The following is a 126,081-nucleotide window of genomic DNA, read 5'->3' as shown; positions in this document are numbered from 1 at the left end:
CCTATAGCAACACCCCCGCCCCCTTCCTCCCACTGCGCAGAGTAGAGTACTGCCCACAATGATCTACCATACACGTTGAATTAGCAATGAGATATCTAACTAAACTCATCCATTCTAACTACGCCCTCCACTCGCAGCAATTCATTTGCCTATCTAAGAGCCTCTTTAACACCTCTTTTGATCTTGACCATAAGACATAGGAGCAGAATTAGGCCATTCGGCCCAGTGAGTCTGCTCCCCTATTTCATCATGGCTGGTTAGATTAGTATATGAGGACATTCAGTCCTTTTTTATTGTTATTTAGTAATACATGCATTAAGAAATGATACAATGTTCCTCCAGAACGGTATCGCAGAAACACAAGGCAGACCAAGACTAAACAAAACTGACAAAAAGCACATAATTATAACATATAGTTACAACAGTACAAAGCAATACCGGAATTTGATAAGAACAGACCATGGGCATAGTAAAAAAAGAGTATCAAAGTCTCTCGAAGTCCCATCATCTCATGCAGACGGTAGAAGGAAAAGAAATTCTCCCTGCCATGAGCTTCCAGCGCCGCAAACTTGCCGATGCAGCACCCTGGAAGCACCTGACCACAGCCGACTCTTGAGTCTGTCCGAAAACTTTGAGCCTCCAACCAGCCCTCCGACACCGAGCACCGAGCACCATCTCTGCCGAGCGCTTTGACCCCGGCCCCGGTAACAGGCAATAGGCAAAGCCGAGGATTTGGGGCCTTCCCCTCCGGAGATTCTCGATCATACAGTAGCAGCGGCAGCAAAGCAGGCATTTCAGAAGTTTCTCCAGATATTCCTCTGTGCTTCTCACGTCTGTCTCCATCAAATCAGGGTTGTGCACGGCATCCTACTTACAAATACTATATCATTTCAGACCAGTCACGTGCGCTGTATTCACGCCGCCATCTTCTCCTCCCTCCCTCCCTCCCTCCCTCCCTCATGGCTGATTTATTTCCCTCTTAGCCCCTTTCTCCTGCCTTTGATGCGCTTATGGATCACAAATCTATCAAATACACCCAATGACACAGCCGTCTGCGGCAATGAATTCCACAGATTCATCACCCTCTGGCTGAAGAAATCCCTCCTCTTCTCTGGGACGTCCTAGCACATCTTTGCTTAGATAATGTGCCAAAAACTCCACTACCACCCATGGCAGTGTATTCCTGACACCTACTGGGTAATTAAAACTTGCCCCATAACTTCTCCTTTAAACTTACCCCCTCTCACCTTAAGTGCATGCTCTCTAATATTAGACATTGTTGTTGAGGTCTCTGTTTGTTATGTCCTAGCTGTCTAGATATGTAAGCCATGATATGGAATGCGAGCTGCTGCCCACGTAGCAAGCTCCCCCTCTCCAAGCAGCTGATGAACAACAGGGACCCATGCAGATTGGCACCAGAAGGCATTGAACTGCCATAAGGACTCCAAGCTCCAGATTTTTCCCTCGGAGTTTACTCCCAAAGCCTTCTCCATGGGTGAGTATCTCTGCAAAGCAGCAGAGCTTCAAAATCAGAGTTTTCCTTCTCCTAGATGAGCTGCCAACCACGGCAGACAACCCCATCTGCCTGAAGCGACTGGTTTTAAGGTGCCAGTAACCCACTTTTGCCCCTTCTCCTGTCAGTAGAAACAGTTCTGCTGAGCTTCTTAGCTAGGCCGCACATGAACACCACGTGTGGACTTGGTTGTCAGAAGCTATTTGAGACCCAAGTCATTGGGAGCATTTAATAGGCAGTGGAAGCTTGTCGCCATTACTGCCCTGGCTGTACAAGGAATCAATATTAGACATTACAAACCTAGGAAAAAGATACCAGCCCTCCACTCTATCGATACCTCTCATATTCTTGTGAACTTCTACCAGATCTACCCTTGGCCTCTGGAGAACGTATTTATTATGTAACCAACAGAGGGGACATTCTTGACAAACAATCCTTGTCCAAGACATCTGCATCTGTCTCCCTCTCTCCCTCCTGCTTGATGAACTGGCTCTTTTTCACGTACGCGGCTTGGAAAAGAACAAGGACGTTGTGTATTGATTGCCACTGTACCATGGGACCTGGTCTGCTTTACAGAATGTGACAGTTCAGTGGTGTGTAAGGCTATATGACTAAACTGTTTACCAAGTTCAGGGGCATGTTGCTCACAGATTTTCATGGATAAATTGCAAGTAAAAATTTAACTTGAATGTTTTCAATATTTTTTTCTGTCAGGTTGAATCCAGGATCAGGTTTAGTATCACTGGCATATGTTGTGAAATATGTTGTTTTGTGGCAGCAGTACAGTGCAATATAAAATAAAAATTATAAATAATGATAAGATATACACACACACACACACAGTATTTATAAATTAAATTGAACAAGTAGTGCAAAGGGTAAAAATCAAGAAAGGAATATTGAGGTACTATGAGTTCATGGTCCATTTAGAAATCTGATGATGGAAGGGAAGAATTTGTTCCTGGGACATTGACTGTGTGTCTTCAGGCTCCTGTACCACCTCCTTTATATTAGCGATGAGAAGAGGACATGTCTTGGGTGCTGGGGGTCCTTAATGATTGGTATGTTTTGTAACTTCAGAACATTAAACTAAGTCATAGGAAGAGACAGATGTGGGTCTAACTTTACCTCTACTTAGGCGAGGCATGCATGTATCATGTGGTAGTGCAATGACGTATGAAATTCACGCATTTTTGTACATAAACCGTATTGAATTATTTAAAGGAATAAGAATGGTTAATCAAGCAATGTATATAAACAAGATTACTCAAATATTATTGAATTATTAAATACACAGCAATGATGGACACTGACTTTTTGAGTCATTGCCTTTTGAAATGGTCTCAATGCTGATGGAGCTGACTGAGTTTACAACTTTTTGCAGCTTTTTCTGATCCTGTGCAGTGTTTTTCATCGAGTGCTGCGTCATTTAATGTCGGTGATCATGGTCTTTCCATGACTGTGATTGCTCTTGGCAAATTTTTCTACAGAAGTGTTTGCCATTGCCTTCTCCAGGGCAGTGTCTTTACAAGATGGCTGACCTCAGCCAATATCAACACTCTTCAGAGATTGTCTGCCTGGCAACAGTGGGAGCATAACCAGGACTTGTGCTATGCACCAGCTGCTTGTTTGACCATCGAGCACCTGCTCCCACAGCTTCATGTGACCCTGACCAGTGGGGGCGGGGGTGCTACACCTTGTCCAAGGGTGGCCCACAGGCTAGTGGAGGGAAGGAGTGCCTTACACCTCCTTTGGTAGAGACGTACCTCCACCCGAATGCTGCAGTTCTTCTACTGAATATGCTTCACAGTGCTGTCCGGAGGGAGCTCCAGGACTTTGAGCCAGCAACAGTGATGGAATGATTAAACATTTCCAAATCAGTGAGGAGAACCAGCACAGTCACAGCAAAATAATTTTATTATCAGAAAATCAGACTCAGATTTAATCATCCGCATATATCATGAAACGTGTTATCTTTGTGGCAGCAGTACAATGCAATACATAATAATAGGGAAAAAAAACGTGAATGATGGTAAGTATATATATAAAAAATAGTTCAATTAAATGAGCAAAATATAGAAATAAACAAGTAGTGAGGTAGTGTTCATGGGTTCAATGTCCATTTGGAAATTGGATGGCAGAGGGGAAGAAGTTGATCCTGCACAGCTTATACAGTATATGTATATGGTATCATATACAATCTTGAGATTAATTTTCTTTCAGGTATTTACAGGGAAATATAATAGAAACGAGAAAATCTGCAGATGCTGGAAATCCAAGCAAGACACAAGCAGGCCAGGCAGCACCTACGGAAAAGAGCAAGGTCGACGTTTCAGGTTGAAACCCTTTGGCAGAAATACAATATAATTTATGAAATAGTACACTTAATAATAGTACACATAATGATTGACAAACAATTAATGTCCAAAACAGGTCAGGTTGTGAAAATATAAATAAATAATACCGAGAACACGAGTTGTAGAGTCCTTGGCAGTGAGTCCACAGGGTGTGGAATCAGTTCAGAGTTGGAGTGAGCGAAGTTACCCACACTGATGGTTGTAGGGTGATAACTGTTCCTGAACCTGGTGGTGTGGGATCCAAGGTTCCTGTATCTCCTTCCCAATGGCAGCATTAGGATTGGTGGGGTACAATCTGGATAGTGGGGGTTCTTAATGATGGCTTCTGCTTTCTTATGGTGGCACTCCTAAATGTGTTCAGTGGTGGGGCGGTCTTTGCCTACAACCATCAGGCTCCTGAACTAGCGTGGATAACTTCACTCACCTAATCAACGGGCTGACTCCACAAGTTATAGACCAGGGGCTTCTCCCCGGGGTCCGTGGCATAACAAAAAGGCTGGGAACCCCTGGTGAGTGAAGTTATCCACACTGGTTCAGGAGCCTGTTGGTTGTAGGCAAAGCCCTCTTCAACCCTCTTCACTACTCTCCACCAAAGAAATAAATAATTTCTTTATTTTCTTGTGAATGTCTGCAAGAAAATAAAACTCAAGGTAGTATATGGTGACATATATGCATTTTGAACTTTGATAATGATTCACTTGGTGATGGATTGGAACAGATCCACCATTTTCTGTGGTGATGGTGTTCCCCTACACCCCTTGTCCTTGGCAGTGGGTTAGGGAGGAGATGGCAGAGGAACTGTGGGGCATTTTGTAGATGGTACACACCGCAATCAGTGCATGCTGGTGGTGAAAGGATGTTCAGCGTGGTACATGGATGTCCCCATTGAGAATTACTAACACCTGCAAGTCTGCAGATGCTGGAAATCCAAAGCAACACACACAAAATATTAGAGGAACTCAGAAGGTTAGGCATAATCTGTGGAAAAGAGTAAACAATCAACCTTTTGGGCCAAGACCCTTCATCAGAACTCATGAAGGGTCTCGGCCCAAAACGTTGACTGTTTACTCTTTTCTATAAATGCTGCCTGGCCTGCTGAGTTCCTCCAGCATTGTCCATTAAGTAAGCTGGTTTTCTTGGAGGGCATCCACCTTCATTAGAGCTGTTGCCATTGTGGTTTTCCAGACAACTGGAGAGTGCCCCGTTCACACTCTTGACCTGTACTACGTGGGTTTGGGGGATGGGGGAGAGGTCAGGGGCTGAGTCAGTCTCTACAGGAACCCCCAGCTTCTGACCAGGGTTCAATTCCTGCCACTGTCTGTAAGGAGTTTGTACATTCTCCCCGTGACTGTGGGGATTTCCTTGCCCAGCTGATTCAATTACTTGTTGAGTCAGTGAGGCGCACTCTTCCCACGCCTGCTCGCTTCCCCGTCACTGTTCACTTCCTCCTTGCCCACAGTTCAGGAAACGTCAGTTCTCAGGCACGGACCTGTTGTAACCTGGGGACTTCCTCAACATCACTGCCTCGCACTTCAGTGTGGGTGGGTGGGGGGGAAGAGCTCCTCTCCCCTGGGTGGGGACAGGTGTGGGGTGCAGGAGGGCACAGGGCGGGGGAGTGGGAGTGGGGGCTGAGGGAAGGAAGGGAGGGGATGCTGGAGGGAGGTAGTGCAAGAGAAGAGATTGGGGGAGAAACATAGAAAATAGGTGCAGGAGTAGGCCATTCAGCCCTTCGAGCCTGCACTGCCATTAGGTATGATCATGGTTGATCATCCAACTCAGAACTCTGTACCTGCCTTCCCTCCATACCCCCTGATCCCTTTAGCCACAAGGGCCATATCTAACTCCCTCTTAAATATAGTCAATGAACTGGCCTCAACTGTTTCCTGTGGCAGAGAATGCCACAGATTCACCACTCTCTGTGTGAAGAAGTTTTTCCTAATCTCGGTCCTAAAAGGCTTCCCCTTTATCCTCAAACTGTGACCCCTCGTTCTGGACTGCCCCAACATCGGGAACAATCTTCCTGCATCTAGCCTGTCCAATCCCTTTAGGATTTTATACATTTCAATCAGATCCCCCCTCAATCTTCTAAATTCCAACGAGTATAAGCCTAGTTCATCCAGTCTTTCATCATATGAAAGTCCTGCCATCCCAGGAATCAATCTGGTGAACCTTCTTTGTACTCCCTCTATGGCAAGGATGTCTTTCCTCAGATTAGGGGACCAAAACTGCACACAATACTCCAGGTGTGGTCTCACCAAGGCCTTGTACAACTGCAGTAATACCTCCCTGTTCCTGTACTCGAATCCTCTTGCTACGAATGCCAGCATATCATTCGTCTTTTTCACCGCCTGCTGTACCTGCATGCCCACTTTCAATGACTGGTGTACAATGACACTCAGGCCTTGTTGCACCTCCCCTTTTCCTAATCGGCCACCATTCAGATAATAATCTGTTTTCCTGTTTTTGCCACCAAAGTGGATAACCTCACATTTATCCACATTAAATTGCATCTGCCATGAATTTGCCCACTCACCCAAACTGTCCAAGTAACCCTGCATCCTCTTAGCATCCTCCTCACAGCAAACACTGCCGTCCAGCTTAGTGTGAGGTACAGTGAGTGGGGGGGGGGGAAGAGGTGGGGAGTGAGGGAACAGGAGTGGGAGGGGGAGAGCAGAGACAGGGAGTGGGGAAAGTGGAGGGAGAGGAGAGAGAGAGAACGGAGTGGAGGAGTGGTGGGGGAGGGAGTGGGAGCTGGAGAAGTAGTGGGAGGGGGAGAGCAGGGACGGGGTGGCGGGGGAGCGGAAGGGAGTTGGTGGAAGGGGAGTGGGAGGAGAGCTGGGACAGGGCATGGGGAGGTGGAGTGGGAGGAGAGAGAGTGAGAACAGGGAGTGGGGAAGAGTTGGGGGAGGGAAGAGCAGGGATGGGGTAGGGGATAGTGTAGGGGAGAGAGGCAGGGAAGTGGGGAGTAGAGGAGGAGGGTGAGGATGAATGGGGGAATGGGGAGGGGAAGGGTGAGTGGAGGAAGGAATGGGAATTGGTTGAGAGTGAATGAGGGGAGTGGAGGAGTTTGGGAGGGGGAGGGAAGGGGAGCTGTAGTGGGGAAGGAGAGTGGTGGAGAGTAAGTGAGGGAGGATGGGAGGTGGACTTTGAGGGAGAGAGAGTTGGAGGGAGTGAGGAGGGTGAGGGAAGGAGGATGGATGGTGGACCTTGAGGGAGAAGTTGGTGGCGGGAGTGGGGAGGGGGAGAGCGGAATGGGAGTGGGGAGGGTGAGGGAAGGAGGGTGGGAGGTGGATTTGAGGGAGAAGCAGGTGGCGGGAGTGGGGAGGGGGAGAGGGGAATGGGAGCAGAGGAGGGAGGATGGGGGGTGGATTTGAGGGAGAGAGAGTTGAAGGGAGTGGGGTGAAGGAAGGAGGATGGATGGTGGACCTTGATGGAGAAGGAGGTGGCTGGAGTGGGGAGGGGAATGGAAGTGGTGGAGGGTGAGGGAAGGAGGGTGGGAGGTGGACCTTGAGGGAGAGGGAGTTGGCAGGAGGGGGAGAGGGGAGGGTGAAGGAGGGAGGATGGGAGGTGGATTTGAGGGAGAAGGAGGTGGCAGGAGTGGGGAGAGGGAGGGAGGATGGGAGGAGGACTTGAGGGAGTGGGGAAGGTGAGGGAGGGAGAATGGGAGATGGATTTGAGGGAGTGGGGTGAGGGAAAGAGGGTGGGAGGTGGACCTTGAGGGGGTGGGGAGGGAGGGAGGATGAGAGGTGGACCTTGAGGGAGAGAGTTGGAGGGAGTGGGGAGGGGGAGGGAGGGGGGATGGGAGGTGGACTTGAGGGAGTGGGGAAGGTGAGGAGGGAGGATGGGAGATGGATTTGAGGGAGTGGGGAGGGTGAGGGAAGGAGGGTGGGAGGTGGACCTTGAGGGAGAGGAAGTTGGCGGGAGGGAGAGAGGGGAGGGTGAGGGCATGAGGGTGGGAGGTGGACCTTGAGGGAGAGGAAGAGGGTAGGGTGAGGAAAGGAGGGTAGGAGATGGACTTGAGGGAGTGGGGGAGAGTGAGGACACACGGGGAGAGAGGGATTGACCCCCTCCTCACTGGGACTGAGCCCGGGGGTGGGGGTGGGGGAGGAGCTGCGGGATCGAGACAGCGTGCACGTGCAAGGCGCGGGCATTGCGTCAGCTTGGGCGTTCCCGCCGCGCGCTCGCGGACCCTGCTGCCCGGTATAAAAGCAGCGATGCCGGGCCGGGAAGGACCAGCGGCTTCGGAGCCACTGGTGTGCGGAACGTTACCGGCTCGCAGACGCACCGCACTCGTCCGAGGCATCGAGCAGGTGAGCCCGCGCTCCATCCACACAGGAGGCACAGCAAGATCCCAGCGTTGGGGTGAGGGTTCCGGGGACCGACCTACTTTCTCCCCGAGATGGTGAACCTATGGGTTGAGGGGCTGAAGGGCCGCCCTCGCTTTGCAGTGGGTGGTGCTGAGCCCCGTGTTCGGTCCTCATCCCTGGCGCTGTCGGGGTGGAGTCTGTGGGCTCCCCCTGTGACTACGGGGGTCCCCCACCTCCCGGAGTGAGGGGAGAGACGGGAGAGAGAGACAGTGAGTTGGGAGAATAAATGAGATTGCTGGTGTAGATGGACAGCTGATAGTATGAACGGTGAACTGAATGGCATGTACCTTGCAGACTGCCATCACAAGGCTCCAGCCCACTCCAGAGGGTCAGTTACTCAGACGTGGGCAGTGGAAATTTCACCTCACTGTGCACACCCTTTGTTTGGTGGCCCCTTGGTGTGGGTGCAGTGAAGCTGACCCGCTCTTGGTCTGGTTCCGAGGTATCTGGTGAGGGAAGAGTGGATACCACAGGAGATAGACAGACATACTTTATTGATCCCGAGGGGAATTGGGTTTTGTTACAGTTGCACCAACCAAGTGAGGTGGTTCTTTCTGCCCCCTCACCCTGTACCTCTGTGTTCCTGGTCCATGAACCTGAGTCTGGCAGTACCTTTATCTCTGTCCTCCACTGTTCTACTGCAGTGCAGTGTGAAACGTGAAAATAACTAAGATACAAAAGACTTTTTATATATAAAAAAAATGAGATGATGTTCATGGGTGCACATTGTTTGGAAATCAGATGGCAGAGGGGAAGATGTTCCTGAATCACTGAATTGGGGGGTCTTCAGACTCTTATATCCCCTCTGGTAGTAGTAATGAGAAGAGGGCATGTCCTAGGAGATGAGGGTCCTTAATGATGGATGTTACACACCTTGAAGATTTTCTCAATGGTGGGGAGGCTAGTGCCTGTGATGGAATGTACAGAGTTTTAGGACAGTTACAAGGACTAGGTTTTTAATTTTGTGATGTTTGAGGATTATCAATGTCCTTGAATTTTATTCCAGAATCCTGATGGAGACGATGAATGAGTTGATCCCTTTTGCCCAGGAGATGCTGGGCCAACGGCCCAACAGGAAGATGCTGAAGATCTATGCGATTGGCACGGTGCTGGCGTTCTTCGGGGTGGTGGTGGGGCTGGTGGAGACGGTGTGCTCCCCGTTCGCATCTGGCGAGGCAGAGGAGCGGACGCAGGAAGCCCGATTGCCCCAAGCCCAGCGCAAGGATCTGCAGAAACTGAACAACAAGGAGAAACTGAGCCCAAAGCGATATCGCAAGCCTGCGTTATGACCCTCCTGGTGAGGCAGGAGAGAGCTGGGCTGCAGAGCAGCCTCCATAGACTTGGATAATGATCTGCCAGCTACTCCTTGTAGGAGCTATGGTTGGTCTTCAGTTTGCTACTGTGCAGCAGAGTTGTATCATTGTACTGTTCTGCTACCCTGTAAACAATTTTTTATACTGTGCATTTTGCATTCAATAAACTGGCATTTTTAATGGGATATAAATATGTGAACCTGTAATTTATTTGATCTTGTTTTATTTTAGTTAGAGGTAGAGCTCAGTAACTGGCCCTTCTGCACAGCAAGCCATACCATCCCTTGCACCCATGTGACCAGTTAACCTACTGTCCTGAACCACAGGAGATTCTGCAGATGCTGGCGCACACAAAATGCTGGAGGAACTCAGCAGGCCAGGCAGCATCTATGAAATGAATAAACAGTTGATGTTTTGGGCTGAGGCCCTTCTTCAGGACTGGAAAGGAAGGGGTAAGGAGGAGGGAGGGGAGAACAAGCTGAGTTAGCAGACCCTACTAACCAGTACTGCTTTGGAATGTGGGAGGAAACTGGAGTACCTGGTATTATTTAAAATTTTGCAGCCAGTCACAGTGACCCCCTTTTCTCCCCCCCCCCCCCCCCAGTACTGAGTGGGGTTCTTTATGGTGCGGGCAGTGCAGGGGCATAGCAGTGACTGTAATGTAGTGCCAGCAGTCACAGATCGGCGTCAAATTTCCACCTCTGTAAAGAGTTTGTGTTCTCCCTGTGGGCTTCCTCTGGTGCCTGCCGTTTCCTCTCATGTGACCAATGTGTACAGGTTAGGGTTAGTAAGCTGTGGGCTGCCCCCAGCTTGTCATCAGACTGTGTTAGTCTTTGACGGAAATGATGCCTCTCACTGTTTCGATATACATGAGAAATCTTTTGATTAACTACAGTGAGACTTGGGGCAACGGTCACTGGCTGGGTAAAAGTAGCTTAAGCTCAAAGGAAGTGAGGGGCGAGTTTTGTAACAGCGGTGGGTGGCGGTGAAGGCAAGTACAGGAGTAGCATTTGAGAGACTCTCAGGCATGTGGAAGTACAGAGAATTGTGAGGTTTCGACATTGTGTAGGCAGAAGGAGTTGGCTTAATCAGACATTTAATTACTAATTGAATTAGATCAGCATAACATTGTTTGGCTGTTGTTTGTTCTTACATATTGCTTTGAGTGTTTCAGGAAGCAAGTGGGATGTCTGTAGAAGATGCACTGAGTACCCTACCCCTGGCCAGATAACCTGCTCCTAACTGTTGAGAGATTAACATTGATCAGGGAACAAGTTCGATGGTCAACTTGAACTTGCACATTAACCAGTCCCAGTGCAGCCAGAGTCTTTGTTAAATGTCTGTTGACATGGAACAGTACAACCCAGGGGCAGATTCTTCAGCCCATCGTGTCTGCAGTGACAAGGACGCTGATCTAAGCTAATTCCATCTGCCTGCTCGTTGTCAGCATACTCCAGTTCCCTGCCTTTTCATGTGTCTATATGTCGCTGTCACACCTGCTTCCACAGGCTCCCCTGGTGACATGTTCCAGTCAGTCACCATTCTGTGTCGAAGCTGTATTGGAATTCGTGTTCCAGTCAGTCACCACTCTGTAGAAACTATTGAAATTCATTTATCATTTGCATCGACCTAGGTACAGTGAAAAGCTTGTTTCTAACACATCAATTCATTAAACAGAGCAAGGGGAGAACAATAACAATGAAAACTGGAGTGTAAAAGCAACAGAAGGTGCAGTGCAGGTAAACAATGAAGTGCAAGATCGTAACAAGGTAGATTGAGGCCAAGAATCCATTTTGTCTAAGAGATCGCTTCAAGAGTCTGCTAGTAGCAGAAGAAAAGCTGTCCTCGAGCCTTGTGCCTGCTTTCAGGTTCTTGTATCTTCTGACCGATGGGAGAAGGGAGACTACACGGAGTTGGAGGAGGGGGTCTTTGATTATGTTGGTTGCTTTACCAAGGCAGTGCATAGTGCCGACAGAGTGCGCAGTGGCAAGGCTGGATTCTGTGATGTATCTACAGCACTCCAGCGTTTCCTGAGGATGAGGACGGAGTAGTCACCATACCAAGCCTGCAGTAAAGTTGGATTTACAGTTGTATGTATATCCAAGCTAAAATTAGCAAGGTATAAACGACTTACGATTTCTGCAGGATCACTGTTCTGTGGGTTTACCTTGCCCACTACACTGTGCTAACTAATGAAATATAATCACTCCCTTGTGTTTCTTCCTCCCCTCCATCTTCTAACTATGGCACCTCATCTTTTTTTCCTCTCCTGTCCTGCTGAAGGGTCTCGGCCCGAAACATCGACTGTACCCTTTTCCATCGATGCTACCTGGCCTGCTGGGTTCCTCCAGCTCTTTGTGTGTGTGTGTGTGTGTGTGTGTGTATAGCTTGGATTTCCGGCATCTGCAGATTTTCTCTTGTTTGGAAATATAATTGCTCTCCAACTTCCTCCTCTCTCCCCCCCCCCCCCCCATCTGTCCTGGTCTTAGACAATGAAGATATTTCCTTCTGTCTGACCCATCTCCACCACTGGGTGGAGGGCTGGAGCTAAGTATCTACTGAAGGAGGTGTAAGGCGCTCCTTCCCTCCACTAGGACAAGGTGTAGCACCTGCTTAGCCACCCACTCCACCCCCCATGGGAACAGGGGGTGGATGGTTGTACGAACAGCTGGTGCATATTACAAGTCTTGGTTATGGCAGGCAGACAATCTCTGGCTGGAGTCACCTGTGTTGTAAAGACACTGGCCAGGAAAAGGCAATGGCAAACCACTTCTGTAGAAGGATTGCCAAGAACAATCATGGTCATGAGATCATGACTGCCTAAGTTGTATGACACAGTACATAGTGATGATTCAAAGAACATTCATTATCAAAGCATGTATGCAGTGTACAACCCCGAAATTCATCATCCCACAGACAGCCACAAAACAAAGAAAACTATGGAACCCATTCAAAGAAAAACATCAAACCCCCCCTGAGGAGGGGGGGGGAACAAATTGTGCAAATGTCAAAAAAGAGTGAAAAAACACAGGACATAAAACATTAAATGAGTCAGTTATCAAAACAGTCCAGGAATGTTCAGTTTCAGCTCAGTTCAGTTCAATCTAGCGGATCGGGTCTAGAATATTCTGAAGGGGGAGGGTGAGCAGCCAGTTGTCTTGGTACATGTTGGTACCAATGACATAGATAGGACAAAGGAGGAGGTCCTGAAGAGAGATTTCTGGGAGTTAGGAAGGAAGCTGAGAAGCAGGACCTCCAGGGTAGTAATCTCGGGATTGCTACCTGTACCACGTGCTAGCAAGGGCAAGAATAGTCGGATCAGGCAGATGAATGCGTGGCTGAGAGACTGGTGCAGGGGGCAGGGCTTCAGATTCTTGGATCATTGGGATCTCTTCTGGGGGAAGTATGACCTGTTCAAAAAGGATACATTACACCTGAACCCGAAGGGGACCAATATCCTGGCGGGAAAGTTTAATAGAGCTGTTAGGGAGGGTTTAAGCTAATTTGGCAGGGGATTGGGAATCGGAATGATAGAGCGGAGGAAGGGGAAAACAGAAATAAATCTAAGATAGTGAGCAGTAAAGATGTCAGGAAAGACAGGCAGGTGATGGGGCACATTTGGAGCCATTGGGATGAGTTGCAGTGCAATAAAGTTGCAGTGAAATCAAAGCAAAAAGTACTAAATACTGGTCTTAAGGTGTTATACTTAAATGCACGCAGCATAAGGAATAAGGTGGATGATCTTGTCGTACAGCTGCAGATTGGCAGGTATGATATTGTGGCCATCACTGAGACATGGCTAAAAGATGCATGTCTCAGGAAGCTGAATAGTCTAAAGGTGGATAAATCTCTCGGACCAGATGAATGCACCCTCGTGTTCTGAAGGAAGTAGCTGTGGAGATTGCGGAGGCATTAGCAATGATCTTTCAAAAGTCGATAGATTCTGGCATGGTTCCAGAGGACTGGAAGATTGCAAATGTCACTCTGCTATTTAAGAAGGGAGCAAGGAAGCAAAAAGGAAATTATAGACCTGTTAGCTTGACATTGGTGGTTGGGAAGTTGTTGGAGTCAATTGTCAAGGATGAGGTTACGGAGTACCTGGAGGCATATGACAAGATAGGCAGAGCTCAGCATGGATTCCTTAAAGGAAAATTCTGCCTGACAAACCTATTACAACTTTTTGAGGAAACTACAAGTAGGCTAGACAAGGGAGAAGCAGTGGATGTTGTATATTTGGATTTTCAGAAGGCCTTTGACAAGGTGCCACACATGAGGCTACTTAACAAGATAACAGCCCATGGAATTACGGGAAAGTTACATACATGGATAGAGCGTTGGCTGATTGGCAGGAAACAGAGAGCGGGAATAAAGGGATCCTATTCTGGTTGACTGCTGGTTACCAGTGGTGTTCCACAGAGGTCCGTGTTGGGGCTGCTTCTTTTTACATTGTACATCAACGATTTGGATTATGGAATAGATGGCTTTGTGGCTAAGTTTGCTGATGATACGAAGATAGGTGGAGGGGCAGGTAGTGCTGACGAAACGGAGAGTCTGCAGAGAGACTTGGATAGATTGGAAGAATGGGCAAAGAGTGGCAAATGAAATACAATGTTGGAAAGTGTATGGTTATGCACTTTGGCAGAAGAAATAAACGGGCAGACTATTATTTAAATGGGGAGAGAATTCAAAGTTCTGAGATGCAACTGGACTTGGGAGTCCTTGTACAGGATACCCTTAAAGTTAACCTCCAGGTTGAGTCAGTAGTGAAGAAGGCGAATGCAATGTTGGCATTCATTTCTAGAGGAATAGAGTATAGGAGCAGGGATGTGATGTTGAGGCTCTATAAGGCGCTGGTGAGACCTCACTTGGGGTACTATGGGCAGTTTTGATCTCCTTATTTAAGAAAGGATGTGCTGACGCTGGAGAGGGTACAGAGAAGATTCACTAGAATGATTCTGGGAATGAGAGGGTTAACATATGAGGAATGTTTGTCCGCTCTTGGACTGTATTCCTTGGAGTTTAGAAGAATGAGGGGAGACCTCATAGAAACATTTCGAATGTTGAAAGGCATGGACAGAGTGGATATGGTCAAAGTTGTTTCCCATGATGGGGGAGTCTAGTACGTGAGGGCATGACTTAAGGATTGAAGGGCGCCCATTCAGAACAGAAATGCGAAGAAATTTTTTTAGTCAGAGGGTGGTGAATCTATGGAATTTGTTGCCACGGGCAGCAGTGGAGGCCAAGTCATTGGGTGTATTTAAGGCAGAGATTGATAGGTATCTGAGTAGCCAGGGCATCAAAGGTTATGGTGAGAAGGCAGGGGAGTGAGACTAAATGGGAGAATGGATCAGCTCATGATAAAATGGCGGAGCAGACTCGATGGGCCGAATGGCCGACTTCTGCTCCTTTGTCTTATGGTGTTGTTCATTGACTGCAGGCTGCAGAGCCAGACCACCCCGATCAAAATCACCCTAAATAGCAACAAAAAAGGAGCAACCAGAAACCAGAAACACATTCTAACATGAACTACAGAGTCCAGTCCACAAACCGCATTGATTAAACCTTGCCCAAAACCCAGGACTCCAGCAGCGTCCTCCAGCGGCAAGGAGGGAGAGAGAGTCTGATCTCCACCACGTTCACTGCAATTTGAAACCACTCTTTATCTCTCCATTTACACTTTCTTTACTTCCACAGATACCGCCTGACCTGCTGTACATATCCAGCATTCTTTAATTTAATTTCAAACTTCCAGTGTCTGCATTTTAGAAAAAAAAAATTTCATTGCTGTGTTTCTTCCGTATGACAGTACAGGGGGCGGGTGGTCAAACGAACAAAATACAAATTAATAAGGGATGTAAACTATAATAAATGTCTAAATGAATGGTGGAAGAAACACATTTGTCTAATAATTGCAAGGGATTGATTATCGACAAGAGCTTCGAGTCAGTTTGGCTTAACTTCTAACATTAGAATGTGCCAAATTTAGAGCACTCTTCTGATTCAGATACAGAGTTCTCACCACCCACTTAAACAAACAACATTTGCTGCGCTCTGCACTTTACGGAGTTCTTTCCACATCTTTCTGCAGTTGGCAGAGAGAGTGAACAATAATGAGATGCCTGATTGCGAAGTTTAAATGTCAGAGGAAGGCAGGAGACATTGCACCAACTTCTATACCACCTAGAGTGCGAGGGAGTCTCGCACACAAGCGGGCAATCAGTTTGGGTTCCCATTGGAAAATGGTGCAGAAATTGATTTTTAAAATGGCAAAAGTAATTTTTTATAAACACAAACATACAATGGAAAATAAGCAACACACACAAAATGCTGGAGGAACTCAGCAGGTCAGGCAGCATCTATGGAAATAAATAAACAGTCGACATTTGGCCTGAGACCCTTCTTTAGGACACTTACTATTTGACGGACAGAAATTTGACAATTTGGGTAATGTTTGCTTATATCAGCTGAGAATACCATTTGAGGGTGCAGAGCCTTCAGTGTGGATTCCTCCTTCTACCCTTTACCTTTTCCACCTATCCCATCCCAGCTTCTCACTTCACCTGGTCTCACCTACTACCCCCAACCCCATCTTAATCTGGCTTCTTATCCCTTCCATCGACCACGTGCTTACCTGCTCTTCCCCATCCTCCCTCCACCCTACCAGAGATAGGGTTCCTCTTGTCCTCACCTACCAGCCCACCAGCCTCATTAGATGCTGCCTGGCCTGCTGAGTTCCTCCAGCACTTTGTGTGTGCTGCTTTGGATTTCTAGCACCTGCACAATCTCCATTGTTTGTGCCTTATCCCTTCCTTTCCAGCACTGATGAATGCTACTAGTACTACTACGTCGACTCAGGCCTAGGGGGCCGGCGTCGGGCACGATGATGGACTCTCCAGTTCTCCCTCTCCCTCATCAAGGTGTTCAGTTCATCTACATTAGCCGCGCCGCTGTCTTCTAGGAGCGTGTTGACCATAGTCTTGGGAGGGCGCCCAGGGTTCATCCTCCTGTGCTTGGGCTCCCGTAAGATGACTAGGCTGGCAGGTAGCTCGGGGTGGCGTAGACAGTGCCCCGCTAGTTGCAGTTTTCTCGCCTTGGTTTTAGTGGAGAGCATCGGTAGGTTGTTATAGAGCTCAACGTTCGTCATTGATGAATGGGCGACTGTTTATTCTCCTCCATAGACACTGCCTGACCAGCTGAGTTCCTCTAGCATTCTGTGGGTGATGCTCTGAGTTTGTACGCTTGAAGGTGATCAAAGGGTTTCAGGTTGTGACTAAATTAAACCGCAGCGGCTAAAAAATATGCTGCCTATGCGGAGTGTGCAGGAAGTTCTCAGCTGTCTTGTAACCCACTTCCCAGTTCCAAAATATTAAACTTAATGGAGCTTTCTTCAGGAACGAGCTACAAGGTGGAGTCCCAGTGAAGTTCAGGCAGTGGAACGAGGATAATACTCTTCCCCCCCCCATGAGGTAAAAAGAGGTTGATCCTCCTCCAGCCGCATTCACCCCTCTCCTCCTGGATGAAGAGCCAGCTGTGAACCATCCTCCCCCTCCACCCCCAGTGAGGAAAACTGATGACCATCATTTCCCCAAAGCCCCACCACAATGAGGGAAAATGAGGACTATCTTTCCCCAAAACCCCTTCTCCAATGAGGAAATTCGAGGACCATCCTTCCCCCAACCCCCACCCCAATGAGAAACGTGGACCATTCTTCCACAAAATCCCCACCCCAATCAGGAAAAATGAGGACCATCCTTCCCCCAAACCCCACCCCGATGAGAAACGAGGACCATCCTTCCCCCAAAACCCCCACCCTGATGAGAAACTTCGAGGATCATCCTCAGCCCCGCTGATAGGGAAAAGTCAGAGTTTTCTGAGCCAGCTGGCTGCAGGAAAGCAAACTGACCACCGAGACTGTGTTGACTTTTTGCTCAGCACCATGTTCGTGGGTCGCAGTTCAGACAGACGGCCTCAGGTTTATGTCTCATCCAGTTCTTATCAGAGCACCGCCACATGCAGCTCTTGGCATTTACTCTTGGATCCGCAAACCTCTCCTTGAAACTTTGGTGTGCTCTTGCATCAGCTCAGATGGAGAATGCTCCAGCAAAATGTAAAGGGACGCAATGCAGAGCGGAACATCAGAAACGGAATGATTAGGCCGCTCAGTCCCTCGTGATTGGACATATCTCAGTGCCACTTACCTCTCCCCTGACCTTAACGGCCCCACCCACACCAGACAGTCACAGAACTGCACCCCCCCACTCCATCCTCCGTTCAGCAGAAAATACAAAAACCGGAAAGCACAGGTTCAGAATTATTTATTACATGCTCACAACTTCCTGCAGCTGCCTGTAAGGAGTTTGTACATTCTCCCCGTGACCATGTGGGTTTCCTTCAGGTGCTCTGGTTTCCTCCCACAGTCTGAAGACTTACCGGTTGGTAGGTGAATTGATCATTGTAAGTTGTCCCGTGAGACGAATGGGGGTTTCCTTTTCTTCTTTCTCTCTTTCTTTTCTTTTTAAATCTTTTTATTATTTTTCCAAAATTATAAACAGAATAACAATATTGATACAGAGAGATTGGAACAATCTTATTGTTGATCAGCATCTACAAAAAAAGATTTCAAAATACAGGTATAATAAACTTCCAAACTCTTAATCTAATTAATCATGGAGAAAAAAGAAATAAAAAGAAAAAAAATACAAAGAAAAACCCCAAACCACCCCCCCCAGAAAAGAAACTAAATACTAAACCCCCCCAAAAAAGCAAACGGAACAAAACAAGGCTGGACCAATATCTTAAATCGAACACATTCAGTAATGTCGTCAACTCCGCTCCTCTATTCATATATTTTAAGTTAATAAAAAGGATTCGGAAAAAGTCAAATTACATCATACGAAAATGTTGAATAAATGGTTTCTAAGTCTCTTCAAATTTAACCGAAGGATCAAAAGTGTCACTTCTGGTTTTTCTAAACTTAAACATGATATAGTTTGGGAAAACCATTGAGATGTGGTAGGAGGATTGGTCTCCTTCCAGTTCAATAAAATGGATCTTCCGGCCATTAAAGTAACAAATGCAATCATCCAACAGGCTGAAGAGAATAAAAATCTACGTTCTATCATTGGCAAACCAAAAATTGCCATAATAGGGTGGGGTTGTAAATCAAAACACAAAACTGTTGAGATAATATCAAAAATATCTTTCCAGAATTTTTCCAAAAGAGGGCAGGACCAAAACATATGAGTCAAGGAAGCCACCTCAGAGTGACATCTGTCACAGATAGGGTTTATGTGGGAATAAAAACGAGCTAGTTTATCTTTAGACATATGGGCCCTATGCACTACTTTAAATTGTATTAATGTATGTTTGGCACATATAGAGGAAGAACTGACTAATTAAAGAATTTTATCCCATTTCTCTATGGGTAAACAATGTTGAAGTTCCCTTTCCCATTCATTTTTAATTTTATCAGATATACCTGGCTGTAATTTCATAATTATATCATAAATAGATGCTATTAATCCCTTCTGAAAGGGATTTAAACCTAAAATTTTATCGATGATATCAGTAGGGTATGAGATTGGGAAGGTAGGCAACGTGGTATTTTAAAAGGTTCTTATTTGTAAATATCTAAAAAAATGGGATCTGGGCAAATTAAATTTATTAGATAACTGTTCAAAAGACATGAAACAGTTATCCAGAAATAAGTCACGAAAACATGTTATACCTTTCATTTTCCATATCAAACAGGCTTGGTCCATAACTGAGGGTTGAAAAAAAATTAGATATAATAGGGCTTGATAATATAACTTTGTTCAAACCAAAGAAATTATGAAATTGAAACCATATTCGTAATGTATGTTTAATTATTGGATTAACCATTTATCTATTCAATTTAGATAATACAAAAGGAAGTGAAGTTCCTAAAATGGAAGCCAAGGGGGTTTCCAGCGGCATGGCTCGAAGAGCCAGAAGGGTCTGTTCTGTACTCTATCTCAATAAATAAGTGAACATACTAACTCTAACCATACGGCTTTGGGGTGTGGGAGGAAATTGGCGCATCTGGAACAAACCCACACAGTCACGGGGAGAACGTACAAACCCCCTGCAGATAGCAGCGGGTATTGAATCCTAAACTTCTCGCTGGCATCGTAAAGCATGAGGCTGCCATGCCACCCAAAATATCACTGAGCAAATAGCCAAGAGGCTACCCTGCTTCTGTTTTCGGTGACAAAACTCTTGCCAGCAATAGATGTCAACTATCTTCAGTGCTTTTGTTTTGTCAAGGGGATGGTCTGGTCAGTGGTTCAAAGTAAATTTATTATAAAAATACATGTACATCACCATATACAACCCCGAGATTCACTTTCTTGTGGGCATCCTCAATAAACCTATAGAATAATAGCCATAACAGAATCAATGTAAGACTCCCCAACTTTAGTGTTCAACCAGAGTGCAGGAGACAACAAACTGTGCAAATACAAAAAGAAAGAAATAATATAAATAAACAATAAATATTGAGAACATGAGATGAAGACGCTTTAGAAACATAGAAAACCTACAGCACAATACAAGCCCTTTGGCCCATAAAACTGTGCCAAACATGTCCTTACCTTAGAAATTACCCAGGGTTACCCATAGCCCTCTATTTTTCTAAGCTCCATGTACCTGTCCAGGAGTCACTTAAAAGACCCTATCGTATCCTCCACCACCGTCGCTGGCAGCTCGTTCCATGCACTCACCACTCTCTGCGTAAAAAACTTACCTCTGACATCTCCTCTGTACCAACTTCCAAGCACCTTAAAACTGTGCTCTCTTGTGCTAGCCATTTCAGTCCTGGGAAAAATCCTCTGACTATCCACACGATCAGTACCTCTCATCATCTTGTACACCTCTATCAGGTCACCTCTCATCCTCCGTTGCTCTAAGGAGAAAAGGCCAAGTTCACTTAACCTATCCTCATAAGGCATGCTCCCCATTCCAGGAAACATCCTTGTAAATCTGCTCTGCACCCTTTCTATGGCTTCCACATCCTTCCTGTAGTGAGGCGACCAGAACTGAGCACGGTACTCCAAGTGGGGTCTGACCAGGGTCCAATATAGCTGCAACATTACCTCTCGCCTCTTAAACTCAGTTCCACGATTGTTGAAGGCCAATGCACCATACACCTTCTTAACCACAGGGTCAACCTGCGCAGCAGTCTTTGATGTGGTGGTGATCAGGACTCAATGGAGCGGCTAAATCCTAGCTTGACTAGAGTGGCCATATGTTGTTATTGCTACCAATTTTATTTTAGTTGTACTTTATGAGTGACTGTTGATGCATCATTTCCCTAAAGTTCTCTGACTGAAGAAGCCAAATTCTGCCAGTTTTTGTAGGCTGGGTTGAAGACTGACAAAGTCCTCGCTCATTGCCTGTCAAGTCAGTTTATTGTCAATCAGCTGAATACATGTATACCGCCAAATGAAACAACGTTACCACAGACCAAGGTGCACAGCACAGTACCTATAACTCACACACAACATCGCCATCATCATTACGTGCCATGTTGTATGACGTGGGCAATCATGGTCTTTATCACCATGATTGTTCTTGGTAAATTTTTCCACAGAAGTAGCCTGTCATTGCCTTCTTCTGGACAGTGTCCTTACAAGACGGGAGACCCCAGCCATTATCAATACTCTTCAGAGACTGTCTGCCTGGCATCAGTGGCCACATAACCAGGACTTGTGATGTGCGCCGGCTGCTCATACGACCGTCCACCATCTGCTCCCATGGCTTCACATGACCCTGATCGAGGGGCTGAGCAGGTGCTACACCTTGCCCAAGGGTGACCTGCAGGCTAGCAGAGGGAAGGAGCACCTTACACCTCCTTTGGTAGAAACATATCTCCACCTAATCACACAAAACGCATGAAGTAATATTACCAGAAATAAATTAACAAATAATAAAATATATTCCAGAAGACTAACATTTATCATAGGGTGCAAAATGTGAATGGTATAACACTACTAGAACTTCATACGTGATGAGACCTGGGTGGTAGCAAGAAGTTCCTAACTCCTACTGGTTCTTGAGAAAATGCTGGCAGGAGGAGCATCTTCGAGTGGAACTACCTCAAAAGTTTGAATACTTGAGGGCATATCCACTGTATAAGCTGTAGTGGGGGGTGGGGTGGAATTTAAAGGGGATGTTGGGGGCAAGTTTTTACACAGAGTATAATAGGTTCCTGGAGTTCGATGCCAGGGGACATGGTGGAAGTAAACATCATGTGGCCATTCAAGAGGCTGCTAAACAGAGCACGGATATGTAAAGAGTGGAGAGATATGAATCATGTGCCAGTGGAAAGAACTATTTCAATTTGGCATCATGCCAGTACAGACATGATGGGCTGAAGTGCCTATTCTTGAGCAGGACATTTCTATGGTGTCCGTTCTGTACTGTCAGGTGAGGGAGAGGTCTGTAATTTAAACCCAGCAATGGAACAGGATGGTATCTATCTTCCAGTTGGGATGGTGGGTGATCTGCTTGGGGATCTGATGGTGATAATGTTCTCCACGACTACTGCACTGATATCACAGCACAGCAAAGTGTGGCTTCCCCAGAATTTTCTTTTGTCTATCAGAGACCGCTTGAAGCTCAACACAAATATAATTTCAGACTACTTGTATCACATAGGAATTTGGAGAACCAAGAAGCTAACTTTTATTAAATACAATTAACTTCTATTTAATTGCGAAATGGTACCGATGCTTTGCAATAGTTCAACTAAACTAAAAATGTTTCATTGGTGATTTTCATTTGTACTCAGTTATTGAGGGTTTTCGCTTAAGTGCCCAACAATAATCAGCCGGCATTGAGGGGTTCCAGTTGCCCTGATACCATTTCTTCATGACTGCAATGTCCTGGTGAAACCTTTCACCGTGCTCGTCACTGTGAAAGGTTTCATCAGGACATTGCAGTCATGAAGAAATGGTATCAGGGCAACTCGTCACTGACAGCACCAAGATTTGCAAGGAAGAAGTCTAAATGGGAATGCAGAAAATGAATCTTTAGTGACAATAGACAATAGGTGCAGGAGTAGGCCATTCAGCCCTTCGAGCCAGCACCGCCATTCACTGTGATCATGGCTGATCATCCACAATGACATGTTGCTCTTCATGGTTTTATATGCTTGAAACATGTCAACCAGCCTCTTGGGTGCAGAGATCATAGTTTCAGAAGGGGTCAAAATCCAGAAGCTACGTCTTAGACCATAAGACAGAGAAGAAGAATTAGGCCAGTCGGCCCATCGAGTCTGCTCCACCATTCCATCAGGGCTGATTTATTCTCCCTCTCAACCCCACTCCCCTGCCTTCTCCCCATAACCTTTGACACCCTGAATAATCACAAATTCAAGCACTTGCCCTCCAAAACTATCTGTGGCAATGAATTCCACCCTCTGACTAAAGCAAATCTTCCTCTTCTCTGTTCCAAAGGGTTGTCCTTCTGTCCTGAGGCTGGGCTCCCTAGTGCTAGGCTCCCCCACTACAGGAAACATCCTCCCCATGTCCACTCCATCTAGGCCTTTCAGATGTCTTCTTGTGGGTCAGCCCCAATACAGTTCTTCTCATTTCTTTTAGTTCACAAGACTGGGTGGTTTCTGGTGGTGTGAGAGTAAAAAGTTTCCATAGCCCATTCATCTGGTGAAACAGCGGTCACTGGCACCAAACCAGGGGAGCTCTTGGACCTTTACAGAGCGAGGTACACTTGTGCTGTTGTAACGCTGGCCGTGAGCCCAGCCAAAACAACCTTTGCTGTTTATGTAACACTGAGTGCACGGTTCCCTTCAGGTTGGCAGCAACGATTGGCAGATCCTGTCACAGACAAGGGTAAGGAAAATCAAGGCAATGTCAGATATACAGTATCTCAGCGCCTGTAGTCTGATCTTGGGCAAGAGAACAACCCTCACTGCATGGTGTTAATCAAACTGTTCAGTGACTAGATATTTCCATAAGACACAGGAGCAGAATTCGGCCATTTGGCCCATCAAGTCTGCTCTGCCATTCAATCATGGCTGATTTATTTTCCTTCTCAGTCCCATTCTCCTGCCTTCTCCCTGTGACAGACTGACTAATCTCTATCAATCTCTGCCTTTGACATCCCCAATGACTTGTCCTCCACACCTGCCTCTGGAAATGAATTCCACAGATTCACCAACCCTCTGTCTAAAGAAATTCTTCCTCATCTCTGTTCCAGATGGGTGTTGTTCTATTCTGAGGTGTGCCCTCTGGTCCTAAACTCTAAACTCTGGTCACTAAATTGGAACATCCTTTCCACACCTGTCTATCTAAGCCTTTCAATATACGATAAGTTCCAATGAGATTCCTCTTCATTCTCTAAACTCCAGTGAGTACAGGCCCAGGGCCAGCAAACTCTCCTCCTAATTAGCGTGTGCCCCAGGTATCAACACAGAGGTAATCGTCTTGTGGCTTTGCTTTTCTGTTTAGTTCTGAGCCCCTCATAGTTCCGAGTGGGACCTCTGCCTCCATCCTGTTTGGGTGGTACGGTAGTGTAGCTGTTTCTGTAATGCTTTACAGTACCAGTGATCGGGGTTCAATTCCCGTGGCTGTCTGTAGAGGGTTTGTACATTCACCCCTTTGACCGTGTGGGTTTCCTCCGGGTACTCTGGTTTCCTCCCACATTCTAAAGATGTACGGGTTAGTAAGTTCTGCATATGGTACTTTGGCGCCAGAAGCATGCTGATTCTTGCGGGCGGCCCCCAGCACATTCTCAGGTTGTGTTGCTCATCGACACAACAAGGTGTTCACTGCGTATTTCGATGTTTCGACGTGCACCTGAGAAATAAAGCGACGCTTTATTTTATCTTTACACTCACCAGAACAAGATGATCCTCCCCCCCCCCCACCTACCCCAAGTTATTCTGCAGCCCAGCTGAGGCCCTCAACCCAAGCACCAGGCAGGCGCCTTGTCCTTCGGTACTCTCTGTCTCTGCTGCAGAGAACAGTGTCCTTCCCCCAGCTCTACTCTCCTCCACCTCCTACCTTTCTCACTTTCCCCCCCACCTGAGTGCCCCTCTGTGTCCCGGTGCAAACTGCACCCTCATCCAACCAGGGAGCAAGAACTGCGTTCCTCTTGGGTGAGGGCCAAGCCTCCTTCTGAATTTCCCTTTGAATTCCCTCCACCTGCCTCTTTTGTAGGTCACCTCCTCCTGCCCCTGATCACCGATTCTATCTGGGGAAGTTAATTTGAAATGAAACCAGGAAAAAGCCTGTCTTGGTTTGGCTCGAGGCTCGCGGGATTCGCTCAGCTCTGTGCTGGACTGAGGCCTTCTGAATCGGCTGCTGTGGATTTCTGAATCGGCTGCTGTGGATTTCTGAGTGGGCTGCTGTGATGCCTGGTGTTGTGAACTTCAGTTCTGAATGCTGTTTGCCGGCTTTAATGTTTGCACGATCTGTTTTTTCCTCTCTGCACATTGGGCGTTTGACAATATTCTTTTGCCTTAAATGGATTCTATCGGGGTTCTTTGTATCATGGCTGCCTGTAAGGAGACAAATCTCAAGGTTGTATAAAGTATACGTACTTGTATAATAAATGTACTTTGAACTTTGCATAGTGTTCACACAGTGCATTGAGACAGAAGAAGGCAATACAGAATAAACAATGCATAGTCACAGCTTTACAGCTCCAGTAACTGGCGTTCAATTCCCATCCCTGTCTGCAAGGACTTTGTACCGTATGCTCTCCCTGTGATTGTGTGGGTTTCCTCCGTGTGCTCTGGTTTCCTCCCACACTCCAGTAGACGTAGAGGTTAGGGTTAGTGAGTTGCGGGCATGCTTTGTTGGTGCCAGAAGCATGACAACACTTGCGGTCTCTCTCGGACTGCGTTGGTTGTTGATGCAAACGACACATTTCACTGTCTGCTCTGATGTACCTGTGACAAATAAAGCTAATTTCAAACCTCTAGAGTGTAGCAGCTACAGAGAAAATGCCGTGCAGTCAGACCATAAGCTGCAGATCATAATGAGGTAGACACTGAGGTCTAAAGGGGAGAGAAGTTTCACTATCGGTATTGCTGAGAATGGCGTTTCTTTCAGAACATTTAATTGTCCGCATTCAGTGGGGAGCCACAGTAGTGTAGCGGTTAACGCAATGCTATTGCAGCTCAGGGAGTCGCGGTTCGGAGTTCAATTCCAGTGCCCTCTATAAGGAGTTTGTACATTCTCCCCGTGACCGTGTGGGTTTCCTCTGGGTGCTCTGATCTCCTCCCACAGTGCAAGGATGTACCAGTGAGTAGGTTAGTTGGTTGCTGTAGATTGTCCCCTGGTCAGATAGGTGGTTTGCTGAGAGGTGCCGCTGGTTGTCCAGGAAGAGCCTGTTCTGCCCTGTACCTGTAAATAAAAAACAAAATGAATGCCTGTCTCTAGATGACCACTCCAGCAGCCCGTGACTGCATCGGGATCCCCCGCTTCCCCCCCACATCCTGAAGATGCGCGGGTTAGTAGATAATTGGTCACCTGGGCTTTGGGCCAGAATGACCCGTAATCATGCTGTTTGCCTAAATTTATAGAATTATAACACCCACTGTCCTGCTGGCCCACTCTGTGCCCCTACTGGGCCGCAGCCGAGGGGGGGGGGCATCGCTGAACGGAGGGCACTGTGTCCCTGCAGGTCTTTGCATCACACAGACTGGACTGAGGGACTTCACTGTCTTGCAGCAGAGGGTGACTGCTGAGAGAAACGCACACTGGCTCCAATGCATTCCTGGAGCCTGCACGCTGCCACACTGCATTCCTGGAGCCTGCACGCTGCCACACTGCAGTCGCTCAAGGAGTGGGCTGCCATTCACTTCACCTCTACTTACATGCAATATTCAATCTTGTTTCTAAAGTTCAAAGTAAGTTTATTATTAAAGCACACATACAACCATCAGATTACCTTTCTCCTGGGAATACTCAATAAATCCAATAACCATAATAGAATCAATGAAAGACCATGCCAACGGTGTGGACAACCCCAGTGTGCAAAACGCAAGAGCCGTGCAAATACAAAAGAAAAAGAAATAATAATAATAAATAAATAAACAATAAATATCGAGAACATGAGATGAAGAGTCCTTGAAAGTGAGTCTATAGATTGTGGAACTGTTTAAGTTAATATATAAATTATAAATTTAAATATTTTATTTGAATACTATTTAGTATAAAATATTAAAAAATAAAAATATGAAAATATTTTTCTGTCTGTTATTTGTCAAGTAGGGTGCCGTGCACAATCCTGATTTGATGGAGACAGATGTGAGAGCACGGAGGAACATCTGGTGAAACTTCTGAAATGCCTGCTTCACTGCTGCTGCTACTGTGTGATCCAGAATCTCCGGAGAGGAAGGCCCCGAGTCCTCGGCTTTGCTTGTTGCTCGGCGGCCGGGGCGGAGTCGAAGCGCTCGACAGAAGATGGTGCTCGGAGAGGCTGTATCGGAGGGGCTGGTCAGAGGCTCGAAATTTTCATGCGGACTCAGAGTCCACTGCAGTCGGGTGCTTCCAATGCATCAGCAAGTTGTCAGCGCTTAAAGGTTCATGGTAGGGAGAGTTTCTCCCTTCTACCGTCTGCGTGACATGATGAGTCAATCGGGACTTTGAGACTTTTTTTTAACCGTGCCCATGGTCTGTTCTTTAACAAATTATGGTATTGCTTTGCACTGTTGTAACTATATGTTATAATTATGTGGTTTTGACAGTTTTAGTCTTGGCTTGTCCTTTTTTTGTGATATCATTCTGGAGGAACATTGTATCATTTTTTAATGAATGCATTTCTAAATGACAATAAACGAGGACTGAGTGTCCTCATAATCTAATCTAATCTAAAGAGATAAATATATAAAAGATAAATTAGTTTAATCTTTGCTTCAAATTAGTTTAATTTGGCTGGAGGATCAGAGCCAAATGGTTTGTTCCTGTACTGCTGAGTCCTAATGAAGGGTTTCAGCCCGAAATGTCGACTGGTTACTCTTTTCCATAGATGCTGCCTGACCAGCATTTTGTGTGTGTTGTTCTGTATCCTTCCATATTTTAAAGTAGTAAGTGTTCATTTATTTAAAAATAGCTTCGCTTCAAACTGTTCACAAGTTTTCCGACTTTCGGAACACCGGAAGTTCTGGCGCAGTGGCCGGGGCTTGGAGCTGTCAGTCATCATCAGGGTGGTCTGCAGAGGGGGTCTTCAGTTGCCTGGTCGCGTTGTTGGGGGCAGCGCGGGGGACCGAGGTCCCCGGGGCGAAGGGAGCCGTGCAGCCGCGCCGGCAGTGCAGTCGGAGGTCGGTGTAATCGTGCCGTGCAGGCGCTGCCGCTTTCTCTGAAATGGATATCTCACCTGTTCGTCTCTGTCATACCCTTTGCCTGAGGATTTCGTGCAGACACAGTCTGGTGCGGACGCACCAATGCCCAGGAACAGAAACGTCCGCGGAGAGTGGTAGATACAGCCCAGTCCATCACAGGCAAATCCCTTCCCACCAGTGAGCACATTTACACGGAGCACTGACAGCCCCATCTTTGAGGATCCCCACCATCCAGGCCATTCTCCCTTCTCGCTGCGACCATCGGGCAGCAGGTACAGGAGCCTTCGGGCCCCAATCACCAGGTTCAGGACAGTTATTACCCCCTAACCATCAGGCTCCTTAACCAGAGTGGATAACTTGGCCCACCTCAACTCTGAACTGATTCCACAACCTACAGACTCACTTTCAAGAACTGTACGACACAAATTTTCAGTATTTATTTCTCGATTTGTACAATTTATCTTCTTTTGCACATTGGTGTCTGTTTATAAATTCTATTGTATTTGTTTATTTTCCTGTAAATGCAAGAAATTTAGTCTCAAGTTAGTATATGGTGACATATACGTTCTTTGATAATAAATTCATTTTCAACTTTGAAGTCGGGTGTTAACTTTGGCCGGGTCCAGAGCCAGGCAGGACACCTGCTTCGGACCGTGTCCACAGTGCCGCCTCATGGTTGCATACCGCCTCAGAATCTGAATCACGTTTATTATCTCTGACATTGCCGTGAGAATTTGTTGGTTTGTGGCAGCAGTACAGTACAAAAGACATTAAAAATACCTTAAGTTACAGTAAAGAATAATATAAATAAATATTGCAAAAGTGGAATGGCGGGATAGTATTCTGGGCTTCATGTGGAAGAGAGTATCTCCCCGGACATTAACAGCAGTAGGCATCTCTGCCAACCCAGAAAGCCCATAGCCTTTGTCAAAGCCGCAGTCTTAGCACTGATCACCAGCAGGCTAGCTCACCACAACGTCCGACTGGCAGCTGAAACCGATCTTGGCAAGATCTTCCCTGACTTCATCACACCTTCATCCCTGAGACACGGCTATTCTGTCAGAAACCTCGAAGCAGGGGGTCATGGTAGAACTGACAGTGTATTGGGAAGACTCGGTTCAGGAGGTGTTTGAGTGTAAGAAAGCTGATTACCAGAGGCTGGTAGAGCAGTGCACAGAATCAAATATCGCTGTGATGATTGTACATTCTAGTATCAATTGTTTGGCGACAATAAAGTATAAAGACAGTGGTAGAAGGCAAGATGTGAGCCTATAGAGGACGGGTGTAGAGGTTCTGCTGGCTGCTTGTTCTGTAGAACTTACTCTCTCCTTGGCATAATGGGGGATGTAAAGAAAAGCGCCATCAGGACCATCACAGAGGCTGCTGAGCGAGCCTCCAGATGGCTATGGACCAAGAGGTGTGACCCGTCGACCAAAGCTGCTGGGACACAAGCCAGGGCCTGATCAACCCTGGCTGGATTGCCTGGGTGAGGGCATCTGATGTTAAAAGACCTGAAACACTCGATGACCCCATGTTACACCACTGATGATGTGTCCCAGCGCATCCTAGGATGTATCCCAGCATCATGGCCCGTTCAGAAGTCTGTTGGTGGAAGGGAAGAAGCTATTCTTAAAATATCGAGTGTGTGTCGCCAATCTCTTGTACCTCCTCCCACATTGCAAAGATGTATGGATTAATACTTCTCGTGGATATCATGGGGTGGTGTGGTCTCATTGGGCCATGTTGTAAGTCTCTAAATTTGTATAAAACATATAATATATCCAGTTCTGATGAAAAGACTTCCCCCTGAAACTTTACCACTGTTTCTTTCTTCACAGATGCTGCCCGACCTGTTGATCATTTCAAGGATTATTCATGTTCCCTGAATACTGGATCTTTACTCTCACCAACTTCGAGCTGAAATTTAGCATTTCCTTCAATTATGAACACAGGAAAACAAACCATTGTATATTAGCCATACCTGTGGCTTTGTCACCAATAGAAATCACGCATATTTTCATACCACATTACAGTTGTGACAGATTTCTCAAAATATTGTTTAGGGCACAATCATCATTACTTCAAAATTAAGAAGGTATTAGGCCCATTGCTAGGGCGAACATGATCGCAGTGTTCCTGTCTGCAGACGCTCGTGCGACATAGCTGACCAGCTAACGGGCGGCCCTGCCATTGGACGTCCAACAGGACGTGTGTGTTGCTTTGTCATACACCACCTCACAGCTGAATGTTCTATTCAAGCTAAGCAATAACAGCTCTCACACTGACATGTCTTTAAAAATAAAATTTAATTTTAACTTGCCTATATTTTAAATGTATAATCTCGTTGTTTAATGTATTAATGAAGAAGCACATATATTACCATATCACAAATTTGTATTTATTAAATATTTTGATAACTGTATTTCAGAATCAGAGTCAGGTTTAATATCACCGACATATGTTGTGAAATTTGTTAACTTTATGGCAGCAGTACAATGAAATACATGATAAATAAATATAGAGGAAAAACTGATTTACAGTAAGTATATGTATGTCTATTAAAATAATACTGCAAAAAAACAGAACCATAGAACCATAGAAACTACAGCACAGAAACAGGCCCTTTGGCCCTTCTTGGCTGTGCCGAACCATTTTCTGCCTAGTCCCACTGACCAGCACACGGACCATATCCCTCCAATACACCTCCCATCCTGATCACAGACAGGAACACTGCGATCATGTTTGCCCTAGAAATAAAAAAGTAGTGAGGTAGTGTTCATGGATTTAATGTCCATTCAGAAATCGGTTGGCAGGGGGGAAGAAGCTGTTCCTGAATCACTGACTGTGTGCCTTCAGGCTCCTGTCCCTCCTTCCCGATGGTAACAGTATGAAGAGGGCACGTCCTGGGTGGTGGGGGTTCCCAGTGATGGACAATGCAATTTGCTTCAATCTTGTGCAGTAGTTCCTCACCCTATACCAGACAGTGATACAGCCAGTCAGAATGGTTTCTTTTGTAATCATAGGTATTTTATATATTTAAAGACATTATTCTGAGAAAGGGTCCATAGGCTTCACTGACTGACAAAATATCCATAGGCTTCACTGGACAGACAGAGGGTCCATAGGCTTTAGTGACTGACAAAGGGATCCATAGGCTTCACTGACTGACAAAGGGTCCATAGCACAAGAAGGTTAGGAACCCCTGATCTAGACTGAGTATTGACGGAGAGCTGTTCTATAATGGGTGCTGGGTTTTGCATGAGATGTTGGAGTCTACCTGAAGAAAGCTTTATTTAAAAGAGCAGGGAAGTTGCCCAAGACAGAGGACACTGGTGATCTGCGGTCGTTGGCCTGTGCTCCAGTGGGGGTGATGATTTGCAGAGAATGGAGGGGTATGGAAATTGTGTGTGGAGGAGGGAATAGTTGAATTAGTTTGGTACAACATTGTGGGCTGAAGGGCCTGTTCCTGTAATGTCCTCTTTTATGTTCTATGTTCTAAATTTCAAGTGACGGCCATTGTGAAAGTAGAGGGGGGGTTTCGAATTTCCCCAATAACCAGGATCACTAAGTACGAAAGGAATTTTAAGTTTATTCAGGAAAGCCTTTGGAGCCGGTACGTAGATTCTAGTCAAGGGGTAATTCTGGAACTACGCTTATGAATTTACTTTGGCAGGTCATTAAAATGTCAGTGGGAGAGCATTTTGAAGCATAATTTTGTAAGCTTCAAGAAAGTATTGGGAAGGGATAAAATGGGCTGGATTTAATGTCCTGAATGGGGGGGCCTTCAATATCATAAGCATCACGGATTTCAGTATCACAAAGCAAGACCTGTCAAAAGCAGACTGCAAGTGTCCATTTTCAGTTGAATCTAAAGAGAGAGAGAGATCAGTTTTATTAGTTACACATACATCAAAACATGCATCATAAACACGAGAAATTCTGTAAATCCTGGAACCAAGGGAACACACACAAAATGCAGGAGGAACTCAGCAGGCCAGGCAGCATCTACAGAAGAGACTAAACAGTCACCGTTTGGGGCCGAAGCCCCTTATCGGGACTGGGGAAAAAAAAGATGAGAAGTCAGAGTAAGAAGGTTGGGGGAGGGGAGAAAGAAGTACAAGGTGGCAGATGATAGGTGAAACCAGGTGAGGGAGGGTTGAAGCAAAGAGCTGGGAAGTTGATTTGTGAAAGAGATAAAGGGCTGGAGAAGGGGGAAATCTGATAGGAAGGGGCAGAAGGTCATGGAAGAAAGGGAAGGGGGAGGAGCACCAGAGGGAGGTGTTAGGGAGGTAAGAAGATGAGGTGAGAGAGGGAAATAAGAATGGGGAATGGTGAAGGAGTGGGCGGGGGCAGCAGTTACCAGAGGTTCAAGAATTTGGAGGCTACCCAAACAGAATATAAAGTGTTGCTCTACCAACCTGAGTGAGGCCCCATCGCAGCAGTAGAGGAGGCCGTGGATTGTCGTATTGCAATGGGAATAGGAAGTGGGTGGCAACTGGGAGATCCTACTTTTTCTTGTAGAAGGAGCGTAGGTGCTCAGCGAGGCAGGCTCCCACTCAACACTAAGTCTCACTGATATACAGGAGGCCATACCAGGAGCACCGGGTACAGTAGATGATCATCGAACACTACAGCACAGTACAGGCCCTTCAGCCCATGCTGTTATGACCACCTTTTAACCTGTTCCATGATCAGTCCAACTTGACCCTCTTCCACAGCCCAAAGTCTTCCATTTATCTTTTATCCATGTGCCTTTCGAAGAGTCTCTGAAATGTCCCAGCTATAGCAGCCACCCCTGGCAACACATTCCAAGCCTCCACCTCCGTCTCTGTAAAAAAATACCTCTGACATCTCCTCTAATCTTTCCTTCACTCAGTTTAAAAATACAGCCTCTCGCATTAGCCATTTTCACCCCAGGAAAAAGGCGATGCCTGTCTACTCTATCAAGACCTCTTATCCTCCTTCGCTCCTGAGAAAAACCCTTTCGTCATAAGACACTCTCTCTAATCCAATCAGCATCCTGGTAAATCTCCTATACACCATCTCTAAAGCTTTCATGTTCTCCCTATAATGAGGCGACTGGAACTGAACACAATATTCCAAGTGTGGTCTAACCAGGGTTTTATAGAGCTACAACATTACCTTGCAGTCTTGAACTCAATCCCCCAACTAATGAAGCCACCACATCATCCATCTTCTTAACCAGCCTATTAACCTGCGTGACAATTTTGAGAGATCTATGGGCATGGACCCTGCAATCCCTCTGTTCACCTGCCTTTACATTTGACTTTCCAAAGTGAATCCGTTCACAGTTTTCTGCATTGAACTCCATCTGCCACCTCTCAGCCCAGTTCTGCACCCAGTCAATGTCGCATTGTAACCAATGGCCACCTTCTACACTATCCTCAACAACATCAGCTTAATACTGTCGATCAGTGGTAGTTCATGTCTCCAAACGAGAAGAGTGAAAATCATTGATATTAAGGAAAGTTCCAAAGCATTTTATCAGTTTATTACAGGCAAGAGGGAAACTAAGGAAAAAGTCCGGTCCTTTGGGGACTAAAATATTGACTTGTTAATGAAACCAGAATGCCTAAGTGAAGCCTCATCTCTGTTCAATAAGGAGAAAGACAATGTTGTTGGAAAATTCAACCATTGATCAGTGAAATTAAGAAGGACGAGGCACTAGCTCTCCACAAGCGTAAGGTGGATGAGTCCCCAGGACCTGGTGAGATGTCCCCCCCAGCCAGTTCCCCAACCATAAAGCTTTGACTTCTGAAGATCCTTCTGGACAATGTCATCTCCAGATCCAACAACATCTACAAAACCGAACACCAGTTACTCACCCAGGCTACTCTAACAATACCTGCCAAACCCGCCGCATCTGGTAGCAGGAAGGATGAGGGCAGTAGGCCCAGGGGACCGCCCCCATCTGCAGGTTCCCCTCTGAGTCACACAACATCCTGACTTAGAGCTTGCTTACTTGCGCTCACACACACACACACACACACACACACACACACACAGAAATGCTGGAGGGACTCAGCAGGTCAGGCAGCATCCAGGGAAATGAATAAACAGCCGACGTTTCGGGCCAACACCCTGCTTCAGGACTGGAAAGGAAGGGGGAATGAAGCCAGAATAAGGAGGTGGGGAGGGAGGGGAAAGAGTACAAGCAAGAAGGTGATAAGCGAAGCCAGGCTTGTCTTTCATCCGGGTCAAAACCCTTCCCAACAGCACTGAGTAACAGCACAAATATTAATTCAAATCAAGATGGTGACTTATTGTCACCTCCCTAATGGTAATAAGTGATAAATAATAAACCCTGGGCTTTCCAACAATGCTCACGTTCTGAGAAATGACTATTTAAAGAAATTAAAGCTAATGAGGTCTCACTGTTTGGGGGAGCTCACCGTGCACAAACTGGCCACTGTGTTGCCTGCATTACTTCCCAAGGCACACATCAGAACCTCCTCGGGCGGCTCTTTGTACAGCCCTCGTCTCATGGAACTGCTGTAGAAACAGAAACGTCTTCTTCCTTTTGCAAATGTAATTTTCTCCAGCCACACCAAAAAGGTGACGTCACACATCGCTGCGCTTAATTTAAAAAGTTTTTTTTTTAAATCTATTTTGCAAGCAACTGCTGGTTTTAAGATATGAAACCAAGGCAGTCCCCAAGGGCTGGAAGTAATAATAAAGCATTTAGGGTTTGGTGTGTGGTGAGTCTAAGATACGACCCCTGGTGAGGATGTGTGCTCTTTTTATTTCTTGGTGTTTTTACATTTGTTGCTCTCCTGCAAATTTTTTCCGCCTTCCAAAGAATGATACAGATCTGACAGGGCTCGGGGGCCTGAGACAAACCATATCCGGTGTGACTGGCTTATCGCTGGCAGTGTGTGGTTGAGATAGAGCCTGTTACAAGGGTGTAACAGAGTCAGCGGGAACAAGAACCAGGGTGAAACTGGAGAACACACCACACTGCCGTAGCTGGACTCAACCAACTGCATCAGGGCTTGGACAGAAGAAATTGTCCACTGCCCGGCACCGAGATGCACTCCAACTGCGAGTCCAACTCTTTGCAGAACAGCTAACGGTGAACTAACTGTCAGAGCGGACAAGAAACCACACTGTCAGCTGGGTGAGAGACAGGAAGAAGGTTAGAAGCGAGGTGGTTTATTTTAAAAAGAGATTATATTTCCTGTTTTACTTTGCAGAGCGGTGTGAGCACAGAGACCTGACAATCTCCACAGCTAAACTATCATCTCAGCGGAATATTGCTCTCACTTTGAGAAGCCTGAAGCTGTCCGGGTCAACTCAGCCTGGAGTTCGCAGGGATCGGGAGGAGAGGCTGGGATGTAAACAACATCCACAGACAGACTCCATTCGTCCGAGTATCTCTGCAACCAGATCTACCCCTGGCTCTGTCCGGTGTGCGGATTACAAACAACGTGTGGTGAGGCCCCACTAACCTTCCATGGTCTGGCTTGAGATGCTGAGATGGTGTTGGATGCCTAAACTGCAGACGGCAGCACCTCCAGAGGTGAGGGAGAGGGATAACTGAAAGATCTGGATGAAGGTGAAAGAGTTTCACTCCACGTGAAGGATTCCATTGGAAAGGAAAGCAATGGCTTCTGTGAGCGATTGATTGCACTGGTCTGAAACTTCAGTTATTTATGCATGACAGAACAGCTTCTAGTCCAAATAATGGTTTCTGTTGGATATCACCATTGGGTGCATCTAATTTAGTCAGTAACCTGATATTGCTGTGGTTAATTTGTTTTATTTGCAAGTATTGGATCTAATTTCACCTGCAGGAGCATTGGTGGGCCTTGGGATACGACTACAGTTTTTGAGGTACAGGCAGAACAACGCTTTGTTACCGACATCGGCACCAGGAGGCCTGTCGGGCCAGTGCCAACTCTCAGGATGACAGGTCTTTCTCCGAAGCGGGGTCTCAGCCAGAGTGGCGCGGGCTCAGCCAAGAAGAGGAGGCTGGTGACCGAGAGCTACGAGGAGAAGCTCGAGCGCAGGCATGAGAACCGCCAGAGCCTCTTCGGCCGAAACAACGTCACCTCCTGCCGCAGTTCTCCGAAACGGCGCGGCGCAGAGCAGAGCTCACGGCAGGAGGAGTTCTTGAAGCGGCGGAACCTGACGGCGGACGATAGCGTGGCGAAGACGAAGGCACCCGCTGTGGCGCACTGCAGGGGGGAGGGCGTAGGAGGAGTCAACACTGGGAGTCCAGCACAATCACCACCAACATTAATCAAAGTAACACAGGTAAGACAGTCTGCATTTCTGAATCTGAATTAGAGTCAGGTTTATACCTCGTGAAAATTGTTAGTTTAGCAGCAGCAGGACAGTGCAATAGTTATAAGTTACTATAAGTTATAATAAGAAATATATCTAAAAATAAACAGTTCAAGAAAGCAGCATCCAGCATCAAGCACCCCCCTCCAGGAAGGAGAGAAGGAGATACAGGAGCCTCAGGGCTCACACCAGGAAGCGTTTTCACTCCTGAACCAGTCTGGATAGCCTCACTCACCGTTACTCCGAACAGATTCCATACGTTCACTTTCAATGACTCTTTGCAACTCCTGTTCTCAGTATTTATTGTTTTATTTACTTGCTACTTACTTATTCGTTTCTTTGTGCGCAGCTTGTCTTCTTCTGCACTTTGGTTGTTTGGCAGATTTGTTTACATATACTTTTAAAAATTCTTCCTGTAAACGCCCGAAAGAAAAACGAACCTCAAGGAAGTACAATATATGGTAACGTATACATTCTTTGATAATAAATTTGCTTTGAACTTCAAAGATTTCAAAGGTTTGAAGTTACAGGATTTATTTAGTACACATCCTGAAATTCATCCTCTTCACAGACGTTCACAAAACAAAGAAACCCCGTGGAACAATAGAAACATCGAAGCCTAAAGCCCCCTTCCCTTCACACCAGCAGCAACAAGTATTGACCCCCCACTCCCACCCACGCCAGCAGAAACACCGAACCCGGCCCCAAACCCCCACCATGCAAGCAACAGGAAAAGCACCGAGAGACAATCAAACTACAGTCCAGAAACCAGAACAAAAGAGAGTAAAATAGCAGGTTGGTTTTCACCGATTCACAGACCACAATTCTCTGCCTGATTTCCCTCCCACCACCTCATCGAGAAGCCTGGCCTAGTACAAAGTTCTCCACACCCTGGCCTAGTACAGAGTGACTCAGCCTCTTTGGAGGGATTTCTAAAGGCTCACAATCTCCCAGACACACATGTAGATTCACAGAGTCATACAGCACAGAATCAGGTCCTTCAGCCCATTTCCCATCTAAGCCTGTCCCATTTGCCCATGTTTGGCCTGTCTCTTTCTAGACCTTTCCTATCCACGGACCTGTCTAACTGCTGTTGTTATTAAACGTGCAATGTGTGCACAGGCACATTAACAAATAAAAATATTAGATGAAGTGGCCTAATATCAGAGATAAAACATATACAGGAAAAGTATAAAATAACCACATAATTAACAAGAAAGGAGACAGTTAGAACAAGAATGGGTCTGTTTTTGTGCAAGGTGGACATAGTGTAGTTGTACTGCTGTTGGCCAATGGCTCTCTCCCATGTCACCCTATGAGAAATATACCTTGTAAGACAAAGATCACCGATGTTATAGGAGTTAGTTAGGGCTGATCTTCTCAAGGAAAGAGATCGAATGAGTCATCATTCAAAGCCATCTTCACACCTATCGTACTCACACCACCACACCCGGACACAAGCAGGAAGACTGTGAATGCTGGGACGTTCCAGGAAAATCTTCCAAGCTTCCAGGTTTAGGAACAGTTAATACCCTCAACCATCAGGGTCCTGAATCACTCACTCACCCCAATACTGAACTGATTCTGCAACGTAGGGTCTCACTTCCAAGAACTCTACAACTCATGATCTCAATATTATTTATTACTTGTTTATTCATTATTATTTTTGTCTTTCTTTAGTATTTGCACAGTGTGTTATCTTTTGCACATTGGTTTTATGTCCTTGTTTCTGTGTGTTTTTTCATTGATTCGATGGTGTTTTTTTGTTTTTACTGTGAATGCCTGAAGGAGAATGAATCTAAGGGTAGTCTATGGTGACATGTGCATACTTTGATGATAAAATTACTTTGACTTTGAACTTTGAAATAGAATTTGAGAAAAAACTGCTCAAGCAAGAGGGCTGTCCAAATGATAGCAATAAGCCACAGGGAGTTTGACCTGACAGAGCCATTAGATAGTACAGATTCCACCTCCACCCCCCACCCCCCACCCCCGGTCATACTTAAGATTGTGAAGCTGGTAGATTAATGCAGGTGTATTAAACTGGAACAAGATGCAAAAATCCCCGATCAATCAACTTCAACACTCTTCACTGGGCATAGGCTTCCAAGCTTGCTGAAATTCAAAAATCCTTGTTTGTCTTTGGTAGGTCATGCCCTGTGGATTAAAGTAGTGACCTGATTTCAAAATGCCCAGTGTTTATCTACCTATCTATCTATCTATTTATCTATTTACTGACAGTGTGGAATAGGCCCTTCGACCCTTCCAGCCATACTGCCCAGCAACCCCCGATTTAACCCTAACCTAAATCATGGGACAATTTACAATGAACAATTAACCGACTCACCGTGCACGTCTTTAGACTTGTGAGGAGACCAGAGCACCCGCGAAAACCCGCACGCTGCACGGGGAGAACATAGAAACTCCTTCCAGAGGACGCAGGGATCGAACTCCGAGCTCCGAAGCCCTGAGTTGTAATAGCGCTGCCTAATTGCTATGCCACTGTGGGGCCCACAGCTAACGTATTCAAAGCCAAAGTCAAGCTTATTGTCATACTCACAAGAGCACGTGTGCTTGGCTGAATCCTGGTGTGGCCGCTCAGGGTGGAACACGGCTAATTCCTTCCATCAGTTCCATGAGAGGGAAGTTTCCTTAAGACCATAAGATAGAATTAGGCCCTTTGGCCCATTGAGTCTGGTCCACCATTCCATCATGGGTCAACCTCATTCTCCTCCCTTCTCCCTGTAACCTTTGATGCCCTGAAAATTCAAGAACCTATCAACCTCTGCTTTAAATATACCCCATGACTTGGCCTCCACAGCCTTCTGTGGCAATGAATTCTACTGATTCACTACCCTCTGGCCAAAGAGATTGCTTCTCATCTGCTCAGGAAACAGATGATGTTCTGGAACCATGTCCCTGAGTCTGCATCCTTCAGATTCTGTCCTCTCACTGCCTCTCTTGACGTCTTACAACGCACTGAGCTCTCTCTGATGGCTCCCTGTATAGGAATTGATGTCTGCTAAAAGCTGAAGTCACTCTCATGTTGGCATCCAAACAGAAAACTAACTTTACAACTTTTGAAGTTTGGAAAGGTAGGGATAAAGAGTGAGAATAAGAAGGTGAGGGAGGAGAAGGAGTACAAGCTGGCAGGTGATAGGTGTGACCAGGTGAGAGGGAAGGTGTGTGGGTGGGGGAGGGGAATGATGTGAAAGCTGGGAGGTGATTAGTTGAAAAAGTAAAGGGCTGAAGAAGAAAGAATCTCATGTGAGAGGAGAGTTGTCCATGGGAGAAAGGGATGGAGGAGAGAATCCAGGAGGTGATGGGCAGGTGAGAGGAAGAGAAGGGATGAGGGGAGCCAGAATCAGGAAAGGAAGAGAGAGAAGGGGGAGGGGGTAGAAATTACCAGAAGTTAGAGATTTCAATGTTCGTGCTATCAGGTTCAAAGTTCAAAGTAAATTTTCTTCTGGGCACACACAATGAATCTATAGAATAATAACCATAACAGAATCAATGAAATACTACACAACTAGGGCGATCAATCAGAGTGCAGAAGACAACAAACTGTGCAAATACAAAAAGAAGAAATAATAATAATAAATGAATAAACAATAAATATCAAAAGATGATGATGGGTTGAAGAGTCTTTGAATGTGAGTCCATAGGTTGTGGAAACATTTCACTGATGGAGCAAGTGAAGTTATCCCCTCTGGTTCAGGAGCCTGATGGCTGAGGGGTAGTAACTGTTCCTGAAGCTGGCGGTGTGAGTCCAGAGGCTCCTGTACCTTCTTCCTGATGGCAGAAGCAAGAAGAGAGCCTGACCTTGGAGGTGGGGGTCCCTGACGATAGAGGCCACCCAGATGGAGTATGAGGTGTTGCTCCTCCAGTCTCAGAGAGGTCTCTTCGCAGCAGTAGAGGAGGCCGAGGACCAACATGTGGCGTGGGAACAGGGAAGTAGAATGGGCACAGGGAAATCAAGCCTGTGGCATCAGTCCTGATGCTTTCTGAACTCCCAGATCTTTAACACATAGTAGTATTTTGTTCCTCGGTCAGTGATCTTGCTGTAATTCAATAGTTTCAAAGATACATTTAATGTCAGAGAAATGTATACAATATACATCCTGAAATTCTTTTTCTTTGCAAACATCCACCAAAACAGAGGGGTGCCCCAAAGAATGAATGACAGTTAAGTGTTAGAACCCCAAAGCCACCCCAACTCCCCCCTCCCATGCATAAACAGCAGCAAAGCAAAGACACCCCCCTCCCCCACCAGCAAAAAAGCATTGGCATCCCCTCCCCCACCGAACACTCAAGTGTGCGGCAAAGCATCAATAAGACACGGACTTGCAGTACCCCGAACACTACTCCTTCACCTGGTATTCGACATACCATAGGCTCTCTCTCTCTCCCTAATAAGGGAAAAAGAGGTGTCCCCGTTTCACAGCGAGAGGGGAGGCTTAACAAAGCAACTCGCTGATTTATGGTGTTAAAAGTCTGTTGCGTCGCTTTTTCTGAACTCTGTGCCCAAAGAATTCGAGTCTCTGGGCACACAGCTAGCAGCCAGCTCACTGCTTACAATCTTCCGCCTCCCTTGACACATCACTGGCCTCGAACCCGCCCGCCTCCAGACCCAGGAATATCCGGCACCCTGAAGATGCACCAGTGCTCCAGGCTGCATCCTTGGCATATCGAAAAGCGACCGGCTGAGAGTGGGATCCACTTCCGTAAAGAACCAAAGTCAGCACATAACTCCAGGTCAGGGTCTTCAAAACAACCTTGAAAGGGGAAAACAGGGATATCAAAGATAGAAATAGAGCTGTTTCTGAAGATGCAAGCAAAGGATTCACCGTTAGGTGCCATCGTCTCCTGGTGCCCTCTGACCTGATGAAGGGAATGAGCCTTATGCCAGCAGCCCACCATCCTGAGCAAGCACACTTTCATCTCGGTATGAGTATCCAGGGTCCATGTCAGCATCCTTCTCTGGTTACAAATGGGTTATTGGGCAATTTACCTGTGTCTGTGGGTCTGTAGTCACACACAGACTGGGTCAGACCGAAGCAATAAACCTACCCTGGAAGACATTAGTGAAGTAAATGTTTATTTTATATTTGATTTGATTTTATTGAGATACAGGGCAGAATAAACCCTTCCAGGCCTTCAAGCTGGGCTAGCCAGCAACTGCTGATTTAACCCTAGCCTAACCACGGGACAACTTACAAAGCCCAGTGAACCTACCAACCAGTATGTCTTTGGAGCATGGGAGGAAACCCACGTACAGGGCAGTGGTGGGGATTGGGTCCGGGTCGCCTGTACTGTGAAGCGTTGTGCTAACCACTTCCCTACTGTGTGCTGACACAAAAACAGAAAATTCAGGAAGAGCTCACAGTGTCACAGGGGATCAGGCCCTTCGGCCCGACCTGGCCGTGCCCATCCAAGCGAGTCCCAGTTTTCAGATTCAGGTTCGTTTATTTCTCACATGCGTCGTTTGAGTTAAAACCAACACAACCTACAGACGTGCTGGGAGCAAGTGTCACCACACATTGCAGCACCAATATAGCGTGCTTGCAATATTTGACAGTGTTGGCTCATAACATACATAACATTTATTTATTTACTTACTTATTTGCTTATTGATTGATTGATTAATTGATTGATTGAGATACAATGCAGAACAGACCCTTCTGGCCCTTTGAGCCGCGCTGCCCAGCAACCCCTGATTTAATCCTAGTCTAATCGCGGGACAATTTACAATCACCAATTAACCTACCAACTGGTACATCTTTGGACTGTGGGAGGAAACCAGAGCACCCGGAGGAAACCCACGCAGTCACGGGGAGAACGTACAAAGTTTTTACAGGCAGCAGTGGGAATTGAACCTGGGTCGCCAGTACTGTAAAGTGTTCTGCTAACCACTTCGCTACCGTGGCACCCGTCCAATTAATGTCTGTCCAAATCTCTTTAATAAGTTATTATTTTATCTGCCTTAACTACTTCCTCTGGCAGCTTATTCCACATATATACCAACCTTTGTGTAAAGAAGTTGCCCTTCAAGTCCCTATTAAACCTTTCTCCCCTGTGCCCTTGGGTTTTTGATTCTCCAATCTTTGGGAAAAAACTGTGCGCATTCACCTGATCTGTGCCCCTCATGACTTTATATGCCTCTGCAATACTAACACACACACACAAAATGATGGAGGAACCCAGCAGGTCAGGCAGGATCTATGGAAGTGAGTAAATGGGTGACGTTTCAGGCCGAGACCCTTCTTCAGGACTGAAAATGAAGGGGAAGGATGCCAGAATGAAAAGGCGGGGTGGGGGGAGAAAAAGGAGGCTAGCTGGAAGGTGATAGGTGTCCAGGTGGGTGGGAAGAGTCAAGGGCTGGAGAAGGAGGAGGGTCCCAGGGGCAGGTGATAAGCTGTTGATAAGAGTTAAAAGGTCAGTGTGGGGAATAGAGGAAAGGGGGGAACTTCTATATATCCAGTTCTCAGTCTCCTACACTCCAAGGAATAAATTCCTATCCTGCCCAACCTCTCCCTATTACTTAGTCCCTGAAGCCCCGACAAAAATCTTGTAAGTATTTTTTGCATCCTTTCAAGTTGAAGGACACCTTTCTTATAGCAGGATGACCAACATTGAACACAATATTCCAGTCGGGGTCTCATCACTGTTCTAGATAAGCACATCATATCATCCCAACTTTTATACTCAGTCCCCTGACTGATGAAGGCCAACGCGCCAACCCAGCTACTCAAACAGTATCTTAACATTCTGGGTCAGGAGTAGACATGGATCTCAAAGCAACACTCAGGAAGTGAATCAAAACACTGACTGGTATGTCTTTCCACAGATGCCGCCCGACTGGTTGAGATCTTTCAACCTTTCTGCTTTTATTTCAGATTCTGACATCTACAGTTAGAATAATAGAACACAGAGCAATACAGCACAGAACAGGCCCTTCGGCTCACAATGTTGTGCTGAACCAGCTAAAAAGTAAATTAAACAACCCCCAATAACCAATCCTTCCTGCCTACATGATGTCCATATCTCTCCATCTTCCTCACATTCATGCATCTATCTCTTAAAAGCCTCTAATGTATTTGCCTCTACCACCATACCAGGCAGTGCATTCCAGGCATCCACAACTCTCTGAGTAAAAAAAACATGCTGCCAGGATAATCAAGGACACGACCCACCCAGCCGACACACTTTTCGTCCCTCTTCCCTCGGGGAGAAGGCTCAGGAGCTTGAAGACTCGTACGGCCAGATTTGGGAACAGCTTCTTTCCAACTGTGATAAGACTGCTGAACGGATCCTGACCCAGATCTGGGCCGTACCCTCCAAATATCCGGACCTACCTCTCGGTTTTTTAGCACTACTTTACTTTCCATTTTCTATTTATGATTTATAATTTAAATTTTTAATATTTACTATCGATTTGTAATCCAGGGAGCGGGAAGCGCAGAATCAAATATCGCTGTGATGATTGTACGTTCTAGTATCAATTGTTTGGCGACAATGAAGTATAAAGTATAAAAAACTTACCCTTCCCATCCTCTTTGAACCTACCCCCTCTCATCTTCAATGTTCTTTGGTAATTCTATTGTGACAGGTTATCTTGTAAGGCCTGTCCCAGGAAAGGAGTACATCTCCTAACACATGTTAGTCTCTGTGGCAATGCTGTAGTTCACTCTTAGCTGTGCCGTCAATGGTTATAAGACAATACAGCTTCTGGCTCTGATAGTGAAAGTTGTCTCTGCCAGTCATGTCCACATTCTGCCTGAACAACAGAAGCTTGCTTCCATTGAGATCTACATCAGTGTTGAGTCAGTGCGGGGAAAAAGATACAGGAGCAACAGGTCAACATAGCAAACATTTCTAGTGTAAATTGTACCCAGGAAATTCCTTCAGAGCCTCAGCCAGTTGTGTCAAGTCAAGTCTCTTCCGGTTACTTATTCACCCTGCCTTCCTCCCTTCTCTCTTTTTCCATTCCCCATTCTGGTACCCCACCTCTCATCCCTCTTTTCTCCTCACCTGCCCTCTGGAGCCCTTTCTCCTTCGCTTTCCCTCATGGTCCACTCTCTTGTCCTATCAGATTCCGTTTTCTTTAGTCCTTTACCTCTTCCACCTATCGTGTCCCAGCTTCTTACTTCATCCCCCCTCCCCCACCCACCTACCTTCCCCCTCACCTGGTTTCACCTATCACCTGCCAGCTTCTACTCCTTCCCCTCTCCACCCCTTTTCTTATTTTCGCTCTTCCTCCTTCCTTTCCAGTCTCGATGAAGAGTGTTGACCTTCTGATTCAAATTCATGTAGGTATCACATATACATTGAAAGCAAGGTGTCGAGGTGGAGATACGTCTCTACCAAAGGAGGTGTAAGGCGCTCCTTCCCTCTGATAACCTGCAGGTCACCCTTGGGCAAGGTGTAGCACCTGCTTAGCCCCCGATCCGGGTCATGTGAAGCCATGGGAGCAGGTGGTGGATGGTCGTATGAGCAGCCGGTGCAGATCACTAGTCCTGGTTACGTGACCACTGATGCCAGGCAGACAATCTCTGAAGAGTATTGATAATGGCTGGGGTCACCCGTCTTGTAAGGACACTGCCCAGAAGAAGGCAATGGCAAACCACTTCTGTAGAAAGATGCTAAGAACAATCAGGGTCATGGAAAGACCATGATCACCCATGTCATACGACACAGCAGATAACAAACAAATGAACATTGAAAAATATAGTGAAATACCTAAGGATTGCTGGGGGCAGCCCACAAGTATCGCCCCATATTCTAGTGCTAACATATCAAGCCCGCCATGTTCAGTCATGTTCGGTCTAGTTTAATTGCTACCTGACAATACAAGTGATCTCACTCTCTACCTCTCTCTCTCACTCTGCAGGTCTTTCCACAGGTCGGGTTAGCTAACGGTGGCTTGTCATTCAGCAGCCAGCTCAGTCAGAGGGCAGCAAAAGACTCGACTCTCAGTTTCCTCACCAACACACTCAACCAGACCGATGCCATCTTCAAGAAGGTCTCCAAAAGAGATAAAGGTGAGAGCTGGAAGCAGTAGAGCTGGTATGGCAGCACTTCACCGGCGAATCTGCTGGGGTTGTCTATTGTGTCTGGGGCTCCCGATACAGCCTCCTCTGCAATTTGGGGACTGCTTCACCGAGCACCTCCGCATCATCAGCCTCAAGTGGGACTTCCTGTTGACCAAACATTTTAATTCTCATTCCCATTCCTGCTCCAACGTGTTGGTCCATGACCTCCTCTTGTGCATTCTGTGTGTGAAGCTGGTACATGTTTGGGGTTTGGTCGTTGTCTGTAATGATGGGTAGAAGTCAGGACCTCGGGTTGGAGGATGTGGATGTCCTGACTAGCACACACTAAAATGCTGGAGGAACTCAGCAGGGCGGGCAACATCCATGGAAAGGAATAAACAGTCGATGTTTCGGGCCAAGAGCCTTCATCAGGACTTGTATACCGGTGCTGCCCGAGCTGCTGACCTTCTCCAGCATTTCACTGTTAGATTTAGAGATACAACTTGGTAACAGGCTCTTCTGGCTTAATGAGCCGCCACCACCCAATTACACCAATGTGACCCATTAACCCATCAACTGGCACGTCTTTGGACTGTGGGAGGAAACTGGAGCACCTGGAGGAAACCCACACGGTCACGGGGAGAGCGTACAAACTCCTTATGGACAGCGGTGGGACTGAATCTGGGTCGCTGGCACTGTAGTTGCGTTATGCCAACCGCTACGCAACTGTACCAGCTACGTGTGTGCTGTTCAAGATTTCCAGCTTCTGCAGAATCTCCTGTGTGCACGTCCTGACTGACCTGCACTCTGAGCCCAATCAGATTCTGATGGGAGTTACAGCCAAGAGCACGACTAGACTCTCTGGTTAATCGTCTGCTGTGATTACTTTCATATGGCTTGGATTGTTTAAGTGTCTGTGTTTCATGAAATCCACCATTCCACCTAATGTCGCTAATTTGTGTATTTGAATAGGATTATCTCCTTCCTATATCCATTCCAACTGGTCGCCATGGTAGTGTTGCGGTTAGCGCAAGACTGTTGTAACTCAGATCATCCGAGTGCAGAGATCAGCTCTGGGGGAGTCTCTGAGGAGTTTGTACGTCCTCCCTGTGGAATGCGTGGGATTTCGCCGGGTGCTCCAGTTTCCTCCCACAGTCCAAAGCTGTACCAGTTACTGGGTTAATTGGTCATTGTAAATTGTCCCGGAATTAGGCTAGGGTTAAATCAGGGGTTGTGTGCAGCACAGCTCAAAGGGCCAGAGGGCCGATACCATGTTGTATCAGAATCAGGGTAAATATCACCACCATATGTTGTGAAGTTTGTTGTCCTTGTGGCAGCAGTGTGTTGCAATACACAGTGATAAAGAAAAAAAACAAGAATTACGATAAGTGTATATACATGTTTTATATATATATATATATGTGTGTGTGTGTGTGTGTGTGTGTGTGTGTGTGTGTGTGTGTGTTAAATAATTCAATTATATAAGTCATGCAAAAAGAGAAATCCAAACAGTAGTGAGGTGGTGTTCATGGGCTCAATGTCCATTCAGAGTTCTGATGACAGAGGGGAAGACTGCTCCTGAATTGTTGAGAGTGTGCCTTCAGGCTCCTGTACCTCCTTCCTGAAGAGAGCAATGAGAACAAAGCACGTTCTGGGCGGTGGGGGTCATATTATTATTTCTTTTATAATGTTGCATCCAGTTATTTATCAATGAACAGCTGCTTTAATGTCTAGAAGGTCAGGAATTTGTACTTTGCATATTAACAGTGCCATCGTGCGTGCAGACACCAAGTGGAAACGTGGTTTGGTGGCGTGTGGCCCTCTCTGATTTATCTTAGTGTTACCATCCAACCCGAGAGGGAACATCTGGTTATGGGACCCGTCCCAACGAGGACAGTCACAGTTACAGAGATGGGCACAGCCATGCTGCCACTGTGAGGGCATCCCAGCCCTCTGTTGGATTCTGATGTTTTTAATCCAAGGTTCTCTCAGAAGTCAGGAAAGAGGCGCAGGGCTTGTTCCTTCATGACCGTTGTACTAAGTGTTGATAGAACAAAGGAAAATCAAAACAGACAGGGACCCTGCCAAGCCCACACAATGCTTCCCAAACCTCTGTCTCTAACTTCCACCTGCTGGGCTCTGACGGCAGCAACACGGGAACAGGATGGTCCCACTCTGTTCCTCAGATCGGTTCCATCAGAAAAGGAGACCGTGACCAACCTCCCCCATTCACCCCACTCCCCCGGATTTAGCCTTCTGTTTGACAGACATTTGTCAGCCTTGGATCTGCTCCAATAAATGTGAGGGGTGGTTCTGAACATCCACCCCCTGTGTGAGAGGGGAGTGAGGAAGGGGGAATGAGTGATGAAGAGATGATGGAGCAAGGAGATACTGATGGGAAGTAACGGAAGATGATGTGGTACTGAGGGGTAAATGATGGGGAAAAGGGGAGTGAGGGGTATTGAAGGATGTGAGATGGGATGGGGGAATGAGGAGATGAAGAGGGAGTTGGTCAGCAGTGAGGGGGGATCAGGAGATGATGGTGAGGTTTGGGGGAGTGAGGGGGGATTGAGGAGATGATGATGAGGTTTGAAGGAGAGGGGGGATTGAGGAGTTGATGGTGAGGTTTGAGGTAGTGGGGGATTGAGGAGATAATGGTGAGGTTTGAGGTAGTGAGGAGGGATTGAGGAGTTAATGGTGAGGTTTGGGGGATTGAAGAGATGATGGTGAGGTTTGCAAGAGCCAAGGGGGATTAAGGAGATGATGATGAGGTTTGGAGGGGTGAGGGGAGATTGAGGAGCTGATGGTGAGGTTTGGGGGAGTGAGGGGGATTGAGGAGATTTTGATGAGGTTTGGGGGAGTGAGGGGGGATTGAGGAGATGATGAGGAGGTTTGGGGGAGTGAGGGGGCCATTGAGGAGATTTTGATGAGGATTGGGGCAGTGGGGGGATTAAGGAGGTTTCAATGTTTGCAGGAGTGAGGGGGGATTGAGGAGATGATGATGAGGTTTGGGGAGTGAGGAGATTTTGATGAGGTTTGGGGGAGTGGGGGGATTGAGGAGATGATGAGGAGGTTTGGGGGAGTGGAGGGATTTTGATGAGGATTGGGGCAGTGGGGGGGATTAAGGAGGTTTCGATGTTTGCAGGAGTGAGGGGGGATTGAGGAGATGATGATGAGGTTTGGGGAGCGGGGGGATTTTGATGAGGATTGGGGGAGTGGGGGGATTGAGGAGATGATGAGGAGGTTTGGGGGAGTGGGGGGATTTTGATGAGGATTGGGGCAGTGGGGGGGATTAAGGAGGTTTCGATGTTTGCAGGAGTGAGGGGGGATTGAGGAGATGATGAGGAGGTTTGGGGGAGTGGGGGGATTTTGATGAGGATTGGGGCAGTGGGGGGGATTAAGGAGGTTTCGATGTTTGCAGGAGTGAGGGGGGATTGAGGAGATGATGATGAGGTTTGGGGAGCGGGGGGATTTTGATGAGGATTGGGGGAGTGGGGGGATTGAGGAGATGATGAGGAGGTTTGGGGGAGTGGGGGGATTTTGATGAGGATTGGGGGAGTGGGGGGATTGAGGAGATGATGAGGAGGTTTGGGGAGTGAGGAGATTTTGATGAGGTTTGGGGGAGTGGGGGGATTGAGGAGATGATGAGGAGGTTTGGGGGAGTGGGGGGATTTTGATGAGGATTGAGGCAGTGGGGGGGATTAAGGAGGTTTCGATATTTGCAGGAGTGAGGGGGGATTGAGGAGATGATGAGGAGGTTTGGGGAGCGGGGGGATTTTGATGAGGATTGGGGGAGTGGGGGGATTGAGGAGATGATGAGGAGGTTTGGGGGAGTGGGGGGATTTTGATGAGGATTGGGGCAGTGGGGAGGATTAAGGGGGTTTCGATGTTTGCAGGAGTGAGGGGGGATTGAGGAGATGATGAGGAGGTTTGGGGAGTGAGGAGATTTTGATGAGGTTTGGGGGAGTGGGGGGATTGAGGAGATGATGAGGAGGTTTGGGGAGCGGGGGGATTTTGATGAGGATTGGGGGAGTGGGGGGATTGAGGAGATGATGAGGAGGTTTGGGGGAGTGGGGGGATTTTGATGAGGATTGGGGCAGTGGGGGGGATTAAGGAGGTTTCGATGTTTGCAGGAGTGAGAGGGGATTGAGGAGATGATGATGAGGTTTGGGGAGCGGGGGGATTTTGATGAGGATTGGGGGAGTGGGGGGATTGAGGAGATGATGAGGAGGTTTGGGGGAGTGGGGGGATTTTGATGAGGATTGGGGCAGTGGGGGGGATTAAGGAGGTTTCGATGTTTGCAGGAGTGAGGGGGGATTGAGGAGATGATGAGGAGGTTTGGGGGAGTGGAGGGATTTTGATGAGGATTGGGGCAGTGGGGGGGATTAAGGAGGTTTCGATGTTTGCAGGAGTGAGGGGGGATTGAGGAGATGATGATGAGGTATGGGGAGCGGGGGGATTGAGGAGGTTTGGGAGAGTGAGGAGATTTTGATGAGGTTTGGGGGAGTGAGGGGGATTAAGGAGGTTTCGATGTTTGCAGGAGTGAGGGGGGATTGAGGAGATGATGAGGAGGTTTGGGGAGCGGGGGGATTTTGATGAGGATTGGGGGAGTGGGGGGATTGAGGAGATGATGAGGAGGTTTGGGGGAGTGGGGGGATTGAGGAGATGATGAGGAGGTTTGGGGAGTGAGGAGATTTTGATGAGGTTTGGGGGAGTGGGGGGATTGAGGAGATGATGCGGAGGTTTGGGGGAGTGGAGGGATTTTGATGAGGATTGGGGCAGTGGGGGGGATTAAGGAGGTTTCAATGTTTGTAGGAGTGAGGGGGGATTGAGGAGATGATGAGGAGATTTGGGGAGCGGGGGGATTTTGATGAGGATTGGGGGAGTGGGGGGATTGAGGAGATGATGAGGAGGTTTGGGGGAGTGGGGGGATTTTGATGAGGATTGGGGCAGTGGGGGGGATTAAGGAGGTTTCGATGTTTGCAGGAGTGAGGGGGGATTGAGGAGATGATGAGGAGGTTTGGGGAGCGCGGGGATTTTGATGAGGATTGGGGGAGTGGGGGGATTGAGGAGATGATGAGGAGGTATGGGGGAGTGGGGGGATTTTGATGAGGATTGGGGCAGTGGGGGGGATTAAGGAGGTTTCGATGTTTGCAGGAGTGAGGGGGGATTGAGGAGATGATGATGAGGTTTGGGGAGCGGGGGGATTGAGGAGGTTTGGGAGAGTGAGGAGATTTTGATGAGGTTTGGGTGAGTGAGGGGGATTAAGGAGGTTTCGATGTTTGCAGGAGTGAGGGGGGATTGAGGAGATGATGAGGAGGTTTGGGGAGCGGGGGGATTTTGATGAGGATTGGGGGAGTGGGGGGATTGAGGAGATGATGAGGAGGTTTGGGGGAGTGGGGGGATTTTGATGAGGATTGGGGGAGTGGGGGGATTGAGGAGATGATGAGGAGGTTTGGGGAGTGAGGAGATTTTGATGAGGTTTGGGGGAGTGGGGGGATTGAGGAGATGATGAGGAGGTTTGGGGGAGTGGGGGGATTTTGATGAGGATTGGGGCAGTGGGGGGGATTAAGGGGGTTTCGATGTTTGCAGGAGTGAGGGGGGATTGAGGAGATGATAAGGAGGTTTGGGGAGCGGGGAGAATTTGATGAGGATTGGGGGAGTGGGGAATTGAGGAGATGATGAATAGGTTTGGGGGAGTGGGGGGTTTTGATGAGGATTGGGGCAGTGGGGGGGATTCAGGAGGTTTCGATGTTTCAGGAGTGAGGGGGGATTGAGGAGATCATGAGGAGGTTTGGGGAGTGAGGAGATTTTGATGAGGTTTGGGGGAGTGGGGGGATTGAGGAGATGATGAGGAGGTTTGGGGAGCGGGGGGATTTTGATGAGGATTGGGGGAGTGGGGGGATTGAGGAGATGATGAGGAGGTTTGGGGGAGTGGGGGGATTTTGATGAGGATTGGGGCAGTGGGGGGATTAAGGAGGTTTCGATGTTTGCAGGAGTGAGGGGGGATTGAGGAGATGATGAGGAGGTTTGGGGAGCGGGGGGATTTTGATGAGGATTGGGGGAGTGGGGGGATTGAGGAGATGATGAGGAGGTTTGGGGGAGTGGGGGGATTTTGATGAGGATTGGGGCAGTGGGGGGGATTAAGGAGGTTTCGATGTTTGCAGGAGTGAGGGGGGATTGAGGAGATGATGAGGAGGTTTGGGGAGCGGGGGGATTTTGATGAGGATTGGGGGAGTGGGGGGATTGAGGAGATGGTGAGGAGGTTTGGGGGAGTGGGGGGATTTTGATGAGGATTGGGGCAGTGGGGGGGATTAAGGAGGTTTCGATGTTTGCAGGAGTGAGGGGGGATTGAGGAGATGATGAGGAGGTTTGGGGAGCGGGGGGATTTTGATGAGGATTGGGGGAGTGGGGGGATTGAGGAGATGATGAGGAGGTTTGGGGGAGTGGGGGGATTTTGATGAGGATTGGGGCAGTGGGGGGGATTAAGGAGGTTTCGATGTTTGCAGGAGTGAGGGGGGATTGAGGAGATGATGAGGAGGTTTGGGGAGCGGGGGGATTTTGATGAGGATTGGGGGAGTGGGGGGATTGAGGAGATGATGAGGAGGTTTGGGGGAGTGGGGGGATTTTGATGAGGATTGGGGGAGTGGGGGGATTGAGGAGATGATGAGGAGGTTTGGGGAGTGAGGAGATTTTGATGAGGTTTGGGGGAGTGGGGGGATTGAGGAGATGATGAGGAGGTTTGGGGGAGTGGGGGGATTTTGATGAGGATTGGGGCAGTGGGGGGGATTAAGGAGGTTTCGATGTTTGCAGGAGTGAGGGGGGAATGAGGAGATGATGAGGAGGTTTGGGGAGCGGGGGGATTTTGATGAGGATTGGGGGAGTGGGCGGATTGAGGAGATGATGAGGAGGTTTGGGGGAGTGGGGGGATTTTCATGAGGATTGGGGCAGTGGGGGGGATTAAGGAGGTTTCGATGTTTGCAGGAGTGAGGGGGATTGAGAAGATGATGAGGAGGTTTGGGGAGTGAGGAGATTTTGATGAGGTTTGGGGGAGTGGGGGGATTGAGGAGATGATGAGGAGGTTTGGGGAGCAGGGGGATTTTGATGAGGATTGGGGGAGTGGGGGGATTGAGGAGATGATGAGGAGGTTTGGGGAGCAGGGGGATTTTGATGAGGATTGGGGCAGTGGGGGGGATTAAGGAGGTTTCGATGTTTGCAGGAGTGAGGGGGGATTGAGGAGATGATGAGGAGGTTTGGGGAGCGGGGGGATTTTGATGAGGATTGGGGGAGTGGGCGGATTGAGGAGATGATGAGGAGGTTTGGGGGAGTGGGGGGATTTTCATGAGGATTGGGGCAGTGGGGGGGATTAAGGAGGTTTCGATGTTTGCAGGAGTGAGGGGGGATTGAGGAGATGATGAGGAGGTTTGGGGAGTGAGGAGATTTTGATGAGGTTTGGCGGAGTGGGGGGATTGAGGAGATGATGAGGAGGTTTGGGGAGCGGGGGGATTTTGATGAGGATTGGGGGAGTGGGGGGATTGAGGAGATGATGAGGAGGTTTGGGGGAGTGGGGGGATTTTGATGAGGATTGGGGGAGTGGGGGGATTGAGGAGATGATGAGGAGGTTTGGGGAGTGAGGAGATTTTGATGAGGTTTGGGGGAGTGGGGGGATTGAGGAGATGATGAGGAGGTTTGGGGGAGTGGGGGGATTTTGATGAGGATTGGGGCAGTGGGGGGGATTAAGGAGGTTTCGATGTTTGCAGGAGTGAGGGGGGATTGAGGAGATGATGAGGAGGTTTGGGGAGCGGGGGGATTTTGATGAGGATTGGGGGAGTGGGGGGATTGAGGAGATGATGAGGAGGTTTGGGGGAGTGGGGGGATTTTGATGAGGATTGGGGCAGTGGGGGGGATTAAGGAGGTTTCGATGTTTGCAGGAGTGAGGGGGGATTGAGGAGATGATGAGGAGGTTTGGGGAGCGGGGGGATTTTGATGAGGATTGGGGGAGTGGGGGGATTGAGGAGATGATGAGGAGGTTTGGGGGAGTGGGGGGATTTTGATGAGGATTGGGGCAGTGGGGGGGATTAAGGAGGTTTTGATGTTTGCAGGTGTGAGGGGGGATTGAGGAGATGATGAGGAGGTTTGGGGAGCGGGGGGATTTTGATGAGGATTGGGGGAGTGGGGGGATTGAGGAGATGGTGACGAGGTTTGGGGGAGTGGGGGGATTTTGATGAGGATTGGGGCAGTGGGGAGGATTAAGGAGGTTTCGATGTTTGCAGGAGTGAGGGGGGATTGAGGAGATGATGAGGAGTTTTGGGGAGCGGGGGGATTTTGATGAGGATTGGGGGAGTGGGGGGATTGTTGAGATGATGAGGAGGTTTGGGGGAGTGGGGGGATTTTGATGAGGATTGGGGCAGTGGGGGGGATTAAGGAGGTTTCGATGTTTGCAGGAGTGAGGGGGGATTGAGGAGATGATGAGGGGGTTTGGGGAGCGGGGGGATTTTGATGAGGATTGGGGGAGTGGGGGGATTTTGATGAGGATTGGGGCAGTGGGGGGGATTAAGGAGGTTTCGATATTTGCAGGAGTGAGGGGGGATTGAGGAGATGATGAGGAGGTTTGGGGAGTGAGGAGATTTTGATGAGGTTTGGGGGAGTGGGGGGATTGAGGAGATGATGTGGAGGTTTGGGAAGCGGGGGGATTTTGATGAGGATTGGGGAGTGGGGGGATTGAGGAGATGATGAGGAGGTTTGGGGGAGTGGGGGGATTTTGATGAGGATTGGGGCAGTGGGGGGGATTAAGGAGGTTTCGATTTTCGCAGGAGTGAGGGGGGATTGAGGAGATGATGAGGAGGTTTGGGGAGTGAGGAGATTTTGATGCGGTTTGGGGGAGTGGGGGGATTGAGGAGATGATGAGGAGGTTTGGGGAGCGGGGGGATTTTGATGAGGATTGGGGGAGTGGGGGGATTGAGGAGATGATGAGGAGGTTTGGGGGAGTGGGGGGATTTTGATGAGGATTGGGGCAGTGGGGGGGATTAAGGAGGTTTCGATGTTTGCAGGAGTGAGGGGGGATTGAGGAGATGATGAGGAGGTTTGGGGAGCGGTGGGATTTTGATGAGGATTGGGGGGGTGGGGGGATTGAGGAGATGATGAGGAGGTTTGGGGGAGTGGGGGGATTTTGATGAGGATTGGGGCAGTGGGGGGGATTAAAGAGGTTTCGATGTTTGCAGGAGTGAGGGGGGATTGAGGAGATGATGATGAGGTTTGGGGAGTGAGGAGATTTTGATGAGGTTTGGGGGAGTGGGGGGATTGAGGAGATGATGAGGAGGTTTGGGGAGTGAGGAGATTTTGATGAGGATTGGGGGAGTGGGGGGATTGAGGAGATGATGAGGAGGTTTGGGGGAGTGGGGGGATTTTGATGAGGATTGGGGCAGTGGGGGGGATTAAGGAGGTTTCGATGTTTGCAGGAGTGAGGGGGGATTGAGGAGATGATGATGAGGTTTGGGGAGCGGGGGATTGATGAGGTTTGGGAGAGTGGGGGGATTGAGGAGATGATGAGAAGGTTTGGGGGAGTGGGGGGATTTTGATGAGGATTGGGGCAGTGGGGGGGATTAAGGAGGTTTCGATGTTTGCAGGAGTGAGGGGGGATTGAGGAGATGATGAGGAGGTTTGGGGAGCGGGGGGATTTTGATGAGGATTGGGGGAGTGGGGGGATTGAGGAGATGATGAGGAGGTTTGGGGGAGTGGGGGGATTTTGATGAGGATTGGGGCAGTGGGGGGGATTAAAGAGGTTTCGATGTTTGCAGGAGTGAGGGGGGATTGAGGAGATGATGATGAGGTTTGGGGAGTGAGGAGATTTTGATGAGGTTTGGGGGAGTGGGGGGATTGAGGAGATGATGAGGAGGTTTGGGGAGTGAGGAGATTTTGATGAGGATTGGGGGAGTGGGGGGATTGAGGAGATGATGAGGAGGTTTGGGGGAGTGGGGGGATTTTGATGAGGATTGGGGCAGTGGGGGGGATTAAGGAGGTTTCGATGTTTGCAGGAGTGAGGGGGGATTGAGGAGATGATGATGAGGTTTGGGGAGCGGGGGATTGAGGAGGTTTGGGAGAGTGAGGAGATTTTGATGAGGTTTGGGGGAGTGGGGGGGATTAAGGAGGTTTCGATGTTTGCAGGAGTGAGGGGGGATTGAGGAGATGATGATGAGGTTTGGGAGAGTGAGGAGATTTTGATGAGGTTTGGGGGAGTGGGGGGAATGAGGAAATGATGAGGAGGTTTGGGGGAGTGGGGGGATTTTGATGAGGATTGGGGCAGTGGGGGGGATTAAGGAGGTTTCGATGTTTGCAGGAGTGAGGGGGGATTGAGGAGATGATGATGAGGTTTGGTGAGTGAGGAGATTTTGATGAGGATTGGGGGAGTGGGGGGATTGAGGAGATGATGAGGAGGTTTGGGGGAGTGGGGGGATTTTGATGAGGATTGGGGCAGTGGGGGGGATTAAGGAGGTTTCGATGTTTGCAGGAGTGAGGGGGGATTGAGGAGATGATGATGAGGTTTGGGGAGCGGGGGATTGAGGAGGTTTGGGAGAGTGAGGAGATTTTGATGAGGTTTGGGGGAGTGGGGGGGATTAAGGAGGTTTCGATGTTTGCAGGAGTGAGGGGGGATTGAGGAGATGATGATGAGGTTTGGGAGAGTGAGGAGATTTTGATGAGGTTTGGGGGAGTGGGGGGATTGAGGAGATGATGAGGAGGTTTGGGGGAGTGGGGGGATTTTGATGAGGATTGGGGCAGTGGGAGGGATTAAGGAGGTTTCGATATTTGCAGGAGTGAGGGGGGATTGAGGAGATGATGATGAGGTTTGGGGAGCGGAGGGATTTTGATGAGGTTTGGGGGAGTGGGGGGATTGAGGAGATGATGATGAGGTTTGGGGAGTGAGGAGATTTTGATGAGGTTTGGGGGAGTGGGGGGATTGAGGAGATGATGAGGAGGTTTGGGGGAGTGAGGAGATTTTGATGAGGTTTGGGGGAGTGGGGGGATTGAGGAGCTGATGAGGAGGTTTGGGGGAGTGGGGGGATTTTGATGAGGATTGGGGCAGTGGGGGGGATTAAGGAGGTTTCGATGTTTGCAGGAGTGAGGGGGGATTGAGGAGATGATGAGGAGGTTTGGGGGAGTGAGGGGGATTGAGGAGATTTTGATGAGGCTTGGGGGAGTGAGGGGGGATTGAGGAGATGATGAGGAGGTTTGGGGAGCGGGGGGATTTTGATGAGGATTGGGGGAGTGGGGGGATTGAGGAGATGATGATGAGGTTTGGGGAGTGAGGAGATTTTGATGAGGTTTGGGGGAGTGGGGGGATTGTGGAGATGATGAGGAGGTTTGGGGAGTGAGGAGATTTTGATGAGGATTGGGGGAGTGGGGGGATTGAGGAGATGATGAGGAGGTTTGGGGGAGTGGGGGGATTTTGATGAGGATTGGGGCAGTGGGGGGGGATTAAGGAGGTTTCGATGTTTGCAGGAGTGAGGGGGGATTGGGGGATTGAGGAGATGATGATGAGGTTTGGGGAGCGGGGGATTGAGGAGGTTTGGGAGAGTGAGGAGATTTTGATGAGGTTTGGGGGAGTGGGGGGGATTAAGGAGGTTTCGATGTTTGCAGGAGTGAGGGGTGATTGAGGAGATGATGATGAGGTTTGGGAGAGTGAGGAGATTTTGATGAGGTTTGGGGGAGTGGGGGGATTGAGGAGATGATGAGGAGGTTTGGGGGAGTGGGGGGATTTTGATGAGGATTGGGGCAGTGGGGGGGATTAAGGAGGTTTCGATGTTTGCAGGAGTGAGGGGGGATTGAGGAGATGATGATGAGGTTTGGGGAGTGAGGAGATTTTGATGAGGTTTGGGGGAGTGGGGGGATTGAGGAGATGATGAGGAGGTTTGGGGAGTGAGGAGATTTTGATGAGGATTGGGGGAGTGGGGGGATTGAGGAGATGATGAGGAGGTTTGGGAGAGTGGGGGGATTTTGATGAGGATTGGGGCAGTGGGGGGGATTAAGGAGGTTTCGATGTTTGCAGGAGTGAGGGGGGATTGAGGAGATGATGATGAGGTTTGGGGAGCGGGGGATTGAGGAGGTTTGGGAGAGTGAGGAGATTTTGATGAGGTTTGGGGGAGTTGGGGGGATTAAGGAGGTTTCGATGTTTGCAGGAGTGAGGGGGGATTGAGGAGATGATGATGAGGTTTGGGAGAGTGAGGAGATTTTGATGAGGTTTGGGGGAGTGGGGGGATTGAGGAGATGATGAGGAGGTTTGGGGGAGTGGGGGGATTTTGATGAGGATTGGGGCAGTGGGGGGGATTAAGGAGGTTTCGATGTTTGCAGGAGTGAGGGGGGATTGAGGAGATGATGATGAGGTTTGGGGAGCGGAGGGTTTTTGATGAGGTTTGGGTGAGTGGGGGGATTGAGGAGATGATGATGAGGTTTGGGGAGTGAGGAGATTTTGATGAGGTTTGGGGGAGTGGGGGGATTGAGGAGATGATGAGGAGGTTTGTGGGAGTGAGGAGATTTTGATGAGGTTTGGGGGAATGGGGGGATTGAGGAGATGATGAGGAGGTTTGGGGGAGTGGGGGGATTTTGATGAGGATTGGGGCAGTGGGGGGGATTAAGGAGGTTTCGATGTTTGCAGGAGTGAGGGGGGATTGAGGAGATGATGATGAGGTTTGGGGATTGAGGAGATTTTGATGAGGCTTGGGGGAGTGGGGGGATTGAGGAGATGATGAGGAGGTTTGGGGAGTGAGGAGATTTTGATGAGGTTTGGGGGAGTGGGGGGATTGAGGAGATGATGAGGAGGTTTGGGGAGTGAGGAGATTTTGATGAGGATTGGGGGAGTGGGGGGATTGAGGAGATGATGAGGAGGTTTGGGGGAGTGGGGGGATTTTGATGAGGATTGGGGCAGTGGGGGGGATTAAGGAGGTTTCGATGTTTGCAGGAGTGAGGGGGGATTGAGGAGATGATGATGAGGTTTGGGGAGCGGGGGATTGAGGAGGTTTGGGAGAGTGAGGAGATTTTGATGAGGTTTGGGGGAGTGGAGGGGATTAAGGAGGTTTCGATGTTTGCAGGAGTGAGGGGGGATTGAGGAGATGATGATGAGGTTTGGGAGAGTGAGGAGATTTTGATGAGGTTTGGGGGAGTGGGGGGAATGAGGAAATGATGAGGAGGTTTGGGGGAGTGGGGGGATTTTGATGAGGATTGGGGCAGTGGGGGGGATTAAGGAGGTTTCGATGTTTGCAGGAGTGAGGGGGGATTGAGGAGATGATGATGAGGTTTGGTGAGTGAGGAGATTTTGATGAGGATTGGGGGAGTGGGGGGATTGAGGAGATGATGAGGAGGTTTGGGGGAGTGGGGGGATTTTGATGAGGATTGGGGCAGTGGGGGGGATTAAGGAGGTTTCGATGTTTGCAGGAGTGAGGGGGGATTGAGGAGATGATGATGAGGTTTGGGGAGCGGGGGATTGAGGAGGTTTGGGAGAGTGAGGAGATTTTGATGAGGTTTGGGGGAGTGGGGGGGATTAAGGAGGTTTCGATGTTTGCAGGAGTGAGGGGGGATTGAGGAGATGATGATGAGGTTTGGGAGAGTGAGGAGATTTTGATGAGGTTTGGGGGAGTGGGGGGATTGAGGAGATGATGAGGAGGTTTGGGGGAGTGGGGGGATTTTGATGAGGATTGGGGCAGTGGGGGGGATTAAGGAGGTTTCGATATTTGCAGGAGTGAGGGGGGATTGAGGAGATGATGATGAGGTTTGGGGAGCGGAGGGATTTTGATGAGGTTTGGGGGAGTGGGGGGATTGAGGAGATGATGATGAGGTTTGGGGAGTGAGGAGATTTTGATGAGGTTTGGGGGAGTGGGGGGATTGAGGAGATGATGAGGAGGTTTGGGGGAGTGAGGAGATTTTGATGAGGTTTGGGGGAGTGGGGGGATTGAGGAGCTGATGAGGAGGTTTGGGGGAGTGGGGGGATTTTGATGAGGATTGGGGCAGTGGGGGGGATTAAGGAGGTTTCGATGTTTGCAGGAGTGAGGGGGGATTGAGGAGATGATGAGGAGGTTTGGGGGAGTGAGGGGGATTGAGGAGATGATGATGAGGCTTGGGGGAGTGAGGGGGGATTGAGGAGATGATGAGGAGGTTTGGGGAGCGGGGGGATTTTGATGAGGATTGGGGGAGTGGGGGGATTGAGGAGATGATGAGGAGGTTTGGGGGAGTGGGGGGATTTTGATGAGGATTGGGGCAGTGGGGGGGATTAAGGAGGTTTCGATGTTTGCAGGAGTGAGGGGGGATTGAGGAGATGATGATGAGGTTTGGGGAGTGAGGAGATTTTGATGAGGTTTGGGGGAGTGGGGGGATTGAGGAGATGATGAGGAGGTTTGGGGAGTGAGGAGATTTTGATGAGGATTGGGGGAGTGGGGGGATTGAGGAGATGATGAGGAGGTTTGGGGGAGTGGGGGGATTTTGATGAGGATTGGGGCAGTGGGGGGGGATTAAGGAGGTTTCGATGTTTGCAGGAGTGAGGGGGGATTGAGGAGATGATGATGAGGTTTGGGGAGCGGGGGATTGAGGAGGTTTGGGAGAGTGAGGAGATTTTGATGAGGTTTGGGGGAGTGGGGGGGATTAAGGAGGTTTCGATGTTTGCAGGAGTGAGGGGTGATTGAGGAGATGATGATGAGGTTTGGGAGAGTGAGGAGATTTTGATGAGGTTTGGGGGAGTGGGGGGATTGAGGAGATGATGAGGAGGTTTGGGGGAGTGGGGGGATTTTGATGAGGATTGGGGCAGTGGGGGGGATTAAGGAGGTTTCGATGTTTGCAGGAGTGAGGGGGGATTGAGGAGATGATGATGAGGTTTGGGGAGTGAGGAGATTTTGATGAGGTTTGGGGGAGTGGGGGGATTGAGGAGATGATGAGGAGGTTTGGGGAGTGTGGAGATTTTGATGAGGATTGGGGGAGTGGGGGGATTGAGGAGATGATGAGGAGGTTTGGGGGAGTGGGGGGATTTTGATGAGGATTGGGGCAGTGGGGGGGATTAAGGAGGTTTCGATGTTTGCAGGAGTGAGGGGGGATTGAGGAGATGATGATGAGGTTTGGGGAGCGGGGGATTGAGGAGGTTTGGGAGAGTGAGGAGATTTTGATGAGGTTTGGGGGAGTTGGGGGGATTAAGGAGGTTTCGATGTTTGCAGGAGTGAGGGGGGATTGAGGAGATGATGATGAGGTTTGGGAGAGTGAGGAGATTTTGATGAGGTTTGGGGGAGTGGGGGGATTGAGGAGATGATGAGGAGGTTTGGGGGAGTGGGGGGATTTTGATGAGGATTGGGGCAGTGGGGGGGATTAAGGAGGTTTCGATGTTTGCAGGAGTGAGGGGGGATTGAGGAGATGATGATGAGGTTTGGGAGGAGGGATGAGGAGGTTGAGGGAGTGGGGGATTGGGGAGTGAGGTGATGATGTTGAGGTTGGGGAGTGAGGAGATTTTGATGAGGTTTGGGGAGTGTGGGGATGGGTGGAGATGAGGAGGTTGTGGTGAGTGATGAGAGGTTTGAGGGGTGTTGGGGGGATTGGGGGATGAGGATGAGTGATTGGGGGAGTGGTGGGTGGGATTTTGATGAGGATTGGGGCAGTGGGGGGGATTAAGGAGGTTTCGATGTTTGCAGGAGTGAGGGGGGATTGAGGAGATGATGATGAGGTGTGGGGATTGAGGAGATTTTGATGAGGCTTGGGGGAGTGAGGGGGGATTGAGGAGATGATGAGGAGGTTTGGGGAGCGGGGGGATTGAGGAGGTTTGGGAGAGTCCGGAGATTTTGATGAGGTTTGGGGGAGTGAGGGGGATTAAGTAGATGTTTGGGTTGATGTGGGAGCAGCACATAGACCAGTGTGGACACTACATATGAGCAGCTGGGATAGTTGTAGCTGAATGTTTAGAAAGGGTGTGCATCTCTGAATCACTGTCTATCACTTCGTTTGTGAACAGCAACCCAGGTCCCGCCAGCGGACAGCGGTGGATTCGGAAATGTGTCCCAGAAGGAAGCAAGCCAGCAGACAGAGTAAGTACCAACTCCCCCAGTGTGAACTGTTATTTGGGCTGGATCTCAGCTCATTTACCTTGTGTCCAGTATTTATTCCAGTTAAAACACCTCAGAAAGCAACGGGGATGGTAAGATGTCGGTGCAGAGTTTGAACAAGTATGGGGGGGGGGGGGGGCGCGGAATCAGTTCCATCACATTCCTGGACTTTGATTCCATTGAGTGCTGGGGAGGGACTGTCCGGGTCCCAGCCAGCGTCTGGGACCACAGCTGAGTTTCTACCCTTGATTCTTTACCTCCTCCTACACGGCGGTCAAAGAAAGAAAGAAAAACAATGAGTTTTATTGGTCGCACGTACACCGAAACGAACAGTGAAACGTGCCGCTTGTGTCAGCGACCAACACAATCTCAGGGTGTGCTGGGGGCAGCCCACATCTCTGGCACCAGCAGAGCACACCCACACCTTACCAGCTCCAACCTGTACGCCTTTGGAATGTAAGGGGAAGCCAGAGCATTCTGTGGAAATCCGCGCGGTCACAGAGAGAATGTACAAACGCCTTACAGACAGTGGCGGGAATTGAACCCCCCCCCCATCCCCGGTGCTCTAAAGTGTTACACTATTCACTACTCTCCCGTGGTGCCTCCCCCCTCCCACTCTCATCCCTTTACTGTACCTCAAGGCAGGTCAGATTCTGGTCACAGGTACAGGTATGGGTTTATCATTGTCACCAGTACCGAGATCATCCCAATACATCCATCCCCACCTCAAGATGGCAACATCCACCATCAAAGAACCCCAGCATCCACCTTCTCTCAGCTACCGTCAGGAAGGAGGCACAGAAGCGTGAAGCCCCACACCACAACATTCAAGAACAGCTACTTCCCTTCAGCCATTTCATTCTTGCACCTAATCGCAATGTCCACATTTCATCAAAGTTAAACTCATGTTGTTCTAATTGTGTGCTTTCCGGTAAAGAGTGTGTGCAGTTTATGTTTTTCTGGTGAATGCTGACTATATAATACTGTATGCCTACCATGCTGCCGTAAGTAAGTTTTCATTGTGACTGTGCATGTAGGGATTTACACAAACTTGACTTTGAGTTGGAGCTACAGTATAAAGTCTAAGTTTGTGTGCCATTTGGGCAGATAACATATATACACTGAGGCAGTAAATACTACCCTCTCCTTGGCATTACGGGGCGGTAAAGAAAAGAGCCATCAGGACCGTCACAGAGGCTGCTGAGCAAGTCTCCGGATGGCTCTGGACCAAGAGGTCTGACCCGTGGGCACAGGCCAGGGCCAGAGCACCCTGCTGGGTCGCCTGGACGAGGGTATCTGATGCTGAAATACCCGACCCCAGGCTACACCGCTGATGATGTGCCCAGCACATCTGCGGATGTATCTGAATGCAGAAACAGATGCCACTTATGTTGGGGCAGCACCCTAGCAGAGGGTCCTGATGTGTAGCTGACATTGGTACACAGTCCACAGCTTAGCATCTCCTGCAGCAGGTACTGTGACTCACTCTCTGCCCATCTACTGCCTTTAATGCTCTTGTTGTATTTTCCTTTGCAGATGCGGAGTCGCAGTTCTGGATCAGGTGAGGAAAATTTGCAGCAGTCTTTGTCTACGAGGCTTGGTGTCCCTGTCTGCTGCAGTAATGTGCCTGTGCTTTGGGTGTCATTGTGGGTACAGGGTGAACGTATTTCACCTGGTCACTGATGTGTGGAAAGGTTGATCGAGCTGGGGTTTTGTTCTTTGGAGCAAAGGAGGATGAGAGACAACTTGACAGAGGTGTATAAGATTATAAGAGGCATATTCAGAGTGGACAGCCAGAGATTTTTCCCAGGGCGTCAACGACAAAAACCAGAGGACATCCATTTAAGTGAAGGAAGGTTTAGAGGAGATGTTAGAACGTAGAACACTACAGCACAGTTCAAGCCATTTGGTCCAGGTTATTATGCTGACCTTTTAACTTACTCTAAGATCAAACTAACCCTTCCCTCCTACAACACACACAGAAAATGCTGGTGAACGCAGCAGGCCAGGCAGCATCTATAGGAAGAGGTACAGTCGATGTTTTGGGCCAAGACCCTTCGTCAAGACTAACTGAAGGAAGAGATAGTAAGAGATTTGAAAGTGGGAGGGGGAGCGGGAGATCTGAAATGATAGGAGAAGACAGGAGGGGGAGGGATGGAGCCAAGAGCTGGAAAGTTGATTGGCAAAAGGGATACGAGGCTGGAGAAGGGAGAGGATCATGGAACGGGAGGCCTAGGGAGAAAGAGAAGAGGGGAGGGGAGCCCAGAGAGTGGAAAGCAGGCAAGGAGTTATAGTGAGAGGGACAAAGGGAGAAAAAATGGAGAGAGTAAAAAAGGAAAAAGAAACAAATAAATAAATAAATAAATAAGGGTTGAGGTGCGAAAGGGAGGAGGGGCATTAACGGAAGTTAGAAAAGTCAATGTTCATGCTTTCAGTTAGTCCTGATGAAGGGTCTTGGCCCGAAACGTCGACTGTACCTCTTCCTATAGATGCTGTCTGGCCTGCTGCGTTCACCAGCAATTTTTGTGTGTGTTGCTTGAAATTCCAGCATCTGCAGATTTCCTCATGTTTGCCTTCCCTCCAACGTAGTCCTCCATTTTTTAGTCACCCACGTCTGTCTAAGAGTCTCTTAAATGTCCCAAGTTTATCTATGTCTTCCACCACTGCTGGTGGTATGTTCCACGCACCCACCATCCTCTGTGTGAAGAACTTGCCTCTGACATTTCCCCTTGGTATTAACCATTTCCACCCTGGGATTTCCCTTTGGTATTAACCATTTCCACCCTGGGACAATTATTGGAGGTAGGTTTCTTTTTAACACAGAGTGGTAGGTGCCAAGGTAGAGGCAGAAACGTTATCAACCCACCTCTCCAGAAGCCACCCACCACCTCCCAGCTTCGAACACTAATCTGAAACTCTCACTTCCTCATCTGCCTATCATCTCCTCCTCCCCAGATCCACCCATCACCTCCCAGCTTCAAACACTAATCTGAAACTCTCACTTCCTCATCTGCCTATCACCCATCACCCCCAAGCTACTGACACCATTCTCTCACCCCTCTCACCTGGATCCACCCATCACCTTCCAGCTCTCGCTCCACCCCATCTCTCCATCTCTTCATACCAGCTGTGCTTCCAGTCCAGATGAAGGATCTCGACCTGAAACATCAATTGTCCATTTTCTTCCAAAGATGCCCCCTGACCCGTTGAGTTCCTCCAGCATCGCGTGCGTCCCTCTGCATTGTTGTAAAAATCCAACTGGCTTGTAGGGAAATAGATCTGCAGTCCTGTCCTGGTCTGTGGACTCGGGTCCACATCCGAACTCAGTGTTGGCTCTTCTTCACCCCTGGTAAGGGGCCATCCTCAGTTCCGGAGCAACTGGGCTCAACCCTCACAACCTGTGGGTGGATAAAGCAACTCCAGTCACCAATAACTACTGTAAGTGGCACACACAATTGAGGAAATTAAACTTCTCAACTTTGGTTGCTAGGGGGACAAACTGAACACTACCTGGAGTGATCTTCTCAGTAGGATGGATGGGAGAGGGCTTGGTCTTTTAAGGACTGTTGGAGACTAGGGGCGAAGTCTTGCCAGCAGTGTGGTCTTGATGGATTTAAATCAAAATTTAATTTTGTCTCCCTCACGAAATTCCTGCATTTTATGTTTTTCAGGAGATCAAGCAACTGTCAGAGTATCTGAAGGTAATTCATCTGCCATCTAACTCTGAAATTCAATGCAAAGTTAGATATAATATAATTAAAAATGTAACTACTGACATGTCTAACAGCCAGTGATCGCCTTAGTCTCTTTTTTTGAGTTGACCCTGTTGGACATTGTTAATGTGGTATGCTGCAAGTCTGATTCACTGGTTCATTGGTGGACAGTGAGGAAGCCGTGTGGACTCCGTCGTAGCGAAGATTAAGGCCTCAAGCCGTGGTGTCGCCTGTTTACAGCCACCCAGAAGGGAGGCAGCAGAGTCAGTGTGCTCCACCAGCGGAGGTGTGGCATGGCGTCCAAGCTAGAGTCGGTGCTGCCCCCTAGTGTTCACTCAGCAGAAGACCAGCTGCATTGTGCTCAAGTGTAGATTTCTGCAACATTCATTGACTCAGGGTCCTGAACTACATTTTTTGGTGTGACTGTATTATACTGCTATCTTATATGTGCTATATGAGCTTTGAGCTGTGTATGACTGTGTTGGTACTGTATGTTGCAACTTGGCTCAGGAGTAACATTGTTTCATTTAGCTGTATTCATGTATGGTTGACCGACAACTAAACTTAACCATCTTCAACTATGAGTGAATTCTTTAATTTAGTTTATCCCTGTTTGAAGATGCAGCTCGATGTAATCAAGTGGGTATAGGATGTGCTTGAAATGCAGTGCGGCTTGATTGTTGAGCTGGAGGGCTTGTACTGACTCTTAGGCATCTCTCCCCGGCAGGAAGCTCTGCACCGTGAGGTGATGCTGAAACAGAAGATGGCAGTCCTCCAGCAGCTGCTTGCCACGCTCCTGCAGGCTGCAGAGAAATCGTGGAAGGTAGGAATCGCGTGGTTGCCATTTGCTGCTTGTCGAACCGAGACTCATAAGACTATAAGGCACAGGAGTAGAATTCAGCCATCTGGTCCATTTGAATCTGCTCCGCCATTTCATCATGGCTGATTTATTATCCATTGCAACCCCATTCTCCTGCCTCCTCCCTGTAATCTTTGATGCCCTTTCTAATCGAGAACCTACCAGCTTCCAGTTTACATGTACCCAATCACTTGCCCTAACACATCTATCTATGGCAATGAATTCCACAGATTCACCACTCTTTGGTCAAAGAAATTCCTCATCTCTGTTCTAAATAGACATCTCTCCAATATGAGGCTGTGTCTTCTGATCTTAGACTCTGCCACCATAGGAAACATCCTCTCCAGATCCACTCTATCAAGGCCTTTCAACATTCGATAGGTTTCAATGAAATCGCTCCATCATTCTTCTGAATTCCTGTTAATACAGGTCCAGGGCCGTCAAACACCCCTCATATGATAAGCCTTTCAATCCTGGAATCATTCTTGTCAACCTCCTTTGAACCTTCTCCAATGTCAGCAAATCCTTTCTTAGATAAGGGGTCCATTGATGGTACATGAATGGTCTTTGGATGGTCTAGGGATGATGTGTGGATGGCCATGGATGATCTGTGGATAGTTCGTAGATGGTGTATGAATGGTGAATAGATGGTCTGTGGCTGATGTGTGGATGGTCTGTAGATGGTCTGAGGATGGTCTGTAGATGGTCCATGGACAATCACTGAGTCACAAATGTCAGATTGAATCCATGTGAACCTCCAAAATCTGGGTTGCATTTCTGCTGGAACCCAATCCCATTGTTACAATGCTGGTGTAAACACGGACAGAATCCCCACAGCCTGTAGCTGAGATTAATTCCCCAGGGCTGGACGCATAACCTGACATCACACTCTACTTTGCTTGGTCTATACTCACCTGTAAATTCTCATTTCAGGTACAACTGAACGATGATTCGCTGCGCTGCAAACTGCAGTCACTGGAGACTCAGTTACACACCTGGGCGCAGGTAGGGGAATTCATTGTTCAATGAGGGAATTTTTCAAGGTTGTTGAATGAAAAGTGTGTGCGTGTGAAATGAGGCTTTCTGTTGTACCCTGCAGCCAGAAATAAGTACAGAAAAAAAATGTGCAGTTTCCCACAACGATGGGAAGTCACGCACGAGGGGACAGATAGGGTAAATGCAAGCAGGCTTTCTCCACTGAGACTACAACCAAAGGTCGTGGGTTAGGGGTGAAAGATGAAAAGTTTAAGGGGAACCTCTTCATTCAGAGGGTCATGAGAGTGTGGAACGAGTTGCCAGCGCAAATGGTCCATGCGAGCTCGATTTCAATGTTTAAGACAAGTTTGGACAGGAACATGAACGGTAGGGATATGGAGGACTATGGTCCCGGTGCAGATTAAATGATTGGCCATGGACTAGATGGGCTGAAGGGCCTACTTTTGTACTTTTCTATGACTCTATGGAACAGTAGAGTTCCATAACAGTAAACTGTGGATGTAGAAAGAAGACAACAGAGTTCAACTGCCGAGCTGTAGATTTTATTCAGAATGAATGGATATTGTTTTATTATTGTCACATGTACCGAGATACAGGGAGAAGTTTTTATCTGTATATCATCAGATCATTCCATACTTTAGTAAACTGAAGTAGTAGAAGGGAAAACAGTAACAGAATGCAGAATAAAGTGTTACAGTTACAGAGAAAGTGCCGTGCAGGCAGACAATAAGGTACAAGGACTATGACAAGGTAGATGGTGCGATCAGGAGTAATCTTTATTGTAGATGAATCTAAAACATTTTATTTAAGAGATTTTTATCAAGAGAATTTTACACTGTGTGCAAAACATTGTATGTCTTAAACAGCATTTAATTCAAGAGTCTGATTACAATGTCAAGTCCAGTTAATTGCTGTATCAGAATCAGGTTTATTATCACTGTGTAAAAATCTTAAACACTTATGTATTGCTAGGGTGCCTAAGACTTTTACACAATACTGTAGTAATTTTATGTATTGCACTGTACTGCTGCCACAAAAAAAAAACAAATTTCATGACATACAGTATGTGAGTGATGACAAATCTGATTCTGATATGGGTCTCTATTGTGGACTGAGAGTGGGAAGGGGGCAGGGAGAGGGGAATCATGGTCGGGAAAAGGGGAAGGGAGAGGAGAGGGAGTGGGAAGCACCAGAGAGACATTCTGTAATGATCAATAAACCAATTGTTTGAACCAAATGACACCAAATGGTGTCTGAGAGCTGGGTGTGTTGGCACTCACACCACCCCCTGCCCCTGGCACTCCTTCTCTGCCACCTGCCCCACACCCCTCCCCTAGCACTCCACACTCACCATACCCAACATTCTTTGCTCCCACCAGATTTACAAACACTCTCTCCGCTCCACATTGACAAATAGAGCACTGTGCACCACAATCTTGTTGTCTTGAGCTATGCCAACAAAGTTCTATTCTGTTGTTAGGATTTTGTCCCGGTACTAGATAAATATGGGGATAAATGTATTTCCCGCACTCGCTCAGACAATGGGCTTCACAGTCCCTCCATCCTCGGTGTGAGAACATTCTCTATAACCCTCCTCTCGTTCTCCAGCCAATAACTTTAAATCCCAACCCCGCTGGTTGTTCCACCATTCTTTCTTGAGAAGTTTATGCTGATAAGGTACTTTACTGGGTAGAAATGTAAATCAGAGGTCTAACAATTTTTATGAGACCTCATGACTGAACATAGATCAGAGAGCTAACAATTTCTATGAGACTACATTTTCTATGATTGTTTTTGTATTTTGTAAGTTTCGAGGTCATTTTCTAACCCTGTATCCATGTGAGATTTCACTGGGTGCTCTGGTTTCCACCCACATCCCAGAGTTAGTTGGCCCCTGTAAAGTTAAGCTTTCAAAGGAAGAAAGGAAGGTCGATGGATGCACATCACAGGCTTACAGGGGAAAGGGAACACTCACAACACGCTGGAGGAACTCAGCAGGTCGGGCGGCATCCGTGGAAACGATGAGTCGACGTTTCGGGCCGGAACACTTCGTCAGGACTGTAGAGGGAAGGGGCAGAGGGTTCCGCCTCCTTCAACTCCCCGTTGTGCTTTCCCCTATTCCTTCTTCACCTTTCCTGCCTATCCCCTCCCCCACCCCTTTATCTTTCCCCTTACTGGTTTTCCACCTGGAACCTACCAGCCTTCTCCTTCCCACCCTCCCCCCACCTTCTTTGTAGGGCCTCTGCCCCTTCCCTCTTCAGTCCTGGCGAAGGGTTCCGGCCCGAAACATTGACTGATCGTTTCCACGGATGCTGCCCGACCTGCTGAGTTCCTCCAGCATGTTGTGAGTGTTCCTTTGATCCCAGCATCTGCAGATTATTGTGTGATTACAGGGGAAAGGGAAGGGCAAAGGGACAGAGCCATTGCTTTTCTGGCTGCTAGGTTGGATTTAATGGGCTGAATGTTGTGGAACACTACAGCAGAGAACTAGGCCCTTCGGCTCAGCTAAGTCCCCCTGAACTATTATCCTGCCTCGTCCCATCTACCTACAACCTGGACCATAGCCCTACAATCTATGTATCTATCCAAACTTCTCTTACATGTTGAAATTGAACCCACGTCCACCTGTTACCCTGGCAGCTCGTTCCACTCTCTCACCTTAAATATTTCACCCTTAACCTATGACTTCTAGCTCTAATCTCACCTAATCTGCTTGCATTTATACCATCTGTACCCCTCATAATTTTGTACACCTCTTTCCAATCTCCCCTCAATCTCCTACATTCCAGAGAATAAATTCTCCCTTGGAGGGTCAGACACCCTGAGCCAATAGGCTGGTCCTGGACTTATTTCCTGGCATAATTTACATATTACTATTTAACTATTTATGGTTTTATTACTATTTAATTATTTATGGTGCAACCGTAATGAAAACCAATTTCCCCCGGGATCAATAAAGTATAACTATGATTATGACTAAAGTCCTAATCTATTCAACTTTCCCCTATAACTCAGGTAGTGTAATTAGTAAGTAGAAGAAACAGCTTGGAAATGGTGCTAGTAGCCAGTAAGTAAATGAATGACCTTCAGTGTTCATAATGCCTGTCTCCCTTTCTTCTCCCCCCTGGTGCTACATGGAACACCTCTGTTTTTCTCCAATAGAATCACTCAAAAGACAGTGTCAAGGAAAGCATGATCGAAATGCAGGAACAGAAACTCAAGTATGAGAGCATGGCCAAGGAATCACTCCAGAGAGCGATCGAGGAGAAAACTACGGCAGAACAAAGTCTGGACAATGTCAAGGTGAGTGGCAGGTGTGGAGGGTTCAGGTACAGCTGGTGGTGCTGAGAAAGGCCCAGCAAAGAGAGCCACGATCAGACTGAGCTTAGCTCACAACAGAGGAGCAGATACTTCCTACCGTGATGAGAAATCACCTGCACTTCAGGCTCACAGTCAGGTTCATTATCACTGACTTATCCGGCGTGAAATTTGTTGTTTTTCAGTAACAGTATAGTGCAAAGACTAAAATTCCTGCAAATTGCAGACAAAAAAGGAAACAATAACAAGGCAGTCTTCATGGGTTTATGGACTGTACCAAAATCTGTTAGCAGAAGGGAAGAAGCTGTACCTAAAACACTGAGTGTATGTCTACAGGCTCCTGTACCTCCTCTCTGATAGTCATCAGCATCATCATTATGTGCTGTGTCATATGACATGGACAATCATGATTGTTCTTGAGAAACTTTTCTACGCAGAGGTTTTCCATTACTTTCTTCTGACAGTGTCTTTACAAGACAGGTGACCCCGGCCAAGATCAATACCCTGGTGTCAGTGGTCACGTAACCAGGACTTGTGATATGCACCAGATGCTCATATGAACCATCTGCCACCTGCCCCCATGACTTCACATGACCCTGATCGGGGGGGGGGGGGGCTAAGCAGGTGCTACACCTTGCCCAAGGGTGGCCTGCAGGTTAGCAGAGGGACAGGCCCCCTTACATCTACTTTGGTAGAGACGTACAGTATCTCCACCCTGACACCCATAAAAGTAGCAATAAGGAAAAGGCGTGTCCGGGAATTTGGGGGTCCTTAACGATGGATGCCGCCTTCTTGACATACCACCTCTTGCAGATCCTCGATGGTGGGAGGGTTGTGCCTGTGATGGAGCTGGCTGACTCTACAATCGTCTGCAGCCTCTTGCGATCCTGTGCAGTGGAGACTCTGCAACAGGCTATGATACGACAGTCAGAGTGCTCTCCACCAATAGCCAATGGAAATTTACCAGTGCATTTTGTGATAAATCGAATCTCATCAGCTGCATCAACGTTGCATTTGCTAAAGTCAGCAGCCAAATTACTTTTCAAAAGCACAACTCTAAAGTCAAAGTACATTTATTATCTACCTGATTATATGTCTGCGGCATACAACACCGAAATTCATCTTCCCACAGGCAGCCACGAAACAAAGAAAGCCATGGAACCCCCCCACCCACGCAAAAAAAAAACAAACTGCACAAACAGCAAAAAAATAAGAATGACAAAACACTGAATACAAAACAGAAAATCGAAAGAGCCCTGGCATATTCAGTTTAATCTAGCGCTGTGCCTTTTGTTATCTGCAAGCTGCCTCAGTCAAAATTGACCAAAATAGCATAAGAAAAGGGGCCACTGTAAACACATTAGTTCGTGCTAATGCCACACCGAGCTGAAGGAACTGTATGAGCTTGAATTTTCAAATAATTTTAATTAAAGCAAAAGATTTAGAACACAGAAAAGTACAGCATATCACAGGCTTTACAATACTGACTAGTAATCTACGCCAAAATCAACCTAATGCTTCCATCCTGAATAGCCCTCAATTTTTCTTTCATCCTTGTGCCTACCAAGAGTCTCTTAAAAACCTTTATCATATCAGCCTTTCCACCATCCCTGGCAGGATGATTCAGCTATGTAAAAAAACTTACCTCTGTCATCCCCCCTATACTTTCCTCCAATCACCTTAAAATTATACTCCCTTGTATTCACCATTTCCACCCTGAGATAAAAGTCTCCGGCTGTCCACTCTATCCACACCTCTCAACATCTTGTACACCTCTATAAAGTCTCCTCTCATCTTCCTTCACTTGAAAGAAAAAAGCCTTAGCTTGCTCACCCTATCCTCATATGACACGCTCTCTAATCCAGGCTGCATCCTGGTAAATCTCCCCTGCACCCTCTCTAAAGTTTCTGCATCCTTCCTGTAATGAGGCAATTAGAACTGGGCACAATATTCCGAGTGTGGTTGGTAAAGGTGGGTTAACGCTGAGTGTCTGTGATTGCAGAGATCGCTGAGGGAAGAGGAACAGGAGTCTGCCCACTGGAAAGAGTCGTATCACAGGGCGATGGCTGAGTGTGCTGAACTGACAGCCCAGTGCTCAGAGACTACCGATCGACTGCACGTCATAGAGAGCAAGCTACAGGTAACGTTCTGTCCGTGGACCCTGACTCCTCCACTCTGAAAGCATAAATGAAAAGTAACAAAATTGTCATACAGTCATATAGCACAGAAAAGGGCATTTTGGCCCAACATTTCCATGCCAATATCTATACCAGTATCCACATGTCTGTTCTATCACCTGTAGCACTGTCCACGTGACAATACCACTATCTAAACCATAATCCACATGTTCATACCACTACCTATATTATCCACATGTTCATACCGCTACCTATACCATTATCCACCTATCCATACCTGTATCTATAGCACCACTTACCATTTACCACCACTTGCTCTATTGGCTATTGAGTCTTGCCAATTCAAATACACATCCCCATACTTTTTAAGTGCCATTGAGAGCCTCTGATGGCGGATCTTGACCCGAAATATCTTATATCCTTCTCTTAATTCATGTGCTTCTCAGTAACTTCATTTCTAAAATCATTGACAAATCTCCTGATGTCCAAAAATCTCCTGATTTTGTATACACACACACACACACACACACACATATATATAAAATATAAAAAATAGATAAATTACTATAAATAAGTAGTGTAAAAATAGAAATAAATAAATAGTGAGGTAGTGTTCATGGGTTCAACTTCCATTCAGAAATCTGAAGGCAGTGGGGAAGAGCTGTTCCTGAATCATTGAGTGTGCATCTTCAGGCTCCTGTACCTCCTCCCTGATGGTAGCAATGAGACGAGGGCATGTCCTGGGTGATGGGGGACCTCAATGATGGACGCTGCCTCTTTGAGGCATCACTCCTTGAAGATACCCTGGGTGCTATGGAGGAGTGCTATTGAGTGGAAGTAACCGGATGGGTGCAGGAGAGATTCCAACAACCACCCATACTGTTTGTGGCCAGTTCCCAGCCCAGGATCGCTGAACTCACTGGCCAGTACAAAACTGAGGTCTGTGAAGGACCACTTCAACTAGGTATGCCAAAGATGAAAAGCCATCAATCTCTCTTTCGTTCTCCACAGATACTACCCAGCTTGGCGGGTATCCCTAACATCTTCTGTTTTTAGTTCAGATTGCCGGCATCCCCTTGTGTTTGGAGACACCAGACACGGAAATACTGGAATCTGGAGCAACAATATTCTGGAGGAATTCAGCATCTGTGATGCTGCTTGACCTGCTGAATTGCTCCGGAACATTGCTTGCTACTCCATTGTATTTTGTTCGCTTTTCACATTACTTTAAAATAATTGGTCAGATTATTTTTTCATTGGAGGTGAATAAACAGTCGACATTTTGGGCCGGGACCCATCATCAGGTCATCCTGAGTCCTGATGAAAGGCCTCTGCCCGAAACGTTGACGCTTATTCCCCTCCGTAGATACCGTCTGACTTGCTGAGTTCCTTTAGCACTTTCTGTGTGTTCTTCAAGATTTCCGGCATCTGCAGAATCTCTTGTATTTACTTTTTTTTTTATCTTTCTCCCTCATCGCTTCATCGCTGTTTTTCCCAGAGAGCAGAAAGTGATGGTACGGCACTCAGGAATTTACAGAGCAAATTGGAGACTGTTGAAAATCAAACCCAGGAACTCCTGAACCAAATCGAAGCCTTGAAAGAAGACAATGAACTCAAGCAAAAGCAGCTTCTAATCAGCAGAGGTATGCCTGGATTGGGAATCAGCATCAAAATCAGGTTGATTATCGCTGACATATGATACGAAATTTGTTCTTTTGTGGCAGCAGCACAGCACAAAGTCATATTGCAGAAACAGTGCAGAGAAAATGACTAGTGAGTTGGTGTTCACAGGCTTCATGGACTGTTCAGAAATCTGATGGTGGAGAAGACGATGTTTCTGAATTGTTGTTTGGGCTGCTGAGCCTCCTCAGGAAGCAGGCATGTCCTGGATGGTGAGCGTCCTTAGTGATTGATGTTGCCCTTCTTAAAGATGTCCTGAATAGTTGGGTGAGTTGAGCTCGGTGGAGCTGGGTGAGTCCATAAACTCTTTGCAGGCTCTAGCGATCCTGCGCAGTGGAGTCTCCATACCAGGCGGTGATGCAACGAGTCAGAATGCCCTCCACGATTCAAGTGTAGAAATTTGCTGGAGAATTTAGTCACATACCAAATCTCAAATTCGTAATAGAAGTGCAGGCGTGCATCCTTCATGAATGCATCAGCGTGCTGGGTCCAGGACAGATTTTCTGAGATATTGACAGAGGGGAATTGCCATATTTCTTTAGTCTCCTGAGGAAGGAGAGGCATTGGTGAGCTTTCTTGACCATGGACCAGGACAGACTGCTGGTGACGTTCACATTTAGGAACTTGAAGCTCTTGACCTCAGTACTATTGATGTAGTGAGACACTGAGCTGCCCAGTGTGTGATAGCTGACACTGTTAACAACACACACACCTGACACCATTAACAACACACGCACCTGACGCCATTAAAAACACACACCTGACAGCATTAAAAACACACACCTGACACCATTAACAACACACGCACCTGATAGCATTAACACACACACCTGACACCATTAACAACACACGCACCTGACACTATTAAGAACACACACCTGACACCATTAACAACACACACACCTGACACCATTAATAACACACGCACCTGACAGCATTGACACACACAAAATGCACACACACCTGACACCATTAACACCACACACAAAATGCACACATATCTGACACCATTAACAACGCACACACCTGATACCATTAACACACACAAAATGCACACAAAACTGATACCATTAACAACACACACAAAATGCACACAACTGACACCATTAACAACACATACACCTGACACAATTAACAACACATACACCTGACACCATTAACAACCCACACACCTGACACAATTAACAACACATACACCTGACACCATTAACAACACAAGCACCTGACACCATTAACAACACACACAAAATGCACACATAACTGACAACATTAACAACACGCACACAACTGACACCATTAACAACACACAAAACTGACATGATTAACAACACACACAAAATGCACACACAACAGACACCATTAACAACACACACAAAATGCACACACAGTTGCTGACACTATTGTACTGTGAGTGGGGAAAATAATAATTGATGTTCTTTCCTGCAGCTGAACTACAAATAGCCGAAGAGCAACAGCAAAGAATGGCTTCTACAATAATGAACCTTCACAGTAAGTACAGATACCTTCTGTAGTGTGGTCAACAAGTAAATGTGCAGAACCTTCCAAAAAACAGGCTCAGCATCTTCCAGAGACACAAGAGATTCTGCAGATGCTGGAAATCTTGAGCAACACACACAAAATGCTGGAGGAGCTCAGCGTGATCTGCAGCATCTACGAAGGAACAAACATTTTGGACCTGATGAAGGGTCTTGGCCCGAAACATCAACTATCCATTTCCCTCCATAGATGCTCTTAGATATGCTCATGGGTGATAGAAAAATGGAGGGCTATATAAGAAGGGTTAGATTGATCTTAGAGCAGGTTAGAGGGTTGGCACAACCTTGTGGGATGAAAGGTGTGTAATATTCTATGTTTTATGTTCATACCAACCTAAATCCATACTTACAGTCCATGGTGGACACATGGGGCAGAGGACAGACCAATTTTCCTTTTACTTATTAGGTTTCTGATGAATTCACTTGGGTGTGAGTGCGACTGGCCCCTGTGGTGATACTCACCAACCCATTGCATCGTATCATACAGTATGGATAATTTTTGCCTTGCTTTGGGAAGAGTTCAGAGCTTGGATACTACTTCAGGAGCCCAGCAAATGCTGCTCTGTGACCTCGGTGATCACTGCTAGTTACTGCCAGCTGGGAGTTGTAATGTTAGTCTTGGTGATTAGGGTTAGCTATTGCTAGTTGGGACCTGGATTGATGGCCTCAGAGATATCTGATGGTTACTATTAGGAGTTGGGACTTTGGTTAGTGTGATTGGGATACTTACTGCTCCATGGGAGAATTTTTGCAAAATTTAGTGAGAATTTCTTTATCAGGTGGTGGTAAGGGCAGATACATTAAGAACATTTAAGATACTTTTAGGTAGATACAGGGATGATAGAAAACTGGAGGGCTGTGTGTGAAGAAGACAATGGGAAACCACGTAGAAACATAGAAAACCTACAGCACAATACAGGCTCTTCGGCTCACAAAGCAGTGCCGACAAGTCCTTACCTTAGAAATTACCTAGGGTTACTCATAGCCCTCTATCTTTCTGAGCTCCATGTACTTGTCCAGGAGTCTCTTAAAAGACTCTATCATATCCGCCTCCACCATCATCGCTGGCAGTCCATTCCACGCACTCACCACTCTCTGCATAAAAAACTTACCACTGACATCTCCTCTGTACCTACTTCCAGGCACCTTAAAACTGTGCCCTCTCATGATAGCTATTCCAGCCCTTGGAAACAGCCTCTGACTATCCACACGATCAATGCCTCTCATCATCTTATACACCTCTGTAGAAAAATTTGCCAAGAACAATCATGGTTATAAGGCAATAACATATAGGAGCAGAATTAGGCCATTTGGCCCATTGAGTATGCTGTATCATTTAATAATGGCTCGCTCATTTTCCATCTCAGTCATGGATGGAGAAGGAAGACCATGATCGCCCATGTCATATGACACATCACATAATGATGAAGATGATGTGTGAGGGAAAGGTTAGATTGATCTTGGAGTAGGTCAAAAGGTCAGCTGAAAAGCCTAAACTTTTGTTCTACGTTCTATGTTAAATGATATCATGAGCTTACAGAACAGGGAGCCAATGTCATGGAATGTTACATTTTGCGGGGTCATCAAGGGAATGGCGGCGTAAGGAAAAGGTCTCTCGACAAAAAAGAAGATAAACTGCCCCATAATCGAATTTAGACAAATACTTAATATTGCATAACTACATTAATAAAAGGGGCAAGGATGATATCTAAGAACAAGATTAAAAAGTCCGCTCCGAAGGCTGATAAACATAAAGAGACGCAGCAAGGCGACGGGCCTAGCTCCCCCACGGCAAGCCAGGACGGAGATAATGAGGGGGAATCGGTGACTCTGTCCTTGATTCTCGGAAAGATTCGCGAGTTCCGACAAGATAACAGCAAACAGCTGGAAGATATTAAAGGAGAAATAGTAAAAACTAACTCGCAGATAGATGAAGCTGAAGCGAGGATTGTTGGAATTGAAGAGAAGCTACAAAACGCAGAGGAGGTGATAGCAGAAATGCTGAAGCTGCAAGACCAGCTCCAGTGGAAACTAATAGATCAAGAAGGCCACTCGAGAAGGGAAAATGTGAGGATTTACGGAGTTCCCGAAGGAACTGAAGGTAAACCTGGATTGATGATTCCCTTCGTGGAGAAGCTACTCAGAGAGAACCTTGATATACCGGCCGCAAAAGACCTACAGATAGAAAGAGCTCACCGCGCGTTGGCACCAGAGCCTCCAGCAGGCGCCCAGCCCAGATCGATTCTGGTCAGATTTCTCAGTTACAGAACGAAGGAAGAGGTGCTTAAACGGGCATGGCAAAAGAAAGGTTTCATGTGGAACAACTGTAAAATCAGTTTAGACCACGACTACGCACCGGGGATTCTTGCCAGACGGAAGGAATATATGGAAACACGGAGAGTCCTGAAGGAAAACAACATCAGATTCCAGACCCTGTATCCAGCTCGGCTGAGAGTCTTTTACAACGAAGGGACAAAAACTTACGCTACGGTGGAGGAGGCAACGTTGGACCTGGCGGACCGGGGACTACATATTAAAGTTATCACCCAACCGGAGTCGCTACTGGAGAGGATTCGGCAGAAGTCGTGGCAGTTAGTGGGGTGAGGACGCTCCACTCGAACCAAAGTGTCAAACTACAAGAAAAAGCTGCAAATATTCAGATGCGAATGTACAGAGAACACAGATTAATTAAGAGAAATGACTGAAAAGGGTAAATCGGACTTAAAGGTAAAATGAAAACTGGTAACTGAAAATAAACTAGGCGGAATAACTTGAATGATAGCAATATGGTCGAGACATAAATAGGAGAAAATTCTCTATGATTATTCAAACTGCTGAGGGCCCTCTAACACAGGGTGAAGATAGAGGTTATCCCTCTGAACTGAGGCGGGTCGGTGCTCAGGCCTCACTGTGGGAAGTCGGGAAAAATTTTCAAATGTTACACGTTCAGAAATGTCTAGGGTGTGGTTATATGTCTTGGTTTACTGTTGAGAAGAGATTGCTTACTGTTTGGTTAGAAAAGGAGAGTGCTTTTTTTTCTACTAGAGAAAAATGCAAACTGAACTGGTAAAAATAATTTCCTATAATGTTAATGGGGTTTTGAATCCAATTAAAAGAAATAAGATTATGTCTAAATTGAAAAAAGAGAGGGCACAAATAGCTTTCCTCCAGGAAACACATATGAGCCAATCTGAACATGGAAAATTAAAAAGAATGGGCTTTAAGCATGTATTTTATTCATCATATAAATTGAGTCACAAAAGAGGGGTAGCTACTTTAATATCAAGTACTCTTAATTATGAACATATTTCAGAGACTAGAGACAAAGAAGGACGGTTCGTAAAAATCACAGGAAGAATAGAAGGTACAGAAATAACATTGCTGAATGTTTATGCTCCTCCGGGTTGTGAATGGTCATTTTATAGACACATTTTTGACCTAATGGTCAGTTCTCAGGGGGTAGTAATTTGTGGAGGGGATTTTAATATTAGATTAAATCCTATATTAGATTCTTCAAGAATAGTTACTCAGAATAAACCTCTGACTCGGAAAGTGAATTCATTGATGGAGGAGTTGGGAATTATAGATGTCTGGAGGGAATTACACCCTACTAGTAAAGATTATACATATTACTCTTTCCCTCATTCAGCCTATTCAAGGATAGACTATTTCTTTATCTTTAATACAGATAGACTCAGGATAAAAAACTGTAATATTGCAACAATTGATCTGTCGGATCATAGCCCAGTCTCTATGTCTCTAATCCTGGAAAGGAAAATGAGGAAAACACTATGGAGGCTAAACTCACATATACTCAGTAACCTGAAAGTAATGGAGAGATTAAGGGGAGAAATCAAAGAATACCTAGACCTTAATGACACGGGAAAAACATCACCAGTGATCTTATGGGATACATTGAAAGCTGTACTGAGAGGGAAAATTATTTCCATTACCACTCACATGAAAAAAATCAATGCACAAAAATTAGCAGACCTTCAAGGAAAATTAAAACAACTTCAAGTTGTAGATAGCAACAAAAGTAATTCAAATCGAAAACAGGAAATTGGGAAATTGCAAAGTGAAATTGATGATATTTATATGTTGGAAACTCAAAGAAATTTTCTTTACCTGAGACAAAAGAATTATGAAGTAGGAGGTAAATCAGCTAGATTATTAGCATATAAATTATGAAAACAACAAGCAGACAATACAATTCATAAAATAAAGAATCCAAAGACAAAGCTTGTGGAGAGTACAATAGGGAAAATTCAAGAGAGTTTTGAAACATATTATCGAGAGCTGTACTCCCAATGAGACCTACAGTGTATTGAATTTTTTAGATCTACCTAAACTTACAGATTTACAAAATGAAAGTTTATTAGAACCAGTAACTGTCAAAGAACTGAACGTGGCCATCTCTAGGTTAAAGGCTGGAAAGTCCCCGGGTTCTGATGGGTTTACCTCAGAGTGGTACAAGTCCCTGAAGACACAGTTAGCCCCATTACTACTTAACACCTTTAATTGGATCTTGCAGAGAAGAGAAACTGCACCTTCCTGGAGAGAAGCGATTATTTCAGTTATTCCTAAAGAGGGTAAAGATAAACTAGAATGTGGCAATTATCGGCCAATTAGTGTTCTTAATTTAGATTAAAAACTATTTACATCTATATTAGCGCGCAGATTGGAAAAGCTTTTACCTGGCCTAATCCATTTAGACCAGACTGGATTTATTCAACAAAGACAAACACAGGACAACATAAGGAGAACTCTGCACATATTAGAACAGGATAATAAGAACGAGACAGAGACAATGGTAGTAGGATTGGATGCTGAGAAAGCTTTTGATTCGGTTAGTTGGGCATTCCTATACAGAGTGTTAGGAAGATTCAGCTTTCAAGAAAAGTTTATTAAAGTAATTCAGACTCTGTATGACAGCCCTACAGCCCGAATTAAGATAAATGGGGACCTCTCTGACTCCTTCATCTTAGAGAGAGGCACTAGACAGGGATGTCCAATTTCTCCTCTCCTTTTTGCGCTATATATTGAACTGCTTGCCCAACTAATAAGACAGAGCGAAATCGTAAAAGGTATCAAGGTGGCAGGGATTGAACAGAAAGTGGCATTATTCGCAGATGATGTTTTGGTCTATCTGAGTGAACCAGAAAAATCATTTATAGGATTGTTTACACTGTTGGATGACTTTGGGAAAATATCAGGTTATAAAATAAATGTAAAGAAAACGCAGGTTATGTCCCTAAATTATACACCATCCAAAAAAATTGCAGGATACATATGATCTCAAGTGGGAAGCTAAATCATTAAAATATTTAGGAATAACCCTGCCGAAGGATCTTTCAACACTGTCACAGGTAAATTATGGGCCATTAATCTCAGAGATAAAAGCAGATATGCATAGATGGAATTTTCTCCCCTTTTTAAGTTTAAATTCAAGGATAAATACTATAAAAATGAATATTCTTCCTCGATTATTGTATCTTTTCTGTACTTTACCGGTGGAGGTGGATGATAATCAATTCAGGGAATGGGACAAATGGATTTCCCGCTTCATTTGGCAAGGGAAGAAACCTAGAATTCAATATAACATCTTACAGTTAGGGAAGGAAGGAGGAGGTATGGTTCTTCCTTGCCTGAGAAATTAGTTTTATGCCTCACAGATAACCCCTCTGTTATATTGGTGTAATAGGGAATATAAGGCTAGATGGAAGGAAATAGAATTTGGATTGGTTGACAGTTTTCCTCTTCAGGCCTCAATAGCTGACAAAGGATTGATGGCCCAGTTGGAAAAATTTAAAAACGCTTGGATAAATCTTACATTAAAAGTATGGCAGAAGGTGGTTAATTCATGTGGAATTAATAACATGTTAAAACTCTTTAGATGGTGTGCATATGATACCGAATTCCTTCCCAACAGAGGAGATAAAAGATTTGAGCTATGGATAAAGAAAGGTCTTACAACCTATCTCTCATTTATAGATAAAAGAGTATTACAAAGTTTCCAAATCCTGCAGGACAAACATGGCCTAGAACATAATGACTTTTTTAGGTACCTTCAAGTACGAAACTATGAGTTGTAGATATACAGACCTATCAACAGTAGAATTAGAATTTTTCAAGATTCTGAATTCGGCTTGCAGTTCAATACTTAGTAAATCAGTTTCTCGATTATATAATGCATTCTCCCATGCTAAAAATGTAAATACACTGTATATTAAAGAGAAGTGGGAGAAAGAAGCGGGGTTGGTACTTTCAGAGGAGGCTTGGGGGAAAATCTGCAGCTTTCAATGGTCCTCGACTAATTCTTTGACTTGGAGAGAACATTGTTGGAAAAACATTATAAGATACTTCAAGACCCCATATCAGGAAAAATATAAAGATACAAATGTGATGTGTTGGAGAAGGTGTGGTTCCAAGGAGGCAAATCATTTTCATATTTTTTGGGATTGCCCTAAATTAAGTCTATTTTGGGAAGGTATTCATAGAACATTAGTTAAGGTACTTAGGTCCCAGATACCTCTGAACTTTGAGACGCTCTATTTGGGGCATGTATTGTTTCTTGAACAGAAGGAAGATATAAAGTTGCTGCAGGCCCTCTTAGCGGCAAGTAAGAAATCAATCACTAGAAAATGGCTAAATCCAATACCACCTACATTAGAAGATTAGTACGAAATTATCTTGGAAATATTTAAAATGGAAAAGTTGACTTACTCCCTGAGAACTCAAAAAGAAAAATTTTATCAAATCTGGAATAAATGGATTGAATATATAACCCCAATGTGAGCAGACTTTAGATGACTCTCCTAATGATTTATACTGCTCTTCTCATCAACACAGTAATATTGCTAACGTATGCACCCCTAGTCTAAATGTTTGTTTTTTTTGTTTTCTTTTGGAAAATAGAGAATTAACACAAGTAAAGGGAAAGATTTGGGAAAGGGATAAAAAAATGAAAAAAATTAAGTAAATAAGTACATAGGGATTGGATAATTATGTCTGCAGGCAGGAGCAAGCATGAACAAATTGGGATATAAACACCTACAATAGTTGATACATAGGCTTATATAGAACATTTTGGACCAGTGGAAATGGTCCAGAAGGGTTATATGGAAACTATTATTACCAGTTTTCTTAACAACTAATTCCATTACTTAGCCTAATAGGTTAGATTTACCACAGTACATAATTATCTATTTAAATGTTTATTTTCCTTTTATATCATCTCAATGTGTACTTAAGAATGTATAAATAATTGTAGTTTTATACATATAAAAAAATGGAAAAGGTTATATGTGTGAAAAAAGTACATGATATTTGTGAATTTCTTATCCAAATAAAAATAAAATTAAAAAAAAAGGAATGTTACATTTTGCATGGTGTACAAATGTCTGGAATAAAATTGAAATCCGTTAATGAGTTGAATTTGTGTGTTTCCATTGGGCTGAAGAGCCTGTCTCCGTGCTGTAAGTGCTCCAAGATGACACTAATCCTTTTCCACGTTTCTTCAAACTGCAGGCACGCTACAGAACCAAGTCACTGACACCGCAGAGCAGGAGATAACTGTGCTACAGAATGGTTAGTCCAGCTCCCCGGTATCTCAACCGCTGTCGTTTGCCTCTCGATTCCGAACCTAGACTCTGATACAATGCGACAGGCATGAAATGCTGGAGGAACTCAGCAGGTCAGGCAACATCTATGGAAAGGAGTAAATAGCTGACATTTCGGGCCGAGACCCTTCATCGGGACCCATGTTTATTTTTTTCCGCAGATGCTGCCTGACCCGCGGAGTTCCTCCAGCGTTTTGTGTGTCTTGCTCTGGATTTCCAGCGTCCTGCAGACTTTCTGTCATTTCTGATTCATTGCAGGTGAGTCCTATGCCAGGACTGAACAGCGTGAGGTGGCTCTTCAGCTGGAGATCAGACAACTGAAAGAGCAACTAGAAAGGCAATTACATCAGCTCCACGCTAAACAGGAGGAGGTGAGAAAATTATGCCCATCCAGATGCTGAACAGAAATATTTCATCAATAATCCCACACATTAAAAACTCAAACTTGGTTATTAGTGTGACAGGCATACCTACACACGGTAGAAATGCAATGAAAGTTAGTGTTTTGCTGCAGCAGCACAGTACAGTACAAGGTCAGACATGAACTTAGATTATCATACAGTACTGTGCCAAAGTTGAGTGAGGTGTCTCCCAGTGGAGGTTGGTTGTAGGGGATTCGTAGCCTGCTCCTTAGTTAGAGCCTTCAGCAATTTGGGCATCGAGGGAGAGAGGAAGAGGAGAGCCATCCGCAGTACCACCAATGCGGCAGAGAGGACCTCAAGATGGCTGTGTCTCAAAAGAGGGGAGCCATGGAGTCATAAGTAGCTAGCCATCTGGATATAAGCTGGGGTCTGATCAGCCCCGGCAGGGTCACCTGGAGGAGGTTGTATGATGTTGAAAGACCCGAAACACCTGATGATTCCAGGAACATCACTGAAGATGTGTCCAGAAGCATCAGTAGATGTATGTACACAGCAGGCATATTAGCATAGTGGTTAGTGCAACATTTTACAGTAACAATGACCCAGGTTCAATTCCCACTTCTGTCTGTAAGGAGTTTGTATGCTCTCCCTGTGACTGCCTTGGGGGGGTGCTCCGATTTCCTCCCTCAGCCCAAAGATGTACCGGTTGGTTGGATAATAGGTCATTGCGAATTGTTCCATGATTAAGCTAGGGTTAAATCTGGGATAGCTGGGCGGTGCAGTTCAAAGGGCTGGAAGGCCTACTTCATGCTGTATCTCAATTTAAAAAATGTATAGCTAGGGTGCCTGAGACGTTTGCACAGTACTGTATTTGTCAATGTGGAGCGGAGAGCGAGCTTGAAATCTGGTGGGAGCAAAGGATGCTGGGAAAGGTGAGGGAGCGGAAGAACAGGAGGAGTGTCGGGGCGGTAGATGGTGTTGGTGCAGGCACACCCAGTTCTGAGACACCAGGCAAGGCCATTTGATTCCAAACAATTGGTTTATTCACCATTACAAATGTCCCTCTGGTGCATGCCACCCCCTGCCCTCTCCCTTCCCCTTTTCCCAACCATGATTCCCCTCTCCCTGCCTCCTTCCCACTCTCAGTCCACAATTGAGACCCATATCAGAATCAGGTTTATCATCACTCACACACGTCATGAAATTTGTTTTGTTTTGTGGCAGCAGTACAGTGCAATACATAAAATTACTACAGTACTGTGCAAAAGTCTTGGGCACCCTAGCTATATATAAGCACCTAAGTCTTTTGCACTGTACTGGTGGGGAGAGCTGTACCAATGATGGCACTGGCCGAATCCACCACTTTCTATAGCCTCTGGTATCCCTGTGCTTTGGAGTTTCCGTACCAGTCTCCGATGCCACCAGTCAGAATGTAGAATGCCACAAGCTGAGAAATACCACATGCCAATTTATAGCAATTCATTCAAAGAATGTCCCTTTAAGGTCAACAATACTTAAAATTCCCCATTTTAGCAATCTCTGGTTCTACTTTGATCGGCATGGATAGTGGGCGTATGGAGGGCTATGGTCCAGCTGCAGGTCAATGCGAGTAGCAGTTTAAATGGTTTGGCACGGCCATAGGGCCTGGTTATGTGCTCTTCTATGACTCTATGACATATTTGGAAAAGTCTGTTTGTCCCAGAGAGCTGAAAGCATGGCATGATTTGTGAGTTTAACCTGATTATGTTTTATGCCATATGAGGAGGAGGATATTTCACTCCTGTCTCATTCCATGACAGATGGGCCAACTGTGTTTGAGGCAAAGTGATTTACGTGGTAGAAGTTTAACTCATTATTAGTGCATCATGGCCAGTACCAAGCTTCTTGTGACTTGTTGGAGGTGCAGTCATTCGGGCAAGTGGAGAATTCGTCATCACACTCCTGACATGTGTCTAGTCAGTGATAGAATGTCTCTGGGATATCAGAAGGGGCTTCACTTGATGCAAGATAACCAACCTGCCACCTGCTCTTTAAGTCCCAGTATTTATATGGCTTGGGTGGCGAGGTGGAGATACGTCTCTCCCAAAGGGGATGTAAGATGCTCCTTCCCTCCGCTAGCCTGCAGGTCACTGTGGGCAAGGTGTAGCACCTGCTTAGCCCTCCCCCCTCCCCCCCCCGGATCAGGGTCACGTGAAGCCATGGGGGCAGGTGGTGGATGGTCGTATGAGCAGCTGGTGCATATCACAAGTCCTGGTTATGGGACCACTGACGCCAGGCAGACAATCTCTGAAGAGTATTGATAATGGCTGGGGTCACCCGTCTTGTAAAGACACTGCCCAGAAGAAGGCGATGGCAAACCACTTCTGTAGAAAAATTTGCCAAGAACCATCATGGTCGCGGGAAGATCACGATCGCCCCCATCATACAATATGGACTTTCTCTTTCTGATGATCATTCTCTGATACTTTTGATGGCATGAAAATTACTTCCAACTTTATTTATTTAGAGACACAGCATAGTAACAGGCCCTTCTGGCCCAACGAAACCATGTCACCCAATTACACCCATGTGACTAATTAACCTACTAATGTGTACGTCTTTGGAATGTGGGAGGGAGGAAACCAAAACAGTTACGGGGAGAATGTACAATCTCCTTTCAGACAGCAATGGGAATTGAATCCAGGGTTGCTGGTGCTGTAATGGCGTTACACTCACGTGCTGTCTCTTGTCAAGGTCTTGCTGCATGCGGGCATGGTGGTGGGTGGGGGAGCTGCAGATGGGATTGAACATTGTGGACATCCCCTACTCTGACCTCATAACGGAAGGAAAATCATTGATGATTTGGCCTAGGCTGATAACTGGGTAATAATTGGTCGGATTAGATCCTATGAGCTGGACATTGCAGATGCCAGATTTTGTAACTGTGGCAGAATTCTTGGGAAGAGATGTGGCTCATTCTGGTGAGAAATTCTTCAGTATTGCAGCTGAGATGTTAGAAGTCATAGAATTGAACGTTAAGGCAACAGGCTATTCAGCCCATCTGATCCACGTCAATCTGAGGGTCGACTCCTGTATTAATCCCAGCTCCCAAACTTTTACGAATAGGCATTTCAGATGCTCTTCTGGAACCTTCTTAAATGTTGTCAGAATCCCAGACGACTGGTTCCACTGATATCACTGTCCAGTGCACTGAACTGTGAATTCTATCTTCTACCTGTGTCTATGATGTAGTTGATTGTTCAAATCGTATAATCTTCTTTTCCTCGTCAACCCTCCAGTGTGCTGGACTTCATTTGGAGCTCGCAGCTGTGCAGAATGAGCGCCAGGCCCAGCTCAAACAGCAGCAGGGCCCCAGGAACGAGCCAGGGAGAGTTAAGAAGAGACCTTCCCAGGTGAGGTTCTGAAAGCTGCTCCAGACTCAGAGCAAGGTGAGAAATAGCCAGACAAATACCAGAGATTAACAACTAATCAGCCACTTCAAGGCCTGAGATACCTGCACGAACTCACTATGGAAATTGGTTGACAAATAATGCACGCCACGTGATCTAGCACAAGTTTTTCTTGTTATCATTGACAATTTTAATCACAAACTAACCCAACAAAAAATTAATAATGCTTTTCTAATTAACTCACTAACTTAAAAATTAAAAACTCTAAAAATGTTTGCAAGGAATTACATTCAATATTCAGCACTATATCTGCCCAGAAACCTACTTGTGCTAGAGGTGGTAAATCTTTAGCACAGGGGATCTCAACCTTTTTTATGCCATGGACCCCAACCATTAACCGAGGGATCCATGGACCCCAGGTTGGGAACCCCTGCTTTAGCCAGAGGGTGGTGAATCTTTGGAATTCACTGCCACAGACAGCTATTGGGTATAGTTGGGTAAGGTCATTGGGTATAGTTAAAGCAGAGGGTGACAGGTTCTTGATTAGTCAGGGCAGCAAAGGTTACGGGGAGAAGGCAGGAGAATGGGGTTGAGAGGGATAATAAATCAGTCATGGTGGAATGGTGGAACAGACACAATTGTCCTTATTTCTGTTCCTATGTCTTAACATATTCTACTTGAACCTCCTCCCATTCTATCAACATTCCAGTATCTCTTTCTAATTCCTTCTCTCTTGTGTGTCCCTCTAAAGATCAGCTTATGTGTAGTAGCTCTTTGCTGGAGCAATATAAAACCAACACTATTGCCACCTCTCCCTAAACACTCAGTAACACATTTATTTTTAAAAATTACAAACATTGGAAAGCATTGTCACACTGGAAACCCAGAGTAACACATATAAAATGCTGGAGGAATTCAGCAGGTCAGGCAGCATCTATGGAGAGGAGAAAAGAGCCAATTTTTTTCAGCTGAGAACCTTCAATTGGACCGTCAAAAATCGTGATGAAGAATCTTGGCACAAAGCGTTGGCTACTGTTCCTTCCTATACATCAAGGGTTCCCAATCCTTTTTATGCCATGGACCTATACCATTAAACAAAGGGTCTGCAAAGGTTGGGACCCTCTGCTGACCTGCTGAGTTCCTCCAACATTTTGAGTGTGATACTCTGATGTAACATAGTTGAAACCAAACATTTCACCAGCCCTCAAATTTCTTTGGGCTCACACCATGAAGAAACTTCAGCCAGGCATAACCAGAACCAACATGAGACTGCACTGCATTTTAAAGGGATTAATAATGATTTTGTGTCAAGTTCCAGTCAAATCTTCATTGGCCCATCAAGCTCCAACTCAATTTGTACAGTTTATTTTTCACCCAGAGTCCATGTAATACAGCATTTAAAATCAAGGTCAAGTTTACTGGCAGATGCAAAAGTACATATATGTACAGGTGCAATATAAAAACCACTTTAAAATTGGTTTATTATGGTCACAAGCTGTATACTGAGGTACAGTGAAAACGACACATACTGTCCATACAGATGAATTCATTCCAAGTCGTACAAGGTAAAAGAATAACAGTATGGAATAAAATATTCCAGTGACACAGAAAATGCAGTGCAGGTCGACAATACCATGCAAATTCATGATGAGATAGACTGTAAGATCGAGAGTCCATTTCACCATACCACGGGACTGTTCAAATGTCCTTTAACAGCAGGATAGAAGCTGTCCTTGAGCCTGGTGATAGGTGCTTTCAGGCTTTTGTATCTTCGGCCCGATGGAAGAGAAGAGATTATATGTGGGGTGGGTGGGGTCTTTGGCTATACTGGCTGCTTTACTGAGGCAGGAGCAGCACTACAGGAGCATAGCATAATATAAACAGCATTCATGAGAAAGACTTAAACTAAACATACATTATACATAATCCCTACTGGAGAAAAACACGATTTGAGCAAAGACTACAAGGAAGTCTGCAAATGGGGAGTGAAAGTTACTTCTACAACATTTCAGAATAGGTCTCATTTAAATTCCAGTTCCCATTTCCGTTCCAACGTTTCAGTTTGTGGCCTCCACTTGTGCTAAGATGAGGCTCCCATCAGGGTGGAAGTCCACACCTTACATTCTGTCTGGGTAGCCTCCAACCTGATGGCATATTGATTTCTCCTGGCAGACAAATCTTCCCTCCCTCCTTCATCCATTCACCACTCTGAGCTTTTATGCCGGCTCACCTGCCTATCACCTCCCCCTCGGTCCCCTCCTCCTTTCCTATCAGATTTCTTCCTCTCCAGCCCTTTACCTTTCCCATCTACCCCTCCCCCCAGCTTTTTATTCTGGCATCTTCCCCCTTCCTTTTCAGTCCTGAAAAAGGGACTCAGCCCGAAACATTGACTGTTCATTCTTTCTCACTGATGCTGCCTGACCTGCTGAGTTCCTGCAGCATTTGGTGTGTGTTGCAAGGGATTCTCACCACCTGCAGAATTTCTCATGTTTGAGTCTCTTTGAGCCAATTACATCAGTTCTGCATTTAAACAACTTCTGTTTGGCTTGCAACAGATTTGGACGGTTTGGATTGTGGTGACTGATACTGAATAGTACGCACCCACCTGCTCCTAATAATAGTTTGTCATCAGCAGTTTCATTTTATCATATGACAAACTGAAATTGGTCATGTTTTACAGATAATATTCCATGAGTTTATCCATTTTTTTAAATGAAAACTGCCTTCATTTAATGCAAAGGGTGGTGTATATTTGTACTTTGCTCTCAGAAACAGTGGTTGAGGCATGTACATTAACATTTGAAAGCCACCTTGATAAATAAATGGATAGGAGATGTTTAGAGGGTAATGGGTTAAACATGGGCAAGTGAGACTACCTCAGTGGGAAACAGTCAACATGGGTGAGTTGGGCCGAAAGCCCCTTTCCATGCTGTATGACTCTATAATCTGGCTAATGTTACTCTCTGGACCACTGGGAGTAAAACCTCTGACATTGATTTCACCTGAAATCTTCTTGTACCTGTCATTAAATAAAATAAAAATGATAAATTAGCATGTTAGTATTTCAGTTAAATGATAGAGGGCCTTTGTACATCAGGATCCCACTGCATTATTTCATGCTGGAAGATTCTGTGGACTTTTAGGTCATTATCGGTCAATTAAATTATTTTTCCACTTCATACATCTCCATCTCCAGCATTGCTAGTCACAATGACAAAGCTTTTATCTGCTTCAACAATTCTCATCAAGTATTTTTAATTCTATCCAATCTAAAAATATATGCACCTAATCCTGTCAGACTTTGTTGTTTCCAAAACAGGAAATTCGGTTAACGTCTGAATAGACCAATACATTTCCATGTTGTGAATCATCAGACCACACTATTTGTGTTTTTTTAGAAACTCGAATGAATACTTCCTAAACCTTTATACAGCTTTCTAAATGCTGTCCGTGTCATCTCTGGTATTTTGGTTATCACATTTTCTCCAAAGTCTCTGCAAAATATGAGAGTGAGTGACATAATTTAATGTTGAGTGCAAAGATTCTTACTTTACTGGGTGTTTGGGTTATTGGGTCTGATTTTGGGTAGCTTTTGACTAATCCAGATCATAACAAATAGGAAAGCCCTCCAAACTTTGATGGTTGTAAAAACACAAGACAGGGAAAATGGAGTTGGCTGGTTGAGAAGCTCTGGAATTCTCTGTGGAGGCTCAACACAGATAGATTCTGATATCAATTGTATTAAAGAATATGGAATCAGCGCAGGGAGGCAGCACTGGCTCCAAGGTCAGCGAATTTGGTGGAGCAAGGGCTACACTTCTACTTCTAACATGCCTTCCAAGTTTGCTTTGCTGATCAAGTTTATTGTCATTCAACCATACACATGAACACAGCTAAATGAGACATTGTTCCTTGGGGCCAAGGTGCAAAACACAGCGTATATAAGCACACACAGCACATAAGACCACAAGGTCCAGGAGCAGAATTAGGCCATTTGGCCCAGTGATGCTGCTCTGCCCTTTCGATATGGATGATCCAATTCCCTCTTGGCCCCAATCTCCTGCCTTCTCCCTGTATGCCTTCATGCCCTGACCAATCAAGAATTTATCTACCACTCTCTGGCTAAAGAAATTTCTTCTCATCTCTGTTCTAAATGGACATCCCTCTATTCTGAGATTGTGTCCCCTCTGGCTTTAGACTCCTCCACCATAGCAAACAACCTCTCTGCATCCACTCTCTCGAGGCCTTTCAATATTCGATAGGTTTCATTGAGATCCTCCACCCCTCATTCTTTTGAACTCCAGTGAGTACAGGCCCAGATCCATCAAACACTCTTCATATGATAAGCCACTCAATCCCGGAATCATTCTCGCGAAATTTCTTTAAATTTTCTCTGATGTCAGCATATCTTAGATAAGGGGCCCAAAACTGCTCGCAATATTCCATGTTAGGCCTCACCAGTGCATTGCACTGCCTGGGGTGGTGGTATAGACAGAAACATTAGAGACTTTTATGAGACGTTTACATAGGCACATGAACGAGAGGAAAATGGGCATTGTGTAGGCAGAGAAGATTAGTTAGGATGGTTAATTACAAATTTAACCGGTTCAGCACAACATTGTCGGCCGAAGGGCCTGTTCCTGTGCTGTACTATTCTGTGCTTTATGTCTATACAGTGCCTGGAAAAAAGTATACAGCCCCCAACCCTTTGTCACCTGGATGAATATTACAAGCAGGGATTTTAATCAATTTAACTGAGCATTTTTATTTGTGAATCATGTTCCTTTTTTTCTCAGAAAACTCCAAAAACAGGGAAAATGTTAAAGCATGAAAAAACTAAAAATTAAAAAACTGAAATGTAAGCAGTTCAAAAGTATTCTTCCCTTTTGATTAGAAATCCTCTTGCAGCTATTACAGCCAGTAGACTTTTTGGATAAGTCTCTAATAGCTTTGCACAATGTGATGGAGCAACGTTCCCTTGCCTGTCAAGATTTTGCAAAAACATCACTTAGAAGATACTGTAATAATGTGGAAGAAGGTCTTGTGGTTGTATGAGACTAAAGGGGAACTTTTTGGCCTCAACACTAAGCAGTACGTGTGGTGTAAATCTAATACTGTGCGTCAGGGAGGTAACACCATCCCTACTGTAAAGTATGGTGGAGACGCTTTTCAGCAGCAGGGATGGAAATCTGGTCAGAATTGAAGAGAAGATGAATGCTGGTAAATACAGAGAGATTCTGGATAAAAACCTGCTAGTTTCTCCAGAAAGCTTAAACTGGGGAGGAAGTTCAGCTTTCAGCAGGACAATGACCCAAAGCACACTGCCAAAGCAACTATAGAGTGGCTTCAGATAAAGAAAACTGATATCCTTGAGTAGCCCAATCAGACTCCAGACCTTAACCCAATCAAACATCTCTGGCAAGGCCACAAGACTGCTGTCTACCACTGGTCGCCAACTAACCTGGCACAGCTTGGGCAATTTTGTGAGGAGGAATGGGCAAATGTTGCTCCATCGCAATGTGCAAAGCTAATAGAGACTTATCCAAAAAGACTACTGGCTGACGAAGGGTCTCGGCCCGAAAAGTCAACTGTACCTCTTCCTAGAGATGCTGCCTGGCCTGCTGCGTTCACCAGCAACTTTGATGTGTGTTGCTTGAATTTCCAGCATCTGCAGAATTCCTCGTGTTTGCGTTTTTAAACTGGCTGTAATAGCTGTGAGAGGTAGTTCAGCTAATTACTGAGCAAATGGGGAAATACTTTTGAACTGCTGATATTCCAGATTTTTAATTTTTAATTTTTCATGCTTTACGATTTTTCCGGTTTTGTGGGCTCTACTGTGAAAAAGGGACCATGTGGTTCACAAATAAAAATTTTCAGTTAAATTAGTCGAAATCCCTGCTTGAAATACTTATTAATGTGAACAAAGGGTTGGGGGCTGAATACTTTTTCAAGGCACTGTATTTATGATCAAGCACATAAAGTCACAAGGTAATATTAGTAGAGCATGGCCTGAACGTTGACCTATAGTGCGAGGTGCATGTTTATGTAAGACAGTATAATGTTACTGGCACTATTATTATAAAACAAGCAGTCACATCAATATGTGAAATAGTAGCAATAAAAGATGAAAAGTGGCCAAGGCAGGTTGAGAGTGTCTGTGAGTTGGTTTGTACGTCATGACTGGCCCTTTATTGTGAATCTATTTTCGCACACAAGTTCTTCATATCCCCTATTCCATCGGTATCTGGGAATGCAGATCAATAATTCCTTAAAAGTAGCATCACAGATAGATAGAATCAGAAAGAGAGCTTTTGGCACATTCATAATTCAGAGTACTGAGCGCAGGAGTCGTAATGTTATGTTGGAGACGTATAAGACACTGGAGAGGTCAAATTTAGAGTATTGTGTGCAGTTCTGGCCACTGATCTACAGGAAAAATATCAGTAAGATTGAAAGAGTACAGAGAAAGTTTACAAGTATGTTGTCGGGACGGGAGGACCTGCGTTCTAGGGAAAGGTTGAATAAGATAGAACCTTATTTCCCTCTCACCTTAAGTACATGTATTTAACAGCAAATGTATTATGTGGTACTGTACTAATAGAGAATTTGTCTCTTCTTTTCCAGAGGCGCTGCTGTCGATGTGTGGCCTTCCTCCTGATGGCAGCAATGGTAGCAGGGTTTGCTGTACTTTGTGCAAATCTGGACAAAATCCCTCTCTGAGAAACTCAATGGCACTGACACAAATTTGCAAATGACTTTGAACACCAAATTTCGATTAGAACAGAAATACTGATACTTTTTAAAATCTTAAAATATTTTTTAAAATGAATCGGTCATGTGGAATATTGGGAAATGGTCAGGTGCCAAAGAGACTAACCGTTTGCACATTCTCACTATACTAAGCTGAATAGCACAATCTGATCAAATCTGAAATATTTACCCTCGTGACTATATTTCACATTAGATGCATCTCCAACGGCCAATTCCCTCAAAGCAGAAAGAAATATTTTATGTCCAGTTCAGCTGGGACATGGTATTTTATTGATTAAGCACACCAACGACCTTAACTCACAATCCTTGTTGTTCAGATATCAATGTAACAGCGGGAATATTTAAACTCTTAACCCAGCAAATTCAAATGTTTTAAAATGCCTGTTCTAGGTAATGGGTTGCGGAGTGGAGATATGTTTCTAATCAAGGAAGCACCAGTCATCCCTTCCCTCCACTAGCCTGCAGATCACTCTTGGGCAAGGTGTATCACCTGCTTAGCCCCCCACCGATTAGGATCACGTGAAGCCATGGGACCAGATGGTGGATGGCCATATGAGCAGCTGGTGCATATCACAAGTCCTAGTTTTGCAACCACTAGCACCAGGCAGACTATCTCTGAAGAGTACTGATAATGGCTGGGTTCACCGGTCTTGTAAAGACACTGCCCAGAAGATGGCAATGGCAAACCACTCCTGTAGAAAAATTTGCAAAGAACAGTCATGATCAAGTCCATGACCACCCACGTCATACAACTTCGCACATAACGATGGTGATGGTGATGATGATGATGACTCTAGGTTAGGGTAAGTCTAAACTTATGAGATTGTTAGGAGATACAATCTGATTTACTAAGGCTCTCAGGAAACAATATCTGCTGTCCTTATTTGATGTGGCCTGTGTGACTCTTAAACACACTCTGACATGGTACAACAAATGATTCAGTTGTCAAGAGGGTGAATCACCTCTGTATTGTCACGGCCCAAAGAGTGAGCGAATCAGTGTTGGACACATCCCTTTACTAAATACAACAAAGCATACTTTTGTCAATGTTGTAAATAATTTGTGTAAAATTTGTTTTCTGATTAGAGAATATCACCAGATGCAGCTTTCTTAACTGTCTCTTATAGTCTCCTTACTTTTCCCAGTGCCAAAGGCTGGCAGAGATGGCAATTACCTTGCAATGGGTATCATAGTCCAATCACACTTCACTGTACATAGAATAAAATATATTTTCTCATGAGCATCTTTAACAATCAAATATGTTCAAACAGAGACCTTTTCCCATGGCAGAAATGGCTAATACATGTGCACATGATTTAACAGTGATTACAGGAATATATAAGGGGGAATGTCAGAGACAGGTTTATTTTTAACCAGAGAGGTGAGTGTGTAAAATGCCCTGCAAGGGGTGGTGGTAGAGACAGATACTTCAGGGACATTTAAGAGACTCTTAGATAGGCACATGAACGATATTAAAATGGAGGACTGCAGTACTGTGCAAAAGTCTTAGGCATATGCTGTATATATAACTAGGGTGCCTAAGACATGCACAGTACTGTAGTTCATGACATATGCAAGGGATGATAAATCTGATTCTGATATGAGTCTCTATTGTGGACTGAAAGTGGGAAGGGGGCAGGGAGAGGGGTATCATGGTTGGGAAAAGGGGAAGGGAGAGGGGAGGGAGCAGGGAGCACCAGAGACATATGCTGTGATGATAAATAAACAAATTGTTTGGAAACAAATGACCTTGTCTGGTGTCTCAGGGCTGGGTGTGTCTGCACCCACGCCACCCCCTGCCCCTGGCACTCCTTCTCTGCCACCTGTCCCACACCCCTCCCGTGGTACTCCACCCTCACCATTCAAACATCCCTTGCTCCCACCAGATATACAAACTCGCTCTCCACTCCACGTTGACAAACACAGCACTGTGCAAAAGTCTTGGGCACCCTAGCTATATTTATGTGCTTAAGATTTTTGCACAGTACTGCAGGTGGGAGGGAAGAGTAGATTGATCTTAGAGTGGGTTAAAAGGTTGACACAACATTATGGGCCGATGGGCCTTTACTGTAATGTCCTACGTTCTGTGTAGGTACTTGCCACAAAAAACGTCCAGCTAACTTTCTCCTGAATATTTCCAGGTCACCATCATTATACTTTGAGTATCAGGCATTTGGGACCAGAACAATTAAAAACTGTTTGATGCTCAATACAGCAGTCTGTATTAGCAAGAACACAGGTCTGGCACATGAATCAGTCAAGGTGTCAAACTCAATTCGATAAGAATTTCCTCCTGAACAGCTGCAAAATATTGGGAGAAAATTTAACATTTTGATTGATACCTCTTTGTAATGTTATTTTTGTAATGGCCTAATTGACACCTGTGGAATGTTGAAAGGCCTTGATAGAGTGGATGTAGAAAGGATGTTTTCTAAGGTGGGAGAGCCTAGGACTAGAGGACACAGCCTCAGAACAGAGGGGCCTCTTCTTAGAACGGAGATGAGCAGAAATTTCTTGGGGAATCTGTGGAATTCATTTTGCCACAAGCAGCTGTCAAGGCCAAGACTTTATATATATTTAAGGCAGGAGTTGGTAGACTCTTTATTGGTCAGGGCATGAAGAGATACAGGGAGAAGGTAAGAGATTGAGGCTGAGGGAAAATTGGATCAGCTATGATGAAATGGTGGAGCAGACTCAATGGGCCAAATGGCCTAATTCTCCTCCTATATCTTATGGTTATTTTGGAACAGATGGAATTTGCATGATTAACTGGCAGAAAGTTTTTTTTATATTCTTGGGTCTGATGACCAATATGTGTACTCTCTTCAGTGTGAACAAGCATTTACGTTTAAGATCCAAAACTGGTTTGGTGACAGGAGGCAGATGGTGGGGGTAAGAATTAGAAGTCTGTGACTAGTGATGAACCTCGGGAATTGATGCTTGGACCTTTACTGTTTGTGATAAACACTCAGTGGCCACTTTATTAGATACCCAATAAGGTGTTTTTGCCCACAGAACTGCCACTCACTAGATGTTTTTTATTGCACCCTATTCTGTAAACTCTAGAGACTTTTGTGCGTGAAAACCCCAATGTATCGTCAGCTCCTGAGACACTCAACCCAGCCCATCTGGCACCAAAAATCATTCCACAGATGAAGTCACTTAGATCACATATCTTCCCCATTCTGTTTAATCTGAACAACAACTGAACCTCTTGACCATGTCTGCATGCTTTTATGCATCGAGCTGCTACCACATGATTGGCTGATTAGATATTTGCATTGACAAGCAGGTGTACAGGTATACCTAATAAAGTGGTCATTAAGTGTACATTATTTAGTGACTTGGATATTACACAGTGACTTTGACTTGTGGATGACACAAAAGAAAACAAAATTGGTGAATTTATGAATGGTGAGAAAGGTTGTGGACTGCTGCAGCAGAATTTAGTCAGATGGAAAGTAGGGCAGACCGTTGGCAGATGGAATTTAATTCTAATGAGTGCATGATGATGCACGTTGGGAGATCAGATAGAGGTAGGACATAACCAGTAAATGGTAGGGCACTCGGGAATGTAGGTGAACAGAGAGGTCTGAAAGTGCAAGTCAACAGTTCCCTGAAAGTGGAAACTACAATCAGTGGGATGATGAAAAGGGCCCAAGACATGCTTGCCTTCAGAAGTTGGGGCATATAATTTAGGAGTTGTGACGTTATGTTGCAGCTTTATAAAACACTGGTAGTTCTAATTGCCTCACTATAGAAAGGATATTATTGCACTGGAAAAAATACAGAACATGAAAAGTTTAAGGGGAACATGAGGGGAAACATCTTCACTCAGAGGGTGGTGAGAGTGTGGGACGAGCTGCCAGCTCAAGTGGTGCATGTAAGCTCAATTTCAATGTTTAAGAGAAGTTTGGATAGATGCATAGATGGTAGGGGTATGGAGGGTTATGGTCCCGGTGCTGGTTGTTGGAAGTAGGTAGATTAAATAGTTTGGCATGGACTAGATGGGCTGAAGAGGCTGTACTTTTCTATGACTCCATGACGCCATCTATGTTGGAGAACTTTAGTTATGGGGAGAGAATGGACAGGCTGGACTTGTGAGAGTCTGAAGGGTGACCAGATAGTTATATATGTTTATGAAAGGCTTAGATAGGGCAGCTAGCCACGATTTTTTCCCTATCATAAGGGTACTAAGAACGAGAAGACATTTGTTTTAAGGTCGGGAGTTTTAAAGGAACCTGAAGGGTAAAGTTGAAAGTCATCTGTATCTAGAACTTACTGTCAGAGGAGGTGAAAATCAGGCACAGTTAAAGATAAGCACCAGGGATTCAGCAGATGCTGCAAATCCTGAGCAACACAGTCCTGATGAAGACTCTCAGCCCAAAATGTTGACTGTTTGTCCCCCTCCATAGACGCTGAGTTCCTCCAGCACTTTGAGTCTGTCACAGCAGAGTCATAGACTCATAGAACATTACAGCACATAACAGGCCCTTCGGCCCCTCTAATAAGAACATAAAAAATAGGAGCAGGAGTAGGCCATCGAGCCTGCCCCGCCATTCAATAAGATCATGGCTGATCTGTCTGTAAACTCAGCTCCATCAACCTGCCTTTTCCCCATTACCCTTGATTCCATACTGAACTATTATGCTGCCTGATCCCATCGATCTGAACCGGAACATAGCCCTCTATCCATGTACCCATCCAAGTTGCTCTTAAGTGTTGAAATCAAACCCGTTTCCACCACTTCCACTGCCAGCTCGTTCCCCACACTCTACTTAAATAAGCAAGCATGGCAGGATAAGATTCTAATGTGGCAACTGGGAATTGTCTAGATAGGAAAGAAAGATGGAGATGGTGTTTCTATGCTGTACAGTTAACTCTGTAATTTCATGACTATGGAACACTCTCACTTAATAGAGTGCATCGTTAAACTCACAGAGACTTGAGATTATGTCACAGTGTTCATGGTTAAAACAGCAAAAGGACTGAAAGTATTCACACCAAGCTTTACTGACTTGGGCTGTAAAATACATGTTTTGTAAGGTGCAAATAAAATCAATATTTTGAGATAATGGCAAGTGTCTAGTTAACCTTCCATTAATTTGTTTTGGTAAACCTGCTGGTGTGGGATGTGAATGGTGTAGTGTTTTTGGGCAGAAACTTGGGCAGATAAAGTTCAGTTTCAGTTTCCTGTTCCTCTACATCCCCATATCTTGTTGAGTTTATGGAAAAGGTAGATGAACTTGCGGCACAGTTGCAGATTGGCAGGTATGATATTGTCAGCATCACTGAATCATGGCTGAAAGAAGATTACAGCTAGGAGCTTAATGTCCAAGAATACACATTATATTGAAAGGACAGGCAGGAAGGGAGAGGGAGTGGCATTGCTCTGTTGGTAAAAAATGAAATCAAATCATTAGAAATAGGTGACAGAGTCAGAAGGTGTTGAATCATTGTGGATAAAGCTAATGAACTGCAAGGGTAAAAAAACCCTGATGGGAGTTGTATACAGACCCCCGAAACAGTAGTAAGGATGTGGTCTACAAGTTAGAAAGGGGGATGGGAAATGTCTGCCAAAAGGGCAATGTTACAATAGTCATGGGGGATTTCAATATGCAGTTAGATTGGGAAAATCGGTTGGTGTGGGATTCCAAGAGGGGGAATTTCTAGAATACCTAGGAGATGCTTTTTAGATCAGCTCATGGTTGAGCCCACTAGAGTATCAGCTATTCTGAACAGGGTGTTGTGCAAATAACTGGAATTGATTAGAGAGTTTAAGGTAAAAGAACTCTTAGGGGTAAGTGATCATAATATGATCCAGCAACACACATAAAAGTTGCTGGTGAACGCAGCAGGCCAGGCAGCATCTCTAGGAAGAAGTACAGTCGACGTTTCGGGCTGAGACCCTTTGTCAGGACTAACTGAAAGAAGAGTTAGTAAGAGATTTGAAAGTGAGAGGGGAGGGGGAGATCCAAAATGATAGGAGAAGACAGGAGGGGGAGGGATGGAGCCAAGAGCTGGACAGGTGATTGGCAAAAGGGATATGAGAGGATCATGGGACAGGAGGCCTAGGGAGAAAGAAAAGGAGGAGAGGGGCAAATAACCCAGAGGATGGGCAAGGGGTATAGTGAGAGGGGCAGAGGGAGAAAAAGGAGAGAGAGAAAAAGAATGTGTGTGTATATAAATAAATATCGGATAGGGTACAAGGGGGAGGTGGGGCATTAGCATAAGTTTGAGAAGTCAATGTTCATGCCATCAGGTTGGAGGCTACCCAGACGGAATATAAGGTGTTGTTCCTCCAACCTGAGTGTGGCTTCATCTTTACAGTAGAGGAGACCATGGATAGACATGTAATATGATCGAATTCACCTTGAAATCTGAGATGGAGAAGCTGAAGTCAGATGTATCAGTATTACAGTGGAGTAAAGGGAATTACAGAGACATGAGAGAGGAGTGGCCACAATTGGTTGGAAAAGAACACTGACAGAGATGACGGCAGAGCAGCAATGGCTGGAATTTCTGGAAGCAATTCGGAAGGCACAGGATATATACATCCCAAAGAGCAAGAAGTATTCTAAAGGAAAGATGACACAACCATGGCTAACAAGTCAAAGCCAGCATAAAAGCTGAAGAGAGGGCATATAATAGAGCAAAGATTAGTGGGAAGTTAGAGGATTGCGAAGATTTAAAAACCAACAGAAAACAACTAAAAAGTCATTAAGAAGGTAAAGATGGAACACAAAAGCAAGCTAGACAATAATATTAAAGAGGATACCAAAGTTTCAGATACATAAAGTATAATAGAGTGGATATCGGAGACGTACTAATGGGGACAAGGAAATGGTAGACGAACTGACTAAGTATCTTGCATCAGTCTTCACTGTGGGAGATATTAGCAGTGTGGTGGAGGTTCCAGGTGTCAGGAGTCATGAAGTGTGTGAAGTTACCATAACCAGAGAGAAGATTCTTAGGAAACTGAAAGGTCTGAAGGTAAATAAGTCATGTGGACCAGATTGTGTACGCCCCAGTGTTCTGAAAGAGGTGTCTGAAGAGATTGTGGAGGCATTAGTAATGATCTTTCAGGATCACTAGATTCTGGAAAGGTTCTGGAAGACTGGAAAATTGCAAACATTACTCCACTTTTCAAGAAGAGAGAGAGGCAGAAGAAAGGAAACTGTAGGCCAGTTAATCTGGCCTCAATGTTTGGGAAGATGTTGGAGTTGATTATTAAGGATGTGGTCTCAGGAGGCAAATGATAAAATAGGCCATAGTCAGCATGGTTTCCTCAAGGGAAATTCTTGCCTGACAAATCTGTTGAAATTCTTTGAAGAAACACCAAGCGGGATAGAGAAAGAAGAATCCGGTGACGTTGCGTAATTGAATTTTCAGAAGGCCTCTGACAAAGTGCCGTGCATGAGGCTGCTTGACAAGCTATGAGCCCATGGTGTTACAGGAAAGATTCTAGCATGGATAAAGCAGTGACTGATTAGCAGGAGGCAAAGAGTGGGAATGAAGGGAGTCTTTTCTGGTTGGCTGCTGGGACTAGCGGTGTTTCACAAGGGTCTGTGTTGGGGCCAATTCTTTTTACGTTATATGTCAATGATTTGGGTGATGGAATTGATGGCTTTGTTGCAAAGTTTGCAGATGATACAGAGATAGGTGGAGGGCAGGTAGTTTTTAGGAAGTAGAAAGGCTGCAGGACAGACAGATTAGGAGAACGGGCAAAGAAATGGCAGATGAAGTACAGTGTCAGGAAGTGTATGGTCATGCACTTTGGTAGAAGTAATGAAAAGGTTGACTCTTTTCTAAATGGAGAGAAACTACAAAAAATGAGGCACAAAGGGACTTGGGAGTCCTTTGCAGGATTCCCTAAAGGTTAACTTGCAGGTTGAAACTGTGGTAAGGAAAGCAAATGTGATGTTAGCATTTATTTCAAGAGGATTAGAATATAAAAGCAAAGGTGTAATGTTGAGACTTTATAAAGCACTGGTGAGACCTCACTTGGAATATTGTGAGCACCTTTGGGCCCTTTATCTGAGAAAGGCTGTGTTGATTCCAGGTCTGAATGGCCTGTCATATAAGAGTGTTTAATAGCTCTGGGCCTGTACTCACTAGAATTCAGAAGAATGAGGGGTGACCTCATTGAAACCTATTGAATGGTGAAAGGCCTTGACAGAGTGGATGTGGAGGGGATATTTCCTATGGTGGGAGAGGCTAAGACCAGAGGACACAGTCTCAGAATAGAGGGGTGTCCTTACAGAATGGAGATGAGGAATTTCTTCAGCCATGAGTGGTGAATCTGTGGAATTCTTTGCCACAAGCAGCTATGGAAGCCAAGCCTTTCGCTATATTTCAGGCAGAGGTTGATAGATTCTTGATTGGTCAGGGCATAAAGGGATACAGGGAGAAGGCAGGAGATTGGATCAGCCATGATGAAATAGCGGAGCAGACTCGATGGGCCAAACAGCCTAATTCTGCATTTCCAAAGGCACTGTGAGTGATCATGAAGAAGGTGTCACTCATCTGAAGGAGAGGTGCGGCCCAGGAGGGATGAAGAAAGAAAATTGAAAAGGTTGAGCTGTAAGACCTTCCTCAAACTATTCTTACATTTTTCACCAATTCCAGCTGCTGCCATAAATAAAGTTCAAAATTCAAAGTAAATTTATTATCAAAATACATATATGTCACCATATACAACCCAGAGATTCACTTTCTTGCAGGCAAACTCAATAAATCCATAATAGAATAATAACCATAATAGATTCAATGAAAGACTGTGTTTTGTATCTCGGCCCCAGAGGAACATTGTTTTGTTTGGCTGTATTCATGTGTAAGATTGAATGACAATTAATCTTGAATTTGAACTACTCTGCTACCTTTGGTTTGTCAATGGACAGTTACACCTAACCCAGCACACAATCACTGCGGACACCACCCACCCAGCAAACTGCCTTTCCCCAAAAGCTCCCTTCTAGAAAGTGCTATAGGGCTATTAAAACAAAAACTTCACACCATCTTAAAAGCTTCTTCCCCAGGCAGTTAATCTCATCAACCATTAAGGCAGCCCCCACACGCCCCCCCCCATATCTATTACCCCGTCACTGCACTGTACTATAAACACTTAAAACCATTTTTATGACGATGTTTACATTGTAAATATATGCTGGCATTCATAGTGTTTTAGGGACACTTTATTTCATATCTGTACTTTCACTTCTACTTTTTTCTTACATAATTCAGCATCAGAATCAAGTCTAATATCACTGACATGTCATGAAATTTGTTGTTCTGCAGCAGCAGTACAATGCAATACATTAAAATAAAGGCATCCGTTAGTCTTGCGAGACCATTGATCTGTGCTTGGAAAGTCTTCACTCTCCAGGGCGCAGGCCTGGGCAAGGTTGTATGGAAGACCAGCAGTTGCCCATGCTGCAAGTCTCCCCTCTCCACGACACCGATGTTGTCCAAGGGAAGGGCATTAGGACCCATACAGCTTGGCGCCAGTGTCGTCGCAGAGCACTGTCTGATTAAGTGCCTTGCTCAAGGACACAACACGCTGCCTCGGCTGGGGCTCGAACTCACGACCTACAGATCGCTAGTCGAACTCCTTAACTACTTGGCCACGTGCCCACACATTAAAATACTATGTTACAATAAGACTAATTATTTATAACTCTTCGTAATTGTTAAATGTTTTTGTTTTCTGTGCCTAAGAGTTTTGCACAATACTATAGTAATTTTATGCATTGCACAGTACCACTGCTGCAAAAAAAAACAAATCTCACGGCATATGAGTGATGATAAACCTGATTCTGATCTGGGTCTCAATTGTGGACTGAAGAGTGGGAAGGGGGCTGGGAGAGGGGAATCGTGGTTGGGAAAAGGGGAAGGGAGAGGGGAGGGGGCGGAAAGCACCAGCGAGACAATCTGTAATGATTAATAAACCAATTGTTTGGAATCAAATTGCTTTGCCTGGCGTCTCAGGTCCGGTGTGTCTGCATCTGTGCCAACTCCCGCTCCTGGCACTCCTCTGCCATCTGTCCCTCCCTTGCCATTCCCAACATGCTTTGCTCCTGCCAGATATACAGACTTGCTCTCCACTCCACGTTGACAAATCTAGTACCGTGCAAGTCTTGGGCACCCTAACTATAAATATGTGCTTCAGACTTTAGCACATGTACTGTAAATGTACATGGTGAATAAAGCTGATCCTTGATAAAATCATTGCTTGCCAATGCAATAGATGTTGCGATAGCACCTGAAGAACATAGAAGAGTACAACACACTACAGGCCCTTTAGCCCATGATGAAGAAGCTTCATATCTTCCCATAAACCTGCTGGGAATTGTGAATGTCCAAGAGGAAGCTGGAACTGGTAATGATGGAAGTATGAGGTGCAATAAAGCCTACAGTCTCTTTCAGGCAGTAAATGTCTTGACATTCTTTCAACTTAAACCGTTATTTTATTTAAATATATAGCACGGTAAGAGATCCTTCCGACCGGGAATGACCCACTGTCCAATTACACCCATGTGACCAATTAACCTACTAACCCATACGTCTTTGGAATGTGGGAGGAAACCAGATCACCTGGAGGAAATCCATGTTGTCACGGAGCAAATGTACAGATTCCTTACAGACAGAGACAGAAAGTGAACCCTGGTCGCTGTACTAGTGTTATGCTTGCCACTATGCTATCGTGTCTCCCTCCTAAACCTCTTCAATATATCCTTAATTACATCATCATCATTATGTGCCGTGTAGTAAGACATGGGCTACTATGATCTTCATGACCATGATTGTTCTTGGCAATTTTTTCCACAGAAGTGGTTTTCCATTGCCTTTCTCTGGGCAGTGCCTTTACAAGAGGAGTAACCCCAGCAATTATCAACACTCTTCAAAGATTCTCTGCCTGGCGTAAATGATCCCATAACCAGGACTGGTGATATGCACCAGCTGCTCACCTAACCTTCCACCACCTGCTCCCATGGCTTGCCATGTCCCTGAGTGGGGGGGTAAGCAGATGCTCAACCTTGCCCAAGGTTGACTGCAGGCTAGCAGAGGGAAGGAACACCATACACCTCCTTTGGTAAAGATGTATCACCACACCACCACCCAATCCTTGATTTACTCCATCATTAGCATCCTAGTGTTAGATCCGAAGCTCAGGAATTCACTTCCCAAGTCTGTCCCTCTCCCTTCCTTCCTTTGCCCATCAAGCTTAATATCTCTTTATGAATCATTTCCTTTGACTATAACCATAAAACATATAACAATTACAGCACAGAAACAGGCCATCTCGGCCCTTCTAGTCCGTGCCGAACTTACTCTTACTATGCTCTGCGACGCTGTATCTTTTGTGTCGAAGTGTTGCAGTGCATGACATTTACAACGTAATACAAGGCAGACACACTGCATCGGTGGAAATGCAGAGATCAGAGAAGGAGAGCTGCAGGTTAAAGTCTGACTGCAGGTCCCTATGCCACGTCTCTATGGTGCTGTGTAAATCTGGGTAAAGGCTTTCTGGTACACTGAATGAGTACATTCGGTGTTTGAGGTTTTTACTGATTCTGGGACAAAAAGCAGAGATGGTGAAAGCCCGAAGTTGAGTCATGCCTAAGCAATTCTCAAAACTCTTGTTGAAATCAAACCAGTATGAAACAGGGAACCCAAGGAGGAAACCAAACACTGTACAGAGGTTCCAGTCTGAACAGCAAATCTCACTGGTGGTAACAAAACCTGAATTACTTCTCCCTGTTTGAGTTACCTGGGATCTTAAGTGTTTACAAATAATATCCATCTGGGCTTTGACTTGATTTGACACCAATGACTCTGCTAATTGTGGGTCATCTTTATGCACAGAAACATCGATGATCCGAACACCATTTTCTGGAAGAGCTCTTTCCAAGTGTCTGACAGTTCTGTCTAAATTTATTATTAAGATATTGTCTTGTATGCTGAGGATATGCAGGTCTTCGGAGAGAAACCCCATTTTCTGCAGCTCCTGGACATATCTCTGGATCTGTTCTGCATTTGACAAGCAGTAATCAAACAAGAAAGCAGGCTTTAATCCACAATCTACCGCTAGAACTTCAGCGAGGAGCTGCAAGCACCTCGATTCTGGAAAATTCTTCTTTTGGTTCATCCTTAAAGACTTCCGTGTCACAAAGATCAGTTGTTCCTTCTGTGCAGCCTCCATTGTGGAAACAAGCACTCTAAAATACAAAAGAGACACAAGTAGACCAAGGAAAAATCTGTTCAACTGACAGGGAATATTAAGGAGATATTTTCTGCAAATATATCTAATACTGGGTGGCAGGGTGGAGATCTGTCTTTATCAAAGGAGGTGTAAGGTGCTCCTTCCCTCTGCTAGTCTGCAGGTCACCTTTGAGCAAGGTGTATCACCTACTTAGCCTCTCCTCCTGAGCAGGGTCACATCAAGCCATGGGAGCAGGTAGGTGGATGGTCATGTGAACGGAAAATCCTACAGAAGGTAATGGATTCGGCCCAGTACGTCACAGGTAAAGCCCTCCCGACATAAAACACTGTCGTAGGAAAGCAGCATCCATCATCAGAGATCCTCACCACCCAGGCCATGCTCTTTTCTCACTGCTGTCATCAGGTAAAAGGTACAAGAGCCTCAGGCTCACCAGGTTCAAGAACAGTTACTACCACTTAACCATCAGGCTCTTGAACAAAAGGAGATAACTACAGTTACTTGCCCATCCATTAAGTTGTTTCCATAATCAATAATCTTACTTAAAGGACTCTATATCTTGTTATTTCATGTTTAATTATTTATTCCTATTTCTTTATATTTGCAATTGCAGAGTTTGTTGTCTTCTGCAATTCTGTTCATCTTTCACTGAACCTGTTATAGTTACTATTCTATAGATTTGCTGAGTATGCCCGCAGCAAAATGAGTCTCAGGGTTGTATGTGGTGACATTAAATGTACTTTGATAATAAATTTTACTTTTAACTTTGAACTGGTGCCAGTCACAAATCCTGGTTATGCGACCACTGATGCCAGGCAGACAATCTCTGAATATTGATAATGGCTGGAGTCACCAGTCTTGTAAAGACACTGCCCAGAAGAAGGCAATGGCAAGCCACTTCTGTTGAAAATTTTGCCAAGAATAATCATGGTAAAGACCATGATCATACACACCACACAACTAGGCACATAATGATGATGATACCCAATATAATGATTACAGGGAGTAACTAAATGAGTGGTCTCAATAGAAGAACTATGTATTGTCTGAACTTCATGCAATACAAATGTAAAAGGTGGCTCATCCAGAAGATTAACATCATGGATAAATAGTGAATTGGCTATTTGGATTCAGAAGTGGCTTGCCCATGGAACACAGAATGTAGTGGTCAAAGAGACTTAAGTCTAGCTGGAGGTCTGTGATTAGTGATGTTCCACAGGGATCTCTGCTGTTGGCGATTATATGAATGACCTGGATGAAAATGCAAATGGCTGGCTTCAAAGTTCAAAGTAAATTTATTATCACTGTACACATATGTCACCATATACAGCCCTGAGATTCATTTTCTTGTGGGCAGACTCAACAAATCTATAGTAGAATAACAACTGTTACAGAATCAATGAAAGACAGGGCAGACAACCAGTGGGCAAAAGAGAACAAATTGTGCAAAAAAAAATGGCATATGGAGTTTAACCCAACCAAATGTAAAGTATCATACCTTTGTAGGTCAAATTAAAAGAGACTGTACACTGTTAAGACTGTTCAGGGGCAAACAGAGAGATCCTTGGTCAAGATCCTAGTTCCCTGAAAGTAGCCATACAGTTAATAGAGGGGTTAAAAAGGCACGAGATATTTTTACCTTTATCAGTTGAAGCACTGAGTTTAAAAGTCAGGAAGTTATGGATTATGCCTAAATTGGAGGGCATGTGCTATAGTGAGAGGTTGGACAAAGTTGGGTTGCTTTCTCTGGAGCGCCAGAGGCTGCGTGGAGATCTGTAAAGTTATGAGAGGCATAGAGTAGACAGGGAATATCTGTTTCCCAGGTTTGAAATGTCGAATATCAGTGGACATGTATTCAAGGTAGAACACTCTAGGACTAAATTAAAAGGTGATGTGAGGGGCAAGTTTTGTTTTTACACATAAAGTGGTGGATGCCTGGGGTGTTCTGCCTGGGTGGTGGTAAAATGAGATAAGTTAGATGTTGAGATTGGCGCGTGGATATGAGGAAAATGGAAGGATGTGGACATTGTCTAGGGAGAAGGGATTAGTTTAGTTGGCCATTTGATTACTAATTTAATTGGTTCGGCACAACATTGTACAAGTGGCTGCGCGCTCCCGGACCTTAGGCTCCGGATGGGGATGTGCCCCCACGCCACCACACACAAAATGCTGGCGGAACTCAGCAGCCCAAGCGGCATTTATGGGAAAGAGTACAGTCGACGTTACAGTCCGAAACCCTTCAGCAGTCCTGACCTGCTGAGTTCCTCCAGCATTTTGTGTGTGTGTGTGTGTGACTCGGATTTCCAGCATCTCTTGTTTGTGATTGAATGTGCCCCCGTCCGCTGTGCTGGGAGAAGGGAGGCGGGATCTCCATGGCAACCGGGGCCGAGGTCGAGCGGTCTCCACGGAGGCCGTGGCCATCTCCAACGCGCCCCCCGCGCTCGCCCACCCGAGTCCCGTTCAGCCGCCTGACGCCACCGCGGAACTCACCGGCATCACCGGCGCCGCAGCTCCAGCAGACAGCAGGCCGCGCGGGGCACAGCGGAGAGGCCCGGAGTGGGCGCGACTTCCGCCACCCGAGGCCCCGCCTAGCGCGCCTGGTCTGATGCGGAGAGGTGAGTGAGCCTGCGGGAGGGAGAGCGGCACAGGGAGGGGGTTCAGGCGCAGGTAGCAGATCAAGTGCAAGGGAAGGCAAGCTCAGGGGAGGGGTGTTAGGTGCAAGGGAGGGAGTCAGGCAGCGGGGTGGCGGGATCAGACTCAGGGAGGGTGGATCAGGTGCAAGGCAGGTGGGGGTCAGGCGCAGAGAGCCACGACATCCACACCTGCGGCAAAACCATACATTTTCCTTCAGGTTTGTGAATGGACCTGAAATTGTGAGTGCACTGCCTCAGAAGAGAATGCCCCCTTATAGCAGCGATGGGGAATTTCTTTAGCCAGAGGGAGGTGAATCACTGACACAAACGACAGTAGAGGCCAAGTCATTGGCTATATTTAAAGCGGAGGTTGATAAGTTCTTGATTAAGTTGTCAAAGATTACAGAGAGAAAGCACAAGGATGGAGTTGAGAGGGATGTTAAATCAACCTTGATAGAATGCTGGAGCAGATTCAATGGGCTGAATGGCCCGATTTTGTTCTATATCATATGGTTTCATCTGCAGTATTTTACTCTTATAGAAGTCTTGATACTTGTTATGTTGCAGAAGGTACAGAGTGTTGCTTAAAGTGTAAAGGTTTACAGCTGTTTATAAAAGTCATTGCATAAGATTTAATTTGTGTACCGAACGATTACTGACCATTGGGTTTCATAGAATCCAAACTTTAATGGCAAAACTTGAAGAGATTGGTAGACATTGACAATGTGTGATTTTGGAGACACAAGAGACCGTTGCTTGGATCTGGAGCAACAACAAAATGCTGGAGGAACTCAGTAGGCTGAAATTCTGCAGCTCATCAAGCTCATCACCACACTTAGTTGTAAATTTTTGTTATTCTTCAAAATTGTAACATGCTGTAGGGTTTCACTGCTGTGTAACATGCTGTATGGTTTTGCTGATAATGTAATGATTTCTCTGTAGCAGCAATGTTTGGGTTATGACTAGAGATAACAGGGTTTGGAATGCTGTTGTTCTTTCTTGTAAGTCTGGAAGAGAGATTTTTGTGGTCTTTTTGCCAGGGAGAGATGAGAGAAGACGTGAATGGAGAGAGTTGGTAGACCGCCGGATGGGGTGGACTTGGAGCGAGGGTCTGAAGGGCAGTGATGAACGGAGGAGCTCCATGGTGGACAATTAGCTTATCTGTGAGCTCCAACATTGCGCAATAGACTGTTTCATAAGATTGGGCCCTTTTTCTTTTTTTTCGTTTTCTTTACTAACCATATAGTTAAAGTAAGAATTATAAAGCTTAATCATTTAATCGCATATTGTGTATTGTTTGTTATTTTGGGGTGCTGATTTGTAACAGGACACATCGTGCAGGATCCACCCAAACGAGATTTCTTAAGTTTGGCTGGGCCAGGGGCTGTCACCCCCTATATTTAGTCGTAGCCAAAGCGAGAGTTATAAGTTTATAACAATCTCTTCATGACTGTCTGATTCAGAATTTGCATAGCATCCTTCAACTGGGCAAATGCAGGTGAACTTGTTGATTCCGTCTACACAAGTTGTTCCTGGTGGGCATGTGGGCATTAATTCACATTCATTGATATCTGGAACAACAACAACAATGTTAAAAGTAAATTTAAACTTCAGAGTAAATTTATTATCAAGACACATATATGTCATGATACAACTGCCCTGAGCTTAATTTTCTTGCCAGCATTCACAGTGAATACAAAGAAACACAATGGAATCAATGAAAAACTGCCCTTGACAAAGACAGCAAACAACTGATGTGCAAAAGACTACAAACTGTACTAATACATAACAAGAAACAATAATAAATAAATAAACAATAAACATCAAGAACACAAGTTGTAGAGTCCTTATAGGTTATGGAATCAGTTCAGTATTTGGGTGAGTGAAGTTATCCCCTTTAGTTCAAGAGCCTGATGACTGTAGGATAACAACTGTTCCTGAACTTTGTCATATGGGACTTGAGACTCCTGTACCTCCTTCCTGATGGCTGCAGTGAGACGAGAACATGGCCTGGATGGAGGGGGTCCTTAATGATGGATGCTGCTTTCCTGTGCCAGTGGCCGTGTAAATATGCTCAACGGTGGGGAGGGCCTGTATTATCTGTTACATTTTGTTAAGTTTCTCTGTTCAAGAGCATTGTTATTCCCATACCAGGCCATGTTGAAGCCAATCAGTCTACTCTCCACCACACATCTGTAGAAGTACGTCAAAGTTTTAGATGGCATGCTGAATCTTCACCAATTTCTAAGAAAGTAGAGGCACAGCGAAGTGTACAATCTGAATGCAAGCGGCATTGCAAGTCATTATTAAACTTGAATCCCAGGAAACTGTGTTGCAACATTCCTACTGCCTGTGCTGTACAGTCACTACTAATGAGCAATGGGGAGAAAGCACGCCAGGCCTCACTGAGAGGTCATCAGTAGAAAGGATGAACAACTTCCTAGATCCTATACATTGATGCATTCACAAAGAAGTCATACAACTGCTCTGCATCCTGATGATTACAGGGAGATTTGGTATGTCACCAAAGATCCTAGAATTTTGCTATGCATGGTCCCAAGCCCGGCTGTGAAAAGGCAAGGGTTGGAACATTGGCTAAAGAAATGATAACAAAAGCTCCAAAGGTCTCATTGTTGGAGGAAGAAAGATCTTCAGAGATCCTGGGGACAATTTGATAGACTCGTCCAGGACAGAGGACTCTGGCGAGCTGATGTCGGCGGCCTATGCCCCAGTAAAGTGGTGGGCTTACAATAAAAGACTCTAGCATAATCTGTACATGTACAGATTATAGAGAGCATTCTGGTTGGGTGCATCACAGCCTGATCTAGAGGCTGCAATGCACAGGAGGACAAGAGGCCACAGATGCTTGTAGATGCAGCCAGTTCCACCATGACTGCAACCCTCCCCACCATTGAAGACATCTTCAAGGGGCAGTACAGCAAGAAGGTGGCATCCATCATTAAGGATGGACAAGCCATCTTCTCGTTACCACCAATGGGTTTGAGGTACATGAGCCTGAAGACCCACACTCAATTCCAGAACAGCTTCTTCCCCTCTGCTGCCAGATTTCTGAATGGTCCATGAACCAACAGGTTACACATGTGCAGAGTGAGAATGACAACAGAGTAGTATGATAAAACATTTTTTCTGAGTCATGTTAGTAGCATTACACGCTGGGCAATTAACACTGCATGAGCTGTGCTCCCATCCTGCCTGCCATGAACACTTAAAAGCCTGCATCCAAAAGTGAGTACCTTCTGCACGTAGGAGGACCAACCGTCCTCCTACAGCACCATAGTCTTGCAATCGATCTCATATGGTACACCATGAACACTGCCTTACTATTCTTTTTTAAATTTATTTATGGATAATTAATTAATTTTGTAACTTGTATCAAATTTGTGTCTTTGTACTGCTTCTGCAAAACAGAAAATTTCATGGCATACAAGACTGATTATGAACAGAATAAATGAACGAATTTGCTTTAACGTAGTAAGTCATCGCCTCGCTACCAAAACCTGCAGTCCATAAATTGTCGCACATGAGAGCAAACAAGAATGGAAATTTCAAACTGGAGACATGGCTGAACTGAAGTGGTGAAGTGGTGAAGTCAGTGTACATGAGCTTGCAGGTTTAGTGAATGAGAATTAGTCACAGGTTCAGAAAGGTGGACACATTCAGCTCAGTATATCCCTGCAAGCCACTCAGAAACTACCTGTACTCATCCCACTCAGCCATGGTCTTATATCATCATAAGACCATAAGATATTGGAGCAGAATAGGCCATTCAGCCCATTGGGTCTAGTGCCCAACTTAATCATGCCTGATATTTTGTTTGATATGCCATTCTCTCACTTACTCTCCATAGACCTTGACCCCCCCCCCCAAACAATCAAGAAGCTATCAATCTCTGCCTTAAATACACCCAATGACTTGGCCTCTACAGCAATCTGGCAACAAATTCCAAAGATTCTCCCTGCTCTGGCTGAAGAAATTCCTCCTCATCTCAGTTCTAAATAGGCATTTCTTTATTCATGTGCTTGGATCCTACATGCTCCATGGAAACATCCTCTCCATGTCAACTTAATCCAGACCTTTCAGCTTCAATGAGATTGCCCCCTCATTCTTCTGACATCTGTGAGTACAAGTGAGAGCCATCAAATGTCACTGATATGTAAAATCTTTCATTCCCAGATTCATACTTCTGAACCTCCTCCAGGGCCATCCCGTGTTTCCTTAGATACGGGGCCCGAAATTCCTCACATTTCACAAAGACCTGACAATTCAGGTTCTCATCCAGATAATTCTTGGATGTTCTGAGTCCCTGCATCTTCCACCCCATTATTCACAGCAATTCAAATTGTAACGCCTCTCTCCTTAGATGGACTTAACATTCAGAGAATAGGAAGGAGGAAGCAAAGTGGTAGAACGTCCCCAAAGACTTCAATGAAGTTTAACATGTCAGGTGATCAGCAGTAGTTGGCAGTTCAGACATGACCAGCCCCTTGTAATGTGAAGGGGTTAGTTTACTTGTGACTCAGAAGCTGCTTCTGTCATAACGGTTGTCAATTGACCCATTCGAAGGATGCAGCAGTTCTTTCCCATTGGTTGCCTTGTGTGGCATGACACCAATGTCCAGTTCCAGGCACCTCAGTGGTATAAGAATAACACATGCTAGAGACTGGCTGTCTTTCCTTTGTCTCCAGGGGCTCACCTTCACACTGAGGTCGTGACCATTGCTCAAGAACCATTGGGAAAGCATGCTACGGATACAGGAGGGCCCACACGCACACTTAGCTAATTTAACTCGGGGAGAATTAATGAAGTACTGATTGAGTTTTTAGTGTTACGGAATGGTTAGTGTCATACTTTATGTAACTTACGGTGGCTTAGATGTCTGGTTGAATGATCGTCTGTCCTGATGGAGGGTCTCGGTTTGAAACGTTAACTGTTTACTCATTTCCGTAGATGCTGCCTGGCCTGCTGAGTTCCTCCAGCATTTTGTGTGTGTTGGTTGAATGTTTTACTCTTTGTAAATAAGTGGTTAACCTGCTTATTCATGCTGCACAGGTTAACTCTGTAGTTAAGAAGGCATACAGTGCATTGGCCTTCATCAGTCGTGGGATTGAGCTTAGGGGCCGAGAGGTAATGTTGCAGCTATATAGGACCCTGGTCAGACCCCACTTGGAGTACTGTGCTCAGTTCTGGTCGCCTCACTACAGGAAGGATGTGGAAGCCATAGAAAGGGTGCACAGGGGATTTACAAGGATGTTGCCTGAATTAGGGAGCATGCCTTATGAGAATAGGTTGAGTGAACTTGGCTTTTTCTCCTTGGAGTGATGGAGGATGAGAGGTGACCTAATAGAGGTATATAAGATGATGAGAGGCATTGATCATGTGGATAGTGAGAGGCTTTTTCCCAGGGCTGAAATGGCTAACACGAGAGGGCACAGGTTTAAGGTGCTTGGAAGTAGGTACAGAGGAGATGTCAGGGGTAAGCTTTTATGCAGAGGGTGGAGAGTGCGTGGAATGGGCTGCTGGCGATAGTGGTGAAGTTGGATATGATAGGGTTTTTTAAGAGACTCCTGGATAGGTACATGGAGCTTAGAAAAATAGAGGGCTATGGGTAACCCTAGGTAATTTCCAAGGTAAGGACATGTTCAGCCCTGCTTTGTGGGCCAAAGGGCCTGTGCTATAGATTTTCTATGTTTCTATTAATGTCTTCTGTCTCACTTATCAAACCCGTGAACCTGCTTTACCGTAATAAGCTTCTTATTCTTTTTTCACTTCTCTTCTAAGATTTGTATATCTGTGTGTTTGTAATGCTACTATGACACTGTAATTTCAATTGGGATCAATATAGTATCTATCGACCTATCGATCTATCTATCTATCTCTCACTCATTCTTCCTTTCCAAATCCCTGCTCCCCCATCTCTGATGTTTACACAATCTAGTTCCTTTGGCTGTTAACAAAGGGACCCTGTGCCAGGAACTTATGAGTTTAACCCCATTGATGCCATCTCTGATCCAAGACCCTACTAAACAGCAAGCAGTACCAGAGTAGAGTCATTGCATTTCACAGCAGAGATACAGGCCCTTTGGCCCAACTCTGCCATGCTAACCACAGTGCCCATTGTTTGCCCCATAAACTTCTAAAACATTCCTGTCCATCTACCTGTCCAACTGTCTTCTAAACATACAGTAAACCCATGCAAGACAGGGTGTTTGAGCCCCCATGTTACTCTCAGATACCATAACCCATCATAGGTCTGATCAAGGTATTACTGCTTCCTAATGCCTGCAGTCAGAATTCAATGCTTGAGAATGAAAGTTCTCTTACCTGTTTCACAGAAGGTTCCATTGAATCCTCTGAGACATTTACATTGTGGTCCTATGGCGGTGTTCCGACAGGTCCCATTATTTTGACAGGTCATTGAATTACACTTCAGCTTGGCTGGAAATTGGAAATTAAATTAAGGGGTTTTATTTCTGCTTGGCAGCAAGGGGAGCAAATTACGCCCAGTATTGCAGGAATCTAATTAAAGGTCCATTACTTCAATATACAATCTATACAAGTCCATCAAAACAACACAGAAAATACATGTAAATATACGTTCTGAATAAAGTTGGTCCTGGATTCTTTAGCCAGAGGGCGGAGAGTCTGTGGAGTTCATTGCCACAGACAGCTGTGGTGGCCAAGTCATTTGATTATATTTAAAGTAGAGATTACTGGATTCTTGATTAGTCAGGATATCAAAGTTTTCAGGGAGAAGGCAGGTGAATGTGGTTGAGAGGGATAGTAAATCAGCCATGAGCAGACTCAGTAGACCGCATGGCCTAATTCTGCTCTTATGTTTTATAGTTTTATACCATAATCTTTATCTACACATTCTATTTTGAATCTTGTTTGTTAAGATGATTAAAATGCATGCCATTGTAGGTGTTAGACCACAGATCATGGAAGAACAGAACACAGGAACCAGATCTACTACAGCTCGGGGCAGCAGAGTTCAAAGTTCAATTCTGATGCTCGCTGTAAGAAGATTGTACGTCCTTCCCATGAGTGCATGGGTTTCCACCAGCCTCTCCATTTCCCTCCCACAGGACAATTTAGTAGATGAGCAGGTTCATTGTAAGTTATCCTGGGATTAGGCCTGGGTTAAATCTGGAATGTCCTGTTTGGTGCTATATTCCTTGGAATGTAGGAGAATGAGGGAGGTTTGATAGAAGTATATAAAATTAAAGGGGGTATAGATAGGGTAAATGCAAGCAGGCTATTTCCACTGAGGTTGTGTGGAACTACAACCAGAGGTCATGGGTTGAAAGGTGAAAATTTTTGAAGGGAAACTTCTCCACTCAGAGGTTTGTGAGAGTGTGGAATGAACTGCCAGCTGAAGTGGTGCGTGCGAGCTTGACTTCAATCCTTAAGAGAAGTTTGGATAGCTACAAGGATGGCAGGGTTATGGATGGCTACGGTCCCGGTACAGGTCAATGGGAATAGGCAGCTTAAATAGTTTAGCACAGAATAGATAAGCCAAAGAGCCTGTTTCTCTGCTGCACTTTTCTATTACTTGATAAATAAATAAATAGTGGTAACTTTCCACTTCCCTTTCCGTCCCGATGCAGGGTCTCGATCCAGAATATCGACTCACACCTTCTGCCAATACAGATACTGCTTGACCCACTGAGTCTTCCCAGCGTTCTGTATAACATGATGTTTATTTCCCTTGACCACCTCTAATCCTTCTTTCCGTTAAAATCAGTGCACGAAGGGAAAGTTGTCTCATTGGTGGCTAGAACTTGCGTCCCTTAAAGTGAAAGTCCCAGTGGCTTTGTGAGAATGATAAAATGGAGAACCACGTACCTGCGTAGAGTTGCCAGAAGGATTCCTTAAAGAGTGAAAAGAAATACATTATTAACAATTGGCTTAGTACAATATCTGGTGAGGACATTATTGGTGGCTTGGTCTCAGACGTCAGTGAATGGGAACAGAAGCAGACGGTGCTGGAGATGCTCAGCAGGATCTTTGGAAGAAGGAACTAGGCCAACATTATACTCTGATCACCAGACCAGCTTCACAAGACAAATGTAACCCCCTCACCGTAGCTCAGCGGTGAGAAGGCTACCTTTCCTAAACTGTACTGTATGTATAGGGCTGGTAGGATTTGGCGTTCAACCAAATAGGAATGTTGGGAATTACCATTAAAGAAACCTCGATTTGAGTGAATGCTGTGTAATTACTGACCACGCACAATTATTGGTCACCAAGGAATAACAGATTGTACACCAGCATAAAATTATAAAGAAAGAATATTTACCAATTTCAGCTTTATCAACAATTAATGGGAAAAAGAAAAGGAAGAACAAGAGCCATTACAATTAAACCAGTATAAATGTGCACATAGACGATGGAGTTTGTTTCTGTAGTGGTTAGGTATACCGCTTTACTCATGGTGCAGAATTCTCATCACCATTCACAGGTAGAACTTCCCCTCTTGAACTTCTTCACCTCATGAAGCACTCCTTGCATTAGGGTTTTCCCTTCAGATACAAAGCACCAGGTTTCTTCCTTGATCCTCTCCCCTCAGCATCTCCCACTGAAAGACCATGAACCCGACCACTGTCTGTCAGATGTCTCTATCCTTCCAGCTCTCTCTAGAACCTTCTCCCCACACCACCATCCTGATTGGCTGACACAATGTTCCTAAGTTGAACAACATGGCTTCTTATCTTCAGCCAAAACTAAAACTCTCTCACCAAAGACACACAGTCCTTTTACAGAAAACTGCTAAAATCAAATCCCTCACAGCGTGGCAGTAGAAATCCTAACCAGGGCATTACAGGTGCTTTGCACTGTGTGTGATTGGTAGTACAGTGTTTTACATCTTGGCCCTGGAGTAACACTGTCTCATTTGGCTGTATTCATAGGTATTCTTGTATGGTTGAATTGAATTGAAATTGAATTCAGTTGAAGACATAGGAACAGAATTAGGCCATTTGGCCCAAGCCTCCTTTCAGCCTTTACAGCTCCAGGGAAAACAACCAAATGTGTCCAACCTCTCCTTATTGCACTTGCCCTCTAATCCAAGCTGCATCCTGGTGAATCTCTTCTCTAAAGGCTTAGCACCCTCCCTGTAATGAGGTGCTCAGAGATGAACAGAAAAGCCAGATGTGGCCTCACTACAGTTGTATAAAGCTGCAACATTACATTCTGACTCTTCAACTGAGTGACTTGACCAATAAAGGCAAGCACACCATATGTCTTCTTAACCTCCCTATCAACCCGTGCAGTCACTTTTGGGGACCCCGCAATCCACCGCATCTCACCTGGCATTTCCTGTTTTTATCTCAGATTTTATCAGATTGCCATTTCTATGTTTATAAGACCTGAAGACAAAGGAGCCAAGTTAGGCCATTTGGCCCATTGAGTCTGCTTCATCATAACATCATGGCTGATTTATTATGCCTCTCAGTTCCATTCCCCTGCATTCTCCCTGTGACCTTTTATGCCCTGACAAATCAGGAACCTATAAATCTCCACTTGGAATATATTTAATGACTGGGCTTCCACAGCTGTCTGTGGCAATGAATTCCAGAGATTCACCACCCTCTGCGTAAAGAAATTCCTCCTCGCCTCTTCCTTATAGGAATGTCCTTGTATTCTGATGCTGTGCTGTTTGGTCCTAATGATGGGGCTGCAACATGGAGGTGGTTTATGTTGTCCACTGGAAGACCTGACTGACATTGGTCAGCCTGGTGAGGTCACTGAAGTCCCGATGGGTAGTGGTAGACATGGCAATGATGTTCCTTGGTCTTGGTTTCAGTTAACTTTCTTCTCTTGAGTCCCCTTAGTCTTGTGTCCACCCATCAAAGTGACGGATCCTCCCACCAGTAGGACAAGGTGGAGTTTATGAGATGAGATGAACTGTGTCATTCTCCAGTAGTGGACAGACTGAAAATACGCTGCATGGGTTGCCTCATGGTCTTGGGTATGTAACATCAAAGGATACGGGAAGAAGGCAGGAGAATTGGGTTGAGAAGGATAATAAATTAGCCATGATTCATGGAACAGACTTGATGGGCCAAATGGCCTAATTCTGCTCCTCTGTCTTACGGTCTTATTATCCTGACCCTTTGAATTCCTTGAGCGGATAATGAATGAGACAACAGTCTGGAGGGTGCAAAACATCACCATCATCATTATCGTTATGTGCCGTGTTGTATGTGGGCAATCATGGTCTATCCGTGACCATGATTGTTCTAGGCAAATTTTTCTACAGGAGAGGATTTCCATTGCCTTCTTCTGGGCAGTGTCTTTACAAGATAGGTGACCCCAGCCACTATTGATACTCTTGTCTGTCTGGCGTCAGTGGTCGCATAACCAGGACTGTGATATGCACCAGCTGCTCATACGACCATCCACTACCTACTCCCATGGCTTCATATGTCCCTGATCAGGGGGCTAAGCGGATGCCACACTTTGCCCAAGGGTGACCTGCAGGTTAGCGGAAGGAAGGAGAGCCTTACACCTCCTTTGGTAGAGATGTATCACCACCTCACCATCCAAGGGGTGAAGAAAACAAGGGGTAAATTGGAATTGGACCTAGAAAATCTGTCCTTACCGTTTTGGAATCATCTTCAAAAACCTCTCGGGCTTCTTCCTTTGAGCATGTTTCTTCCACACACTCTCGCTCCAGATTCCCTTGTCTAAGCTCTTCTGCAAAGCTGTTTGCTCTGCGGATTCGAGACAGGAGCTGCAGAGCGGAAGGTTTCTGTAGGAAGACTCAACAACACATCCACAGTATTAAACATCTGGTGCCTGTCTGCTGACAGAACTGTGTCATGACGTAAGACTATTACCTCTGAAATGCTTTAGTGTGTACTTGCACTAAGATTGGAATTGTATAAAAGCTGAAATTTTCTTCTCAATAACTTTAAAAGCCTACACCACGTCCCCACCATCCGAGGTGGAGATGACTAAGGCCATTCAACAGGGCTCAGGTGAAGCTGTATAGATCAAACCCTGTTCAGCTGATACAATTGATTATAGAAACATTGATAAACTCCAACCATACCATCGACTTTGGACGATGGAGACAGGAGGTCATCAATGGCCTTTGTCCCACTGGGAGCTAAGGGCCCAAGAAGAAGAAGACGTTAAAAGCCGACACTGTTGTCTGTGATGAGACTACACTGTTGAAAGTCACACAACATTCAGGGTGGTCTCTCCAGATATGAAGAGATGAACTGAAGTAACCAGAACTTTAAATATTATTCTGACAACAGCCTTGACAGGATAAGCAAATAAGATGATAAAACAAATTGCTAGTTACTTATTCACCTTTGCTTCATAAAATGAAAAACAATCTCAGTAACCACATCCTCACTAGGATCGCAAGCTTATTCTACTCAGTAAAAAGCAACAGAGATTTCTCATGTTAGTTTTTATAATACATTGTACGGGGAAACAACTTCCAGTTATACAGGATCCCTTATAATCAGAAATTAAACAGTCTTTCCACATCTGCCTGGAGTCCACTAGCTGGGAACAAAATCACTGGGAATTCCTACACAAAATCTGTTTTCTCAATTCCTTGCTTAGCTTAATACAACTAATTTCAAAGTCTACTTGTATTAATCTGTTCATCTTAAGGGATACATTGGTTGTTGTTTCTCAGTCTCACCCTGGCAGTGGGAGATGGTGAAAGGAAAAGACACAGTGTATAACAGTGCAGCAAGCTGAATCACCTGCACTGTTCCCTCTAAGCTGCACAGTAACTGAAATGCTCCCATGCACATAGCCTATGTTAACAAGCAGCAGGAATGAAAACTGATGAGAAAAAGTTACAAAACATAAAAGATTTTCTTTGCCGTACTGTATTTCATTATACCCTCTGATTAATAAATGAAATCAGAAGTGTGTGATTTTTCAATGTTCATTCTAAATATTCATAGTGTGCATGTTACAAATAAAAACATTTAAAATGCCGTGTAGTTTTCAGGCCGTGTAAAAATTTCCTGCTCAGAGCAATGGTTGGTCCGTGCAGCTTTAAAGGAAATTAGAGGAAACTTTGATCACCTGCCAGGGATGAAGAGAGTGCAGAAGTCTCAAGCTATGATCTGACAATTCCTATCAACAACCTTCACCCAAAGTCCTCCCACTGTGGGAGGAACACCGTCAGCTGAGGGAGATGTACAGATGGGAGGAACGGATTGCAATGAGAGTTCGTTGATACTTACCATCATTTGTGTGACAGCCAGTGAGAAACAGCAAGATGATCCCATGACTTAGGGCGAGCATCATCTTGCTTTGTCACCGTCTGATCCGATGTATTGGAGAGACACGATGAGAGATTTTGAAAATGGATCTACCTCACTCGAATCACAGTTACACTCTTATAGTCAGTATTTTTTCTTTGTTTTGCAAATATTTCTGTTAATAAATAACCAACGATTTTGAAAGACTTTCACAGGAGTACACAGAGCATGGATTTTTGGAAATAAATTCTGGTAATGTTGACAACAGAAAAGGGGAGCACCTTTCTTCTCAGTCTGTTCATGCATTGAAACCGCATTGGAACAGAGAGAATTTTTGGTTGTAAAAGTGCATTAGTTATGCTAAGTCATACAAATATCTTGATTAATGTGTGAAAGCTGTTCAAATCCTCCCAATGTTTATCCAAGCGTAAAAGTTACACTGACTGTGAAACTCCCAACTGCTCGAGTGTTCTGATGTTTGAAATGAATTAGTGTTCTAAGCAATCTCAATGTACCTTCCCCAAGATCAGAACAATTACAGTTCATTTCCATCAAACATTCGGTTCTTGAACCAACTGGCAAACCCCTGGTCACTACAGTTTGGTAACACAATGACCTCTGATCATTTTGCACTATAATGGACATTTTCTGGTCAAATTCTTCTGTCTTGAAAAACTTTTGTGTTATTTAAAGGTTCAGAGATTAGTTTTATTTGTCACATGTATGTCGAAATATTGAAACACACAGTGAAAAGCATCGTTTGCGTCAACGTCCAACACAGTCCAAGGATGTGCTCGTGGGCAGCCCGCAAGTGACACCAAGCTTATGATGCTAACATAGCTTGACCACAACTCACCAATCCTAAACCGTGCGTCAGGGAGAGGGTCGGGTGGCATGTGGCACAGGGAGAGGGTCGGGTGGCGTGTGGCACAGGAAGAGGGTCAGGGTTCATGTGGCACGGGGAGAGGGTCAGGGTTCATGTGGCACAGGCAGAGGGTCAGGCGGCGAGTGGCACAGGGAGTGGGTCAGGTGGTGAGTGGCACAGGGAGAGGGTCAGTTGGTGAGTGGCACAGGGAGAGGGTCTGACGGTGAGCGCTGCACAATGGGGGTCAGGTGGTGAGTGCAGGGAAAGGGTCGAGTGGCTTAGGAAAAGTGGCGAATGTTGAGGATCGAAATTCGAGCAGCAAGCAGCGGGGGTCAGGGAGTGGGGCAAGCGTGACACCAGCACCTGCTGCAAAACCGTGTGTGGGTTTGGCTTGTTTGTCAGCCGAAAGCCGCTTCCGCCATGACGGTTTTTGATCGGCCCATTTGAAATCTGCTGCAGCTCTTTCCCATTGGATGCCTTGTGTGCCGCAGCTCTGGTGTTCAGTTTTAAACACCCCGGGTGTAAAGAATAGCATGTGCTGGAGGCTTAATCTCTTTCCCTTCTCCCCAGGGCACGCTGCACAGATCCAGTGGGAAGGGTTGCTTCGTGCGCACTTTTAGCTGTCTGTTTGTGGAATATTTAGTGTAGCCCCCTGGCCACCCTCAGGGTCGCTCGGCTCGCTGTCGTCGAGGGAAACAGCCTCGGCCCCGCCAAACTGGGTAATTCGTTTGTGTGGATGTTGTGTGAGGTACCCCACCCCACCCCGCCCAAATAACAGACATTACACCAGATGCAATTAAATGATTTACAGTTTATAGATATTACTGGAACTATATAATTAAAAGAGAATAAAATATAAAAGGAAAATAAAAGGCGCCACGCTTATCAAAGTTCAATCTCTTTGTGCACAAAAACCGTTGGAGCTCAAGGACCTTCTTCTTCACCCTGCGAACCCTCGGACCACCTCGACCGGCCGCCTGGGACCAACAACAGTGGTCGACCAGACGCGCCAAACGAGTCCGTCTCCGTCTCCTCGCCGAACGTCCCGCTCGGGGTCCGACCCTGTTAGCGGACTCACAGCACCTGGTCCATCCTCTGTCTCGCTCTCCCGCCTTCTCCCCCAAAACCCCGCGCATACAGTATCTTCAAATACACCAAAACCATAACAACTATCCCAATTGGTTAATAGCACTCTCTTATCAGACTCTAAACCACAAGCTGCTAGCGCAAACTCTCTGCAGCGTTAAAACACAACAAAGCCGCATTCCACAGATTAACATAACAAAAATCGCCATTTTAAATGTAACAAAAGAAAGACCCCGTACACTCTCCCCCCACCTAAAAAAGTCATGTCCTCATGACTTCTAAATAACTCGCCACCCAACACACAACACACACATACACAGATACACACAGTGACAGTGCTCCCCAAACAGTGGACCTTACTCCCGTCCCACGGGCGCTAAATAGGCCAACCTATCTGGGAGCTTCTTAACCCTCTGAGACCTCCGTACCCCCTCACCTAAACCCACAAGGCTCAGACACTACTAGGGATACCTCGGGCCTGCTTGCCAACTCCTCTCTCACTCAGGCCACCACTACAGCTCGGAGCCCCCTGTCCTGTGGCCGGGGCCCCGCCTCTCCTCCTTCCTGATCCTGCCGTAACTCAGACTGCCCACAGCTAGCCCTCCCCACTACACCTGACTCAGTGGGAGAAGGGCCAAAGGTCTCTTCCTCAATCACGGGGAAGTTAGCGAAAGACAGCATATACCACATGTGCAGCACATCATCCTTCGAATCCGTATTCTTCCTCATTCCTTCGATCGGTAGCTGCTGTTTGACTTTCTCCAAACTGAAACATTTAGCTGGGGCTACCCCTTCAGCCTCCTGCAGTCGAGACGTCAGCTTCTTCGGGGACTCCTTCAACTCTCGCCACAGCCTCAGCAGTTCTGACTCAGGGTTCCTGGCCATCTCAATCTGGGACGCCCACCAGCTTCTTCCACCCTGACCTGAAAAGCAGCAGTTAAAGGATGTTCAGCCTCCGGTTGTTTCTTCCTGAGGGCGTCTTCCAGGTCAACTTTCAGTTTTTCCACTTCATTTAAACTCGCGATAGTCATCTTCAGGTTCCTTTCAAGCGTCCGCCTCCCTTTTCCGAGATCTGTCCTCCATTTCTTTACCTCCTCGGGAGTGTAGTCAAACTCCCCTCCCTGGGCTCTCGGTTTTCTGTTGACCTTAGTCAGAACACTTCCTTGATCTTCCCCAACTTGTAAATCTTCCAATCTGTTCTGAATGGACGTCTTGAGTTTCTGCTGATCCCTTCGAAGGTGGGTTTCTTCTCGCTGGATTAATTCGTCAGTATATGACCGCAGTGCGGTGCAAATCCCCTCTCTTCCCTGTGTCTCATTCAGATTGACGACCTGGGTTTCCATCCCCCGGTCCACCACCGTCTGTCCCAACACCAGGAAGTTCAACTGGTATGTCGGGTCATTTTCCTCACATTGCACCAAACTCCTCCGGCCAAAAACTCCTCCACATTTGACACTTCGCTTCGGTCGCCCGGGCTCAGCCACTCGCCTCGCCTCATAGTCCCCCCAGGCGAATCCAAGCTCTAGGCAGTCATCCACATACGTCAAAACTCCACACACCTTCACTTCCCCCATGGTTTTCCTCATGCCCCGCGGGAAGGATGCAGGGGCTCCGGATATGCCCTTGGGCATCTTTTCGGATCGGAAGAATCCTAGGGAACTAGTAAAGGCCATCTTCGGCTCAACAGCCGCACTCCTCAGGATCTGGCAACATCCACCCCTCAGATGCAGCACATTAAACCACGTCGCATCATCCACACACACGCTGCCTTCATCTTCCACGCCGCCAGGGTCCAGCTGCCGCGACCTCTCTCTCACTGAGGTGTCTTCAGCGGTCAACTCCCCTCCCTCGTGGTGGTTCGGAGCATCTACTAAGAGGGTCTCACCCTCAGCTACTTTCCCCAAGCCGTACCACCGCTGGGTCTCGTTTAAATTCGGTACCGGCTCAAGGCTGCTACACACGTCCTCAGAAGCAACTCGACACGCTGGGTGCCCAGAAAATGCCTTCATGAACTCCAGGGTCATTAACCAATCATCGTCTTCTGGATAATTACCGGCACTAGTACCCAAAGTCTCGGGTGCCCTTGCGGTTGTCAAGGATAAATGCTTCAGACACCGGTTGTAAAACGAACTGTACAACAACTTGATCTGTGCGCCGGGGTCGAGGATAGGTTTAGCATCGCTTCCCTCTATCCATAACGACACCCTGGGGCGTGGCCCCTCCAAGCCTTCAGGAATAGGGTCTTTTCCTTGCGGAAGTTCAGTGGTACATTGCTAGGAACGTGCTTCCCCAGAGACCGCAGGCCGTACCCCCACTGGGCCTCCACTAACTTTCCCGACACCTCTCTGATCAGCTGAACAACTGATCCCCTGAAATGATCCCCCTGGCACTACAAGCAATTTAGCCGCCCTCCTCGCCAGAGAAGACACACTGAAAACTTTCCCCCCTCTTTCAAATAACTGACAGCTGTCACTCCGGTGTAAGTGAACCTGACAGCTCTCACACCGTCACCAGCCCGCCTACTCAAACTTTCAACCAATCCCTGTCGTTCTCCCTCAACCAAGCACTGCCACTCATCTAACAACTGAGAGATCCGCTCCGCCCACGTCTCCGCCCCTCCTGGGGTGGACACTATCCGCAGTGCCAGGCGGAGCCTGCCAGAGCTAGAACAGACATGTGGTTTAAGGGCTGGTACTTCCCTACATACCATTTGTTTAACTGATAAGTCCTGACTCTGAAAGTAATTTCCCCACCTGACAGGGAACGTTGGTGTAGGTGATATGATAACCACAGGTACACGTCAGTGGATAGGGTGAGTGTGAGCAGGAACAATATCCTGGGACGGCTGTGTCTATGCCAAATGGTGCTGTGAAAGTGGACACTCATTGGACACTGAATGGCACTTACTGGCTATGCAGCTCCTAGGCCTACCCTTGGCTTCCCACAAGGTGGTGCGGCCTCTGCTGATGGGGATACGTGGTGCCATAAGCATACCACCCCAGTGCCCCGGATGAGCACTTTACCCATGCTGGTTGGCATAGTAAGAGGGTTATTACAAAAGAAGGAAGGTTATGGATGATAGCTTTCCCAGCTTGATGTGGCCCGAGAATGGCATTGAAATGGATGTTAAGTTAGCCATGATACAATGGGGTGGCAGACTCAATGGGCCAATTTTGCTTCTATATCATATTTTCTTGGCGCGTGGCCAAGTGGTTAAGGCATTCATCTAGTCATCTGAAGGTCGCTAGTTCGAGCCTTGGCTGAGGCAGCGTGTGTGTCCTTGAGCAAGGCACTTAACCACACATTGCTCTGCGATGACACTGGTGCCA

At 45.9% G+C, this 126,081-nt stretch overlaps 4 protein-coding genes across 9 annotated transcripts; 2 read left to right on the top strand and 2 right to left on the bottom strand.

Annotated features, from left to right (window-relative positions):
• The first annotated feature begins 8,071 nt into the window (after nt 1-8,071).
• On the top strand, nt 8,072-9,770 carry g0s2 (G0/G1 switch 2). Its single transcript, XM_072277826.1, has 2 exons — nt 8,072-8,180; nt 9,244-9,770. The coding sequence occupies exon 2, from the start codon at nt 9,251-9,253 to the stop codon at nt 9,524-9,526; it is 276 nt and encodes a 91-aa protein (XP_072133927.1). The 5' UTR covers nt 8,072-8,180; nt 9,244-9,250; the 3' UTR covers nt 9,527-9,770.
• Nucleotides 9,771-34,536: 24,766 nt separating this feature from the next.
• On the top strand, nt 34,537-94,928 carry LOC140210122 (TRAF3-interacting JNK-activating modulator-like). Of its 5 annotated transcripts, none has more exons than XM_072278970.1 (16): nt 34,537-34,623; nt 35,096-36,158; nt 45,079-45,229; nt 61,194-61,266; nt 62,821-62,845; nt 64,956-64,985; nt 65,725-65,820; nt 66,790-66,861; nt 70,015-70,155; nt 72,173-72,310; nt 73,807-73,951; nt 75,435-75,497; nt 83,075-83,134; nt 83,425-83,537; nt 86,807-86,920; nt 93,542-94,928. In XM_072278970.1, the coding sequence occupies exons 2-16, from the start codon at nt 35,808-35,810 to the stop codon at nt 93,635-93,637; spliced, it is 1,668 nt and encodes a 555-aa protein (XP_072135071.1). In that variant the 5' UTR covers nt 34,537-34,623; nt 35,096-35,807; the 3' UTR covers nt 93,638-94,928. The 5 variants fall into 5 exon arrangements, 4 of the variants coding, with proteins under 4 accessions (XP_072135071.1, XP_072135072.1, XP_072135070.1 ...); XR_011889161.1 differs by lacking the exon at nt 34,537-34,623 and adding an exon at nt 90,316-90,426 and having other exon boundaries at nt 34,773-36,158; nt 86,807-86,956; nt 93,542-93,623; XM_072278971.1 differs by lacking the exon at nt 34,537-34,623 and adding an exon at nt 34,773-35,019 and having other exon boundaries at nt 35,112-36,158.
• Nucleotides 94,929-102,754: 7,826 nt separating this feature from the next.
• c14h1orf74 (chromosome 14 C1orf74 homolog) lies at nt 102,755-108,541 on the bottom strand. Of its 2 annotated transcripts, none has more exons than XM_072278973.1 (2): nt 108,399-108,541; nt 102,755-105,906 (listed from the first exon to the last, which is right to left on the bottom strand). In XM_072278973.1, the coding sequence occupies exon 2, from the start codon at nt 105,888-105,890 to the stop codon at nt 105,078-105,080; it is 813 nt and encodes a 270-aa protein (XP_072135074.1). In that variant the 5' UTR covers nt 105,891-105,906; nt 108,399-108,541; the 3' UTR covers nt 102,755-105,077. The 2 variants fall into 2 exon arrangements, with proteins under 2 accessions (XP_072135074.1, XP_072135075.1); XM_072278974.1 differs by lacking the exon at nt 108,399-108,541 and adding an exon at nt 107,407-108,052.
• A 667-nt stretch (nt 108,542-109,208) lies between these two features.
• Nucleotides 109,209-120,914, bottom strand: LOC140210125 (coagulation factor X-like). Its single transcript, XM_072278975.1, has 5 exons — nt 120,784-120,914; nt 119,166-119,326; nt 116,408-116,432; nt 114,884-114,997; nt 109,209-110,112 (listed from the first exon to the last, which is right to left on the bottom strand). Exons 1-5 carry the CDS (start codon nt 120,845-120,847, stop codon nt 109,964-109,966), a joined length of 513 nt encoding a protein of 170 aa, XP_072135076.1. The 5' UTR covers nt 120,848-120,914; the 3' UTR covers nt 109,209-109,963.
• Between the last annotated feature and the right edge of the window lie 5,167 nt (nt 120,915-126,081).

The sequence above is a fragment of the Mobula birostris genome, chromosome 14 (assembly GCF_030028105.1).
Source record: "Mobula birostris isolate sMobBir1 chromosome 14, sMobBir1.hap1, whole genome shotgun sequence".
Taxonomy (NCBI): Eukaryota; Metazoa; Chordata; class Chondrichthyes; order Myliobatiformes; family Myliobatidae; genus Mobula; species Mobula birostris.
The sequence above is the reverse complement of the archived record's forward strand: the minus strand, read 5'-3'. Positions and strand labels throughout refer to the sequence as shown.

Bases quoted from the DNA above. Each gene is read 5' to 3' on its own strand.
- c14h1orf74 (XM_072278973.1), bottom strand. From the start codon at position 105,890: ATGGAGGCTGCACAGAAGGAACAACTGATCTTTGTGACACGGAAGTCT.
- g0s2 (XM_072277826.1), top strand. From the start codon at position 9,251: ATGGAGACGATGAATGAGTTGATCCCTTTTGCCCAGGAGATGCTGGGC.
- LOC140210125 (XM_072278975.1), bottom strand. From the start codon at position 120,847: ATGATGCTCGCCCTAAGTCATGGGATCATCTTGCTGTTTCTCACTGGC. The intron at 119,327-120,783 runs GTAAGTATCAAC...TGTGTTGTTGAG, and splicing joins TGGCTGTCACACAAATGATG to TCTTCCTACAGAAACCTTCC. The intron at 114,998-116,407 runs GTACGTGGTTCT...TCCAATTTCCAG, and splicing joins CTTCTGGCAACTCTACGCAG to CCAAGCTGAAGTGTAATTCA.
- LOC140210122 (XM_072278970.1), top strand. From the start codon at position 35,808: ATGACAGGTCTTTCTCCGAAGCGGGGTCTCAGCCAGAGTGGCGCGGGC. The intron at 66,862-70,014 runs GTAGGGGAATTC...TTTCTCCAATAG, and splicing joins AGTTACACACCTGGGCGCAG to AATCACTCAAAAGACAGTGT. The intron at 72,311-73,806 runs GTAACGTTCTGT...TGTTTTTCCCAG, and splicing joins TCATAGAGAGCAAGCTACAG to AGAGCAGAAAGTGATGGTAC.